Raw genomic sequence first — 144,179 nt, forward strand, 5'->3', positions numbered from 1 at the left:
TTCAGTAAGTGTATTAACCCTTTAGGTGTTTCACAGGAATAGTAGCAAAGTGAAGGAGAAAATTCAAAATCTTCATTTTTTTACACTCGCATGTTCTTGTAGACCCAATTTTTGAATTTTTGCAAGGGATAAAAAGGAGAAAATTTTTACCTGTATTTGAAACCCAATTTCTCTCGAGTAAGCACATACCTCATATGTCTATGTTAATTGTTCAGTGGGCGCAGTAGAGGGCTCAGAAGGGAAGGAGCGACAAATGGTTTTTGGGGGGCATGTCACCTTTAGGAAGCCCCTATGGTGCCAGAACAGCAAAAAAAAACACATGGCATACCATTTTGGAAACTAGACCCCTCAGGGAACGTAACAAGGGGTAAAGTGAACCTTAATACCCTACAGGTGATTCACGACTTTTGCATATGTAAAAAAAATATATATTTTTTTTACCTAAAATGCTTGGTTTCCCAAAAATTTTACATTTTTAAAAAGGGTAATAGCAGAAAATACCCCCCAAAATTTGAAGCCCAATTTCTCCCGATACAGAAAACACCTTGCATGGGGTTGAAAAGTTCTCTGCTGGCGCACTACAGGTCTCAGAAGAGAAGGAGTCACATTTGGCTTTTTGAAAGCAAATTTTGCTCTGGGGGCATGCCGCATTTAGGAAGCCCCTATGGTGCCAGAACAGCAAAAAAAAAACACATGGCATACCATTTTGGAAACTAGACCCCTCGGGGAACGTAACAAGGGGTAATGTGAACCTTAATACCCTACAGGTGTTTCACGACTTTTGCAAATGTAAAAAAATATATATTTTTTTTACCTAAAATGCTTGGTTTCCCAAAATTTTTACAATTTTAAAAAGGGTAATAGCAGAAAATACCCCCCAAAATTTGAAGCCCAATTTCTCCCAATTCAGAAAACACCCCATATGGGTGTGAAAAGGGCTCTGCTGGCGCACTACAGGTCTCAGAAGAGAAGGAGTCACATTTGGCTTTTTGAAAGCGAATTTTGCTCTGGGGGCATGCCGCATTTAGGAAGCCCCTATGGTGCCAGGACAGCAAAAAAAAAAACACATGGCATACCATTTTGGAAACTAGACCCCTCGGGGAACGTAACAAGGGGTAATTTGAACCTTAATACCCTACAGGTGTTTCACGACTTTTGCATATGTAAAAAAAATATATTTTTTTTACCTAAAATGCTTGTTTTCCCAAAAATTTTACATTTTTTAAAAGGGTAATAGCAGAAAATACCCCCCAAAATTTGAAGCCCAATTTCTCCCGAGTACGGCGATAACCCATATGTGACCCTAAACTGTTGCCTTGAAATACGACAGGGCTCCAAAGTGAGAGCGCCATGCGCATTTGAGGCCTAAATTAGGGACTTGCATAGGGGTGGACATAGGGGTATTCTACGCCAGTGATTCCCAAACAGGGTGCCTCCAGCTGTTTTAAAACTCCCAGCATGCCTGGACAGTCAACGGCTATCTGGCAATACTGGGAGTAGTTGTTTTGCAACAGCTGGAGGCTCCGTTTTGGAAACAGTGGTGTACCAGACGTTTTTCATTTTTATTGGGGAGGGGGGTTGTATAGGGGTATGTGTATATGTAGTGTTTTTTACTTTTTATTTTATTTTGTGTTAGTGTAGTGAAGTGTTTTTAGGGTACAGTCGCACGGGCGGGGGGTTCACAGTAGTTTCTCGCTGGCAGTCTGAGCTACGGCAGAAAATTTGACGCAGCTCAAACTTGCAGCCGGATACTTACTGTAATCCTCCGCCCATGTGAGTATACCCTGTACGTTCACATTGGGGGGGGGAACATCCAGCTGTTGCAAAACTACAACTCCCAGCATGTACGGTCTATCAGTGCATGCTGGGAGTTGTAGTTTTGCAACCGCTGGAGGCTCCGTTTTGGAAACAGTGGCGTACCAGACGTTTTTCATTTTTATTGGGGAGGGGGGCTGTGTAGGGGTATGTGTATATGTAGTGTTTTTTACTTTTTATTTTATTTTGTGTTAGTGTAGTGTAGTGTTTTTAGGGTACAGTCACACGGGCGGGGGGTTCACAGTAGTTTCTCGCTGGCAGTTTGAGCTGCGGCAGAAATTTTGCCGCACCTCAAACTTGCAGCCGGATACTTACTGTAATCCTCCTCCCATGTGAGTGTACCCTGTACATTCACATTGGGGGGGGGGGGGGGGGGGGGACATCCAGCTGTTGCAAAACTACAACTCCCAGCATGTACGGTCTATCAGTGCATGCTGGGAGTTGTAGTTTTGCAACAGCTGGAGGCACACTGGTTGTGAAACACCGAGTTTGGTAACAAACTCAGTGTTTTGCAACCAGTGTGCCTTCAGCTGTTGCAAAAGCTACAACCCCCAGCATGTACGGACAGCGGAAGGGCATGCTGGGTGTTGTAGTTATGCAACAGCTGGAGGCATACTACTTTGGCTGGGGATGCTGGGGATTGTAGTTATGCAACAGCTGGAGACACACTGGTTTGCTACTTAACTCAGTGTGCCTTCAGCTGTTGCAAAACTACAACTCTCAGCAGTCACCGACAGCCAACGGGCATGCTGGGAGTTGTAGTTATGCAACCACCAGATGCACCACTACAACTCCCAGCATGCACTTTAGCTGATTGTGCAAGCTGGGAGTTGTAGTTACACAACAGCTGAAGGTACACTTTTCCATAGAAAGAATGTGCCTCCAGCTGTTGCAAAACTACAAGTCCCAGCATGCCCATAAGGGCATGCTGGGAGTTGTGGTGGTCTGCCTCCTGCTGTTGCATAACTAAAGCTCCCAGCATGCCCTTTTTGCATGCTGGGAGCTGTTGCTAAGCAACAGCAGGAGGCTGTCACTCACCTCCAACGATCCAGCCGCACAGGTCAGTCCCTCGTCGTCTCCGCCGCTGCTCCTGGGGCCCCGATCCCAACAGGGGCGCCGGGGATCGGGGTCCCCAGCACCCGGGGTGCACGTCCCGCACCCGCTCACGTCCTCCGGAAGAGGGGCGGAGCGGGTTGCGGGAGTGACACCCGCAGCAGGCGCCCTGATTGGTCGGCCGGTAATCCGGCCGACGAATCAGGGCGATCGTGAGGTGGCACCAGTGCCACCTCACCCCTGCTGGCTCTGGCTGTTCGGGGCCGTCTCTGACGGCCCCGATCAGCCAATAATTCCGGGTCACCGGGTCACTGGAGACCCGATTGACCCGGAATCCGCCGCAGATCGCTGGACTGAATTGTCCAGCGATCTGCGGCCATCGCCGACATGGGGGGTCATAATGACCCCCCTGGGCGATATGCCCCGATGCCTGCTGAACGATTTCAGCAGGCATCGGGGACCGGCTCCGCTCCAGATGGTTGCGGGGGGCCGGTAAAACACATGACGTTCTCATACGTCATGTGTCCTTAAGGACTCGGAAATGGAGACGTATGAGAACGTCATGTGTCCTTAAGGGGTTAAAGTTGGATGGGAAAATGAAAAAAAAAATTTCACAAAAATGCTGGTGTTACCCTAAATTTTTCATTTTCACAAGAAAAAATTGGAAAAAGCCCCCCAAAAATTGTAACCCCATTTCTTCTGAGTAAGAACATACCCCATATGTGGATGTAAAGTGCTCTGCGGGTCAACTACAATGCTCAGAATATAGGGAGCGCCCTTGGGCTTTTGAAGAGAACATTTTTCCGGAATTGAATGCCACGTGTGTTTACAAAGCCCCCATAGTGCCAGAACAGTGGACCCCCCCCCCCCCCACATGTGACCCCATTTTGGAAACTACACCCCTCAAGTAATGTAATAAGGGGTACAGTGAGCATTTACACCCCACAGGTGTCTGACAGATTTTTTGAAGAGTGGTCCGTGAAAATGAAAGATCTGTCAAATGCCAGTGGGGTGTAAATACTCACTGCACTGCACATTAAATTCTGTGAGGGGTGTAGTTTCCAAAATGGGGTCACATGTGGGGGGTGGTCCACTGTTCTGGCACCACGGGGGGGGGGGGGGGGCTTTGTAAACGCACATAGCCCCTGACTTCCATTTCAAACAAATTCTCTTTCCAAAAGCTCAATGGCGCTCCTCCTCTTCTGAGCATTGTAGTACGCCAGCAGAGCACTTGATGTCCACACATGGTGTATTTCAATGCTCAGAAGAAATGGGGTTACAAATTTTGGGGGTAATTTACTCCTATTCCCCCTTGTAAAAATGGAAAATTTTGAAAAAAAAACTGCATTTATGTGAAAAAACTTTTTTTTTTCCATTTACACATCCAACTTTAACAAAAAGTCGTCAAACACCTGTGAGTTGTTAAGGCTCCCAGTACCCCTTGTTACGTTCCTTGAGGGGTGTAGTTTCCAAAATAGTATGCCATGTGTTTTTTTTTGCTGTTCTGGCACCATAGGGGATTCCTAAATGTGACATGCTCCCCAAAAACCATTTCAACAAAATTTGCTTTCCAAAAGCCAAATGTGACTCCTTCTCTTCTAAGCATTGTAGTTTGCCCGTAGAGCATTTTACGTCCTAACATGGGGTGTTTCCATACTCAGAAGAGATGGATTTACAAATTTTGGATGGCATTTTGTCCCATTACCCTTTGTAAAAATTGTAAATTTTGGAAAAAAAAACACTTCAGTGAATTTTTTATTTATTTACACATCCGACTTTAACAAAAAGTTTTCAAACACCTGTGGGGTGTTAAGGCTCACTGGATCCCTTGTTACGTGCCTTGAGGGGTGTAGTTTCCAAAATGGTATGCCATGTGGGGGTTTTCTGCTGTTCTGGCACCATAGGGGCTTCCTAAATGCGACATGCCCCCAAAAACCATTTCAGAAAAACTCACTCTCCAAAATCCCATTTTCGCTCCTTCCCTTCTGAGCCCTCTACTGCCCCCACTGAATGAACACTTGACATACACACATGAGGTATTTCCTTATTCGAGATGAATTGGATTACACATTTTGAGAGAAGTTTTCTCTTTTTACCCCTTGTAAAAATTGAAAAACTTGGTCTACAAGAACATGTGAATGTAAAAAATGAAGATTTTGAATTTTCTCCTTCACTTTGCTGCTATTCCTGTGAAACACCTAAAGGGTTAACACACTTACTGAATGTAATTTTGAATACTTTGAGGGGTGAAGTTTTTATAATGGGGTAATTTATGGGGTATTTCTAATAAGAAATCTGTTCAAATCCACTTCAAACCTGAACTGGTCCATGAAAAATTCCGATTTTGAACATTTTGTGAAAACTTTGAAAATTGCTGCTGAACTTTGAAGCCCTCTGATGTCTTCCAAAAGTAAAAACATGTAAACTTTATGATGCAAACATAAAGTAGACATATTGTATTTGTGAATCAAAATATAATTTATTTGGAATGTCTGTTTTCCTTACAAGCAGTGAGCTTCAAAGTTTGAAAAATGCTAAATTTTCAATTTTTTCATCAAATTTTGGAATTTTTCGCCAAGAAATTATCCAAGTATCAATGAAATTTTACCACTAACATAAAGTAGAATATGTCACGAAAAAACGATCTTGGAATCAGAATGAAAGGTAAAAGCATCTGAGAGTTATTAATGCTTAAAGTGACAGTGATCAGATGTGCAAAAAACCCTTTGGTCCTTAAGGCCAAAGTGGGCCTGGTCCTTAAAGGGTTAATAAATCACCACCATAATGTATATCTACCTCATCCTGACCAGTGAATATTCAGCCAGACAAGCAGACTCCCTCATACATAAGTACGGAAGTGAACTGTATGCAGTGTATCAGCTGTATATGCTGCAGTCTATTTGGCTGTATATTCACTATATGTGAGGAGAATTAAGCATACCTGACCAGAAGTGAAAACTATCTACAGGATGTATTCAATGGCAACAAGCAAAAAATGAAGCCTATACTGAAATTACAGTGGTCCCTCAAGTTACAATATTAATTGGTTTCAGGACGACCATTGTATCTTGAAACCATTGTATCTTGAGACCATAACTCTATGGAAACCTGGTAATTGGTTCTGAAGCAACCAAAATGTCATCCAAAAATAAGAAAAAGTGTAGATTAAACAAAAATAAGAATAACTAATACATATAAAGCAAGTCCTTACATATCAAAGAAAGATCTGCTGGGAGCTGTAAATCACTGTCCATGTAGGGGACAGGAGCTTCTTCAGGGTCCTGTACAGTACATGCAATGTCCTAAAAAAGTTAAATGAGCCCCGTTTACTTGGTGTCCAAAGGAGCAGCTAACTGTGGCAAAGGTTAAGAGTAGTACAGAACATGTAATACCTCCCTGTAGTGTAGGGAGGCGTTACCAGCCAGGAATTTGGTGCATACACTTAAAGGGGTACCCCGGTAAAAAAACATTTTTTTTAAATCAACTGGTGCCAGAAAGTTAAACAGATTTGTATAATAAATCACAGAATACTGTAGTAAATACCCAGTTTCAAAATAGACTTCACAGAAGGGGTATAACAACTTAAAACTTAACATTGATTGTGCTATTTAAAAGACAAGACCCCACTGACAACAATACAACAGAAAAAATAGTCACATCAGACCCAGAGACCATAGATTGTGAACAGCAGTCTGAGTCAGTTACAAAGGCCAAGGTGAATAATGGTCAGGGAGTGACAGGGGATGAGGACTGAGAGACCAAGGTGGGTAGGGCTGTGGCCCTAGTATACCCTATCAGGGAGATGTCGTGCCACTAACCCTGCTCGCTCAGGGAACTGTCGGGGCTCTCGTCCTTGAAAGGACGACCCCTGCCCCGGTCTACCCCTTTGTCAAACCCTGTACTATAGAATAATCAGCCGGCCCGCCCAACGCGTTTCCCCCAGGTCACTGGGTTCGTCAGGGGCTACAGAGCACAAACAACCAATGTCACAAATATAATCTATAACTTGATGACACAGAGTGCAAAACAAGAGCCAAGGCCAAAAAGGTGCATCAGTTACAATAAAGTGCACCATATAGAATAAACAAATAATACACACCGCAACCACATCCCATACGCTTAAGCACCCCTCAATAATAAGTTACAGTGCAGGGAGTAGCGATGTGCTAATGACCCAGAGCAGAGCCCTGCTCCTGGGTACTGACTCACGTGACCCACAGTGGAGGTCTGCGAGATGCTGGCATCTGTAGTGGCAGAATGCACAACTATGGCATCTGTTTTCCGCTAGTTTGATCAGCGAAACAGGAGCCCTCTTATAGCACTTACCTAATCAGACGCTGCTACGCTCGAGTCGCGTGCCACTTCCGGATGCAGACGTCACACTGGTGAGTCTGCATCACTTCCGGGGGCGCGTCATCAATACAGAGCGGAGAGTCTGCCGTTGCCTGGCGACGCCATAGTGCTATGCGCAGGCGCCGTCCGCAACTTGTAAACATAGACAGAATGAGTATTTAGTGGCTGGATCTGGGACAACAACGGTAAGTATAAACAGAAAGGTAGTGCAATCCTACTAATTGGGGACATGTTAATAGGTCTCCAGCAACTGATAAACTGCAGAATCAGATAGATTAAAGATTGCTTCAGAATACAGAATGTATGGACCATTGTTGTGGATATAAAGCTAAATTATAAACAAGGGTGTAAAAGGCGGAGGAAACATGGAACTAAACTGAATAGTGAAAGGGTGACAGGGCACGAGGGTAAACAGATTTGTAAATTACTTCTATTAAAAAATCTTTACCTTTCCAGTACTTATTAGTTACTGTATACTACAGAAGAAATTGTAATGCCTGTCTAGGGTTATGTTCAGACTGTCGTTTTATTTCGGTGGTCTGAACAGTTGTATGTTCCCTGGCCAGGGAATAGTTAAAGCTTTTACCCTTTCATCCAATTCTTAGCAAAAAAAAAAAAAAAAGGAAAACAATCCGCTCACCTATCCATGTAGATTGTAGCTGCCATGATTCCTGATTGTTCCAGGTGCTGCCGGGGCATTGCTGCCGTAGACAAGGTGCGTAATGGAAAAAAGGTTTGCTCACTTGGAGCAGGAATCCCTCAGCACTTCCAGACACATCAATGTGTATAAAAACATGAGCTTTATTTCATTAAAAGCATCAGGGTAACATTAAACATTAATTAAAAGCATCAGGGTAACAAATCAAGTTAAAAACATGGACCGACGTGTTTCGGCTGTGTAGTCTTTTTCAAGGTCTTTCATCCAATAGCTCTTTGGGTGTGTCTAGTTAAGGCCAGCTCAGTCTAGCTTCTGAGCTGGTGATTGACATCCTTTCATGCTTGACATTCTGCTATGGAGCTGTTGGTGAAACACTCTTTGTTTGTCTGAACTTTTAAATCTACTATTCTTGCTTTAGCATGCACTTTGTATGTTCTGGGTTTTAGCCATGGTTATGTAGCATGCTTATAGTAGATTTTAATCTGTGTTTGATTAGTCAGTTTTAGGATTTGCATATCCTTTCTGTTATGTATCTGTTCACACTGTGTTTTCTCTTGTATCCGTTTTATGTGTATCTGTACCAATATATCCCTGTTACCTGTCCATGGTGACTCCGGGAGAATTAGAGCAAGAGATCTCCGAGCTCCATGGTAGACTCAGGTAGATTGCGTTCTAGTATCAAGACATTCCTGTGTCTTCTGGTAGTTCTGGGGTATTGTGTTTATTCCTGTTTAGCAATAGATCTCTTTTACCTTTGTGTAGGAGACTCTGGGGGTATTGTTTATTCCCTTTTTCTGCCTAAGGTCTTCTGCGGGATTGAGCTATTCCTGTTTGTTCATGGAGTCTATTCTTACTCATCCGTTTCCTAGTCTAGTGTCCAGTGTGAACAGAAAAGATCATTGTATGTTGAAACTATTGTATGTTGAGGCCATAGTAAGTTGAGGGATCACTGTACTTGTATTTGCAAATATGTTTAATTTCTCATAATGCAACAGTTTATACCTAAGTTAAGCAGATTTGCAAATTACTTTTGTTAAAAAATCTTAATTCTTCCAGTACTTATCATCTGCTGTATACTACAAAGAAAGTTGTATAGTTAACCAGCCTAGCGGTATTCCCGAGCGTGACTCGGGGTTAATTTTCGCTGCTAGAAGCGGTAACCCCGAGTCACGCTCGGGGTAGAATTGCAGAGTTGCTGTGCGGGCTGCACAGTATATCGCAAAAGCAATCAAATCGCGATTTTTGCTTTTTGCGATATAGTGATGCAGCCCCCGGGAAAATATGTGATTATCTGCTCGGGTCGGCTCCCATGGCGGGGGCCGGCCAGAGCAGGTAAAGACATATACTAAAAGTCAGTGTTTCCCTACCAGGGGGCCTCCAGATGTTGCAAAACTACAACTGTCAGCATGCCCGGACAGCCAAAGGCTGTCCGGGCATGCTGGGAGCAGTAGTTTCACAACAGCTGGAGGCCCCCTGGTAGAAAACCCTGAACTAAGTGTAAAAGTAAGAAGGAAGAAAATAAAAAAACCTTTTGCTCACCTAGTCCCGGTCCCTGCAGATGTCGTTCCCCTCCGTGCGCTCTGTTCACTGCTCTATTCATCTTACAGGACCTTTCCCTTTTCAGCCAATCACAGGCCGCAGTGGTGTAAAGCCTGTGATTGGCTGAAGGGGAAAGGACTTGTTCTGCAGCAAATACACTAGGTTTGAAATCTGCCGGCAAACCTAGTGTATTTGCTGCAGGACAAGAAGATGACAAGGTGACAAGGGGGGAATGTGACACAGGGGAGAATGTAACAAGGGGGGAATGTGACACAGGGGAGAATGTAACAAGGGGGGGGGGAATGTGACATAGGGGGGAATGTAACAAGGGGGGGGGGAATGTGACAAGGGGGGGGGAATGTGACATAGGGGGGAATGTGACATAGGGGGGAATGTGACATAGGGGGGAATGTGACAGAGGGGAGAATGTGACAAGGGGGGGGGATGTGACAGGGGGGAGGAATGTGACAAAGGGGGGATGTGACAGGGGGGGAGTGGAATGTAACATGGAGAGGGGAGAAGGTAACAAGGGGGGGGGGGGGAGAATGTAACAAGGGGGGAATGTGACAGGGGGGATGAATGTGACAGGGGGGGGAGAATGCAACAAGGGGAGGAATGTGACAGGGGGGGAATGTGATATGGGGGGGGGGGGAAATGTGACAAGGGAGGGGGAATGTGACGGGGGGAGATGTGGAATTTCAATGCAAAAAATTGTACCGCTTTTGGTACAAATTTCCAGACGGAATCGTACCGCTAGGGAGGTTAATTTCTGACTGACCACAGTGCTCTCTGCTGACACATCTATCTGTGTCAGAAACTGTCTAGAGTAGGAGCAAATCCCCATGGAAAACCTATCCTGCTCTGGACAGTTCCTGACATGGACAGAGGTGTCAGAGAGCAATGTGGTCAGACAGAAAAGAACAACTTAACTTCCTCTATAGTATGCAGCAGCTGATAAGTACTAGAAGGAATCAGAGTTTTATATAGAACTCACTTACAAATCTGTGTAACTTTTTGGCACCAGTTGATTTGAAATGTTTTTTTTTTTTTCCCACTGGAGTTCCCCTTTAATGAAGACATCAGAACTTGAGCATCTGGTACTAGGCATACGTTTCTCAGGCAAACCTTATAATTTTATGGCTTATGATAATTGTCCATTCCTGTTCTTCATGTTGCAGTGTGGATAACATTGTTGCTTGCTTGGTATCAGTATTCAAGATTGTGTGTGTCAGTGTGTGTCACTATGCATCATTTTTTTTAACTAAAATTTTGAGTAGGCTTAATACTTATACTAATTGAGTACTACGGTGTATACAAATATGTACAAATAAGTACAAATACAGTGATCCTTAAAGAGGTTATCCACCATAAGGTGATTTTAGTACGTACCTGCTAGACAGTAATGTACATGCTTAGGAAGGATCTGCACTTGTCTTGGGGCTAAATGGCTATGTTGTGAGATTATCATAACACTGTGGCTAGCTTTTTGTGAACTGGTATTTCCTATTTGAATTTTCTTTTTTGCCTACAAATCCCCATTTTCCTCCCTCCCACACATCAGCCACCCCTTCCACTGAACCATAAATGAGCTGCATCAGCGTGGTTGTTTTTACCCTGTACTACCATGTTTTAATGAAATACAATAAAGCTTGAACTTTTTAACAGTTTGCTGTGAAGCCAGATACCCTCCAGGGCCGGCCTTTGGGGTGTGCGAGCTGTGCGGCCGCACAGGGCGCCATAGCAACAGGGGCGTCGAGCGGCCGACACACCTCGCATGCCACTAACATACTTGTCACATACTGCAGTGGCGGACATCACAGGGGGAATTCTAAGTGAGGGGCACATGACAGGGGGCATTATAAGTGAGGGGCACATGACAGGGGGGCATTATAAGTGAGGGGCACATGACAAGGGGGGTATTATAAGTGAGGGGCACATGACAGGGGGGGCATTATAAGTGAGGGGCACATGACAGGTGCCTCTTACATGTAATGACGCTGTGCTGAGCCCCTCACATATAATGACCCCATCATGTGTCCCTAACATATAATGCCCCCTTTCCTGTGCCCCACACTTATAATGCCCCTGTCAAGTGCCCCACACTTATAATGCCCGCTGTCATGTACCCCACACTTATAATGCCCCCTGTCCTGTGCCCAACACTTATAAAGCCCCCTGTCATGCGCCCTTCACATATAATACCCCCTGTCCTGTGCCCCTCAAATATAATACCCCTGTCCTGTGCCCAACACTTATAATGCCCCCGTCATGTGCCCCTCACATATAATACCCCCTATCCTGTGCCCCTCACATAAATTACCCCTGTCCTGTGCCCCTCACATAATGCCCCATGTCCTTTGCCCTTCACATATAATGCCCCCTCAGGGGGCAGGACAGGTGGCATTATATGTGAGGATCACAGGACAAAGGACATTATTATGTGGGAGGAATAGGACAGACAATGTTACTATGTGGGGGACACAGGACGGGTCATAATTATTATATGTGGGGCACAGAATGGGGCATTATTTCTATATGTGAGGGGCACATAATGTTTTGCATTTCATAGGTATAGCGTATATTATAAGGAATTTCTGGGGTGGTACGGTTTTTCTAGGCCACACTACGTTATGGTATTGTATTAAGAGGGTGCACTGAACTGTAAAGTTATATTCAGAGAGCGCAGTATGTGGTAGTATTATATTCAGAGGATACAGTGTGTGGTAGTATTATATTCAGAGGATACAGTGTGTGGTAGTATTATATTCAGAGGGTACAGTTTGTGGTAGTATTATATTCAGAGGGTACAGTTTGTGGCAGTATTATATTCAAAGGATACAGTGTGTGGTAGTATATTCAGAGGATACAGTGTGTGGTAGTATTATATTCAGAGGAAGAAATGGAGGTCCAGCGCAGAGACTCGAGAAATATTGTGATTTATTCACATGCCTTAAGGAACATCACAAAGAAACGAGGTACAGGTGACGCGTTTCAGCCTTACACAGAGGCCTTAGTCATGCCTAAGTTTAAAATTAATGTTAATGATGTTAAAATTTAAATTGCTTTTGCTGTTCGCTGTTACTTTGAGCTATTATATTCAGAGGATACAGTGTGTGGTAGTATTATATTCATAGGATACAGTGTGCTGTAGTATTATATGCAGAGGGTACAGTGTGTGGCAGTATAATATTCAGAGGGTACAGTGTGTGGTAATATATTCAGAGGATACAGTGTGTGGTAGTATTATATTCAGAGGATACAGTGTGTGGTAGTATTATGTTTAGAGGATACAGTGTGAAGTAGTATTATATTCAGAGGGTGTGTGCCAGAATTATATTCAGGGGATACAGAGTTTGGCAGTACTATAATAAGTATTGTTTTCATATAGAGGATCAGAAACCGCTGACATAGTGAGGAGCCATCTGGGCATCAAGTTCTGCAGAGAGAAGATTTAGCTGGACCCGGTGGTATGTACCATCTGAATTCTATAAGGAAACACTATAGAGAAGACGTCACCTGTAATCACTGGGGGGGGGGGGGCACAAGGTTAGCTCGCACAGGGCGCCTGAACACCCAAGGCCGGCTCTGATACTCTCCATTGTTCCTTAAACATGACCTACGGGGAGGCGGCCCGCTTCTCCGAGCTCCAGCGCTTTTGAAACTTGGCGTCTTATTACAGGAACATTACTGGGCTATGTGGTGAGTGAGCTGAGTGGCTCTGTTCTCTTTTCTCATTTATTGTACCACCTTGCTCTCGTGCTTCCTCCACTACCCTTAAATATTTACTGTGTATCATATACGGAGACTGTCATTTATTTCACGCACAAAGTATCTATGAAGTAACCCAAATATAATTCTTTAACATGGATAACACACCTGAATATGCCAGTATATCGGAACCTGTGAATGATGTGTCACTATCTAACGATGCAGAACGAAGAAACAAGAGTTGCCAATATTTTTACAAAAAATCACAATCTAACCTTGCCATGATTAAGGACCTATCTTAGGTCCGAAACGCATTGGCTCGGTTATTTTTACCCTGTACTACCATGTTTTAATGGAATACAATAAAGCTTGAACTTTTTAACAGTTTGCTGTGAAGCCGGATACCCTCCATTGTTCCTTCATCCATTCAAAAGACCTGTGGTTTTCAATCAGGGTGCCTATAGCTGTTGCATTAGTTGCAGATTGATCTCTCGCACCAAGCGATCGCTCTACCCATTGAAGCAGACAGGCTCCCTGTCATCAGCTGACTAGTGAGGTCAGGTCTCGGCTGCATTGCAACCTGGAGACAACAGTCATTTTGTATGCTGTTTAAAATAAATATTGGGGTGAAAATCCCATAAGAATTGTGAGAAAACCGTCACACACAGGTACAGACACTATATTATGAACAACACTAACTTTACAGCCCCTGTTGCATAGTCAAATAAAAAAAAATTCTGGAATACCCCTTTAACCCCTTAATGACCATGGACCTGTATACACGTCCAGGCAGGATGCACGTTCCCGCACCAGGACGAGTATACACATCCATGGTTCTCGTGGGTGCTGCCCAGTGCACCCACGAGATCACGGCAGGGACTCATCTGTAACACACAGCAGGGACCCTGCCGCACTGCTGGGACCGAAGTAAACAGTCTCGGCAGTTTAACCCTTACAGCCGCGGACGGAAGCGACCGCGAGCTGTAAGGAGTTTTGACAGAGGGAGGGGGCTCCCTCTGTCTCTCTCCTGTGGCACCCCGCAATGATTGCAGGGTGCTGCTAGTTACCTGGGCAGCCGGGGTTTTTACAAGGACCCCCAGGTCTGCCCCGGTTATTGCCTGCCAGTGTAAAACTAGCAGGCAGCATATAACTGCAATGCTTTGGAATACTAAGTATTCCAAAGCATTGAAAGAAGGTGTAAAAAATATTATAAAATAAATAAAAGTGTAAAAAAAAGTGTAAAAAAATTAAATACAAAATAAAAATACATTTATTAAATAAATATAATGAAAAAAAAAATGCATCATGTGTAGGGATCACATGGCGCACATCCGCAGCATTTTACATGCTGCGGATGCCCGCCAGGAGTCACAATAACGAGCTCCCTGCTGAGGCTGGGTAGCTTTGTGTGTCCACTCATAGCTGCGGATTTCCCGCCGGCAGTTATGAGTGGACACACTGAGCTACCCAGCTGCAGCAGTGATATTGTCATTGTGACTGCTGGGGGGCAATCACGGTGTGAAATATGCTGCAGATGCGTTTTATGTGACCCTACACTGCGTCCCGTTCATACTGCATTTCAGCGGTATGTTAGATGTATCATCACGTCCAAAAAAGTGATGCTGACGTATACTGTAGCAGCTCCATTCATTTCTGAATGAGACTGCTACAGTATAAATTGGCACCCCTTTTTTGACATGACAATGGACACCTATACTGCAGAAATACAGTATTAATGGGGACTATTCATATAATGATGCCCTGAAAGCCAAAAGGGGCTCCTCTCATTCTTGGTCCTACCAGGTGGTCAGGCAACCAGATATGGCCTAAGTAGCCCGGGACGAACAGGGTGATAAAATATGGGGTGTATTTCCTCCATTTCAAAAGCGACTTGCCAAAATGATGTCCCACAAATAAAGAATTTGTGGAGGAAAAGCTAATTGCTATTTTTTTCCACTGATTTTGAAATAATTCTAGCCACACAATAAAGGCTCAATGTACTCACTTTTGACCTAGGTGAATACTTTAGAGGGTGTAGTTTCGAAAATGGGGTCAGTTCTGGGGGTGCAGAATAGTTACATAGTTACATAGTTACATAGTTAGTACGGTCGAAAAAAGACATATGTCCATCAAGTTCAACCAGGGAATTAAGGGGTAGGGGTGTGGCGCGATATTGGGGAAGGGATGAGATTTTATATTTCTTCATAAGCATTAATGTTATTTTGTTTCAGGAATGTATCTAATCCTGTTTTAAAGCTGTAAATTGTTCCAGCTGTGACCAGTTCCTGAGGTAGACCGTTCCATAAATTCACAGTCCTCACGGTAAAGAAGGCGTGTTGCCCCTTGAGACTAAACTTTTTCTTCTCCAGACGGAGGGAGTGCCCCCTCGTCCTTTGGGGGGGTTTAACCTGGAACAGTTTTTCTCCATATTTTTTATATGGGCCATTAATATACTTATATACGTTTATCATATCCCCCCTTAAACGTCTCTTCTCAAGACTAAACAATTGTAACTCCTTTAATCGCTCCTCATAGCTAAGATGTTCCATGCCCCATATTAGTTTAGTCGCGCGTCTCTGCACCCTTTCCAACTCCGCAGTGTCCCTTTTATCGACAGGTGCCCAAAACTGAACAGCATATTCCAGGTGAGGCCGTACCAATGATTTATAAAGGGGGAGTATTATGTCCCTGTCCCTTGAGTCCATGCCTCGTTTGATACATGACAATATCCTGCTGGCTTTGGAAGCAGCAGCCTGACATTGCATGCTATTCTGAAGTCTGTGATCTACAAGTACACCCAGATCCTTCTCTACCAGTGACTCTGCCAGTTTAATCCCCCCTAAGACATACGATGCATGCAGGTTATTAGTACTCAGATGCATAACTTTACTTTTATCCACATTGAACCTCATTTGCCAAGTGGATGCCCAGACACTTAGTCTATCCAAGTCATCTTGTAACTTATGCACATCCTCTATAGACTGTACTGTGCTACAAAGCTTGGTGTCATCTGCAAAGATAGAAACAGAGCTGTTAATACCATCCTCTATATCATTGATAAATAAATTAAACAACAGTGGTCCCAGTACTGAACCTTGGGGTACACCACTAATAACCGGGGACCAATCAGCTAGAATGGTTTGCAAGATGAAGTGTGGCCTATAATTCGTATAATGATATCCTGAAAGCCAAATGGGGCTCCTCTCCTTTTGGGTTCCACCATGTGGCCATGCAACCAAATATGTCCTAAGAGGGGTATTACTGAACATAAGACACACAGCGTAATAAAATATGGGGCGCATTTTCTTCTTTTCAGATGCAGTGTACAAAAAATATGTCCCGCAAATGATGCATTTGTGAAAAAAAATAAGAAAATATAAATTTTTCTACTGACTTTGTAACCATTCCAGCCACACAAAATGGACTCAAAGCACTCACTTTTGGTCTAGGAGAATACTTTTGGGGGTGTAGTTTAGAAAATTGGGTCACTTGTGGGGGTTCTGTATGGTTCTGGCAGCTAAAACCCTTTGCAGGCATGAAGTGCGGCCTACAATCCATTTGGCCTAAAATGATGCCCTGAAAGCCAAATGGCACTCCTCTCCTTCTGGGTCCTACCACGCGGCTAAGGAACCAAATATGGCCTAAGTGGGGGTATTTCCAAACACAGGCCGAGCAGCTCAATATATAGGGTGTACTTCTTTCAATATCAGAAGCAATGTACAAAAAATATGTCCCACAAATTCATTCATTTGTGAAAGAAAGCAAATTTCAAATTTTTAACACTGACTTTGTAATAATTCCTGCCAAAAAACTATGGTGTTAAAATACTCACTGTACCCCCTAGCGAATACCTTGAGGGGTCTAGTTTTTAAAATGAGGTCATGGGGGGGGGGTCCTATGTTCTACCACCTTCAAATGTCTGCAAATCTTGCATAGCACATACAAAAAAAAGATGTACTTTTCAAATTTTCCACATTTTGAAAATTTCAAGTTAAATTGTTAGGCTTCTAATTCATTTAAAATGTTAGTTAAAAACGAAAGAAATGCTTTCAAAGTAGACATCTGAAAGTATAAGTTTCATAAATTGCTTGGTCAGAAATTATAAATATATGCAACCTATTAGTGTTAAAACAGCAAAAAATCTTTTTTTTATAATTTCATGATTTTTTGCATTGTAAAAAAAAAACTACAAATGATATCTGCTTACTTTTACTATGTACATGAAGGAAAATTTGTGACAAAAAACAATGTCAGAATTATCATGATTGGCAAAACGTTAACAGAGTTATTCTCTAATAAAGTCTGACATCCCCGATTTGAAAAAACAGGCCTGGTCTTTCAGGGGCATACGGGTTTACTTGTATTGGTCCTTAAGGGGTTAAAGTTGCAATAATAATTGGTTCCAGGACAATGATTTTATGTTGAAAATATCTAGAGACCAAAACACTGAAAAAAGTTGCAAGTGATCCTAAAGTCATTAATACAAGAAAACCATAATGATTGAAGAAATATAAGTAGATAACTAATAGAGACAAAACAAGTCCTTACATATAAAAGTAAGAAAGAGCTGCTGGAAGCTGTAAATCAATGTAGAGGATGAAAGTTTTTACTGTTGTACCAGAAAAATAAAATGGAGCTGCTCTCACTTAGTGATTTAAAGAGCAGTTTTTCTAGCACAGGGTAAGAATAATACAGTACCCCACTGTACCTTAGGGAGGCACAACTGGACAGCCAATCAGTGCATGCATGTAAGTAAAACAGGTGTTTTAGCAGGGAAATGCCCACTCTCGTTGGATCCTCCAGTCATTTACATGTAATTCAGATCTTGACTGTCTATTGCACTGCTTATTGAGTATGGTATCTAATCAGATGGATATTAAAACTGATCTGCATCTCAGCCCCATGCCCGTGACTGTGCTTTGGCCTTTCACTTACAATTCTGTTCCCTTCATTCCTATACTGGTTGACCCCTTTTGTCTGATCCCTGACTTTGCTCTTGCCTGCTTAGCTCTTAAAATGATTGACCTGATTTTGTACTACGCTGCCCTCTTGGTTCTGACTCTCTGCCTTGCTCCTGTAATTCCTTTTTCTTCTTATTTGGTACCATTTTTGTCCTTGTTTGATTAACATGGACTGTTTCATACTTCTTGACTCCTCTGCACTTAGCTCAGCGTAGGGGCGCTTGCCCAGTTGGGAGCCGCCATTAAGGTCAGATTGTTCAAGTAGGTAGGGGCAGTAGTTGGGGCTAGATCAAAGTCTGCTCTGATCCCTACGCCTGATCATGACATTGGCATAACCATCTAACTTATGTTACAGAAGTAGGAAACAGTGTTTGCTCAGCAAGACAAGAAGTTATCACTTCACAAACAGAATTATTGACAGTATTATTGAATTATATTGTAATTTACCCCTTTACACTTAAGAAAAACATTAATAATAGTATGATAAATGTTTTTCTTCTGGGAATTTATTAGTCAAAATCAAAAATGTATTTAAAAAAACATAGCTGTATTCTACAGAAACAATGTGGCATAAACATTAAGTAGTTATAATAATATCCTTTTTGTTGTATTATTTTGGAGGATATCGGGCAAATGGAGCCTCTTCATTTATTCCATTCTGTAACAAAAATAAATAAATTGTTCAAATGTGGTTAAAATGACATCAATAGATTAAGCATTATTATTCTTATTAATAAATATAATATATATTGCATACATTTCCAAATATAAAAATGTTGTTGTGAGATCTGCAAATCTCTGTGTGTCAATGCACCCTTTTGGTGTACTGGAAATTAGACCAACAATCTAGACATCATTCCCAGCCTAAATATCATGTGACTACAGTCACAATTTAATCAAAATATTACTGAATTGCCTGTACTATAAACACACAGCATAAAACAGTAGCAGAACCATATTAAAACAAAGCATTCTTTACTTTTATTATGTGACTGGATATGTTGTTATTGTTAAGTAGTTTTTTTCTTCTTATAGGCTGCAAATTTTGCAGTAGTTTCCCGAGATAAGCACAGAAGGAAAAGGAAAGATTGATATTTTCCACTTCTGTATCCAGCCTTAAAGGGTAACTCTTATTAAAAAAAATTTAGCTATTGTACTCCTTATGGTAAATTAAAAATATTTCTGATATACTTTGTTTAAAAAAATGAAGTTTTCTATGTTTTATTTGTGCTTAAAAAAAGCTCAAGAGCTCATCTTCCCCCATCTTATACACAGACTTTAGACCGAAGTCCAAACACAGAAAGTGCAGCCTTGAGTGATTAGGGGGTGTGTCTAGCCTCATCCAATCATAGCTCCTCTCACACTTAACTGCCATATGCTGTTGATTGGACACCCCCCTCCCCCCCTTCAGCACTCCACTCAGCACTTTTTTAAGCACAAATAAAACATAGAAAACTTCATTTTTTTAAAACAAAGTATATTAGAAATATTTTTTATTTACCATAAGGAGTGCAATAGCTAAAATGTGTTTTAATGAGAGTGATCATTTAAAGGGAATGCTTTACCAAATGTTATTTATTTTTTAGGTTAAATACATATTTTGGAAATATTTTTACATTTTTAAATTTTTCATAAAAATATGAACATTTTAAAAATATATTGTCATATTTCCCACTCTTGATCAGCAGAGGGAGCTAACATGAGGAATCTGGTGAAAACAAGGGACCTGCTGCAAAATGTGGTCTTGCTCGTCTACACCTTCCTCTTGTGTCTGTATGCAAAAAGAGAGGGGGGGAGGGTGATTTGTAGTCTTTTCAATTCCACCAGGCAGAGCCATTTTGTTGGTGATTGAAGAATGGTAAAATACAGACTACCAAAAGTCTCTCACACACTTTACTTCTCTGACATCACAGCTGAGTAAATTTTTTTAGATATATTGTATATATACACACACACATATATATATATAATTTTTTCATTTATTTTATTTTTATTTATTTATTTTGTGATAAAGTGGCAAGGAAAGGGTGCATTTCCTTCCTTGACTTTACTCTGGAGAATCCTTCACCTGGGGCCTAAGTTATCAGGCAGCAGAGTGTGGAGGTCTTCAAAGGGAAGAGTCTCAGTCTGATCTAGGCTCTCTCTAGGAAACAGCAAGCCGCTGTAAAGGGGAGACACGGGCACTGTTGGGGGAAGCACACAGCCGGAGCTGTGAGTGGCCCAAGTGACGGTGTGAACCGTGAGTAAACAGGTTGCAGGTGCCACATGTTTTACTGCATGAGGGTAGCTCACCAGTTAGTAGTTAGGGCATGGTGAGAGTTGTAGTCAGTGACCAGACGGTCTAGGATTTTATTTTGTTCCTGTCTTATGTTTGTTTTTGCCTGCAACCTGTATAAATAAAGCTGGTGAGGTGCCAGACTTGTAACCTGAACTGTTTTCAGCTGAGTTATTGCAAGAAAATGTGTCCCATGGCCGTGATAAGTGACCAGCAGTGATCCCAGAACTATCTCCGAGGATGGTTCCTTACATTTGGTGAAGGATACGGGCATCATGTTGCAAAGGGCAACCAACGGTCGAGTTGGAGTTGAGCCATTGGTAGGAGGAACCCCCTGCAAGATTGCAAGTCCAAGGAGCCCAGCAGAGGAATACAAGCACCGGACTGAGTCTGTGGAGGAATGTTACTAGGGGCAACGGATCGCGGTTTTGGAAATGGGACGACGTCAGCAGGCCATTGCTGGGAGCAACGGACATGGGCCATAACCGGTGGTCACCAGAAGGGCAGCCGAGGACCCGTGAGTTGTTGGTGGGTGGAATCCCACTGTGAGTGGACTTGGACTGTTATCTGACTGTGTCTCGGATCATGCCTAAGGTAATTCCGTGTGTGAAGTCCCGACCGGAGCCCGGTAAGACAGTTCGAATTAACTTTGATACATCTTTTGGGACAGTGAACCATCTGATGGAGGTTTGTGCGGGACTTACTGTGGAAATTGTTCTGGGCAGAGACTTTCCGTACTTTTGGTCATTGTGGGATGCCAAGAGTGCACCAGAAACTGTGCACCCAAAGGTACTGGAAGAAGTGAAGACTGGGGTGTCTTTGATGGACTGTGTGAATAGTTCCATAAATTGTGAACCCATGCAGAAAAATAATGTTTTTGTTGAAAAACTTGTGATGATGTGTTCCGATGTAAAGAGTTCTATTCCCACCTTTAGCAGGACAAAAGAAAACCTGTGTGAGCTGGCAATAGATGGTAACAAGGTGATGGTTTTGTTAGACCATAAAAGTGTGATAAGTCTGGTAAAGACCAACTGCAGAAAGCCAGACCCCGCTATAATGTCTACATAAGCTGGAATTTGGGGTTATAAAACTATTGATGTATGTATTTCTTCTCCCTATGGTACCATAGATTAGTGTTGGGCGTGAATATTCGCATTTCGAATTTTTATCGTGAATATCGCAAATCCTCAAATTCGCGAATAATGCATATATATTCGCTAAATATTCAAAATTACGAATATTCACTTTTTTCCGCATATTCGAATATGCGAATAGTCACATATGTGAATATCTGCATAAACCTTCTTTTCACTTGTGGGCCAACTAAAATGATGCAAATACACTCGTCAGAGGTTATCAACAACATCCCTTGCAACAAATAGTAAAGTTGCCCACCCCCTCACTGTTTTCTTCCTCAAATACGCGAATATTCACATATGCGAATATAACAAATATGCAAAGTTCACGAATATAGGATGAATATTCTATAGTCTATATATTCGTGAAATATCGCAAATTCGAAGATGGGCAATGCTGCTCATCATTACTATAGATCACAAGGTAGCAATAGAGCCTTCCGTGGAGAATGAGGTAGTACTGGGGAAGGATTTTCTGTTTTTCTGACAGTTGTGGGAAGATAGTCAGGTGATTAGAGCAGGAACACCTGATAGGCTCACAATTCTTAACTTGCACCATACAGCTGGGGAAAGAAACTAAGCAGAGGCTGAGGACGGGGAGTGTAAGCAGATCCTAGGTGAATGTCAGGTGGGAGTGTGCCAGACCACTAGGGGAGCTGAAGAGCAGTCAAGCTACAGAGAGGGCTATGGAAAAGCCAAAATTGCAGAAGAAAGGACCAGTGGAGCTGGATGCTGCATTTACAGTCACAGACGGAGTCCTAAGTAAACAAGATGGAGTCCTGACAAGAGAATTACTCAAGACCCAACAGCGAGAGTGAGGAGACCGCTGTCAGTAAAAGTTCTCAGAAATGAAGAGCTGACCTGGGGAAGAAACTGGAGCAGATCAAGGTTCTGGAAGAAACCCTGCAGTTGTTTTCTATAAAGTTGTCGGAAAAAGAGGAAGAGGTACAGTGTATGACAGAGGAGAGGGACAAAGTGCTTGCAGACTTCCAGAGTGAGCGGGAAGCGAAGCATCAACTGGAAAAAGTCACAGAACACCACAAAAGTGACATTGTAGCTCTGCAGGATGAACTGTCCTGCTCCCAGAGTCTGGTGACCTGCCAGAAGAATGAAGTCGAGAGTCTGGCCAAGCAGGTTACCTTCCTGAAGGAACAAGTGAGTCTTCTGCATAGTGCATATCATGCTCAACGGTGTGACTACAAGGCTAGGCTGGTAGCCATAGAGGATCTAGAGTGAGAGAAAGTGCTGCTGGCGCACAAAGTGCAGAGCCTGGAAGTGCAGAACGAAAAGCGCAGTAGGTCCCACGCAGCTGCCTTGGTTTTGCTTGGAGTGCAACTCTACAAGCAGGAGGCTCTGCTGGTGGACAATGAGCAGTTGAGAAAACAATTGCCATCTTCAGAAGATACTATCAGGGACTTGACAGAGTTGCTGGATAGTGAGAGAATGAAGTCCGCTAAGCTCCAGAGTAAGCAGCTAGAATACGAAAAGATGGAAGAGGTCATGAAAGTCCTAAAAGAGAGCAGAGACCAAGCTATGGTGGAATTGGCTCAAGGAAGGCTTCTGGGGCAAAAACTGCTGGATACAGGGTTGCTTTCTCTGAAAATAAAGAAGTCCTCTGAAGCTAAGATTGAGGTGAAGCTGTATGAGAAGTCCTCTGAAGCTAAGATTGAGGTGAAGCCCTGTAAGAAGTCCTCTAAAGCTAAGATTGAGGTGAAGCTCTGTAAGAAGTCCTCTGAAGCTAAGATTTAGGTGAAGCTATGTGAGAAGCCCTCTGAAGCTAAGATTGAGGTGAAGCTATATGAGAAGTCTCCTGAAGCTAAAACTGAGGTGAAACCAGGTGGGGAATCCTCTGAAGCTGAGACATGTACGTGGTGGCTAGTAAGAGTTCAGAAGAAAAAAAAATCAAGGTCTTTGGTGTCTGTGGGACAAAAGTTGTCCAAGAAGAAGGAAAGGCAGGTGGACTCTGCCTTTCTGGCATGGGTGCTCTATCCCGGTGGTCTGAGCAAAGGGGGGGGGGGGGGGATATGTGATAAAGTGGCAAGGAAAGGGTGCATTTCCTTGACTTACTCTGGAAAATCCTTCACCTGGGGCCTAAGTGATCAGGAAGCAGAGTGGGGAGGTCTTCAAAAGGAAGAGTCTCAGTCTGATCTGGGCTCTCCCTAGGAAACAGCAAGCCGCTGTAAGGGGGTGACACGGGAAGTACAGGAAGTTGGGGGGAGTACACAACCGGAGCTGTGAGTGGCCCAAGTGATGGTGTGAACTGTGAGTAAACAGGTTGCAGGTGGCCCATGTTTTACAGGATGAGGGTAGCTCACCAGTTAGTAGATAGGGCATGCTGAGAGTTGCAGTCAGTGACCAGACGGTCTAGGATTTTATTTTGTTCCTGTGTTATATTTGTTTTTGCCAGCAACCTGCATAAATTTAAGCTGGCAAGGTGCCAGACTTGTAACCTGAACTATTGTCAGCTGAGTTATTGCACGGAAACATGTCCCGTGGCAGTGACCAGGATGATCCCAGAGCTATCCTCGAGGACGGTTCCGTACAATATATATATATATATATATATATACACAGATATATATTAGGGCTGCACAATTTGGGGAAAATGTGCAATTGCGATTGTGGAGGTAAATATTGCACTTTCGATATGCGATTGTGATATAATAAACAAATGGTGAAATCCCTCCTATTTCATGTCCAATCCTCTCATTTCAAGTAGCCAACCCCCCCCCCCCCAATTTCATGTTCATTGACTGAAAAGAAAAGCGATTGGATATGAAATGGGAAGAAGAGAGCCTAATTCCTCCACATTTTATGTGCCTGGCCTGGTATAGTGTAGTCGACGAACTTTCTGGCACTGTTACATAGCATTATGGTGCAGGGCAGCCGCATGGGTGGGAGCGATGGGGGGGGGGGTAATTTTTTCCTTCTCGCCTTCTTATAGCCATAACTTAATTTTCCACCAACAGACCCATATAAGAGCTTGTTGTATGCGCCACCAATTTTACTTTGTAATCACATCACTAATTTTACCAAAAAAAGAGTGGTGATTTACCCTTTTATTAGGGGAGGGGCTTATCAAGATTTTCCTTTTTTTTTTTTTTTACAATTGTTTAGTCCCCATAGGGCAGAGTTTTCCTAGCAGTGTGCCTTCATTCCTGGACAGCCTTTGCAAAGGGCTGCATCAACATATTGCAATCCCCAATTATCGCAATTCAATTGGGATTGCGATATATTGTGGAGCCCTATATATATATACACACACACATATACATACACACACATATATATATATATATATATATACACACACACACACACACATACTACACATATACTGTATATGTGTAAGATTTAAGTAGTTAATCTTGATTCCCTTAGTCTGACAGCAGCACAATGATGGGGTAACTCCACTCCTGTGAGCTTGCAGGACCTTAGGATAATTTTTATAAAAAACAACCTGAGTAACTAGAGCCCCCCCCCCCCCCCCCCCCCCCACAATGGGGATATAAGGCTCCCTGTCACCACTCCCCCTTAGTAATTATAACGTATAACAAAAAAACAACATTAAAAGGGAGGGAAGCTTGTGCTGCCGTCAGACTAAGGGAAACAAGGTTAACTTCTTAAATTTTACACTTCCCTGTCGTCTGCCAGCAGCAAAATAATGGGGATTTACATAGCATAACAAGTCTGTAATGCTTGAAAAAAACTTCAAAGTGGCTGAAGCTTGTTTAGCCCAAGAGGCAGTGACCATTCAGGTCGAGTGGCATTTGTAGATACAGTCAGATCCATGTCAGCCATTAGTCAGAAAAGATTCAATCACAGCCATCTGGATATTGTGGGTTTGGAAACTTTCTTACCACGCTGTGTGCCCTGGTATACCACAGAGAGATTTTTCTTCTTCCTAAAAAGGGATTTATCCTTTGAAGAGAAATTTTTAAGACATCTGAGCAGATCCAAGGTTTTCACATTCTTATCTTTACCAGTAGAGACTTCAGGTATGTACTGTGGAAGAACTATCCTCTGGGTACCATTAGTGAAAGAAGAGACTTTCAGAGTAAAAGATGGCAGAAATCTCAGTAAACCCTCATTAGACAGAATGTAGTGTGAGGTTCTCTAGCCGAGAGGCCTGTAGGTCTCCCACTCTTTTGGCAGAAGTGACAGCTCGCGAAAAGACAACCTTAAGAGGTTGTTCAGGCTCTTGGAAGAAGTTTGTTTCTCAAGAGGCTCAAACATAGAGGAGAACACAGTTGTTTTACCGCATAGATAAACCAAGGGGCCTCTGGCTTTCTAAACTGTAGTCCCGTCAAGGCCTTTAGAAAATTCTTTACTTCTGGGATTTGGAAAAGCTATCTGCAAAAAATGCAGATCTAGCAGCCAGCTGTACTTTATTGTACTTGGAGAAAGGTCCTTATCAGCCATCTTGTAGAAACTCCAGTATTTAAGGAACAGAAGGTGAAGATAAATCAATCTTCCTGTCACAACATCAGGAGGGAAAATCCTTATAACTCTGTACATGTCTTAGAGTGGGAAAGCATATTCCATATCAATGTCCAAGCTGTCAGATTGAGAGACGTTGTGGCAGAGCTGTGTGCCCTAAGACACAGGGTTCTGCTGTACAGGAAGCCTCCAATACATCCCTCGGCTCATCAACATGAGCTGAGAGAACTATGACCCCTTGGGCGAAAATGGGATCACCGCAATGACTGAGGGTAGATCCTGCTGAATCTTTATTAATGCCCTCGGTATTATTGAAGTTAGTGATGAAATATATGCTAGTTGGAATGTCTTAGGTATGGACATTTCGTAAACTACAAAAGGATAATCAACAGAATAAAGTGAGCAGACGTTCTTTAGTTTGATATTCAATAGAAAAGAGAAAAGAAAACCAGGGCAACTCACCAAATACGTAAACTTCAAGCTTCTTTATTAATCCATGAAGGGTATAAACAGTGCAAGACACGGGTGGACAAAACACAGGGGGACGTTCGTTCGGGGCTACGGTTCCCTTTCGCAAGATATGCTTCAACTGGCCCACATCGTCTTCCAGCCGGAAACACATTTAAATAACCCTCCCCTCCGTTGTCATAGAAATGAACCAAACAAAAGGTAAGTGCAATTAAAATGTTAAAAACAACTGTGTGATATACCTAAGATTTCTGTTTATGTTAATAATGCACTGAGCTCAGTACGTTCATCAAGACCTAAAGGCCCCATTGCTTCTAAACGAAGAATCCATTTAGTTTCATTTCTTAATAGTATTTCTTCTCTATTTTTCCCAGCATATCCATGTTCGATCCTTTCCAGCCCGGCAAAACGGAATCCATATTTTTCTCTAGAATGAAATTCATTAATATGTTGTATAAATCTAGTGGCTCCGATGCCGATCCTGAGGGATCGAATATGTTCGCGGTTTCTGTGAAATAAGGGCCTTTTTGTCTTCCCAATATAGAATAATTTACATTTACATACCAATGCATAAACCACATGGGAGGATCTGCATGTAATACATTGTTTCACATTAATAATATTACCTGCTAACTCTACAATTCTACATTTCATATTTAGAGAGCAAAATGAACATGAACCGCAAGTAAAATTCCCTTTTGGGCGTAATTCAGACAACCAATTCTGTTTCGATGTGTTTTTTCTTTTTTTCAATCCCTGGCCGAAAAAGAGACCAGGCTCTTTTGGACTATTAACTCTTTAGAAGCCTACGTGGCCAATGTACGTGTTCCTAGAGGACTGCATGTATACAAAGCTCCCCCACAGTACACAGATGATCCCGAATTTATAAAGGCATGAGATGAGTTACATCTACAACATTCTCTGGGAATCCAGAAGCTAGTATTGGAGAGAAATAAAACTGAATATGAAATGGTAACAGCAGACCTTTGCAAAACTAAATGTGAATTAAGAACAAGACTCTCTGAACCGTTATTTAATATTTTCCTGCAAAACTTAGAGAAAAAATTTAGTTTATTACAAGAGAAAATTAAGATTATAAAGAGGGACAAATTTATAAGAGACAAAAGAGACTTTGAGAACCACCAGGTTTTCACTTGGAATAAAAAGTCTAACGCTAATCGAAAAGTCTCAAAAAATGTTCCGCCGAAGTCAAGTTCAAGCAGGAATAAAAATAAAAATAAAAGTTCGGATTTTATGACAACTGACACAGACAGCAGTGGGTCGATAGAGTCGACTGGAGACGCAGGGAACATCAAACAAAAAGCTGCCGGAATCCCTTTGGACCCAGAACTCGAAGAGGGAGAGGAAAATCAAAGAATTCGGAGAAAACGCGTACCCAAACCCAAGAATGTAACTTGGCGCAAGTAATTCCCGAAAATATAGTAGTGAACCTCACGGATGAAGATTTGGATGAGGACACGATCTCAATATTGAATAAAGGATTGAACTTTGGCCTTAGAGAAAAATTTTATTATGTCCAGTTCCAAGAGGACTTATTCAAAGGTGTCCGTAAATTAAATTTAAAAAAAGGTTTTTCTGCAGTAAAAAATGAAAATAAAAATGTAATAATACTCGAAGGTGAAACTAGCTGTAAAATAGGGCCTTTAGGGTTTTGTGTACCTAGTGAATTTACTGATGAGGAGCGGGAATTAGTCACGTTCCTTGCTGATATTAGTGATCAGGTTTCTGATGGAACAGATAGTACGAGTGAAAAGTTTTTTTCAGGAGGTAATCTATCTTTGTTTAATCCCCCTGTTACACCTGGGAGTCCACTTGATGTATTCCAGAAGTCAGTTTTAAAAGAAGTTAAAGCCCTCATTTACCCGAAGGTCCAGAGCAACATCTTATATAGAGAACAAATAGCCCTAGATAAATTAATAAAAAGGGAAGATATTGTTGTTACCAAGGCTGATAAGGGTGGAGGTGTAGTTCTTTGGAAAACTACTGACTATAACACAGAGGCTCTTAGACAGTTAGGAGATGAGAACACCTACTGTAAATTAAAAAAAGACCCCTGTCCACAGATAATTAACAACCTGAGATTGTTGCTTCGGAAGTTTCATGAAAAAGGGGTTATCAGTAAAAAAAGTGCTGAACGTCTCCTTCCCAGGAACATTAAAAAACCCTCCTGGTATATATTGCCTAAAGTCCACCGACTGAATATTTGTCCAGCTATATTGATTGGTTAGTGTCGCCTTTATTAAGAGAATTACCTTCATATCTCAGGGACACCGGAGATTTAATCAAAATTTTTAATAATTTCCATTGGCAACCTGGTTTAAAACTGTGTTCCGTGGATGTGGAGAGCCTGTACACCGAATCCCTTTGGATTCGGGTGTGCAGGCTATGACCTCTATCCTACGGAAAACAGGCAAGTCATCTGACTTTATTGAGTTTGTTACTGAAGCCCTTACATTCGATTTGAATAATAATGTCTTCCAATATGGAGGGGATTGGTATAGGCAGACACATGGTACAGCCATGGGGTCTCCTACCTCATGTGCCTATGCCAGTATTTTCCTCTCTATGTTGGAAGACAAGTGGGTATTTACATCCAAGAACCCCTTTATTGGTAAAATTAAACTTTTTCTCAGATATGTGGACGACCTCTTTATTATTTGGGATGGGTCACAGGAAGAATTTGCAGCCTTTGTTGAATATCTTAACCAAGTGAATGGAGTTAATATGATTTTTACATATGTATTTGGAGATCAACATCTTGAATTTCTAGATGTACAGATAGATATTGTGGATAGCAATATAGTGACATCTGGTTTTAGAAAATCAATTGCCAAAAATTCATTGTTACATTATCAATCATCCCATCCCCCTCAGGTTAAAAATAGTATACCATACAGTCAGCTAGTCAGACTATAGCGAATTAATAGCAGCCCCATACTGTTTCAAAAACAGGCAGATGATTTACAGTATCGATTGGAACAGAGAGGTTATCCTCTTAATTTAATTTTAGATGCAAGAAAGAAAATAGATCGAGTACCAAGAGAGGTATTGCTGAAAACGAAAGACAGAAAAAATAATAAACGTTGCGTTTTTTCTTTTTCAAATACTCCTATTAATAATGTAGTGAAAAAAGCAATAACGAATAATTGGTATATCTTACAAGAAGATGCTGATATAGCAGAAATGACTAATGAAAAACCGATTGTTACATATAGAAAAACTAAAACAGTTGGAGATTTATTGAAAAAAAGAAAAAACGTATCGGAACAGAATTGGTTGTCTGAATTACGCCCAAAAGGGAATTTTACTTGCGGTTCATGTTCATTTTGCTCTCTAAATATGAAATGTAGAATTGTAGAGTTAGCAGGTAATATTATTAATGTGAAACAATGTATTACATGCAGATCCTCCCATGTGGTTTACGCATTGGTATGTAAATGTAAATTATTTTATATTGGGAAGACAAAAAGGCCCTTATTTCACAGAATCCGCGAACATGTTCGATCCCTCAGGACCGGCATCGGAGCCACTAGATTTATACAACATATTAATGAATTTCATTCTAGAGAAAAATATGGATTCCGTTTTGCCGGGCTGGAAAGGATCGAACATGGATATGCTGGGAAAAATAGAGAAGAAATACTATTAAGAAATGAAACGAAATGGATTCTTCGTTTAGAAGCAATGGGGCCTTTAGGTCTTAATGAACATACTGAGCTCAGTGCATTATTAACATAAACAGAAATCTTAGGTATATCACACAGTTGTTTTTAACATTTTAATTGCACTTACCTTTTGTTTGGTTCATTTCTATGACAACGGAGGGGAGGGTTATTTAAATGTGTTTCCGGCTGGAAGACGATGTGGGCCAGTTGAAGCATATCTTGCGATACGGCACTGTAGCCCCGAACGAACGTCCCCCTGTGTTCTGTCCACCCGTGTCTTGCACTGTTTATACCCTTCATGGATTAATAAAGAAGCTTGAAGTTTACGTATTTGGTGAGTTGCCCTGGTTTTCTTTTCTCTTTTCTATTGAATATTTGCATTGGACTTTGCTATTACCAGTGAGCACCATCAGACGTAGTTGAGCCAGCAGAGGCATTGGATGTCAGGTGCTAATAATTAGGCGAGCTGTGCCGAGTTTTTCTCTCTACTATTGAATATGTTCTTTAGTTTGATATTTAAGTGAGCGCACATAATTTCCGGTATTTCCCAGTGGAGTATGATCTGGCTGAAGATCTCTGGATTCAAGGACCATTCTCTCGGAATTGTCATATTCTTGCTCAAACGATCGACGAGAACATTCTGCACTTCCTGATATGAACAGGAGATAACCTCCTTATCCTGGATACTACCCAACCAAAAATCTTTCCCACCTCCAGGAAGAGGACTTGAGATCTGGTGCCTCCTTGTTTGTTTATGTAAGACATGGAAACCATATTGTCTGATCTTACCTGTATTGCTCTCCCTAGAAGGAGAGGGGAGAAGGGCTTCAGAGCATAAAAGATTGAGAGTTCTTTGTGGTTAGAGGAAAGAAAAAGTTCATCCGAATTCTGGACTCCAGAGACTGTTCTGTCTTGTAGGTGAGCTCCCCATCCCGAATCTGAAGCATCCATTGTGAGAATCCTCTATAGTGGTTCTTCTAAAGACCATCCTATATGTCCGCCACCAACTTACTGGTCTTCTTGTGTTTGTGGACAGCACATGAAGGGTCTATATCAGACAATCTTCTGTTCCATCTATAAAGAATCTTTGACTGAAGCGGGCGAGGATGCAAATGGATAAAGAGAAAAAGCCTAGAAACCTAATTCCTGAGGAACACTGCGCAAGGGATTCAAAGAAACCAAGACAACTTTAACCCCTTAAGGACGCAGGGTTTTTCAGTTTTTGCAATTTCGTTTTTTCCTCCTTACCTTTTAAAAATCATAACCCTTTCAATTCTCCACCTTAAAATCCATATTATGGCTTATTTTTTGTGCCACCAATTCTACTTTGCAGGGACATTAGTCATTTTACCCAAAAATTCACGGCGAAATGGAAAAAAAATCATTGTGCGACAAAATCGAAGAAAAAACGCAATTTTGTAACTTTTGGCTTCCGTTTCTACGCAGTGCATATTCCGGTAAAAATGACACCTTTTCATTATTCTGTAGGTCCATACAGTTAAAATGATAGCCTACTTGTATAGTTTTCATTTTGTCATACTTCTGGAAAAAATCATAACTACATGCAGGAAAATGTATACGTTTGAAAATGTCCTCTTCTGACCCCTATAACTTTTTTATTTTTCAACGTACAGGGCGGTATGAGGACTCTTTTTTGCGCCGTGATATGAAGTTTTTATCGGTACCATTTTTGTTTTGATCTGACTTTTTGATCACTTTTTATTCATTTTTAATGGTATAAAAAGTGACCAAAAATACACTTTTTTGGACTTTGGAATTTTTTTACGTGTACGCCATTGACCGTGTGGTTTAATTAATTATATATTTTTATAGTTCGGACTTTTACACACGTGGCGATACCACATATGTTTATTTTTATTTACACTGTTTTATTTTTTATGGGAAAAGGGGGGTGATTCAAACTTTTATTAGGGAAGGAGTTAAAAGACCTTTATTAACACTTTTTTTTAACTTTTTGTTGGCAATGTTATAGGTCCCATAGGGACCTATAACACTGCACACACTGATCTCTCATGCTGATCACTGGCGTGTATTAACACGCCTGTGATCAGTGTTATCGGCGCTTGACTGCTCCTGCCTGGATCTTAGGCGCGGATCAGTCATTCGTCGATCGGACACCGAGGACGCAGGTAAGGGCCCTCCCGGTGTCCTGTAAGCTTTTCGGGACGCCGCGATTTCACCGCGGCGGTCCCGAACAGCCTGACTGAGCAGCCGGGTCACTTTTACTTTCGCTTCAGACATGGCAGTCACCTTTGAAGGGTTAATACAGGGCATCACCGCGATCAGTGATGTCCTGTATTAGCCGTGGGTCCTGGCCATTGATAGCATCCTTCGTCGTTAAGGGGTTAATGTCCTTCCTGGCTGGTGAGAGATGAAGAGTCTATTCTGAATCCTAGAGATTGCTGGATGTATTCAGGGTTAAATCTGATTTGTCCAGATTGATAATCCAGCCTAGATCTGAGAGGAGGTCATTCTGACAACTGTAGAGAGCTGGCAAAGATCTGCCAGAGGTCAGGTATAGGATAACTCTTATTTCCAGTCACCTGACAATCACCACCATAGCAGTAATGACCAGTCAGTGGTCAGGTATAGGATAACTCTTATTTCCAGTCACTTGACAATCACCACCATAGCGGCAATAACTTTGGCAAATGGGATTGATGTTATGCCAAAAGGAAGTCCTCTGAATTGAAGGTGATGCAGATACCTTGAATTCTTACTGCATTCCGAAGTAAGTTTCTGTGCACTTTCCCCCATAAAGGCCCTAGGCCTCCCACAAACAGCAGTCTAACCCTTGGTCTGCACTAGCTGAATTAATTTTAAGACCCCCTTGGACAACATAGAAATTGGCATATCGACTTTAGGAGAAAACCAGACCTTTTTCAGGCTTTTTTTTTAAAAACTCAGCCTTATAAGACTGGTGAGGCCTTCTACCCACATAAAGGCCCGAGGCCCATAGAAGTGGATGGGGCCTCCCACAAACAGCAGTCTGACCCTTGGTCTGCACCAGCTGAATTAATTTTTCAAGTCTTTCCAGAAGGAATTATTATCTTTCTTGACTCTGGGTAATCATAGTCGTTAGAAGAGATGAGACAGTAATAGAGTCTTTGACCCAAATTTAAATGTCCTTAATAGTTGTTGGAGGTTGGAGGGATAGGTCAGTATGACAGATAAGTTCTGTAGTCGCTGTCATCAGGCAGCGGATTGACACCACTTTGCATACTAGGTGTCCACTTTTAGCAGAGGCTTTGCTCCCAGATCTCTGCGAATCCACAGAGGAAAAAATAGATTCTGAATCTACAAAAAAATCTCCATATATAGAGGCCAGGAGGAAGCAGATATAAGCCTCTCCTGACAGAGGCTAGTAATAGTAATAATGTAATATACATAGAATATACAAGACATATCTCTAGTCTGAACCAGACTCCATATATAGAGGCCAGGAGGAAGCAGATATAAGCCTCTCCTGACAGAGGCTAGTAATAGTAATAATGTAATATACATATAATATACAAGACAGATCTATAGTCTGAACCAACCTCCTTAAATAGAGGCCAGGAGGAAGCAGATATAAGCCTCTCCTGAGAGAGACTAATGATAATGCAGTTTAACATGCATAACATATCTATAGTCTGAATGCCAACTTATATAGATGCCAGGAGGAAGCAGATAAAAGCCTCTGATGACAGAGGCTAATAATAATAATAATGCAATATACATATAATATGCATGATATATCTATAGACTGAACCAGCCTCCTTATATAGAGGCCAGGAGGCAGACAGACATAAGCCTCTCCTGACAGAGGCAAATAATAATAATAATAGTAATAATAATAAAAATGTAACATACATATAACATACATATAATATACATGACACATCTATAGTCTAATCTATTTAAAAAAAGATATAGCAGGATCAACAACCACAGAGCTACAGCTTATCTTTTTCCAGCAGAGAACCGGCAGTCAGCTGATCAGTCAGGTGATTCTCCAACTCTACATGAAGTCACTCCAGATAACAGCTTATATATCCCCCAGCGCATGATTATATACACGCAGGGGAGTGAGTAAAAACCATCATGACTGCAGCAAGCAGTAATACAGGAGAATTCCCTGTACAGAAGTGGCGCACATCCCGCCCAAGCCGGAAACAGATAAAAGGCACCGCGCAGCAAGCATAGCGCCACATTCAGCAATGCTTCCCCCAGCTCTAACAGCAAGGAGTGCACCAAAAATACACAGCAGAGCTGAGTGAGTCCTATAGTCCTGCTCACAGGACAGAAAAAACTCAGGGGGAGCGGTTACAGGGAGCCTTATATCCTACTTTGGTTGTCTTTAATTCAAACTATCCTAAGGTCCTGCAAGATCACAGGGGCAGAGTTACCCCATCATTGTGCTGCTGGCAGACAACTGGGAAGTATGTATATACAAACATACATACACACACACACACACACATATATATATATATATATATATATATATATTTATGTGTGTGTGTGTGCTACGTATTTTTTACCAGTTTTTTTCCGCTAAATGTACTAACCATTTTTTTTTTCCTTCTCATTTCAGATCCGTGTATGCATAGGACTACTTCAAATTCAAATTCATTTACTTGACAGGCTTAGTAGTGGTAGCCATCTTATAGACAAAATCCATTACTAAGCTGCGGCTTAGCGTAAGCCCCCAAAAAAGCTAGCGCTAACCCCCAATTATTACCCCAGTACCCACCGCCACAGGGGTACTGGGAAGAGCCGCTATCATCAGGCACAGAGCGTCAAAAATGGTGCTCCTGGGCCTAGGCATTAACAGGTTGGCATTATAAAGGCTGGGGAGGGCCAGTAACAATGGTCCTCGCCCACCCTGGTAACCTCAGGCTGTTGCTGCTTGTTTGGTATCTGGCTGAGAATGAAAATATGGGGAACCACACACATTTTTTAAAATTATTTCTTATTTAAAGGGGTAATCTGGCCCTAATACATCTTATTCCCTATACAAAGGATAGGGGATAAGATGTATGATCGTGGGGGGTACTGCCACTGGGGACCCCCGCAATCTGTCATTGCGTACCCACCTTTCTGGAGTGCTGAAGGCTCCGAGTGTGTAGCGTGACGACCACGGGGCTGGAGTATTGTGACGTCATGACTCCGTCCCCGTGTGACATCACGCTCCGCCCCCTCAATGCAAGTCTATGGGAGGAGGCGTGATGGCCATCACGCCCCCTCCCATAGACTTGCATTGAGGGGCCAAGGCGTGACATCACATGGGGACAGAGTCGTGATGCCATGATACTCCGGCCCCGTGGTCGTCACGCTACACACTCGGAGCCTCCAACACTGCGGAGAGCTCACAAAGGTGGGTACGCAATGACAGATTGCAGGGGTCCCACGCAGCAGAACTCCCGCGATCATACATCTTATCCCCTATCCTTTGGATAGGGGACAAGATATATTAGGGCCGAAGTACCCCTTTAAATATAAAAAAAAAGAAAAAAAAAGAATTAAAATGTGTGGGATTCCCTATATTTTCATTCTCAGTCAGATACCAACCAAGCAGCAACAGCCTGAGGTTACCAGGGTGAAGAGGACCATTGTTACTTTCCCTCTCCAGCCTCAATAATGCCTGCCTGTTACTGCCTAGGCCCAGGAGCGCCATTTTTGATGCTCTGCGTCTGTTGGTACTGGCTCTTCCCGGAACCCCTCTGGCAGTGGGTACTGGGGTAATTGGGGGTTAGCGCTAGCTATTTTTGGGGCTGCTAAGCCCTGTTTTATTAATGGATTCCATCTTTAAGGCTGGGTTCACACCACGTTTTGGCAATACAGAACATAACACTCCTCCACAAGCAAAACACTCCCCCCCTTTATTATTTGTAAACAAAAAAAACTCTGGTCATCGTCATAGTCCACCAAATCCGAAGTAGTCCTCTGCATACACGGATCTGAAATGAGAAGAAAAAAAAACCACAAAAGATTGGTCTGCACATTTAGGGCTCTCTCCCCTGGAGAGAACCTCCATAAAGCAGGGTTTCTAAACAGGGAGCCTCCAGCTTTTGCTAAACTACACCCCTATAATTTCCAGACAGCCTTTGGCTGATGAGAGTTGTAATTTAGCAACAGCTGGTGGCACCCTGTTTCTAAATTACAACTCCTAGATAGCTGTCCCGATCTCTCTGCTCTCATAGCGAGGATACAGTTTGCTTTATCCTGCTGTGAGAGCGCAGAGATTGGGGTGTAGTGAAATGTGTCCAGGGAGCTGGTGCCAAATACTGAGCTGAGCAAGGCTGCACCCCACCCCCCCAACAACCAATAGAATGGGGCGGGTGTGTGCATCTCAGCCAATCACAGTTGCTTTGCTGACTCAGCATTTATCATCAGCTGCTTGGACCCATTTCTCTTTTTCTTCAGTGAACCGGGAGCAGCTGCTTGCTTCCGGACTTTAATAACGTGGCGCTGTTCCCTTGGCTCCCTCTCGTGACGGACACCTGCTGTGTTCTGCACATGACATACATGCGCAGAACACAGCATTTTCCTCCCTAATGTTCCCCTATTAGACACACTATGTCTGGACTTTCCTATGTCCAGGGACTGCCGTAGAGCATCTGTGAAGGTGTCGTCAAGTGACGTCATCACAGATGCTCTAGGTAATGGCAGCCCCCAGTACAAACATTATAAATAAATAAAATGCAAAATACATTACATACACAATTCATACACAAATAAACTTAACTAATTTTACATCACAATTGTATTAATATATATATATTTTTTTAAAGTGACACATTCCATTTTAAGGGGTTATCTGATGTGGCCCTGGTCCTTCCTGGGCCCAACAGTCATGCTGCAGCCCAGAAAGAAGATCGCACCAGAGGACCAGAGCAGGACACCGGAAGTACTGCAGGAGTGCTGAAGGTAAATAGAGGTAAGTAGTGTGTTTTTTCTTTTTATATCCCGCACAATCAGCATAGTTAGGAAACTCCCCCTTCCATAGGATAACGCCTTTAAGTTTGGCTAAAAAAAAAAAACACCATCAAAACCTGCCACAAAAACTGTATGCATGATTCTGTCTTTTAAGCAAAAAGGAATTTATAGAAAGATAATTAGACTGGAAATACTGTTTATGCTCCTTTTTTTCTTTTTGTTAAAGCACTTTTAATTCTAGGTTGATGTACATGTGAACTAGGGGGTCTAAATGCATAGGACAAAAAAAAAAAAATATTTATGGAATAAATGACAGACTGGTATAGAGGGACTGAGGACACTGTCCCCAAGGGCTTAAAAAAGGGAAACCTTCATGATGTGTAATTGTCTTCTTACCATTGGGACTTCATCCAGCTTCTCAAATTCTGGATTTGGCTTCTGGCAGAATCTCACAGCAGTAACCACAAGAGCAATGCAAAGAACCGATATAAATATACACAGAACAGCAACCAGACCTGGATTATCCGACAATCCCTTGGAGGCATGGAGCTCTATGAGGAAAAGAAAAACATTAAATACAAACACATGAGCATGATAACAAAAAAACTATACATCCTGGAACAGGTGTTGTTAAAATAAGCAAGAATATCTTAGGTGCAAAGTTTACTAGAAAACCACATTTTATGCTTCAATAGGTTTAAATACTGGTGCATTTCTGCCCTCTGTTGTTTGCATTCACCTACTGCAATTTTAATAGTAACTAGTGAAAACCAGGTATGTTCTTAAGGTGTTCAATCTAAAATTATATTTGCAAACATCTAACTAAATGTACATTTGTATGTTTTGGAAATAACCAAAGGAGAACCATGCAAAGTCTGTATTCATCAACATGCCAACTGATATGCTAAAAGAAAACACATGCTGCCAATTCTAATTTCTGCATGCCCTAACATACACATTAAAGGAGTACTCTGGTGCAGAGTATTCCTGCTCCGTCCTGCCCGGGCTGCAAAAAAAAATGAAAATGAACCATCACTCCCCGTCCTGCGTGCCACTACAGCTGATCGGTCCTCCGGTCCATCATCTTCATACTTCCGGGTGTAATGAAGCGTCACATGTCGCTCAGCCTATCGCCAGCAGCCGCGATGTTCTGCCTCGGCCGGCGATAGGCTGAGCGCCATGTGACGCTTCGTTACACCTGGAAGTATGAAGAGGATGAACCGGAGGACCGATCAGCTGTAGTGGCGCTCCGGGGAACCCAGGAAGGTGAGAGATGGTTCATTTTAATTTTTTTTGCAGCCCGGGCAGGACAGAGCAGGAATACTCTGCACCAGAGTACTCCTTTAATGCTTACTCTTTTATATTTGAAGCTGTATAATCGTTTTGTAACATGTTTTCTTATATTGTAGCATATAACAAACCAAGCCTAAGCAAAAGTGAGCTCTGGTTCTAAAAATCCGACACTTTACAAGACATGTCAGAAGTTCACAGTGTGCCCGGGTGCCCCATCCATTTGTTAGAAAAAAAGACACTCTTCTGTCTGGCATGGTTTTATCTTATTGATCTTTGAGGTACTAAAGGGAAAATCTGTCTCTCTGAGGCTGGAATTCCACTTGGTTTTTATTTAAGCCAAAAACACTGCGGCCAGATGTTAGCTGTAAATCAATGAAAAAACTCAAAATTCTTTTTCCACTTTACGTTTTTCAGTTTGGGTTCAGAGTTTTAACATCGGCGTTTTTGCAGGCGGTTTTTATTCTTTTTTGGACTTTGTCGATCCAAAAAAGTAATGGAGAAACCGTTTTTAATAAAATTTCATAGGGTACCATTAAAAAAATAATAATAAAGAAGATACAGTGATGATGAAAAAATTGCATTTAAGAAATGTATCTTTTTTATAACTACATTTTTATACATTTTTAAACAGGGATCAATTAATGTGTACGGGCAGGGCACTAAAAATATAGCCAATAATAATAAAAATGTAGTGTGTGTGTTTTTCCCTTTTTATTCTTTATTTTTTAAATTTTTTAGGTCGCATTAAAACTCCCAGCATGGAACACACTGTTCTATGATGGGAGTAGTAGTACTTGAGAGATCGCCCCGGGTCTTTGGTGATCCTTCTGTGTAATTTATAGATGCGGTTGGCCGCTCTTCTTTGGTCCCCTGCACTGCCGTATATATACACCTTTTCATATTTCCCGCAGAGAGCTGTGATTGGCCAGATGGTTCCAGCCAATCACAACTCTCTGTGTGAAATACGAATAGGTGTATATATGTCAGTGTAGAGGACCATAGAAAAGCGGCCGCCCGCATCTATACATTATACAGGAGGATCACAGCGGGTGACAGGAGTGACATCCGCTGTGATCTTTCCTTAACTGCAGGTACTACTACTGCCAACATGGAGCACACTCTGCTCCATCCTGGAAGCTGTAGTACCTGCATTAATAGACAGATCGCAATAGGTGTCAGAAGTTACACTCGCTGCAATCTGTCTATTAATGCAGGTACTACAGCTCCCAGCATGGAGCAGAGTGTGCTCCATGTTGGGAGTAGTAGTACTTGCAGTTAAGGACAGATCACAGCAAGTGTCACTCCTGACACCCAATGCAATTGTCCAATTTAGAGATGTGGAGCGGATTTCTGCTGCGCTCCGGATCTCTGCACTATACTCCGGCTGGCCATTGATATGTATAGAACATCACTCATTCATATTTCCCTCTGAGAGCTGTGATTGGCTGCAACCATCCGGCCAATCTCCACTCTGGGTGGAAAATATGAATGAGTGATGTTCTATTCACATCACTGGCTGGAGTACAGAGCAGAGATGTGAGTGCTGTATAGAGCCTCTCCGGGTCTCTGCTATATTATGGATGATCACATCGGGTGTCAGGAGTGACACCCAGGGTGATATGTCTATTAATACAGGTACTACTACTCCCATCATGGAACAGTCTAAAAAAGGTAAAAACTACACTTGATTAAAAATGCATAAAAATGTTATTATAAAAAAAAATTCGTTAAACACATTTTTTCCCATCCCTACTGCATCCTTTTTTTTTACCTAACAAATTTTGAAAAAAATGAGGCCAAAAGGGGCCAAAAATGCATTTTTAATGCCAAAACGCCAGAAAAAAAATTCAGACGCAAGAAATTGCACTGGCATTTTTATCTAGTGTTTTCTCTGGCATTTTTTTCGGTGAAAAAAACGCAGAAAAAAAGACCAAGAGGCTGTCAAACTGGCATCCAGTGGCACCAACCCTTGATTTCAGCTAAATCCAGTGGCGGTGCACAGAGCATTAGGCTCCATATTGCACTATTCATGCTAATATACTACAGGCACTTTAGTCCTGCCAGCACAGGTTTCCCTGGTGGGCATGATTATATCACACCATCATCCTGGGCACTGCTGGAATACCATAAGGCCTTGGCTGCTCGACTAAAGAGAGAGCCAGGAATCGTTTTAAAGTGGCACAGGTTAGTATTGTTTTTTATTTCCACAATACTGGGGAATAAGGGGATGGAACATGCACTGATTGCTAAGGGGTTACTGATTGAAAGGGGACAGAAGGCATTATTACTGTTGGTGGACACATTATTACTGACAAAGGTACATGAGGCATTATGACTGGGGGCACAGGAAGTGTTATTACTGACTGTGGGAACAGGAAGCATTATGTAAAGCCCCAACAGGTATGGACCTGTGGCGCCAATTACCAGTTTGGCTTTGGGCCAAACTTGGGAGCAGGGGCTAATTGCTTTCACCCTTTAGGGAGCAGGGGCTAAGTGTATTCACCCTTCATCCCACTCCAGGATGCAGAAGCTGGTCTTAGCTGCAGGGGAAACACCGGGTCACTACCACAAGAGTGGTCCTGGTTAAGTGGCACCTGGCCAAGCAGCCCAGAACGCCCTGGTGCCAAGCACTAGGGATACAGGCAGGTGGGGTTAGCGGCCGCTAAATGGAATATGCGCATCAACAGCAGAGTCAGATAAGGCAAGACTGACTATGAGCCAAGAACAGCAGAACTGAATAGCACAGGTGCAGCTAGCTGGAAGACAGAGGCTTGGTCGATAAGCAGCCAGGTGCCAAGGGGTCAGGTTAGTGGCAGAGTAAGGAAACAGGCAATTGTGAGGAACACAGCAAATCAGAGCCGCAGAACCTTTGCGAGTTTACAAGCTACACTGTGTCTCAGGCACCACAGGAAGGGGAAAGCGTCCTTAAATATGAAGTGGCAGGGATTTGAGGGGGCAGGGGGGCATAATCAGGAAAGCACACTGACCCTGTGAAGCGTGCCTGGAGCTGTTGGCACCTGCGACAGTGAAGGGACAAGTCCGGAGCCAGCAGCGAAGAGGAGGAGCTGTGCATGCAGTTAAGCGGAGGTATGCAGCTGGACGCATTTCATGCTGGCGGCAGCCAATGGCCAGCGTTCCTCAATAAGGGTACGTTCACACGTACAGGATCCTGTGCAGGATTTGATGCACAGGATTTTCTGCTACAGATTTCAATGTAAACTAAATGACTGAGCACAGTTTCTAATCTGCAATTACAATAAAAATAATATGTTTTAATAAAAATATTTAATTACTGACTTGGGGAAAAGGAGGCATTATCACTTAATAGGGCACAGAAGGCATTATTACTTATTGAGGCACAGGAGGCATTATTTCTGATAGAGGGAAACAGGAGACATTTTTACTGATTGGGAGCACAGGAGACATTATTACTGATTGATTGGGGTCATAGGAGGCATTATTACTGATTGGGGCAGAGTAGGCATTATTACTAATTGGGGGCACAGAAGGCATTATTACTGACTGGGCTCTGTTACCATGTGATGCACTAAGGCAGAACAAAACTCTGCAGAGACAAGTTGTCTAAAGAAAAGAAATCCAATTAGAAAAATACATCACCTGTAAGTCAGTGGATGTTACTGGACTGGTATTACCTATATAAGATGTTCAGGCAAATTATACCTACTAAGAGCCACTTTAGACCACTTTTTGTCCATACATTTTTGGCAAGTAAAGCAAAACATGACCCTGAGCCTTATAGGCCATGTAGTTCCCCAGTGGAAAAAAAATATATGGTTGGTAGCTTTGCAGAGAAAAAGGGGTTGCTCTCTGGTGTCAACTGCAGGTCGATGCTCAACCACTTGGAGAGCCCTGTCATTTGACTGTACAGACCAGTGTGCTGACAAAAGCCTCTCTTCTAGCCAATAGCTCGTCTTATAATCCCATAATCATGTTTCCAGGATCTCAAAGGGTTGTGTATTGACTTGAAGGGAATCATATGTGTATGTCAAGTGTTTGGTGGGCGCAGTAGAGGGCTCAGAAGGGAAGGAGCGACAATGGGATTTTGGAGAGTGAGCTTTTCTGAAATGGTTTTTGGGGGGCATGTCAAAAATGTAGGAGGGGTGATATGATCCGGTGCTGGGGGTTGGAGATGATGGCTGGGAAGCAGCGTGTGGCAGCGCTGTGAAGCCTAGCGGTCGTAGCAGCGTATGGCAACGCTGGAGGTATCCTCTCTACCCCGACGGCACGGGTAGTTGGTGAGACAGTAGGCGAGGATCGGCAATGCGGTAACGATTGTCTCAGATGATGTGCAGTGTTGTCTTAAGACAACACTGCACATCATCTGAGACAATCGTTACCGCATTGCCGGTCCTCACCTACTCTCTCACCTGCTCCCCGTGCCGTCGGGGTAGAGAGGATACCTCCAGCGTTGCCATACGCTGCTACGACCGCTAGGCTTCACAGCGCTGCCACACGCTACTTCCCAGCCATCATCTCCAACCCCCAGCACCGGATCATATCACCCCTCCTACATTTCTCCCGTGCCGCCGGGACAGAGGGACGTGTGTCCGGATCGCAAGCACAGCTGCACTCACCTGACTGTGCACACTGTAGCCGGTAAGAGGCACTAAGTGCCTGAACTGTATAGCAATTGCCCTCTTGCATTCAGTCCCCGTGCCTTCGGGGTAGAGGGGACATCGCCTGTATCTCTGCACCTAAAAACGTTTATAGTGGGCCCCAATCTGGGAGGCTCCAGAGCTACCGAAAATTTGCCTTATTGGATTATCAACTTTTTTGCTATGTACTTTCATCTGGATTAATCCTGGCTCTTATAATATGACTTTACAGTATAACTAAACAGATACTGTTTGCACTGTCCCATTGCCCCACTTTCATTGTCTCATTGTCCAATTAGTGAAGTGCAATACCACTGTGTATATTTTATATTTTTAGCATTTTATACCTTTGTAACCATTTTATCTAGTGACCAGTCTGCGACAAGGGCCCTGCTGCAGACCTCACATCATTTTTCCAAATAAATGTTATCATTTTATGCTATTTTAGACATGTTTTCTTTTTTCTCTCTCTCTTTCTTTAATTTTTGACCTTATATCTTTTACTCTGACCTAGCCTAGCAGGACTGCCTCCCCTTTTTACACTATTAGTACTCTTTCTTGGCACATGGGTATGTGCAACGCAGTATCCTCGGTATAGGTTTTCTCTTTTTACGTTGAGCTCCCACATTTTTTAATATATATTCATAGTTTTGTTTATTTTTTCACTTGCACCCGTGTTCGGACTGGGCAGGGCGAAGTACGTCTCTAACCATGTCTCGAGGATCCGACATTGAGGATCAATTGTCGATCGCTGAAACCCCAGCCAAAAGCTCCGTATGCGGAGGAACATCTGGGGCTTACCGTACATGAACCGTTCCCAAGTTAATGGAGGAACTCCATAGTAGGGGTACTCCTTTCCCAGCTACTGCCCGGAAAAATGAACTTTACAAGCTATTGATGGCTGAACCAGGGGCAGGAAGTAGTGAGGAGACGGCCTTGGGGCAGTCTTCATCGGCTACTTTGGATCAACTACATGCGATGATGTCATCCGTGATGACGTCAATGTCAACATTCAATTCCAGACTGGAAATGTTGGGGAAGGGAAACTCTTGTGATGAGGCAGCCCCTGATACGATGGCCACACCCTCAACCTCCCAGGCTGTTGGGGCAGGTACGCTAATGGGGGCCCCAAAAATTGCCCCGGCACACTTTGTCCCAGCTTCTGTCCGAAAGAACATTTTGGACTGGAAAGACATCAACCTGGCATCCTTGCTCATTTCATCCCAAGACCTCACAGAAACTAAGACTGTTGCGTGCAGCGATTTGTCTGTGTTGTTGAAGAACAGGGACGTCAGGCTTAGTCGCATTCCAGGACTTTGTGATGGCTTTCAGATTGTTTAGGGATTTGATTTGTTCCGTGAAGCCGGAATGTAGGGAAGAGTTGGACCTCTTTCCATACCAGATAACTGAGTTCTCGTACAAGTATGGTGGTAGTCATTTTTATGACTACCACAAGTCGTTTTCTGCCAAGGCAGCTGCAGGACACAGTCAATTTGGTTACACTACCGATTGGAGCATGGTAGATACTGTTTTGTAAACATTTTGCAGGCCTGAAATCCCCAGCCTGTACAATATGCCAGTCCATTTTTCATTCCACAGCTTGGTGTGCTAATAAGCAGCAACCTTAAGCTAACTCAAGTAAAAGTGGCATGCCTGGTTCTGGTTCTGGGCAGAAGTCAGCTATGGCAGTTGATAAGTTGGGGCGCCCAGTAAGGTACTTGGGTCGCAGTCAGATCTGCAACAATTATAACTTATCAACATGCAACTATAGTAATTACCCTCTTCTCCATGTCTGCTTTCAATGCTACAGGGCCCATCCCAGCTCAACTTGTTCGGCCAAAGGGCAAGAGTGACTAGGCAGGATTCAGGTTCAGGCACTGGCAGGGGTGCTGCTTGGTCATCCAGATCCAAGCTGGGTTGGTTGGCTAGTCAGGGAACCTCAAGTGGTGTCAGATCTTCTTAAAGGTGAGCTTGATTGTGGGTACATGATTGGTCCTTTTCTACATCCACCTTTTGATTGTTGGCAGGTAAGCCCTGTGGGCATAGTTACTGGCAAATTTAACAATAAAAAGAGGTTGATTTTTGACCTTTCAGCACCCTACTCTTCTGTGGTACCCAGTCTAAATTCATTAATTCCATCAAATGAGGTGACTATGAAATATACCTCCATCGACTAGGCCGTTCAGCTCATTTTACAACTGGGTACAGAGTCTTGGCTTTCAAAGGCTGACATAAGCTGATGCTTTTAAATTGCTGCCAATTCACCCAGAACTTTGGAAATGGCATGGGGTCAAATGGGAGAACGCTTATTATTTCACAACAAAACTCACTTTTGGTTCGAAAAGTAGCCCGTGGCTTTTCGATCAGCTGGCACAGGCACTTCACTGGGCTTTAATCAATACCAAAGGCTGTTCAAACGTCCTTCATTACTTGGATGATTTCCTGCTAATTGAGTCACCTTCGGCGCACCCTTCGGATCTATCTAGTCTCACACAACTTTTCTATCACCTTGGGGTTCCAGTCTCTCCCAATAAAACAGGAGGTCCATCCACCAGACTCACTTTTTTGGGTGTGGTGCTTGACACGGCAACCATGCAGGCTAGTCTACCTATGGAGAAGCTAAATAGAATAAAAGAAGTGATCCACCAATTCACCATCACAAGGGTCACCAAGGTTGAGCTCCAGAGTTTGTTGGGCATGATAGTTTTTGCAATGTGGATAATACCGCAGGGCAGGGCATTCACCTCTCAGCTATTAGCACTCCTTTAGTCAGGTTCTGATCAGGACAGTCACATCTGTTTTGACTTACAAGCTATGGCTGACTTGATAATGTGGGACAATTACATAGCGGCATGGAATGGTATCTCTTTCTTCATCCCAGCAGTCAGAGCCACCTCTCCCAGAGTCATCACTGACGCATCAGCGTCTGTGGGCTTCGCAGCTATTTGCGGACATCATTGGATGGCAGGCCGGTGGCAGCCTGAGGTTTTTGAAATATCTGGTTTCAGCAGGACTTCAGCACTTTTTGAGATTTACCCAGTGGTGGCGGCGGATCAAACCTGGGGCCATCACTGGGGAAATCAGACTGTTCTATTTCTATGTGACAACGCGGCTACTGTCGACATTGTCAACAAGAAAATATAAAATTCTCAAGCGGTGATGAAATTTGTCAGGAGGTTGGTATGGATCTCTCTGAAACAGAAGTTCAATTTCATCGGTCAACATGTGGCCAGCAGGGAAAATATTGTGGCAGATGCATTATCTAGAGCTAAATTCAACATTTTCTTCCAGGTCATGCACGAGGCGGATCCTGTAGGCTACCCGGCACCGCCACTCCATATGATGATGATGATGAATTAGCTCATTTCTCTGGCATTGCAGTTAACCTCATCAAAAAATCTCTGGCACCAAGCACTAGGAGAGGATATGATACCGCATTGACATCTTACAAACATTATCTATCACTATACAACATTCCGTTCTCTTTCGATTTACACATAATACTATCCTATATCTGTTTTTGCCACTCAGCACTTAAAGGAGTACTCAGGAGCGCACTTTTTTCCTTTTATCCCGTCCGGGCTGCAAAATAAAAGAAAACACCCTTTCTCTTACCTGCCAACGAGCCCCCGGAGCTCCGGTACACTCCGGTACAGGTGTTCGGTCCCCGAGCTGTATTCTTCTTACTTCCTGTTAGCCCGGCACGTCACACGGAGCTTCAGCCTATCACCGGCCGCAGCAATGTCCCACCTCGGCCGTTGATAGGCTGAAGCTCCGTGTGATGTGCCGGCCTAACAGGAAATAAGAAGAATACAGCCCGGGGGACCGAACACCTGTATCGGAGTGTACCAGAGTTCCGGGGGCTCGTTGGCAGGTAAGAGAAAGTGTGTTTTCTTTTATTTTGCAGCCCGCACGGGATAAAAGGAAAAAGGTGCGTGCCAGAGTACTCCTTTAATCTTTCCCACTCCACTATCAAACAATACCTAGCGGGCATACAACATTTAATTTCTCTCTCTTACCCAGACAGAACATCCATATTTTCAACACGTGCAGTTAAAGCAGCCCTGAAAGGGGCACAGTTGAGCAGAGCACCCAAGGCTCCAGGTCGCCTTCCTATTTCTTCTGAAATATTCAGAGCTATGTCGAGGCTGCTAGATGAAAACCCTTTCGGGTTTCTACCTAGCCTAGTACTGAAAGCAGCTATTTATCTGGCTTTTTATGGATGTCTCCGGCCAGCGGAATTCTCGTGCACTACAAAACACAGCAAAGAAATAAAGGCTCAGTTGAAATGGTCTGACGACAGTTTTCATCTAAGTCTCAAGGTCACCAAGACATGTCGAGATGGGGCGGTCATAAAATATTTCCCGTCGTAAAATCAATGGTGCCCAGTCGCTGTGTTGTCACATTTAATGACGGCGTTAAACGACAGACCAGCGGATTCCCCATTATTACCGTCTCACTCAGGAGGGCTCACCACGTCCCAATTCAGTTCTCATATACGCACGTTAATTAAGAATCTAGATCTCGACCCCAGTAGATACTCAGGGCACTCCTTCCGCATTGGGGCTGCTTCTGCAGCTTCTGCGCACAAGGTTCCACCTTACATAATAAAGAAATTAGGAAGGTGGAGGTCAGGTTGCTTCTCCACATACATACCTGACCCCAGTAAAGAAATGGCTCAAGTGTTTAAAGGGGTACTCCGCCCCTGGCATCTTATCCCCTATCCAAAGGATAGGGGATAAGATGCTAGATCGCCGCGGTCCCGCTGCTGGGGACCCCGGGGATCGCCGCTGCGGCACCCCGCCATCATTACTGCACAGAGCGAGTTCGCTCTTTGCGTAATGACGGGTGATACAGGGGCCGGAGCAGCGTGACGTCATGGCTCCGCCCCTCGTGATATCACGGCCCGTCCCCTTAATGCAAGTCTATGGCAGGGGGCTTGACGACCGCCACACCCCCTTCCCATAGACTTGTATTGACGGGGGCGGGCCGTGACGTCACGAGGGGCGGAGCCGTGACGTAACGATGCTCCGGCCCCTGTATTGCCCGTCATTACATGCAGAGCGATCTCGCTCTGCGCAGTAATGATAGCGGGGTGCTGCAGTGGCGATCCCTGGGGTCCCCAGCAGCAGGACCGCGGCGATCCGACATCTTATCCCCTATCCTTTGGATAGGGGATAAGATGTCTAGGGGCGGAGTACCCCTTTAAATATTTGGCGCTTTAATCTTCAATTAAGTACCATACTTATACCCTACATGGTGTCTTTGCCCACTAAAGGCTGATCCTTGGTCGCTGTTTCAGGCACAGTTTCAACCGTTTTTATGTATAAGTGTATTTGGTTAATACTAACATTACAGGTTACCACAATGGACGACAGTTCTGAACTCAGGTAAGTCTGTTTCCATATTCATGTTACACATTAGCCCTGACCACAAGTAATATCCAATACACAGCAGGCAGTGGCGGACAGGTGGAAGTTGTAGTAACCAGTGGTTAGGACAGCAGGCAGTGGTGGACTGGTCGGTGTAGTAACCAGTGGACAGGAGAGCAGACAGTGCTGGACTGGTGAGAGTTTTAGTAGCCAGTGAATAGCAGGCAGTGGTGGACTGCTGGCAGTTGTAGTAGCCAGTGGACAGCAGGTAGTGGTGTACTGGTGAGAGTTGTAATAGCTAGCAAACAGGACAGCAGGCATTGGTGGACTGGTGGGAGTTGTAGTAGCGAGCGGACAGCAGGGGTGATGGTAGTACTCTCTGGGCTCATGGTGTCTGTTAGAGAAAGGGCACAGCTTAGGTAAGCATTAACTTAAATGTTCAGGTGGTAGTTTATATCCCTTTGGTGATAAGTCATGTCAGAGAGGATGTAAAAACTTTGGGGGAGATTTATCAAAACCTGTGCAGAGGAAAAGTTGCCCAGTTGCCCATAGCAACCAATCACATCGCTTCTTTCATTTTTAACAAGTCCTCTGCAAAATGAAAGAAGCGATCTGATTGGTTGCTATGGGAAACTGGGAAACTTTTCCTTTGCACAGGTTTTGATAAATCTCCCTCTTTGTCATTATGTACTCCAACATGAAGATGCCACTGCTGCTCTTTCCTTTTGCAGGGACTCAGTGAGTAGCAGAGAATGGACCCACGTTCAGCATGTGTTTGGTGCTAGAAAGTCATGGCAAGCTGGCTGCGTAGCTTCTCCCTATAAAAATCCAGTTTATTTATTTTTATTTTAACCAAGGGTCTAAGAGTGTGGTTATCCAGTATTTATCTTATTCCTTCAAGCAGTTAATATGCCTGTCAGTGCAAAAGCAAGAAAACATACAGCTCCACATCAGTTTTTCTAAGGCCTAGCTTGTTCTGCCGCCATCCCATACTGCCAAGGTTGGTCATTATGGTCCTTGCTGTCATTATCATAATCATCACTGGCATCTTGGGTAAATTTCCTTCACCGACAAATTAAATCTCCAAATGCCCCTCCACAGCTCCCACTTTCTCATCTTCCTCATCCAACTTCTTTTTAACCTCTTAAGGATGCAGGACATACCTGTACACCCTGCGCCCGCTCCCTTGCAATGACACGGGCTCACAGCATCGCATCTATCAGCCACCAGGACCCGTGTCTAATGCCGGACATCACCGATCACTGCATCCCAAACAGCTGAGAGGACGGGGGAGGGTCCCTACCTGCCTCCTCGCCGTTCGATCGGTGATCTGCTGCTCCATGCCTGCTCATCAGGCTACAGCAGCAGAGCGCCGATAACACTGATCAATGCTATGCTATGGCATACCATTGAAGAGTGTATGCAACCAGAAGGTTGCATGTAATAGTTCCCTATGGGGACAAAAAAATGGTGTAAAAAAAGTTTTTTTTTAAAGTTCATAAATGTGATTTAACCCCTTCAATTATAAATGTTTGAATAACCTCACTTTTTTCCATAAAAAAATATGTAAACAAAAATAAACATAAGCATATGTGGTATCGCCACGTGTGTAAATGTCCGAACTATAAAAATATAATGTTAATTAAACCACACGGTCAATGGCATATATGTAACACAAATTCCAAAGTCCAAAATTGCGCATTTTTGATAATTTTGTATACCCTAAATAAATGTATAAAAAGCGATCAAAAAGTCCCATGAAAACAAAAATGGTACCGATAAAAACTACAGACCCGGGAGCAAAAAAATGAGCTCTGATATAGCCCTGTATACAAAAAAATAAAAAAAAGTATAGGGGTCAGAAGATGACAATTTTAACCCTTTCGGGACCAAGCCCATTTTGGCCTTAAGGACCAGAGCGTTTTTTGCTCATCTGACCACTGTCACTTTAAACATTAATAACTCTGGAATGCTTTTAGTTATCATTCTGATTCCGAGATTATTTTTTCGTGACATATTCTACTTTAACATAGTAGTACATTTTTGTGGTAACTTGCATCTTTTCTTGGTGAAAAATCCGTAAATTTGATGAAAAATTTTTAAAATTTAGCATTTTTCTAACTTTGAAGCTTTCTGCTTGTAAGGAAAATGGATATTACGAATAATTTTTTTTAAATTCACATATACAATATGTCTACTTTATGTTTGCATCATAAAATTGACAAGTGTTTACTTTTGGAAGACACCAGAGGGCTACAAAGTTCAGCAGCAATTTTCACATTTTTCACAAAATTTTCAAACTCGATATTTTTCAGGGACCAGTTCAGTTTTGAAGTGGATTTGAAGGGTCTTCATATTAGAAATACCCCATAAATGACCCCATTATAAAAACTACACCCCCTAAAGTATTCAAAATGACATTCAGTAATTGTTTTAACCCTTTAGGTGTTTCACAGGAATAGCAGCAAAGTGAAGGAGAAAATTCATAATCTTCATTTTTTACACTCACATGTTCTTGTAGACCCAATTTTTGAATTTTTGCAAGTGGTAAAAGGAGAAAATTTTTACTTGTATTTGTAGCCCAATTTCTCTCCAGTAAGCACATACCACATATGTCTATGTAAAGTGTTCGGCGGGCGCAGTAGAGGGCTCAGAAGTGAAGGAACGACAAGGGGATTTTGGAGAGTACGTTTTTCTGAAATGGTTTTTGGGGGGCATGTTGCATTTAGGAAGCCCCTATGGTGCCAGAGCAGCAAAAAAAAAAACACATGGCATACCATTTTGGAAACTAGACCCCTCGGGGAATGTAACATGGGATAAAGTGAGCCATAATACCCCACAGGTGTTTCATAACTTTTGCAAATGTAAAAAAAAAATAATAATTTTACCTAAAATGCTTGTTTTCCCAAAAATTTTACATTTTTTAAAAGGGTAATAGCAGAAAATACCCCTCAATATTTGAAGCCCAATTTCTCCTGATTCAGAAAACATCCCATATGGGGGCGAAAAGTACTCTGCTGGCGCACTACAGGTCTCAGAAGAGGATTAGTCACATTTGGCTTTTTGGAAGCAAATTTTGCTCTGGGGGCATGCCGCATTTAGGAAGCCCCTATGGTGCCAGGACAGCAAAAAAAAAAAAAACACATGGCATACCATTTTGGAAACTAGACCCCTCGGGGAATGTAACAAGGGGTTAAGTGAACCTTTATACCCCACAGGTGTTTCACGACTTTTCACATGTAAAATAAAAATAGTTTTTTTACCTAAAATGCTTGTTTTCCCCAAAATTTTACATTTTTAAAAAGGGTAAAAGCAGAAAATAGCCCCCAAAATTTGTAACACAATTTCTCCCGAGAACGGCGATACCCCATACCCCCTAAACTGTTGCCTTGAAATACGACAGGGCTCCAAAGTGAGAGCGCCATGCGCATTTGAGGCCTGAATTAGGGATTTGCATAGGGGTATTCTACGCCAGCGATTCCCAAACAGGGTGCCTCCAGCTGTTGCAAAACTCCCAGCATGCTTGGACAGTCAACGGCTGTCCGGCAATATTGGGAGTTGTTGTTTTGCAACAGTTGGAGGCTCCATTTTGGAAACAGGGGCGTACCGGACGCTTTTCATTTTTATTGGGGGTGCTTTTTACTTATTTTATTTTGTGTTAGTGTAGTGTAGTGTTTTTAGGGTACAGTCACACGGGCGGGGGATTACAGCGAGTTTCCCGCTCCGAGTTTGAGCTGCCACGCAAATTTTGCTGCATCGCAAACTTGCAGCCTGATACTCACTGTAAGCCCTGTACATTCACAGGGGGGGGGGGGGGGGGGAACCTCCAGCTGTTGCAAAACTACAACTCCCAGCATGCACGGTCTATCAGTGCATGCTGGTAGGTATAGTTTTGCAACAGCTGGAGGCACACGGGTTGGGAAACACTGAGTTAGGAAACAGACAATGTTTCCCAACCAGTGTGCCTCCAGTTGTTGCAAAACCACAACTCCCAGCATGCCCAGGCAGCTAAAGGGCATATTGGGAGTAGTGGTTACGCAACAGCTCGAGGAGAACAGTTTGGGGACCACTGTGTAGTGGTGTCCAAGCTGTAGCCCTCCAGATGTTGCAAAACTACAACTCCCAGTATGCCAAAACTGTCCAGGCATGCTTTGAGTTGTACTTCTGCAACATCTGAAGGGCCAGATGTTACAGAACTACAACTCCCAGCATGCCTGGACAGTAAGGGCATGCTGAAGATGTGTAGTTTTGCAACATCTGGAAGGGCACAGTGGTCTCCAAATTGTGGATCTCCAGATGTTGCAAAACTGCAACTCCCAGCATGCCCAGACGCCAAGGGCTGTCTGGGCATGCTGGGAGTTGTAGTATACAGAGTCCCACTACAGCAATGCATGTCGCTTTACGGCGACGTACATTGATGTAAAGGGCCCGACCGCGGCTGAAGAGGAACTCACCTGTCGTCGCTGCCGCTTTCATCGCCAGGGTCTTCAGGGACGAGGTAAGTACCGGGGCCGGTCCCCAGCACTCCCTCGTCCCCCGCTGCATCCTCTGGTCTTCCTCCCGTCCTCTCCGGACTTCCAGTGGCCGGGCAGGGCAGGAGGAAGTAACCGCCCCCCCCCCTCTGCGATTGGTCGGTTAACTAACCAACGGATCGCAGGGGATAGGAGGAGGGGGCAGGCTTACCACCTCGCTCCTATACTTTAGCATAGTCCTGGCTGTCTGTGACAGCCGGGATCATGCAAAATTACCGGGCGGTCGGGTCCCAAAGACCCGATCAGCCCGGTATCGCCGCAGATCACAGGGGCGATTTCCCTAGCGATTTGCGGCGATCGTCGACATGGGGGGCCTACATGGCCCCCCTCGGCGTTTGCCCTGGATGCCTGCTGAAGCATTTCAGCAGGCATCCGCTTCCGATCTCTGCCCGGGGCGCGGCAGAGACCGGAGAAACACCAGGACGTACTAGTACTTCCTGGGTCCTTAAAGCCCAGGGTGCCAGGACGTTCTAGTACGTCCTGGGTCCTTAAGGGGTTAAGGACTCGGAATGCAGGGCGTATCCATACGCCCTATGTCCTGAAGAGGTTAAACATACTGTAAGGGGCAGAGCTCCGGTGATTCATCCTGGCTGTGAGCGCTCTCCCTTTCCTGTCTCTGCCCATCCCGGGACTCGCAGTACGAGATGCGCCTGCACGCATGTCACTGGCATTGCTAGGGGCAAACGCTCCGGCCGTTCTGTCTGGCCCCATCTAGTCCCTCTGGCGGCTCCGGGACTTGCAATGCGGGATGCACCCGCATGCGAGCCCCGGGCGTCCCCTCACCCCTCTCTGCTCCCGGCTGTTCTTCTGTTCTGCTTCGCCGGCGCGCGCATCCCCTGCCCTTAGGGCATGCGCGCAATGGCATTGCTAAATTTAAAGGGCCAGTACACCCATAATTGGTTGATTGCTGGGCACCTATTAGGGTGCCGGATCTTTGTGCTTAGTGCCCTAGAGAAAGTGTTTCTGAGTTTGTGCCATATTAGTGTTTTTGACTTCCAGCTTGTGACCCGACTTTACTCCTTTGCCGCCTGCCTCCTGACCTTGTGCCTGTGACCCGACTATGCTTCTTTGCTGCCAGCCTTCTGACCCGTGCTATGTCCGACTATGCTTCTTCTCCGTGCCAAATTCATTTGGGCATCCTGTGTGGATGGATCATGCCAGGGGTAGCGACCTGGGTGCCGCCTGCCGCAGCAAGACCTTCCCACTTTGCTGCGGGCTCTGGTGAAAATCAGCGGCACCTTAGACTTGAACCTGGTGCGGCTCAGCCATTGTCCACACAGGTCAGCGGATCCACTTCCCAGCCGACTACGGTAAGACCATAACAGTAATATCCGGCCTTGGATTCAGCCCAAGTTCGTCTGCCAAGTGTTGCCGGCCTCTCTACAATTGCGGCTCGACAATCTGCACAAATTGAACAACAAGCGCAGCAGATGACCCAGCTTTCCTCACTGGTGCAGCAACTCCTAAATTCACTACAACCTCAACCACCTCCAGAACAACCCTCCACTGTTCATGCTCCTGTTGCTTCAGTTGGCTCCAAGATCCGTCTGTCTCTGCCTACCAAATATGATGGAGATCCGAAGTTGTGCAAGGGCTTTATAACCCAGTGCTCCATGCACCTAGAACTTCAAGCAGACCAGTTTCCTATAGAGTGCGCCAAAGTGGCATTTGTCATCAGCCTTCTTTATGGAAAAGCTTTGGCATGGGCTACCCCGCTGTGGGACCGCAATGACCCATTGTCCTCAGATCTCTGGACTTTCCTTACTGATTTCCGTAATGTATTTGAGGAACCAGCTCGGCATCTTCAGCAGAGACAGCCTTACTGAATCTCTCACAAGGAAATTCTTCGGTAGGGGAATAAGCAGTGCAATTCTTCATTTGGCCTCCGAACTGGCTTGGAACAATGAGACCTTGTTCGCCACATTTAAAAAGAGTCTTTCAAATAGGATCAAGGATGCCTTGGCGGCTCGAGATCTTCCATCCTCCCCGACTGATCTCACTAATCTTGCCACTGGAATTGACGTACGGTTCTCGGAGAGACAGGAGGAGCTGCGTCGTGAGAGAGAACCACTTTGGTCACAACGTTTTCCCCATCTTTCAATGCCCACTACAACTCTCTCCTACACCACCAGCAGAAGAGCCCATGCAGGTGGACCGCATTAGACTCTTGTTATGGCAGTCTATTTTATGATCCTCTACCAGAAAGCCAAATGGATTTAGTTAGACAAAGGCAAGATGGAGGGTTTTCTTTGAGAGGGTCTCCTAGGAATGTAAACAGGGGCCTTTTGTAACATTAGTCAGAGATCTCCTGTGGGCTGGATAAGGGGCGGAGAAAACAACATAAAAGGCTTTGCAAGGAGAATGAGGGTCTCTTTTCTCTTCTGGCCTAGCAACCATAACAAAAAAAAGGAGAGAAGTCCTCTGGATGTGCCTACAATATAACTTTTACTTCAATTATTTAAAATATTACATTTCAATAGGTGTATGATTCATGAAGTTGCCCGGTGGCAAATAAAGAAAAGAAGATAGATGTGCATATAACTGAGAAGTGGCTGAGCCCAGCCAGTCTTCTAGCAGCACAATCACTGATAAAATGCAATACAAATACCGCCAAAGCGTTTCTATCACCTGTCATCAGGGAGGCAAGCTATATATGCAGTTATCAAGTTATCAAGAAATATAATGCAACTAGAAAGGTACCATAGTGCATACAATAATGTTTAAAGTTATCACATTTGCAAAAGGTCCTAGAAAGGAAAAATCACTTCCAGGCATTTCAATAAGATATAGGCAGTGGATTCAAACATAACACATCATGCCCCATGTATATTTAGCTGATAGCCTGTAAGGAAAGAATGGCAAGTATCCACTGTCTGCGATCCACCTAGAAAAAAGGCAAGAACAATTCTATCATAATGATATCCTGTGGGGAGAAGGTTCAATAGAACTGCACAATGACAGCCTATAGTACTCACGGTTTCCGTGGATAAACAGTACGGCGTGAGACACCTGCAAACAGCAGGGAGCTGGGGATTACCGGCTCACTCGTGGGTTCCGACGAGGAGATGGCATCTGACATCATGTCCGCTTCTTGCCAAATATAAGCGCACTTAGCCATGCCCACCGAGAGACGCCATTGATGCGCATATGCCAGTGCAGAATGCGAAAAATGGCTAGAGCAATTTAGATACAATAATAAACTAGCAGGTAAGTCTAGCCTTTCAACAACACAAACAGGAGCTATAATAAACTGTGTAGTAGATACTTATTGATGGCAAATGAGGCGGATTAACCCCATAATTGCCATATAAGACATATGCTTATGTTATGAAAAATTATCTCTCACAATAGTTATGAGAAAATATAAAATATATAAAATTATTGAGCATATACAGATAGCCATAGTAAAAACATTTTTTTTGTACAGCAGGGACAGACCAATTTATAGCCACCATAATCAAAGGTTAAATGACCTAAATGGAACACAACATCACACCTTCCTTCAACTTCCTGTTTGGGCCTGATTCTGAGAAAAAGGACTGAAGCTACTCCCATGCCTGTCTTTGTTGCTCATACTTGCTGTGAAGGTTCCCCGAATCTAAGTATTGTCAGTGTTATATTCTTTGTGTGTTTTATATATAACTAGCTGCCCGGTTTTTCCTTACTAATCCTTGTTGGGGAGGAAAATAAACAAAGGAGGAAGCTTTCCCGACCTCCTATCCCGCCCTCCTATCTCGACCTCCTGTCCCGACCTCCTATTCCGTCCTCCTATCCCGTCCTCCTATCCCGACCTCCTATCCCGTCCTCCTATCCCGTCCTCCTAACCCGTTCTCCTATCCCGACCTCCTATCCCGTCCTCCTATCCCTTCCTCCTATCCCGTCCTCCTATCCCGACCTCCTATCCCGGCCTCCATTCCCGTCCTCCTATCCCGTCCTCCTATCCCTTCCTCCTATCCCGTCCTCCTATCTCGACCTCCTATCCAGACCTCCCATCCCGTCCTCATATCCCGACCTCCTATCCCGACCTCCTAACCCGTTCTCATATCCCGTCCTCATATCTTGACCTCCTATCCCGACCTCCTATCCCGACCCGTAATATGTGTACCAGGTATTGAAATAGCTCCAGCCGTGCGGAAATGATATGGGAACATACATTTCCCCTTGATTTGCATGGGACTTTAAACAAAAAACCCTACTCTCACAAATGGGGGTAGTTAAGGGTTAAATTAGCTATCCTACATTTTAAGTGGACATATAAGTAACATGTGACCAAGTATTATCGAAATATCTCCAGCCGTTTGGAAGTTATGCAGTTAACATTTTATTTCCCATTGACTTGTATGGGACTTTAAACATAAGCCCCGCCCCTGGCAAATGGGGGGTGAGTAAGGAGTTGTTGACATATAAGTAACATGTGTGCCAAGTTTCATGTTAATATCTTTAGCCGTTTGAAAGTTTTCGTGGAACACACACACACACACACACACACACACATACACACACACACACGTTGAGTTTGATATATATATAGATAGTTGTACAGATTAAGGAAAATAAAGCCAAATAGCCAACAGATAGTGTTTCTGCTATAATTGTTGAACATGTGTTACTTACACTGCAGATTTAAGTTTCTAGCTATTAGTATTGTCTTTTCTCTCTCTCTTAGTTAGAGTGTGTTTAGTTAGTTGTATATTAAATATCTTTATTTCTGCCAGTATTTGGGTGTGTAGTGTTGATTTGTGCATTGGATATTAGGATATAACTCTTCCAAAATTCCTAACAAATAGGTTGGTCTGTGGGGTGCTATGAATGCATTTGGTCTCCAGTAATACTGCTAAGTGAAGTGTCTAATGCACCTGGTCTGTGAATATATTGTATTCACTAGACCCCTTGGTGGCAGCCATCTTGTGTCTCAGCATTCATGACCGATGCATGGTCTGCAGATATTTAACCGATTGTATAACCTTTGGAGCCAAATCTAATTCAACCCCAAAGCCACGAACCACAACAACTCTCTTCTCAAGAAAGAACCCGACGAAGCAATTAAAACTTATGCCTTTATTGTGTCAGTCCTGAACATTTCCTTAAAGAGTGTACTCTTCAGCCACAGCATCCGGGAAACGCTCGCACCTAGGGCACGTAGGAGAGGCATCCCTGGGTGTGAACAGTACCTCTCCTCGTTTGATCATGCCTGTTCTAGTTCGCACTCCAGTGCAATTCCGCAATCATGCCTGTTCTAGTTCATACTCCATGAACTAGAACAACCTGGACTCTGGGTCCGCGGGAAACTTTATTGACACTACTCTGGCCCAAAAGCATCGGTTGCCTATGTCTCGGCTTGACAAGCCACTGTATATGTCTTCTGTTAATGGAGAGAACCTCAGGGGTATGGTCCTTTACCAAACAGAACTTCTTACTATGCAAGTGGGAGTGTTGCATAAGGAAAAGATACAGTTCTTTGTACTTCCACATTGTACTTCTGAACTTCTTCTTGGACTTCCTTGGCTTCTTGGGTCATTCTTCTCAATTTGATTGGAATTCTGGAGTTTCTCGTTTCTCGTTGGGGAACTACTGTGAAGGTCACTGTCTAGAGTCCTGTCTGCCTAAGACAATTTCATCACCACTCATTAAGTTGAGTATTCCTTCCCCTTATCATGACTTTGCTGATGTATTCTGTGAAAAACAAGCAGAGATTCTTCCACCACATCGACCTTACGATTGTCCCATTGATCTTCAACCAGGTACTACACCTCATCGGGGAAGATTTTATCCATTGTCTGTTCCTGAGACTCAAGCTATGGAAAAATATATTCAAGAAAATCTTCAGAAGGGTTTTATCTGGAAATCCACCTCTCCAGAACTCTTTGATCGTCTAAGTGGAGTCAGAATCCTCACTAAATCAGACCTCGGCAGAGCATACAATTCGCATTCGTGAGGGTGATGAATGGAAAACGGCTTTTAACACCCGTGATGGCCATTTTGAGTACCTAGTGATGCCTTTTGGTCTCCGCAATGCCCCAGCAGTCTTCCAAGAATTTGTTAATGACATCTTCCGGGATTTATTGTATTCCTGTGTGGTGGTCTATCTGGAGGATATTCCGGATGCCCCTTGGACTCAAATAGCAATGGATTTTATCACTGACCTTCCTCCTTCCAGTAACAATATCATAATCTGGTTGGTCGTTGATCGGTTTTCCAAGATGGCACATTTTATTCCCTTGCCTGGACTTCCTTTTGCTCCTCAGTTAGCCAAACATTTTCTCCAACAGATTTTTCGTCTACATGGTCTTTCTTCCCACATTGTCTCTGATCGTGGGGTCTCATGAAAACTTGTAAATAAAGTATATACAAAATACATGAGATACTGTATATGTTTGTGCAAAAATGGAGTCATTAAAGGAAATCTGTCACCAGTGTCACCTGCACTAACCTGCACTGACCATGAGCATTTACTCAAGAAGGGATATCATGGGCATAGCATCACTAATTCCACTGTTGTCCTTGCTCTCAAATCTTGTTGCCTCTTTGAAAGACCTGAGCATGCAACACGTGTTAAGCCTATCAGGCTGTAGTTTCGCAAGGGCCCCTGCACTACTAGGTGGGGCATTAAGGTATTGTGTGTGGGGGGCATGGGTATATAACGCCCCCTGTACTTACTGGCAGGGCGTACGTGACATTTTTGCGGATGTTTTGCCGGGAGCAGAGGCCCATGGTGGCTAGTTTCACTGTCCAGATATGCATTGAGACCCTCAATTTAGGAGAGTTTGATAATGTCATGTACATGTTCGCTGGCTCTGCCCACAGTGGTGGCAGGATCCGGGATCAAGCGAACACAGGTCATGATCTGGTAAGGCTGTAGGTAGGAGCTACGGTAGTTTATATCCCCAACGGGCTCAGCACTCAGATTTAGCATTAAGTCGGCTGGTTTATTGAATCTGCAGGGTTACTCACTGTTTGGCACTTTGCATTTTGCGTGCTGCTGGCGGCCTCTGACCTCTGTTGGGTCCCACCCGGGTCATGTGTGCGTCAGCCGGAAATGCTATTTTCTGGTTTGAATCACCCGGCACAAGCCTAAACAATACAGCAGAGTTTTCAGGTTGCCAGAACACTGTTCTTGTGGTCCTGGTTGTTAATACATCTTCCTCAGTATCTCCTTCTTATCACAGGATTCCAGCTGGCAGGCAGTTTCTGCTAGTTCCCGAGTAGGTATGGGTTAAAGGGGTACTCTGGTGGAAAACATTATTTTTTTAATCAACTGGTGCCAGAAATGTAAACAGATTTGTAAATTACTTCTATTTAAAAATCTTTACCCTTCCAGTACTTATTAGCAGCTGTATGCTACAGAAGAAATTCTTTATTTTTTTAATGAATTTTTTGTCTTGTTCACAGTGCTCTCTTCTGACAACTGATGCCCATATCAGGAACTGTCCAGAGCAGGAGAAAATCCCCAGAGCAAACCTATGCTGCTCTGGACAGTTCCTGACACGGACAGAGGTGTTCCGCCCATGGATCCCTCTGAGGTACCCCAGCGTGAAGTCTTGGATTTTCCCTCAGTTGTGGTTTATCAGTCTAAGCAGTTGGCCCATCAAGCGCAGCAACTAAGTCAATTGTCTGCCATGATGCAACAGCAACTAGCCATGCATCAGCAGCCTCAACCACCTGTTCCTGCAGCATCTTCTGGGTCCAAGCTACGTTTACCATTACCCACGAAGTTTGATGGAGATCCTAAGTATTGCAAAGACTTTGTGACACAGTGCTCCATGCATCCTGACCTCATGGTGGACCAGTTCCCGACGGAACAAGCTAAGGTGGCCTTTGTCGTCAGTCTTTTGTCCGGAAAAGCCCTGGCCTGGGCTACCCCTCTCTGGGATTGCGGTGACCTGGTGTCCTCTAACTTGATGGCTTTTCTTTCTGAATTTTGCAGTGTATTTAAGGAATCCACATGTGCCTCCTCTGCCGAAAGGCTCTAATGAACCTCTGCCAAGGGAATTCCACCGTTGGTGACTACGCGGTTCAGTTTTGCACACTCGCCTTTGAACTGGCATGGAACGATGAGGCCTTGTGTGCTACATTTAAAAAAGGACTGTCTAGCAGAATATAAGATGCACAAGATCCTCCATCTTCCCTGTGTGAACTAATCCATCTAGCCACACGTATTGATATACGTTTTGCCTGTAGAGGAGGACGTTGGAACATGGGTGCCAAGTGAAGAAATCACTGTGTTTGGGCAGAAGACTCTACCACCAAATTGTCCTTACGATTGTCCCATTGATTTACATCCTGGAACCATACCTCCTCATGGAAGAATTTATCCGTTATTAGTTCCTGAGATGCAATCCCTGGCAAAATATATCCAGGAGAATCTCCAAAAGGGATTTATCCCAAAGTCCGCCTCGGAGTTGCCCAGGCCAAAGCCCTTTGCTCGTTCCGTAGGGAACTGTTCCACCATGAGTACAATGTGCATGGAGCACTGCATCACGAAACCACGACAGGACTTGGAATCCCCCTCATATTTCTCAGGAAGAGACAAGCAGAGTTTCGTTCTGGAGGAGACTGCAGCAGGGGGAAGCATCACTGGAACAGGAGGAGGCTGTGGTTGTGGCGGTTGCTGCTGAGCAGTTTGCAACTGCTGCATCATGGCGGATAACTGGCTCAGCTGCTGTGCCTGCTGAGCCAACTGCTGTGACTGGAGTGCCACGATAGAAGCGAGATCCGGATTATCTGGCAGAGGAACCCCAGTGGGATCCAGGATCTTGCTGTTACAAAGCTGTATGTGGATCCTCTAACCTGTGTGGCTGATGACTCGGACCGTATTGGGGAGCGGAGCAAAGGTGCAAAGTCAAATAACTTAGCTGGAAGGTCTGGATACATGGTAAGGCAAACAGGCAATATGGAACACTTCATCTCAGGCTAGGGGCATTGAAGATCCATCAGGAAAGTGTGGGAGGTGCAGGGACTTTATAATGTAGTGTCAGGTGCAACAACTAATTATGGGCACAATTGCCCTTTAAATACCAGAGCTTCGGCGAGCGTGCCCTAGGAGACAGGGATGCGCATGCCGGAGCTGAGACACAGAGGCGGCAGCGGAGCGTGGTGAGTGACGGGCTGGGATTCGCATGCAGGTGTGTCCCGCGATGCAAATCCCAGCCCCTCCGGCAGATGGGGACACAGGGACACTGTGCTCACAGCCGGAGCTTGCAGCCGGAGCGCAGTGTGTAACAAGACGCTCATGGCATTTACACCCTGTTCCAAATTGTTATCCAAATTATATTTTTCTCATTTACCTAAATAATTGATGTAAATAACAGTCAGCATAATTTTCATGTTATCAACTATTAAGAGTACAATTCAAATTTTATTGAACAATCCTCCTAATGAGAATAGTATTTTTTTAAACATAAAAAACATGCAATGCACTGTTTCAAATTATTATGCACAGTGGCCATGATTTACTAAGAGTGAAGTGATTATTCTGGAGTGATTTCAATATCACTCATCTTTTTTTTCTGGCTTATTTACTATTCTTCCGCACATGTCGGTTATTTTTCTTTCGCAAGTTTTTTTATGTCGCACTAGTCAATTGTATCGCACAAACTCCGAGCTAAAGAAATTAGTTGTGTGAGTCAAAATGGTTTAGACTTTGTTTAAAAATATTTCCTTGAATCAAAAGTATTGTGTTATAATTTTTCAAACATTACAACAATTATCCTTGTTTATCAGCTTGAGTGTTACATTGATTTAAACCTAATATTGCAAATGTGTTAAAAAGAAAAAAAATATATAAACATTAACTGTCACAAAGCATTCCATATTTTATTCATAAAAGTGTTTAACTGTACAAAATGTTTTCAAGTTATAAAACAAGTTACTTTCACAAAAAACACTATGGCAAACAGTCCTTTGTTAGAAATCACTCAATTTTTGGAATTTCACTCGGCCTCTTGGCTGTCGGTTATTGTGTGAGGCAAACTCACACTTTTTGTGGAGTAATTTTGGAAGTACTCAGTATTTTTTTTTTCTGTCAGTAAAACGACCATTTTTGCATACAACACGCCCATTTCAGAGTGGAAAAAAAACACTGAGTGTTTTCTAAAGTGTCGGTTGTGCAAATAAAATTTGGTCGCATAAATAGTCGCACAGACGTTGCAACTAAAATTTAGGTGCAATAACCGAGAAAAAGAGTCGGTTGAACTTTAGTAAATGAGGACCAGTAAGTTTCAAAACAATTTATATGTTGTAAAGAACTGAAAATTGTAATTTGTTGTGTTTGCAGCATATTGACTTAAAAGGTATTTCAATCAAAATGTTAACATTTTAACTTTTTAAACATTTTAACAGGAACTAGGAACTCGAGACACCACTCCTACAAAAGAAAGAAGGATCAGACAAATGGCCCACCTAGCCGCAGACGTAATGATAGAGCTAATACCACTGATGCTCAACGCCAAAACTTCAAGGTAATTAACCTTTCAGATCGGGTTTTAACACCTGCCCAGTTAGATGTTTTAAACCTAGGTCTCACCTTTGTTCCCACTTCTAGAATTAATCAGTTTGATACCATTAAAGATCTACATCTCTTCGCACGAAAGTTAGTATTCAAGAAGATCTTTCATAATCAATCCTCTGCAACAATTTGTTCAACAAGAGATGAATATATTGCACTCCAAGCCCTCGAAGAATTGGCAGATGAACAACAAGATACACCTCCTGAATGGTTTCCCAAAACTCTCACACCAAAATCACGTAAGTGTCCCCCTCTTTCACTCGTTTCCAATATTGATCTGTTTGTTCAGTTGGTATCAAAAGAAATTGAAGGCATTAACACCGAGCACACTCGTCAGAATTGTACCACAAACCAACGTAAAGCGATCAATGAGTTACAAAAAATGAAGGATGTCGTCATCAAACCATCAGATAAAGGTGGGAATGTGGTCATTTGGCCCACCCACCTTTATGAAAAAGAAGCCCTGAGACAACTGCGAGATACTGCCTGTTATAAGAAATTAACATTTAATCCAACTATAAAATTTCAGGCTGAACTAAAAGAGATCCTTTTACGCGCTGTCTCCAGAGGAACCATCACACATCAACAGATGGGACAACTTACGATTGAATATCCCACAGTGGCAACATTATACCTCCTGCCCAAGGTGTATAAACATCCGACGTCTCCACCCGGCCGACCAATCGTATCAGGTAGGAATAATTTTTGTGAGCCTATTTGTAAACTTATAGACTCTGTCCTACGAGATATGGTCGAAACATTACCATCATATCTAAAGGACAACACTGATGTCCTCCGCAGGATGCAGGACATACATCTTGAGGATGACATGTTAATTGTTACATGCGACGTTGAATCGCTTTATACATCCATTCGACATACGGATGGGATCAATGCAGTAAAACTCTTCTTTAGGATGTCTGATACAGAAGTTGGAGTTGGTGAGTTCATTGTTGAATTATTACAGTTCGCCTTGACCCACAATTTCTTACTGTTTAAACACTCCTTTTACTTGCAAACGCAGGGCACAGCAATGGGGGCGGCTTGTGCGCCCTCTTATGCTAATCTGTTTCTAGGCGCTTGGGAACGTTCCATCTTCCAGACTGACACTCACCTTTCTGTTGACAGGGTCCAATACTGGGCAAGATTTATAGATGACATCATCTTCATATGGAAAGGCACGGTGGAAGAACTGCATCTATTTATGGAAAACCTTAATAGAAATGATCAGAACATCAAACTTACTTTCAAGTACGGACGGACAAACATGGATTTCCTAGATGTCACATTCAAGGTAGATGCTAGTGGGGTCATACAGTCGGATCTATACAGGAAAAGTACGGCTACTAACTCACTTCTTCATGCCAATTCTTCCCATCCTAGGAAACTCATTCAGAGTATCCCTATTGGTCAATTCCTACGCATACGTCGCATTTGTTCGACTGATGAGTCGTTTGAGACAAGAGCAAGAGAATTAAGTCAAAGATTCCGTGACCGTGGCTATGAAGAACATGCTATCCGGAGAGCCTATTTCAGAGCCAAAGCTGCCAATCGGAACACGCTACTCCAAACTCGACCTAAGAACAACAAGGATGATCAGGTGAGGTTCATCACCACATTCCATACACAATCTAACGAAGTGAGAAAGGCATTGGGTAAATACTGGGATATACTGACGGTAGACCCTATCCTCAAATTGTATATCCAGAAGTATCCATCTGTCACATATAGAAGATCTACGAATCTTCGAGGTAATCTGGTACATAGCCACTATACAGGACCCTCTATGACAGTGATACCTGACAACAAGGGCCCACGTTGGGGCTGTAAATCATGTGGCAAATGTGTGGCATGTAAGAATATGGCTGATGATACCCATTTCCTTGACTCTAGTGGCGAACAGAACTTCAGGATTACACACAATATCACATGTAACACTGTCGGAGTTATCTACCACGCAACATGTCCCTGTGGACTTATATACGTTGGCCTGACCACGAGAGAGTTCCAAAGATGTATTAGGGAACATGTTCTTGGCATTGCAGCCGCTAGTAATCAAGAGGATCTATCGAGTCTTACCGTCATTCCCAGACATTTCAAGACACACCATAACAGTGATCCCACAGGATTCAGGTTCAGAGGAATAGATAGGATCTTCATCAGTCCCAGAGGAGGTGAGTGGAGAAAATTGTTGGCACAACGGGAAATCAGATGGATTGTGAAACTCAAAACCATGCAACCTGCCGGACTCAATGACTATATCAGTTATGCCCCCTTCATATAACCATCACACGTGTATTCTGTATTTTTGGTCTGCTCCCAGTTGTTTATTTCTGGTTTTATTGGGTTTTTAATGATCTTATTTTAATTTTTCCTTCTTTCTCTTTTTGTCTCTCATTCCCTTTATTTCTAGAGTTCCTTGCTGGATGGGCACCATTTCCCACTGGACTATTCATTGTATAATGCACCTCATATCTTCTTGTCGCCAATGTGTTTATTAATTAGCAACCGAGCCATGTATTATTTGCGCCTAGGCGGCATTCACCTTTTGCATTTGCACTTTTTTGTATGTGTTTAGATGCATTTATTCTCTTTGCACACCTCTATAGATTTTAATATTATTTTTTTATATATATTTTTTTATTTAATTTTTTTTATATATATATGTGTGTGTATATATATATTACTTCACCTTTAATGTTCCTTCATAGAATAATTTATTTACACCAAAAAATTTTATATATATTTCTATACATATTTTTTAAATATATTTATATATACCAATAATGAAATGTTTACTCAATATCCATTATTGATGTGGTTTAACACCACAGTTTATTATTTGTCCACTATGCTGTGTTATGTTATATTCACATTAACATATGGCACTTATCTCACCATCACATAGTCACACATAGTCTAGACAACACTCACATTATCCCCACACTACGTTCACTTTCCTCATTTTTCTCCTATAGGCTCACATTTGATTGACATACACGCTATCCAATCACATTCATTCATTGGCTACACATATTATAATTAATTTGCTTTACACAGTAATCACTTCAGGTAGGTATTTACTCTTTAATATTTTTCATGTCACACTTGTTGTTCACTGTTTTTTCACTTGCACTGCATGTTCCACTCCAGCACTATTTGCACTCTTCACCTTGTCTAAGTTCGGCCTGAACACACATGCGCATGCGCCTTCCGCTATGTCTTGCTTCCATCCTCCCGGCACTCACCATTGACACATAGGACTTTGTTTACCACCGCGTCATCACACGGGCGTGTCTCCGGTCATGTGACCGATTCGATCACATGGCTGCAGTCACTTCCGGGATCGCGCGACATCATTATGGCGCTAGTCCTCCATTTCTTTGAACTAGGTACGGCCTTGCATATTACCACTTCCTCTAGGCGGTAGATAATGATTGGTGCATTTCTTTGTCTTTCATGGTTACTAGTTAGGGATAGGTCAGTCCACCATATAAATAGAACACCTGTATCCAGGAATAGCCATGCCCCCTGACGAAGCGCATTGGCGTGAAACGTGCGTTGGGGTAGGTGAGGTAACTACATGGCTCGGTTGTGGTAATATACATCTGTGATTCTTTCTGACCGCTGTTGCATTTGTACTCAATTATTTAACTTCATTGCATAGTCTGCATCTCTTCATGTGAGTCCCTTGTCTATGCAACGTTTGTCAGTGTTCTTTTCATTCAAATACCCCTTACCTTGAGCCTGTATGTTTCTGCCTTTTCTTCCAGCTGTGTACACTGTGCTTTTTAATTGCTATGATGCATTTTTTTATTCTAAATAAATAAACTTTTGTAATGTTTCATACATCTTTGTCGCTGATGCTTTTGTTGTTGGTGTTAAACATTTTAACAGGTCACATTACATTTTAACAAGTCTTGCATCCATTGAACTTGTGAGTTTTTGGACAGTTTCTGCTTGAATTTGTTTGTAAGATGTCAGAATAGCCTCCCAGAGCTGCTGTTTAGATGTAAACTGCCTCCCTTTCTCTCCTTTTATCCCCATAACAGCCATTGATGCAGAGGTATTCTTTGCAGCATAAGATGGTGCATTGTCTGTCATGCATGAACATGATTTTATTATGAAAAGCATAGTTCTTCCTTCTGTCCTTCGGGGACCCTAAAGGGGCCGACCAGCTCTCTTCCCATGATTCCGTCCCAAAACATGACTCCACCACCACCGCCTTGCTGACGTCGCAGCCTTCTTGGAACATCCACCAACCATCCACTACTCTATCCAACTGGACCATCCAGGGTTGCACGGCACTCATCAGTGAACAGGACTGTTTGAAAATTAGTCTTCATGTATTTTTCAGCCCAATGCAGCCGTTTCTGCTTGTGAACATTGGTTAGTGGTGGCCGAATAGAAGGTTTATGCACAGATGCAAGACTCTGGTGGACTCTACACCTTGATGTCCGTGGGACTCCAGAGGCACCAGAAGCTTCAAATATTTCTTTGCTGCTATGTAATGGTATTTTAGCAGCTGCTCTCTTGATCTGACGCATAGATCTGGCAGAAATCTTCCTCAATGTGCCTTTATCTGCACAAACCCGTCTGTGCTGAATCAGCCACAAATCTCTTAATAGTGCGATGATCACGCTTACATTTTCATGAAATAACTAATGTTTTCATACCTCGTCCAAGGCATTGAACTTTTTCACTCTTTCCGGCAGCAGAGAGATCCTTTTTCTTCCCCATATTGCTTGAAAATGGTGCTTTGCTTAATAATGTGGAACAACCACCTTTAGTAGTTTTTCCTTAAATTGGGCTCACCTGACATTCTAATTATCACAGGTGTCTGAGATTGTTTTCAGGGATCAATAGAGCCCTGAGACACAATGCCATCCATGAGTTAAACTGCGACACCAAAATATAATTTGCATAATCATTTGGAACAGGGTGTATACTGTTCAAACGCTCGTGACATTTATACAATTCATTCGCTCATGGTATTTATACTATTGATACACTCATGGTATTTATACTATTCATACACTCATGGTATTTATACTATTCATACAGTCATAAGGGGAGATTTATCATTATTTGTCTATTGTAGACACAGTTCTACCCCTTTACACTGCTTGTCTAGTTTACACTCTTGCTCAGAATTTACTTGTGCAAATAGAGAAATGCTTCCCCTTGCTCTACCTTACACTCCTTCTCTAGCTCACAGGATAAGTGGACGTAGGGATTTTGTTCTATTGCTTTGAGGCCTGGATTCTATTGAGTTTTTTTTCCATCATAAAAAAACACCAGAAAAACTGTCCCAGCTTTTTCCTGCATTTTGTCAGTTTTTCTTGCTTTTTTTTGCTGGTGTGTGGAAACAAAAAAATGTGCTAAACTTTTTGTTTAGTTTTTTCTTCAAAATTTACATACGTGAATGCGGAGGACTATGTCAGATTTTGTGGATTGCGACGATGACCAGAGTTTTTTTTTAAATGTCAATAAAAGGGTTATCGAGGGCTGTGGGGTAGTGTTTTTTTTTAAATTAAAAACTTTTTTTTTAATGTGTTGTGTTTTTTTAATTTTAATTATAAAAAACAAGACACATTGAAATGTTTTTTTATTTAAAAAAAACACTCCCCCACAGCCCTCGTTAACCATTTTATTGAAATTAAAAAACCGCTGGTCATCGTCGCAGTCCACTGAATCTGACGTAGTCCTCCGCATTCACATATCTGAAATGAGAAGAAAAGAAAAACGAGAAATATGGGTTCGTAAATTTTTTTTGCTCTCCCCTGGGAAGAGCGCACATAATGCAGCGTGTTCCTAAACAGGGAGCCTCCAATTGTTGCTAAACTACAACTCTCATCATGGGGGGCTGTAGTTAAGCAACAGCTGGAGTCTCCCTGTTTGGGAACACACTGCCAGAAAGGCTCTGTTCCCATTATGCAAAATGCACAATGTGAACAGAGATCTGTCCCTCTACCCTTGGACTACTACTCCTATCATAGGACAGAGCCTGTTCCATGATGGGAGTAGTTGTAGTACTGCAGCGCTGCTGAGGGATGGCACTTGCACATCCCCCGGCTGCGGGACTTTTAGGACTACTACTCCTTCAAGATGCAAACATATGATGATGCAAACATAAAGTAGACATAAAGTAGACATATTGAATATGTGAATCATTGTATATATTTATTTCAATATATAATTTATTTGGGATGTCCATTTTCCTTATAAGCAGAGAGTTTCAAATGTAAAAAAAATGCAACATTTTCACATTTTTCCTAAAATTTTTGAATTTTTCTCCAAGAAATGATGCAAGTATCGACAACATTTTATCACTAACATAAAGTAGAATATGTCACAAAAAAACTATCTCGGAATCAGAATGAAAGGTTTAATCATCCCAGAGTTATTAATGCTTAAAGTGACAGTGATCAGATGTGCAAAAAATGTCTGGGTCCTTAAGGTGAAAATGAGCTGGGGATTAAATTGAAGATTTTAGATACATTAATTTTTTTAAAGTTTAATCTAAGGTGCCAACAGCATAAGGACACCATATGGTAGCACAATGACACAGCCTGGAGGTGGCAGCAGCATGAGGAGGGCCTCACAATTCCAAAGATTAAAAAATACATGTTCACATTTTAATTGAAGATTTTTGAAAGCTAGTGCTACCATAAAATGTTTTAGGTAATGTCCCAGCAGTATGATGAGACCATAGAGACTCACAATCCCTAAGATTAAAAGATACATTTTCAAATTTTAATTGAAGATTATTGGTAGCTAGTGCTACCATAAAACATTTTTGGTAATGTCCCAGCAGCATGATGAGACCATATAGTGGCTTAATGACACAGTGTGGAGGTGGTGGCAGCATGAGGAGACCATATAGTGCCTGAATGACACAGCATGGAGTTGGCGGCAGCATATAGTGCCTGAATGACACAGCGTGGAGGTAGCGGCAGCATAAGGAGCAGGGCTGTGGAGTCGGTAGACTCCAACTCCTACTCCGGAGTTTTCTGTGCTTCCAACTCTGACTCCCCGACTCCTCTGTATTAATATGTGAATGTATTTTATACATTCCTTGAAGGAAAGAAAGACAACATACATGTCATTACCACAGGACTACTGGCTGGGAAGCCAACAGTCTACTGTATTGAACAGTTTGTGTGCTGATATGCTGCTGAAAATAGGGTAGTGGGAGGATCCAGGAAGGGGCATTTATTATAAAACATAATTTCCCTAGAAGAATCCCATAGCCAAGTTTAAAGGGGTACTCCGCCCCTAGACATCTTATCCTCTATCCAAAGGATAGGGGATAAGATGTCAGATCGCTGGGGTCCTGCTGCTGGGGAACCCCGGGATCGCCACTGCGGCACCGCTCTTTCATTACTACACAGAGAGAGTTCGCTCTGTGCGTAATCAGGGGATGGAGCAGCGTGATGTCATGGCTCCGCCCCTCGTGACATCACGGCCTGCCCCCTTAATGCAAGTCTATGGCAGGGGGCGTGACGACCCCGACGACCCTTCCCATAGACTTGTATTGAGGGGGCGGGCCGTGACATCATGAGGGGCGGAGCCGTGATGTAACGATGCTCCAGCCCCTGTATCGCCCGTCATTACGCACAGAGCGAACTCTCTCTGTGTAGTAATGAAAGCGCGGTGCCGCAGTGGCGATCCCGAGGTTCCCCAGCAGCAGGACCCCGGCGATCTGACATCTTATCCCCTATCCTTTGGATAGGGGATACGATGTCTAGGGGCGGAGTACCCCTTTAAACTTGACTATGGGATTCTACTAGGGAAATCATGTTTTATAATAAATGCCCCTTCCTGGATCCTCCCACTACCCTATCTTCAGCAGCATATCAGCACACAAACTGTTCGAACTCGCTCTGTGCAGTAATGAGCGCGCAGTGCCGCAGCGGCGATCCCAGGGGTCCCCAGCAGCGGGACTCCGGCGATCTGACATCTTATCCCCTTTCCGAAGGATAGGGGATAAGATGTCAGATCGCCGGGGTCCCGCTGCTGGGAACCCCCGGGATCGCCGATGCGGCACCATTACGGCACAGAGCGAGTTCGAACAGTTTGTGTGCCGATATGCTGCTGAAGATAGGGCAGTGGGAGGATCCAGGAAGGGGCATTTATTATAAAACATGATTTCCCTAGTAGAATCCCATAGGGGCCGGAGTATCGCTACATCACGGCTCCGCCCCTCGTGATGTCTAGGGGCGGAGTACCCCTTTAAGCTAACAATCGAGTTTACAAGTTTTTATAGCCTTAGCTGAATGGCAGCAGTTTTTCCAATGGTTTACAGCTTCAGTCTTGAACTATTGACCCTCCATTCCCTTCACTTATGCAAGTGTCTCTAGTCCGCAAAAAACATATTTCCTTAATCCCTTATCAGTGAGAGGCTAGGTTACCCATGGGTTCCCTGTAACAGCAGGACACAACACTATGGAAAGTATAAGTATTGCCACTCCTAATTGTGCGTTGTGTGCCAAATAGTAAAGCACATGAAAAGCATGCTTCTTCACAGTCACTTAACGTGTTCGTTTTGCGGTTACATAAGGCACTGCATGCATTGATCTTTATTCTTATAGTAGAGAATTCATTAATTATAACTTTTTGTGAATTGGGACATTTAAACTTGCTTTTTTTTTTTTTTATTCCAATCTAAATTTAGTAGGAGTCGGAGTCGGTGCATTGTTTGCCAACTCCAACTCCAGGTACCCAAAATTTCGTCCGACTCCTCGACTCCGACTCTGACTCCGACTCCACAGCCCTGATAAGGAGACCATATAGTGCCTGAATGACACAGCGTGGAGTTGGTGGCAGCATTTAGTGGCTGAATGACACAGCCTGGAGCTGGTAGCAGCACTGTATTCACTGGGAAAAATGAAATGCCAGGTGAAATACAGCGAAATAAGGTACTCTCCCCAGTGCAGGCCACCTGTCTAACCCAGGAAGAAGTACAGTGCCGCTTACAAAAAATCTAAATAGACAAATCACCAGGCCCAGATGGCATTCCCTCCCGTGTTCTAATGGAATTAAGTACCGTATTTACCGTATTTTTTAGGCTAAAATTTCTAGCCTAAAGTCTATCTACGTGTTATACGCCGATAAGCCACTGCAGTTCAATTATTTAAAGCGGGCGCTTTAAATCAATGAACTGCAGCGGATTTTGCAGCTCCAGAGACCTGCCGTCACTGCCGGCTTTTCTGCCCCTGCCTATCCTGGGGTCCAGAGACTGCCGGCGCCGCTGCCCCATTACCTCCCCCAGCCCCCGCCCCCCCCCCCCCCCCCCCGGTTTTTCTGACCCTGCAGAAGCCCCCAAGAAAAGCAGGGGGAGAGAGGCCGTTGCTGCCGGCTTCTCTCCCCCTGCCTTTCCTGGGGTCTAGAGCTCTACTGCTGCCGCTTCTATCCCCCTGGCTATGGGCACCGCTGCCCCATTGCCTCCCCCATCCCCGGTTTTATGATTACCTGTTGCCGGGGTCGGGTCCACGCTGCTTCTGGCTCCGGTCCGCGCTGATTCTGGCTCCGGTGTGGCATCTATGCGTCGTTGCTATGCGCTGTGAGGCGCAATGACGAGTGATGCGACGTCACTCGTCATTGTGTAGGGATCGATCCTGTCAAACTAAGCTGATCAGGTTTTATGAGGAGGTGAGCTCCAGACTAGACCAGGGGCAATCGCTGGATGTCGTATATCTGAATTTTTCCAAAGCATTTGATGTGGTGCCACATAAAAGGTTGGTGCATAAAATGAGAATGCTTGGACTGGGGAAAAATGTGTGCAAGTGGGTAAGTAACTGGCTCAGTGATAGGAAACAGAGGGTGGTTATTAATGGTACTTATTCTGATTGGGTGACTGTTACTAGTGGGGTACCACAGGGGTCAGTCTTGGGTCCTGTTCTATTTAATATATTTATTAATGACCTTGTAGAGGGGGTTGAATAGTAAAGTAGCAATCTTTGCAGATGTTACTAAACTCTGTAAAGCGGTAAACACTATAGAGGACAGTGCACTGTTACAAATGGATCTGAATAGGTTGGAGGTTTGGGCTGGGAAGTGGCATATGAGGTTCAACACTGATAAATGTAAAGTAATGCACATGTGGAAGAAAAATCCGGGCTGGGATTATGTATTAACCCCTTAAGGACGCAGGACGTAAATGTACGTCCTGGTGAGGTGGTACTTAACGCACCAGGACGTACATTTACGTCCTAAGCATAACCGCGGGCATCGGAGCGATGCCCGTGTCATGCGCGGCTGATCCCGGCTGCTGATCGCAGCCAGGGACCCGCCGGCAATGGCCGACGCCCGCGATCTCGCGGGCGTCCGCCATTAACCCCTCAGGTGCCGGGATCAATACAGATCCCGGCATCTGCGGGAGTTCGCGATTAAAATGAACGATCGGATCGCCCGCAGCGCTGCTGCGGGGATCCGATCATTCATAACGCCGCACGGAGGTCCCCTCACCTTCCTCCGTGCGGCTCCCGGCGTCTCCTGCTCTGGTCTGTGATCGAGCAGACCAGAGCAGGAGATGACCGATAATACTGATCTGTTCTATGTCCTATACATAGAACAGATCAGTATTAGCAATCATGGTATTGCTATGAATAGTCCCCTATGGGGACTATTCCAGTGTAAAAAAAAATGTAAAAAAATGTAAAAGTAAAAGTAAAAAAAAAGTGAAAAATCCCCTCCCCCAATAAAAAAGTAAAACGTCCGTTTTTTCCTATTTTACCCCCAAAAAGCGTAAAAAACATTTTTTATAGACATATTTGGTATCGCCGCGTGCGTAAATGTCCGAACTATTAAAATAAAATGTTAATGATCCCGTACGGTGAACGGCGTGAACGAAAAAAAATTTAAAAAGTCCAAAATTCCTACTTTTTTAATACATTTTATTAAAAAAAAAATTATAAAAAATGTATTAAAAGTTTTTTATATACAAATGTGGTATCAAAAAAAAGCACAGATCATGGCGCAAAAAATGAGCCCCCATACTGCCGCTTATACGGAAAAATAAAAAAGTTATAGGTCATCAAAATAAAGGGATTATAAACGTACTAATTTGGTTAAAAAGTTTGTGATTTTTTTTAAGCGCAACAATAATAGAAAAGTATATAATAATGGGTATCATTTTAATCGTATTGACCCTCAGAATAAAGAACACATGTAATTTTTTCCATAAATTATACGGCATGAAAACAAAACCTTCCAAAATTAGCAAAATTGCGTTTTTCGTTTTAATTTCCCCACAAAAATAGTGTTTTTTGGTTGCGCCATACATTTTATGATATAATGAGTGATGTCATTACAAAGGACAACTGGTCGCGCAAAAAACAAGCCCTCATACTAGTCTGTGGATGAAAATATAAAAGAGTTATGATTTTTAGAAGGCGAGGAGGAAAAAATGAAAACGTAAAAATTAAATTGTCTGAGTCCTTAAGGCCAAAATGGGCTGAGTCCTTAAGGGGTTAAACTAGCTTTTGCCCGCGGCTTCACTCGCGTTAAATTTTGGGTAACATAGATCTACTTTTTACGATCCTATAGTAATGAAGCCACTCTGAGTAAAGTCTACGGGCATCCAAACAACCTGAATTCTAACAAACATTACATCTGCTGTTCCATGGAATTGAAGATCGACAATCACGCTGCTTATATGGTGCCCGGGTGCACTGCGTGCAAATTTTTTGTGTTTTGATAGATTTTTCGGAGGATTATTATGTAAATACAGATACAGACAGACGTTGTTTTTATTTAAGAGTAAGGCTAAGTTTCCACTTGGTTTTTTTTCTGGCCGTTTTTGGAAAACTGTCTCTGCAGTTTTTGAGCCAAAGTCAGAAGTGGATCCATAAGGGAGGAGAAGTGTAAGTCCTTACTTTATATGTCCTATTCCTCTTGAATACATTTCTGGCTTTGGCTCAAAAACTGCCATTAGCACCTTGACCCTTGATAAAGCCGGTTACGGCCGTCGAAACGTCGGGGGGGGGGGGGGTGTATGAGTACCTTTTAACAAGCAGCATTTGGATCAGTACAATTGTTTAACAGTGCTGGATGCAATGGATAATTCCAAAAGTATAAAATAGATATCCTGGCTAGGAATAATTTTCCAGCACTGACATGAATATAAGGGGAATGAAAAATTATTATTAAACCCAGACTGACCAAGTGACTGTGGTTTTAATCCACATTATTGTTTTTTATCTCACTAAGTTTGGATACTATTTTAAAATAACCTAATAAAAGTTGTATTTTAACCAATAGGGCTCCCGAGCTCGGGAAATTTGTCCCAGGAGGGTGCAAGTCTGAATGGGAATTTGAGTAATTTGTTTGATAACCCGAGGAATACCCTATGGGTAATTTGGATTTATACAAAAACTGCAGTGGCAGTTTTCTAAAAAAACTGCCAGGAAAAAAAAACAAGTGGAAACTTAGCCTAATGGTGCAAATTTACGAATTCAAAAATCAACCTAATCTTAATTCATACAAACTTTGAACCCCCGTTTCACCCCTTCAGGGGTGGAATTTAAGAAAACGTTAAAACATGTGTTTATTTATCTCTAATTGTTAGCCTAAAAACAAAGTTTCATGTTTTTAGCTTCAAAATTGATGGACTTCCATACAAACTTTCAACCCCTTTTTCACCCACCGAGGTCCAAGGGTTTACGCTGGGCGTTGATGAGTCAGTGAGTCAGGCCTTCTCTTTTTATATATATATATATATATATATATATATATATATATATATAGATGGGAGAACACTTGGGACGACTGACGTGGAAAAGCACTTGGGAGTCTTAGTTAATAGTAAATTTAGCTGTAGTGATCAGTGTCGGGCAGCTGCTGCCAAGGCAAATAAAATCATGGGGTGCATCCATAGGGACATAGATGCCCACAAAAAGGAAACAATTCTACTGCTGTACAAATAACAAGTCAGACCACACATACAATACTGTGTACAGTACTGGGCACCAGTGTACAAGAAAGATATAGTAAAGCTGGAGAGGGTACAAAGACGGGCAACCAGAGTGATACGGGGAATGGGAGGACTACATTACCCAGAAAGATTATCAGAATTAGGGTTATTTAGTTTAGAAAAAAGAAGGCTTAGGGGAGACCAAATAACTATGCATAAACATATCAAAGGACCTTACAGAGATCTCTGCCATGATCTATTTATTCCCAGGACTGTATCTATAACAAGGGGGCATTCTCTACGTCTTGAGGAAAGAAGGTTTCTACACCAGCACAGATGGGGGTTCTTTACTGTAAGAGTAGTTAAACGAATTCTCTGCCAGAGGAGGTGGTCATTGTGAACTCTGTAAAATAATTAAAATGGGGTCTGGATGCATTTTTGGAGAATAATAACATTACAGGTTATGACCTCTAGATCTATATGGAGAGAAGGTTGATCCAGGGATCCATATTTGGAGTTGGGAATTAATTTTTACCTCGAGTATTAGTTTTTTTTTTGCATTCCCCTGGATCAACTTAGTAGGGACTCATTAGGGTCTGGTCTTTTTTTGACCTTATAAACTATGTTACTATGTTACTTTGAGGAGAACATAAAGTGGGTGAATGACACAGCATGGAGGTAGCGCCAGCATGAGAAGACCATATAGTGCATGAATGACACAGTGTGGAGTTGGCGGCAGCATATAGTGGCTAAATGACACAGCCTGGATTTGGCGGCAGCATGAGGGGAACATATAATTGCTGAATGACATAGCGTAGAGGTGGCAGCAGCATGAGGAGACCATATAGTGCCTGAATGACACAGCGTGAAGATGGTGGCAGCATATGGTGGCTGAACAAAGCCTTGAGTTGACAGCAGCATGAGGAGACCATATAGTGGCTAAATGACACAGCCCGGAATCGGCGGCAGCATGAGCATAACATATGGTGGCAGAATGAGACAGCCTGGAGGTGGCATCAGCATGAGGAGAACATATGGCAGCAGAATGAGACAGCCAGGAGGTGGCAGCAGCAGCATCAGGAGTACTGAAAGTGATGCAGCAGCATCAGGAGACCTGGTGAGTGGTGCAGTGGGTGGCAATACCAGTACCCGGTGACAAAGGTGGGTAAAAAAAAGGAGACCTTGGCATCAGATGTGTGGCATCAGGTGGGTGGCAGGATCAGAATAGTAGCTGAAGCAGGTAGGCAGAAGAAAACGGTCTCTTTTGTAAAAGTGTTAGTGTGCAAGAGTAAGTATTGAGGATATGCATTACATAAAACGTAACTTTTAATAATATGCTTAGGATAAAATATATGGAGGCAATTTCTTTTTTTTATCAAACAAAAGGAAAGGTGTGCAAAAAACACCCCATACAGGAAACTCTCTCTATTTCCAAACCCTGGGAAATGGCAGTGTTTATAGGTGGAAATAGGGAGAGATTTCTGTGTTGCGCTGCCCTTTTTAGGGCGAGTAACACTTGCCAAGAAGGGAATTAATAATACGAGAGTAAGGCCTTACTGTGGAAATTTTTACGCCCACTGGTTACAATGGAATTGTTCCATTCCACCTTTTAGAGGTCTTTGCACATCACATTAATACTTGGTGTTGTAGGTGGCACCTGGTGTTTTTTGCACACCTTTCCTTTTGTTTGATTTCAAAAAACATTTTGAGTACATACAGTGGGGATCAAAAGTTTGGGCACCCCAGATAAAAATTTGTATTAATGTGCATAAAGAAGCCAAGGAAAGATGGAAAAATCTCCAAAAGGCATCAAATTACAGATTAGACATTAGATTTTATTTCCATCATTTACACTTTCAAAATAACAGAAAACAAAAAAATGGTGTCTGCAAAAGTTTGGGCACCCTGCAGAATTTATAACATGCACTGCCCCCCTTTGCAAAGCTGAGACCTGCCAGTGTCATGGATTGTTCTCAATCATCATCTGGGAACACCAGGTGATGTCAATCTCAAAGGTTTTAAATGCCCAGACTCATATGACCTTGCCCCAACAATCAGCACCATGGGTTCTTCTAAGCAGTTGTCTAGAAATCTGAAACTGAAAATAGTTGACGCTCACAAAGCTGGAGAAGGCTATAAGAAGATAGCAAAACATTTTCAAATGTCAATATCCTCTGTTCAGAATGTAATTAAGAAATGGCAGTCATCAGGAACAGTGGAAGTTAAAGCAAGATCTGGAAGACCAAGAAAAATATCAGACAGGAACGCTCGCAGGATTGTGAGAAAAACTATTCAAAACCCACGTTTGACTGCATAATCCCACCAGAAAGATCTGGCAGACAATGGAGTTGTGGTACACCATTCCAGTATAAAGAGATACTTGAACAAATATGATCTTCATGGAAGAGTCATCAGAAGAAAACCTTTTCTACGTCCTCACCACAAAAATCAGCGTTTGAACTTTGCAAATGAACATATAGGCAAGCCTGATGCATTTTGGAAACAAGTTCTGTGGACCGATGAGGTTAAAATTATACTTTTTGGCCGGAATGAGCAAAGGTACGTTTGGAGAAGAAGGGGAACAGAATTTAATGAAAAGAACCTCTGTCCAACTGTTAAGCATGGGGGTGGATCAATCATGCTTTTGGGTTGTATTGTAGCCAGTGGCACAGGGAACATCTCACGAGTAGAAGGAAAAATGGATTCAATAAAATTTCAGCAAATTTTGGATGCTAACTTGATGCGTGTGAAAAAGCTGAAGTTAAAGAGAGGATGGCTTCTACAAATGGATAATGATCCTAAACACACCTCAAAATCCACAGGGAATTACATCAAGAGGCGTAAACTGAAGGTTTTTGCCATGGCCTTCACAATCTCCTGACCTCAACATAATTGAAAATCTATGGATAGACCTTAAAAGAGCAGTGCCAGACAGCCCAGAAATCTCAAAGAACTGGAAAACTTTTGTAAGGAAGAACGCGCAAAGATACCTCAAACAAGAATTGATAGACTCTTGGCTGGCTACAAAAAGCGTTTACAAGCTATGATACTTGCCAAAGGGGGCAGTACAAGATATTAACTCTGCAGGGTGCCTAAACTTTTGCAGATGCCATTTTTTTGTTATCTGTTATTTTGAAAGTGTAAATGATGGAAATAAAATCTAACTGTTGTTGACATATTATAAGAATGTCTAATCTGTAATTTGATGCCTTTTGGAGATTTTTTCCATCTTTCCTTGGCTTCTTTATGCACATTAATACAAATTTTTACCTGGGGTGCCCAAACTTTTGATCCCCACTGTTTATTTTATCCTAAGAAAAGTTATTTTAGCTAATGCATATCCTCAAAACTTATTTGTGGTCTGATGGCGAGGAATGTCTGTAACTGGGGAGCAGCACCTTAAATATGTTTTGCACTATCCATATTTGTGAAGTGTTGGTGTGGCACCATGGTTAATCTACTCAGATGCATCAGGCATTGGTGGATGGAAATCCTGGCTGATCCATGCCTGGTTCATCTTCACTAAGGTCAGTCTCTCCACATTTTTCGTGGACAGACGAGTTCTCCTTGGGATTACTATGGCCCCTGCCACACTAGACACCCACTCTGATGGCACACTACTGGCCGGGCAGGACAGCTTTTCCAGGGCAAACTGCTAGTTGCGGCCACAAATCAAATTTGGCTGCCCAGAAGTCCAGCGAATCTTCAAGGTGTGTTGGCAGGGTCATGTCAAGGTACGCCATCACCTGTTGGTTCTGGTCCTGTTCCAGGTCTACCAGTGGAATGTGAGCGCAAAGGGCCCCCTGAGTCAGACCAGCAAAAGGATGGACGATGGTGTAGATAGGCATTGGCCAACTGACTACGTAGGATGTCTCTGTAGTAGGTCAGTTTGTCCTCCCTCTCAGTGGATGTGAAAAAGGCCCCCATTTTGTGCCGTTAGCGATGGTCCAATAAGGTGGAGAGCTAGAAGTCATCACGCTGCCGAATGGTGACAATTCTGCAGTCACTAAGCAAGCAAGTGAGCATGCATCGTACCATTTGTGCTAGTGACTCAGGAGGGACTCCCTGCCTCCATCTCCACTGCATACTGTCACGGTGTGTCTGGGTACTGTACCTCGCCTTCCTCATAACCCTCTGCTCCTCCGCTCCTGTCACATGACTAGAAAAACTGCCCATCTCGCGAAACCTAAACTGTGCCCCACTGTTCCCTTCCCCTTCCTCCTCCTCCAGTTCAGCCCCCAAAGAGCTGATGTGGCTGTGAGATGTAGGCGTCATGTCTCCAGTGCCCTGACCAGCCATCGTTTCCAACACCTGTTGTAGTAGATGAAGCAGTGGAATGATGCAGTTCATCCCATAATCCTAGCGTCTGACTAATAATGTGGCTGAGCAAACGGCAGGTGTCACGTATGAGCTGCCACTAGTTGACATTGAAGTTATACAGGGGAGTCCCCCTATCTGCTAGGATCATCAAAAAATTGGTGATGGCTTTTCTTTGTTCGTATAGTCAGTCCAACATATGGAGGGTGGAATTCCAACGTTTGGAAACTTTGCAAATCAGACTTTGTTGGGGAACGCCATTCTGAAGCTGCAGCTCAAAGAGGGTGTGCTTTGCGGTGTACGAGTGGCTGAAGTGCATGCAAAGTTTCCTTCCCATTGTTAGGATGTCTTGCAGATGGGGGGAACACTTCTGGAACTGCTTAACAACCAGATTGAACATGGCTCTGGCTTCCTTGCCGCAGCGCAGACAAGATGTTCTTCCTGTTGTTGGTCACCATGGCTCCCATTTCCAGTTTTCATGGAGTAAGCCATGATTCGATTTCTTTATGAATGACTTTTACCAGTTCCTCCCTGTGTGACTCCGTTCGCCAAGGCAAACCATGTGAAGAACAGGGTGACACCACTGAGACTTGTCAGTGCAGTGGACGCTGAGGAGACAGTGGAGGATGAGGAGGCGGAGTTGCACACTGTCATAGGACCAACGTCCTGAGAGCATGGAGACAGAAGCGCTGTGATCTGTCCAAGTTGCTGTTGTGGCTGTGCAGAAACCACATTCACCCAGTGGGCCGTAAAGGACATGAATTGTCCCTGACCGTAGTTATAGTGCCACACGTCCTGGCCCACCTTCCGTTCCACAAAATTGTGCAGGGCTGGTTCTGCCTTCCTCGCAAATAAATTACGGCTTGGGACTCTCCACCTCGGCTCGGCACAAGCTATCAATTCTCTGGAAGGTGCAGAGTCCACCTTTTGAAAAGGGAGGGACTGCAGCACCAGCAACTTGAACAGAAGCACATTCAGCTTCTGCGTCGTTGGATGAGTATTGTTATCTCTTGGACATGGCTTCGCCGATGGATTGCTGGCGGAAAGAACTCGAAGTAGGAGAAGCAGGAGCATCTGGAGCGACAGAAGATGGGTATGACACACAGCTACCCTCGGCTGAGGTGGTGGAGCCTTGGCTGGCTTAAACAGGGAGCTGTGTGCCACTCGATGATGCAGCAGGCTGGACTACCACATCGGAGCCACAGTTCTCACAGGCCGCTTTATGGTGACGCTGCATATGTTGGCACAGGACCGTGGTGCCAACATTGGGACCCTGGTCATGCTTCATCTTCTGCTGACACATAAACTTGCATGTAGCCATGTTAACCTCCTCTGGATGCTTGATGAAAAACTGCCACACCGCCGAGTAGCTGATTTTCCCTAAACAGTCCGCACTGATTGACTGCTACTGCCACCGACTCCAGGAACCCCTGTTTCACTACCTCCTGGGAAGGTAACTGATGTCCTCCTCAGGTTCCTCAACAGTGTCTGCTTCAGGAGCCTGAACGCTCACAACCAAACCTCTTATGCCACTCTCCTCATCACTACTTGCCCACATAGCAGAGGATGCGGCGGATGACTTCTCCATTTCTTGGCTGGGCACTAGCTGCTGACTGTCCTCTAGATCATTCTCACTAAATAGTGGAGCTGAACCCACAGCATAAGATACTTCTGTTGGGGAGGAAAAAGAATAGGACAGAAGCAGTGGGAGGACAGGGACTGCTCCTGGGCCATGCCAACTGAGGGTAGTGTCTGAGGAACCGAATGTCCACCAAATGTTGACTGGGGGTGTCAAATGTCACTTGTGATGAAGTGGATGACCGTGTTAACTAATCGACGATGGCAGATGGGTTGCTGGTCGAGACATGACCGCTAGCTGATATCGGGAGCTCAGGCCTCTCGCTGCGGCTCCTGCTGCCACTTGCCCCTAGTCTGCTGCGACCTCTGCCCAATGAATTTAGGCCTCTGCCACTCCTCTGTGCACGTCCTGGCACTTCTCTGCCTGACATACTTATTGCGTATATGAGGGGAGTACAATACACTCCACTATGCTTAAAAAAGTATTTGTGTACAACACCAGTCGGTGTGTTCTTTTGCCTGGCCTTTCACAGTATCTAGGCCCTTGAGACCTTAACAGGAAAAAAAAATTGTACACCACTGAGATGTACGTATGTGATATGCACTTATGAGGGGAGTACAATGCGCTCCAGTATGCTTAAAAAAGTATTTTTGTACAACAGCAGCAGTACACACTATTGCTGCAGCACACAATCGCTGTGTACTACACCAAAAATTGCACTCTCTCTCCCAAACGCACTCCCGTCCCAGTCAGTGCTTCTAGACAGGATTTGGGCTTGAACTCAATTGTTGATGTTCTGTGCAACACACTGATCTCTGTTCCTCTGTGCAACAGAACGCTGATGTGACTAGGAGGTGAATCATTGCTGGAAAAAGCTTTTCTGGCCAACACACAGCGCTGTCTGTCCCTATCTATATCTCTGCAATGAAAAGCTGAAGTGACTGGCCGCAATATGGCTGCCGATTATATAGGGCTGTGACATCACAGGGGTGACTGGCTGGTGATAAGCTGCATGCTGCATGTGATTCAGGGTCATCCCGCCTACCCTTGTTCCAGCCTTCCCAGGATTCCTTGTCCCAAATGCGCATTTGCATCCTAAAGTCCCCACCCAACACCCCTCCCATTAAAAATTTACAAAATTATCAAAAATGTATGGGTATTTTTATTTTATAAAAACGTACGGATCTGTATGCACTTTAAAAAACAGTATACAGTGTAAAAATGCATACGGTTTACTTTTTCCCATACTGTTCCATCCATTTTTTTGCCATACGGTTTTCTTTAGAAAAATGGATTGAAACCAGTATGGCAAAAACATGATGTGAACCCAGCCTTAGTATTACTAGTTTGTTAGCATTTGAATCACCTTGGCATGTTACACACAGCATCTACAGTACAACCTTTTCCAAGGGTATCCACTACTCTAGTAGTTGTTGACATCATGGTTTTCGTCATGTCTGCAGGGGCACGATCTGCGTACTTAACTGTTATTGACACGTCTTCAGAACAATAACATCATGGCACATAAGCAGTTATATACCCGTCATACCTTCCACGTCTGCAGGATGATGCATTGCATAGTTGTTACTGACACGTCTTCAGAGAAACAATATCATGACATATAGGTACCTATCATACCTGCCTTGTCTTCAGGGGGATACCGGTCATACCTGCCATGTCTGCAGGGGGATACACTGCATAGTTGTTGTTACTGACATGTCTTCAGAGCAACAATATCATGACACATAGGTGGTCGTATACCCTTCATACCTGCCTTGTCTGCAGGGGGTTACACTGCATAGTTGTTGATTTCTGACACGTCTTTAGAGCAACAACAGCATGACACATAGGTGGTTGTATACGCTTCATACCTGCCACGTTTGCAGGGGGATACACTGCATAGTTGTTGTTACTGATACGTCTTCAGAGCAACAATATCATGACACATAGGTGGTTGTATGCCCGTCATACCTGCCACATCTGCAGGGGGGTGTGCTGGGTAGTTGTAGTTACTGACACGTCTTCAGAGCAACAACATCATGTCTCATAGGTGGTTGTATACCCTTTATACCTGCCATGTCTGCAGGCACAATGGTTTGGAAAAGACCTGTCACTTCTACAGGCACGTTTGTTACACAAAGACCTGTCATAACTACAGGCACGGTGGTGGCGTTAGACCTGTCATGTCTACAGGCATGATGGTTATGCAAAGACCTGTCACAGCTTCAGGCACAATGGTTACGCAAAGACCTGTCACGTCTACAGGCATGATGTTTACTCATAGAGTTGGCACGTCTGGAACAAAGTTTATAAAAGGATCAGTCACCCGCAGCAGGCCATTACTCCCGAGACCCATTGGTTAGCAGTTTAGGGTATGGCTGTCAGTACAGTTTGGGTAGTCTTCAGGTAAGTTGCTTACTCGAGCCTAGTTTTGTTACAGGCAATATGGAGATCATCATCAAGGTCTGTCATGGTCTGGTTTCTTGTGTGTCATTTTGCTAACATTTTGTGATTTTTGGCCTCTTAATGACAGGGACTTGGATAGCTTTGTGTCAGGCCTGACAGGCATCTATCAGTTTCCCTTTGCCATAATGTCACAGGTGAGTATGTTTAGCTAGTATGCTAGCCTGGTCCTGATTCAGTGCTGGCTCGTTCGTGTAGGGGCCATAAATCCTCAGTACTGGGTTCCATCTTTGTTGATAACTAGTTGGCAGATTCTACTCTGTCTCTTAAGGTAGGGTCTGAATTAGGGTGTTGTGATGGTCAGTGTAGTTAGGGTGTTGTATTGTTTATGATGTTTATGCATTCTGCTACTTACCCTACCAGGTTATTTTTGCCCACAAAAGGACGCGGTTATGGGCAGTACGCAACGTACGCAATGTACGCAACGTTTGTAACCACAAGCACAAGTGTGAAGCCCCGAGCACAACTGTTACGCCTATCAGGCTGTATTTGTGTGAGAGGCTGGAGTATTTCCACCCCTGCACTACTAGGCGAGGAATTAAGGTATTGTGTGTGGGGGGCATGGGTATATAATGCCCCCTGCACTTACTGGAAGGGCATACGTAACATTTTTGTGGATGCCTCCCAACCCTCCCTATCTTATTTTATTTATTTATTCTATTTCATTCATTCACTACAGGGTATGCCCACTAAAGGCGTGCCCTTGGAAGCGGTTATGGGCACAGATCTGACCGCTTTTTGTTTAGGTTAATGTTTTCATTCAGGTATGTATGTAAAGTTTGTAACCACGAGCACGAGTGTGAAGCCCCGAGCACAAATGTCTCTGATTAGCTGCCAAAGTCTGTCACAGTTTTGCACTGCTGGTACAGGTAGTCTTACATGTGTAATGTTGAGTTCCACCATGTTAGAACATTGCAAAGAATTTACCAAGGGAGTGTAGTGAGCATTGTGACTCCACAAGTGTGTCATATAGAATTTATTACAAATAGATTGTGGAGATTATATTTTTCAAGAATAACACCACAAATTGTATTGCATATTTACTCCGAAGATTGGCAGTACTACATATTTGGTTGAAAACTGTTATATAGGAAAATCTAGATTTACAAGGGTTTTTCCAAAAACTAGAGTGCAATAGATGTTGCAGATTAAAAACAGCAACATATGACATTTCAGTGCCCAAGATGTTGTACTTAACTTTTGCCACTGTAAAATACAGTTACCCAAACTGTGGGCCTAATCTTTTTCTTTAGACATTCCATCCAACAGTGAGGCATGCACCACCTACATCAAAAACTGTATATGTGAAATCAGCTAAAAAGAAGACTTACAGTATATATATGCTATACAAATTACCCAGAGGGTTTTCAAATCGTTTTTTACTCTACCCACATGACCACTGCTGCCACTAACTGACCTCAGCAATATATATTGTTTTTAATAACTTGGAAAACCTCTTTAACTTACCATTAGAGCTTTCTGTCCTGTTTGCGTGCAGTGTTGTATAATTGGTTGTTGAAACAGTTGTTTCAGCAGCATGTGTACCACCTGTAAAGAAGATTGCAGTGTCATGTTTTATTAAAAAAATTGTATATCTTTCAATTTAGGTACATCATTAGAATAAACTGTTGTGTGTGTGCTTTGTGTGCATTAGATTTCATACTCTAAGGCCGGGTTCACACTATGAAATTTCCCACCGGAATTTAATGTTCTGGCTGATTTCGGCTCTGCAGATATTGCCATCATTGGGGGCGGCAACGTCTGCGCAGTCCTGAATCAGTCGGAGCTGGCAGCTTGGAAACTTTGAAGGGAAGTTTTCCCTCCAGAGCTTCTCAAATTGTCTAACTTTCAAGTCTTAAACTCTCTTACTTTCAAGTCTCAAAGGAGTAGTGCTCAGAAAAGTATTCCCAATCAGTTGTGCCTAGGCTGAAAAAAAGAAGAAGCTGTAACTCACCTTCCTGCGTTCCCCCATATAGCCACTACAGCTGTTCAGTCCTCCGCTCAGGTCTTCCTACTTCTTCTGTGTGAACGGATCGTCACACTACGCTAAGCCTATCACCAGCCGAGGCAGGACATTGTTGCGGACGGTGATAGGCTGAGCACTGTGTGACTAAGTGACAGAGCTCACTTTACTGGAGTACAATCTATATATATACATATCTCAATAGCCCTTATTTACTAAGGTAATCCTGTAAATTTTGTGGGGTTGTGTGACTAAAATTGTGTTGCACAGCTCGTGTGACACTTTATGTGACACATTTTACCGACATGAACCAGCATCTCCCTGAGTGGTTTAAAAACCTGACAAAAAGGGCGTGTTTTTTTTTTTTTTAAAAGGGGCGTGTTCCTGACAAAACAAAAAAATCACTCCGGGTGTGTGAGAAAATACCCATAAAAACATGTGAGTTTGTTGAAACCAAAACCCTACACCTTTAAGCAGTCAGTAAAGTAATTAAAATGGATTGTTTATGTTGAAAACCTTTTTATAGACCTTTGTATATTATTTATACCTTTTTTTGGAAATGTATTTAATTATATATGTTAATGACCTATTTGTATTACTTATTAACCTTTTAGTTTATAATAAAAAAATTTACATAATACATCACGATCAGGATTACATTTATTGTAATTGAATATTTTTTTTATGTTTTTTCAATTACAATTCAACAGGTTTCAGGGTATATTACAACCAAAAATAAGTTTATCAAGGCAGCCCCAACCATAAAAAAAAATGTAAAAAAATATTCAATCATGGCCATTCCCTTTCACACAATTTAGCATGCAACACAAATTTTAACCCTTCCGACACAAAATGAAATTGACGTGCGACAGATTAGTAAATTAGAGTGAAAAGTACACAGAGTAAACCTAAAATCACTCCAAGATAAACACTCCATTCTTAGTAAATGAGGGCTAATGTGTGTGTATGTGTGTGTGTATGTATGTGTGTGTGTATGTTCCAGCATCACGTCCAAACGGCTAAAGATATTAACATAAAACTTAGCACACATGTTACTTACATGTCAACAACAAACATAGGATAGGTAATTTAACCCTTACCCACTCCCATTTGCCAGGGACGGGGTTTTTGTTTAACCCCTTGGGGACGGAGCCCATTATGACCCCAAGGACGGGAGCATTTTTTTCAAATCTGACATCTATCACTTTATGAATTAATAACTCTGGGATGCTTTTACTTATAAATTTGACTCTGAGATCGTTTTTTCGTGACATATTCTACTTTATGTTAGTGGCAAATTTTCGTTGATACTTGCATAATTTCTTGCTGAGAAATTCCGAAATTTCAGGAAATTTTTTAATTTAGCATTTTTCTAACTTTGAAGCTCTCTGCTTCTAAGGAAAAGGGACATGTCAAATAAATTACATATTGATTCACATATACAATATGTTAACTTTATGTTTGCATCATAAAGTTCACATGTTTTTACTTTTTGAAGACATCAGAGGGCTTCAAAGAATAGTAGCAATTTCCCCATTATTAAAACTGCACCCCTCAAAGTATTCAAAATGACATAACAAGTTTGTTAACCATTTAGGTGTTTCACAGGAATAGCAGCAAAATGGAGGAGAAAAATCTAAATCTCCATTTTTTACACTAACATGTTATTGTAGCCCGATTGTTTTCCTTTTTTTTTTACAAGGGGTAAAAGGTAAAAAGGCCCCACAAAACTTGTAATAAATTTTCTTTCGAGTAAAGAAATACCTCATATGTGGATGTAAAGTGCTCTGTGGGTGCACTATGGGGCTCAGAAGGGAAGAAGCGACAATGGGATTTTGGAGAGCAAATTTTGCTGAAATGGTTTTTGGGGGGTATGTCGCATTTAGGAAGCCCCCATGATGTCAGAACAGTAAAAAAAAAAAACAGACATGGCATACTAGTTTGGAAACTACACCCCTCAAGGAACGTAACAAGGGGTAAATTGAGTCATTATACCATACAGGTGATTGACGAACTTTCGTTAAATTCGGACGTGAAAATGAAAAATTAGATTTTTAACACTAAAATGCTAAAGTGTTACCCTAAGCAGTGGGCTGTGCAAATGAAAAATTACATTTTTCATTTTCACGGACCACTGTTCCAAAAATCTGTCAGACACCTGTGGGGTGTAAATGCTCACTGCACCCCTTGCTACAATCCATGAGGGGTGTAGTTTCCGAAATGGGGTCACATGTGGGGGGGGGGGTCCACTGTTCTGGCAGCATGGGGGCTTTGTAAACGCACATGGCCTTCAATTCTAGCCTAAATCTCTCTCCAAAAGCCCAATGGCATTCATTCTCTTCTGAGCCTTGTAGTTCACCAGCAGAGAATTTTACATCCACATATGGGGTATTTCAGAAGAAATGGGGTTACAAATTTTTCCTATTACCCCTTGTGAAAATGAAAAATTTGGGGTAACACCAGCATTTCAGGGGGAAAAATCGTTTTTTTAATTTTCACGTCCAAATTTAAGGAAAATTTGTCAAAGACCTGTGGGGTGTTAAGGCTCACTATACCCCATGTTACGTTTCGTGAGGGGTGTAGTTTCCAAAATAGGGTCACATGTGGGTATTTTTTTTTTCGTGTTTATGTCAGAACCGCTGTCATTTTCTTATCAGAACTTTTCAATAGGGGCGGACCCGGATACAAGGATGGGGCTCGTCTCCACCAAAACCCTATGGCAGTGTTTCCCAAACAGGGTGCCTATAGCTGTCCAGCTGTTGCAAAATACTGGGAATTGTTGTTTTGCAACAGCTGGAGGCTCCGTTTTAGATACACTGCCGTATGAGATGTTTTTAATTTTTATTTGGGGGGGGGGAGGTAACTGTGTAGGGGTATATGTAGTGTTTTACTTTTTATTCTATGTCAGTGTAGTGTAGTGTTTTTAGGGTACATTCACACAGGCGGGGGTTCACAGTGAATTTTCCGCTGGGAGTTTGAGCTGCGGCAAATTTTCCGGTGCAGCGCAAACTTGTAGAGGGAAACCCACTATAAACCCGCCCGTGTGAATGTACCCTGTACATTCACATGGGGGGGCGCGCCCCAAACCTTCAGCTGTTTCAAAACTACAACTCCCAGAATGCACTGACAGACCGTACATGCTGGGAGTTGTAGTTTTGCAACAGTTGTAGGCACACTGGTGGGGAACCACTGAGTTAGGAAACAGACTCTATCTCAGTGATTCCAACCCGTGTGCCTCCAGCTGTTGCAAAACTAAAAATCCCAGCATGTACGGTCTGTTAGTGCATTCTGGGAGTTGTAGTTTTGCAACAGGTGGAGTCACATGAGTTGGAATCACTGAGTTAGGAAACAGACTCTAGCTCAGTGTTTCTCAACCAGTGTGCCTACAGCTGTTGCAAAACTACAATTCTCAGCATGCCTGGACAGTCTGGGCATGCTAGGAGTTGTAGTTATGCAACAACAGGGGAAGAACAGTTTGGAGACCGCTAAATAATGGTCTTCAAACTGTAGCCCTCCAGATGTTGCAAAACTACAACTCCAAGCATGCCCAGACTGTCCTGGCATGCTGGGAATTGTAGTTTTGCAACATCTGGGGGGCTGCAGTTTAGAGACCACCGTATAGTGGTCTCCAAACTGTGCCACTTCAGATGTTGAAAAACTACAACTCCCAGCATGCCCAGACAGTCAGTGCATGCTGAAAGTTGTAGTTTTGCAACATCTGGAGGACCACAGGTTGGTCTCCAACAGTGGTCTCCAAACTGTCTGGGAATGCTGGAAGTTGTAGTTGTGCAACTTTTAGAAGGCCACAGTGAAGATCACTTACAGGCGATCTTCACTGCAGCCTCCTCTGTCGCACTATCCGGCCGCACTCCTGATGTCTCCACTGCTGCCGCCCGATGGTCTCTCCCACCGATGCCGATGCCACTCTGGTAAGTACGGTCTCCCCTGCCCCTTGTTTCTCCCCCGCTCTGCCCGAACTTCAATCGGTGGGCAAAGCGGGGGAAATGAACTTTAACCCTCCCACCCCCAACTGCTATTGGTCGTCAACCTGATCGACCAATGGCTCCTATACTTTAGCATGGTCGGAGCTGTCTATGACAGCTCTGATCACTGTTATTTTCCGGGCGATGACCCAAGTGACCCCATTGGCCCGGAATCTACACAAATCGCCGGTCTGAATTGACTGCCGACAGTTGACTGAATTGACTGAATTGACTAGGTGTTGCCACAGGCTGCCTGCTGATAGATATCAGCAGTCATCCCGGTCCTATCACCGCCCGACGAGCAGCGGTGATCGGAAATGTGGAGGGCGTACAGGTACGCCCTCTGTCCTTAAGTCAATGGGAAATATATGTTACTGCATAACTTCCAAACGCCTGGAGATATTTTGATAATACTTGGTCAAATGTTACTTATATGTCCACTTAAAATATAGGATAGTTAAGTTAACCCTTAACTTCTCCCATTTGTGAGGGTCAGGGTTTTTGTTTAAAGTCCCATGCAAATCAATGGGAAAAGTATGTTCCCACATAACTTCCGTACGGCTGGAGATATTTCAATAATACCTGGTACACATATTACTTATATGTCAAATAAAAAGATATGATAGTTAAAATAACCCTTATCTACACCCTTACATAAAAGATGGGTTTTTGTTTCAAGTCCCATGCAAGAATATGGGACTTCCGGTACCTTACTCCACAAGCTCCGCTCTGCATCTCCCGGTGAATGTGTCAATCCGGCTTGCCAGCCACACCCCATCTCACAAAGACATGCCCACATTCTAAGCCCCACCCCTTTTATTATCTACCATTTTTGTGCATTGGTCTGGCTTGCAAATCACGCCCAGTCCCACAAAGCCACATCCCCTTCTATTTTCAGCTTACAATATATGAGGTCGGGATATGAGGTCAGGATATGAGGATGGGATATGAGGATGGAATACAAGGACGGTATAGAAGGTTGGGATATGAGGTCAGGATATGAGGACAGGATATGAGGTCGAGATAGGAGGACCTGGAAATGAGGTAAGAATATGAGGATGGGATATGAGGACGGGATATGAGGATAGGATATGAGGTTGAGATGTGAGGAGGGAATATGAGGACGGGATAGGAGGTCGGGATAGGAGGCCGAAATATGAGGATGGGATATGAGGTCAGGATATGAGGACGGGATATGAGGTCAAGATAGGAGGACGGGATAGGAGGTCAGGATATGAGGATGGAATAGGAGGTTGGGATAGGAGGTCTGAATATGAGGACGGGATATGAGGACAGGATATGAGGTCGAGATAGGAGGATGGGATAGGAGGTCGGGATATGAGGACGGGATATGAGGTTGAGATAGGAGGTCGGGATATGAGGACGGGATATGAGGATGGGATATGAGGTTGAGATATGAGGAGGGAATATGAGGACGGGATAGGAGGTCGGGATAGGAGGCTGAAATATGAGGATGGGATATGAGGTCAGGATATGAGGACGGGATATGAGGTCAAGATAGGAGGACGGGATAGGAGGTCAGGATATGAGGATGGAATAGGAGGTTGGGATAGGAGGTCTGAATATGAGGACGGGATATGAGGACAGGATATGAGGTCGAGATAGGAGGATGGGATAGGAGGTCGGGATATGAGGACGGGATAGGAGGTCGAGATAGGAGGTCGGGATATGAGGACGGGATAGGTGGTCGAGATATGAGGACGGGATAGGAGGTCAGGATAGGAGGTCGATATATGATGACAGGATATGGGGTTGGGATATGACAACAATAAATGAGGACGGGATATAAAGTCAAAAGTGTCCTCCTTTGTTGATTTTCCTCCCCCGCAAGGATTAGGAAAGAAGAACCGGGCAATGCCGGGTACTCAGCTAGTCAATATATATAAAACTCAATGGCCCTTATTTACTAAGAGTGGATTGTAGGTTTCTTTGTGGGTTTTAATTCCCTACAATTTAGTTTCCATTGTATTTACTAAGGTTTCCCCACATTTTCCACTTTCCCTACACTTTGCTTTTTTTACACATGCTCTGATCTGTAGGGTTTTCCTCAGCTCAAATCCACCACATTTAATGTGGAAACCTAGACCAAGACCACCTCAACCGAATGGTTTGCTGTCTCCCTGGTGCCAGGTTTCGGCATGTGGTGGAAAGGGTGGACAAATTACTAGGGGGGGCTGGGGATGACCCAGCTGTCGTGGTCCATGTGGGAACCAACGACAGAATACATGGTAGGTGGAGGTCCTTGAAGAATAATTACAAGGAACTAGGTGCCAAGCTGAAGGGAAGGACCTCTAAGGTTGTGTTCTCTGGAATACTTCCTGTGCCATGCGCATTGCAGGAAAGACAGCGGGAGCTTAGGGAGTTAAATGCATGGCTTAAGTCGTGGTGTGAGGGGAAAGGGTTTGGGTTTTTAGAGCACTGGGCTGACTTTTCATTGGGGTACAAACTCTATTCTACGGATAATTTGCACCTGAATGGAAGGGGGTCTGCTGTGCTGGGGGAGAGAATCCTGGAAGGGGTGGCTGAGCATTTAAACTAGGTGAGTGGGGGAGGATAATAAAGCAAAGAAAGCAGACAGTGGGATGGATAGGTTAGAGAGGGGTCAGGACATAATGGTGGGTGGAGATGAGTCCTGTGGGGGGAGGTTAAGAGCAGTGGATAAGGAGATCCATGGGTTACAAACCAGCTGTAAAAATAAATGTAGCCCGAAAAATTGTAATCCCAATAATTCAAAAAATTCCATTAGCCCCAATAACTCAATAACTACAATAAGTCCAATTAACTCAAAAAATACCGTTAGCCCCAATAACTTAAATAACAACGTTAGACGCAATAACGCAAAAAATCCCATTAGCCCCAATAACTTAAATAATAATGTTAGACCCAATAACTCAAAAAATCCCATTAGCCCCAATAACTTAAATAGTACAATTAGCCCTTATAACTCAAATAATAACATTAACCCCAATAACTCTGAAAATCCCATTAGTGAGACTATATGTGTAAAACTTAATGGAAATGTAAAGTGTATGTTCACAAATGCCAGAAGCCTAGCAAATAAAATGGGGGAGCTTGAGGCCTTGATACTGGAGGAACATATTGATATAGTTGGGGTCACTGAGACATGGCTGGACTCCTCGGATGACTGGGCTGTTAATCTGCAGGGGTTTACATTGTTTCACAAGGATAGAATGAACAGAAAAGGTGGTGGAGTCTGTCTGTATGTAAGAAGTGGTATGAAAGTCAGTGTGAACGATGCCATAGTGTGTGATGATTCTGAGGATGTGGAATCACTGTGGGTAGAATTACAAAAGGAGGGAAATACTGAAAAAATAATATTTGGTGTAATCTACAGACCCCCTAATATCACTGAAGAGATAGAAGGTCGACTGTATAAACAAATAGAGAGGGCCGCCCGGGCAGGTACAGTGGTAATAATGGGAGATTTTAACTATCCAGATATAGATTGGGGCCGGAGGCTGGCTAAAACTACAAAGGGGAGAAAATTCCAAAATTTATTGCAGGATAATTTTATGGGCCAGTTTGTGGAGGACCCAACAAGAAGTGATGCCTTGTTGGATCTGATCATTTCCAACAACGCAGAGCTGATTGGTAATGTAACTGTGCGGGAAAACCTTGGTAATAGCGACCACAATATAGTTACTTTTGACTTAAAATGTAGAAAACAAAGACAGACGGGGAAAGCAAAAACATATAACTTTAAAAAGGCAAATTTCCCTGGGCTGAGAGCTGCACTACAGGACATAGACTGGGGGGAGGTGTTCTCAAATACTAATACAGAAGGTAAATGGGACATCTTTAAATCAACTCTAAATAACTATACAGCTAAATATATACCAAAGGGGAACAAATATAAACGATTAAAACTAAATCCTACATGGCTGACAAATGAGATTAAAAGAGCAATATGCAACAAAAAAATAGCCTTCAAAAAATTAAAATCTGATGGGTCAGCTATAACATTTAAACAGTACAAGGAGCTTAATAAAATCTGTAAAAATGTAATAAAAGCAGCAAAAAATCAAAATGAGAGACAGGTGGCCAAAGAAAGCAAAACTAATCCTAAATATTTTTTTTAGATATATAAATACAAAAAAAAACAAGGACAGAGCATGTAGGACCCCTTAATAATGATAATGGGGAGGTTGTCACGGGCGATCAAGAGAAGGCGGAGCTACTGAATGGGTTCTTTAGTTCTGTATACACTATGGAAAAAGGAGCTGACATTGGCCAGGTCAGTGCTGGTAACACATCATATAATGTACTGAACTGGCTTAATGTAGAGATGGTACAAGGTAAGTTAAGTAAAGTAAATGTAAGCAAATCTCCAGGGCCGGATGGACTACACCCAAGAGTTCTTAGAGAGGTAAGTTCAGTAATATCTGTACCCTTGTTCATGATATTTAGAGATTCTCTGGTGTCTGGTATTGTGCCAAGGGACTGGCGCAAGGCGAATGTGGTACCAATCTTCAAGAAGGGCTCTAGGTCTTCGCCAGGCAATTATAGACCGGTAAGTCTAACGTGCATTGTGGGTAAATTGTTTGAAGGACTTATAAGGGATTACATACAGGAATACATAGGGGATAATAGTATTATAAGTGATAGCCTGCATGGGTTTACTAAGGATAGAAGTTGTCAAACCAATCTAATTTGCTTTTATGAAGAGGTGAGTAGAAGCCTTGACAGAGGAATGGCTGTGGATATAGTGTTTCTGGATTTTGCCAAGCGTTTGATACTGTCTCTCACAGACGTCTGACAGGTAAGTTAAGGTCCTTGGGCTTGGAAACTTTAGTTTGTAACTGGATTGAACACTGGCTCATGGATCGTACCCAGAGAGTGGTGGTCAATGATTCGTACTCTGATTGGTCTCCGGTTATTAGTGGTGTACCCCAAGGTTCTGTACTGGGCCCGCTGCTGTTTAATTTATTTATCAATGATATAGAGGATGGTATTATAAGCTCTGTTTCTATCTTTGCAGATGACACCAAGCTTTGTAGCACGGTACAGTCTATAGAGGATGTGCATAAGTTACAAGATGACTTGGATAGACTAAGTGTCTGGGCATCCACTTGGCAAATGAGGTTCAATGTGGTTAAATGTAAAGTTATGCATCTGGGTACTAAGAACATGCATGCGTCGTATGTCTTAGGGGGGATTAAACTGGCAGAGTCACTGGTAGAGAAGGATCTGGGTGTACTCACAGACTACAGAATAGCATGCAATGTCAGGCTGCTGCTTCCAAAGCCGGCAGGACATTGTCATGTATAAAAAGAGGCATGGACTCAAGGGACAGGGACATAATACTCCCCCTTTATAAAGCATTGGTACGGCCTCACCTGGAATATGCTGTTCAGTTTTGGTCGCCTGTTCATAAAAGGGACACTGCGGAGTTGGAAAGGGTGCAGAGACGCGCGACTAAACTAATATGGGGCATGGAACATCTTAGCTATGAGGAGCGATTAAAGGAGTTACAATTGTTTAGTCTTGAGAAGAGACGTTTAAGGGGGGATATGATAAACGTATATAAGTATATAAATGGCCCATACAAAAAATATGGAGAAAAACTGTTCCAGGTTAACCACCCCCCCCCCCCCCCAAAGGACGAGGGGGCACTCCCTCCATCTGGAGAAGAAAAGGTTTAGTCTAAAGGGGCGACACGCCTTCTTTACCGTGAGGACTGTGAATTTATGGAACGGTCTACCTCAGGAACTGGTCACAGCAGGAACAATTAACAGCTTTAAAACAGGGTTAGATACATTCCTGGAACAAAATAACATTAATGCTTATGCAGAATTATAAAACTACATCCCTTTCCCTTATCCCCTTACACCCTTCCCTTCAATTCCCTGGTTGGACTTGATGGACGTATGTCTTTTTTCAACCATACTAACTATGTAACTATGTAACCTTAGTAAATATTTTGGGTTTTTGTGAAAATGTCAGGAACATGCCCCTTTTCGGAGACCACGCCCCTTTTCCAGGTGGCCATGCAAAATGGAAAGTTATTGAGAGTTTTTTCAATTCTGGCACAAATTCTGGCGCAAAATCTGGCACAGACAGAATTTCTGGCGCAATGCGACAGAATCTGGAGCACAACCCCGACAAAACATGTTGGGTTTTCAATAGTAAATGAGGGCCAATGTGTGTGTGTGTGTATAATTCAAATAGAAAAAACAGACATGGTCGCACATCTACAAGGAAGGCCAAGAAGAATCTCTGAAGTACAGTGTGGCAGAACATAGAATTCAATATTTTCTTTATGCAATACACCCACTTGCATGACAAGAGATTCAGTATGGAAATGAACCATACAGTCCAGATTTTGTCCATTAACAAAGGAGATGAACAAAGGCTTGGCAAGGCGAGTGACAGGAAAATGATACTTGTGGACTAAAGCCGCATCAATAAAGTCTTCTGCTGATCCGGAATCCAAAAATGCTGTAGCTCTGAAGGAAAACTTGGCAGAAGCGAAGACTGGTATTGAAATAGTTAAGCAAGGAGAGGTGGTATTCACACCTAGGGACGCCGCTCCTACGTGCTCAGGGGTCAAGCGTTTTCCCTGATACTGTGAACAAACAGAGCAGACTTTATAGGAAGTGTTCGAGACTAGCACAATACATGCACAAATTCTCACTGCGTCGTCGTGATCTCTCCTGTTGCGTAAGATTGGAACGACCCACTTGCATAGCCTCTTTGGCATAAGGCGCAGGAAACTGTAGAGGTGAATGTTGAAACACGGATGCCAGGTGGGGATATCTCCGTGTTCGGGCAGGAGCCACCTCTAAGCGCAATTCTTCCTGCCTCTCAGCAAAACGCACATCAATACGTGTGGCCAAGTGGATAAGTTCAGTCAGAGAAGAAGGAGGATCACGTGCAGCAAGGGCATCTTAAATCCTGCTAGCTAGTCCTTTTTTGAATGTGGCACACAAGGTCTCATCATTCCATGCCAGTTCTGAGGCTAGAGTGCAGAATTGAACCGCGTAGTCACCAACAGAAGAATTCCCTTGACATAGGTTCAGCAAAGCCGACTCAGCAGAAGAGGCACAGCGAAATTCTGTCAGAAAAGTCGTTAAGTTGGAAGCTACTGGATCACCGCGGGCCCAAAGGGGTGTAGCCCAGGCCAGGGCTTTGCCGGACAGTAGGCTAATGACAAAGGCCACCTTCGCACGTTCTGTCGGAAACCGTTCAGACATGAGCTCCAAGTACATGAAGCACTGTGTAATGAAACCTCTGCATGACTTAGAATTCCCATCATACTTGGAAGGTAAAGGCAGGCATAGCTCGACGCCAGAAGACACTGCAGGAGCTGTTGGTGGGAGTGGGCCAGGTTGCGGGACCTGCTGCTGTTGCTAGGCCAAAAGCTGTTGCATCATAGCTGAAAGTTGAGAAAGTTGCTGCGCCTGTCGGGACAACTGCTGTGACTGATGTACCCCAACGGAGGGAAGATCATGCAGGAGTACCTCAGCGGGATCCATGGCCGGATCTTACTGCAACACTCACGTTTCAGAAGACAGGAACCCCGGTGGGTGTGGATCCGCTGGACCTGTGTGGTAGATGACTCGGACCTTATCCGGGAGCGGAGTCTAAGGTGCTGCTGGTTTTCACCAGAGCCCGCCGCAAAGCGGGATGGACTTGCTGCGGCAGATGGCACCCAGGTCGCTACCCCTGGCACGGCTCGACCACACAGGCGGTTGAGGAGATGCGAGGCACAGGAAGGATGAGGCAGCTCGTAGTCTGGATAGCAGAAGGTCAGGGCAGGCGGCACAGTTGCGTAGTCAGGACGTAGCAGGAGGTCAATAGGCAGGCGGTAGAGAAGCAAGGTCGGGTCACAAAGCAAAGGATCAGATACACGGCAAGGCAGAAACAGGAATGCTTTCTCTCAGGCTCAAGGCAACAAAGATCCGGCAGGGCAGTGAGGAGGAATATATAAATGAGCCACAGGTGAATCACACTAATGAGCGCACTGGCCCTTTAAATCTTTAAGCTCCGGCGCGCGCGTGCCCTTGGGGACGGGGACACGTGTGTCAGAGCAGTGAGGCAGAGGCTGGGGCAGGAGAAGCACCAGATGAGTGACTGACTGCGGCGCATCCAACAATGCGAGTCCCAGCCCGCCGGCAGCAGCAGGTAACGGGACCATGCGCTCACGGCCAGCGTGTGGGGCCGGAGCACATAACGTATCACCAATCTTTTACAATGGCATTTGTTTAGCCTGTTACGTGGCTCGAGCAATGTGCGGGCAGGCATGCGCAACGATTATTGGATCATTTGTGCAGCTCCTTACTGCCATCAATCATTGACTGCACATCCCCTATTATACAGGGAGACGCATGGCTGATGAACTATGACTTTCTGATAGGTTAAAAAAAATGTGATAAGCTGAATGTGGGCTGATTGCTGGCCCTATTCTTATCATTTAGTGGCCATTTTCTTACAGTGTAGCTCTTCACGTAAGAAGTTTGACCTATTTCAGATTTCATAGCCTGTAGCCTATGAACTCTGATTACATCATCAGCTCAGCCCATACCAACTATTTCCTCATTTTACAGCCAGCACTCTAGAGGTAACCACACGACTAGTAGGATCCTGAGCAATCCTCTTCTTCTAAGCTAATGGTAGCATTGCTGGTATGTTCACACAATTATAAAGCAATACTGTTTGTAAAATCATGCACATTGCTGTGTTTTCATGTTTTCCTGCTGTTATTACAGACTCCAGGTAGAGAGCTAGAGACCATGCTTGTCATTCAGATAGCATGCTCCTGGATATATATCTGTATGGATGCTAACATCATCTCATATATCTTTATTTTATCTAACTTACATATAGTGCACACATTTGTGTCTGTACAACAATGCACAATTGCCTTGTACAATAATGTATTATAAGCATTGTCATATGTCAGTATGCATTAGTAACTGCGTTTTCTTTTCGTTTTCCCAGTTTCACCACATATATCCGTGCAATAAAAGTTGAAGTTTTGCTCCTTTGTCGGGAGCTGTCTGTCAAGTTATGTACCCTCACACATAATGAGGATAGAACATGTAGGTTGTGGCTGAAATCTACTGTAGCTTCTAGCTGGTGCAGATTTGACATTGAGGACCTCTGGTAACCATGGATGCGACTAATTTATACTGATTTTAAGATACCTGTGTCATATTATAAATTATCAGCAGAGTACTGCACTGCTAAAGACTGACATGTAGTCGAATGTTACTCTTACTCCTCTAATGGCCCTGGCATTGGACATTCAGAAGGCATTTGACAGAGTTACATGGTCGTACATGTTTACCGTATTACATAAGTTTGGCATCAGGGGGTCATTTATTACTATACTTAGGCACATATATTCTGCTTCCCGAGCCTATCTTAAACTGCCTTCTACTACATCAAAACCTTTACATATCTATAGAGGGACGAGGCAGGGTTGCCCCCTGTCCCCGGCATTATTTGCACTTATGATGGAGCCTCTAGCGGCGCATATTAGACAAAATGTGAACATTAGGGGACCAGAAATAGGGGGTAACAGTTTATTCGCGGACAATTTTCTGCTTACAGTTACAAACCCCTTGGTGTCTCTGCCTAACCTGATGTCGGTTTTGGAGGTTTTTGCATCCGTATCGGGGTTGCATATTAATACTTCAAAATCGGAAGCCATGTACTGTAATGTCCCCACTCAAGCTAGGCAACTTATTACTCTTAATTTTGACTTCAGGGACTCCTCTGATGGCCTACTATATTTGGGGGTTAAATTGACTACTAATGTTTCGTCCCTATATGAGGCTAACTACGTCCCGCTGTATCGCTCGTTGAGGACCAATCTGAAGACATGGGACTTTCCTGATATATCCTGGGTTGATAGGATCAATGCCATTAGAATGGTATTGGTGCCCCGGATACTTTACTTGTTTAGGTCACTACCTATACTGGTGCCTAGGAAGGACTTACTAGCGTTGCAGAAAGACATAATGTCATACATTTGGATGAATAAGAAGCCCAGGATTGGCAAATCTGTTATGCATTTTCACAAAAAACTGGGTGGGTTATCTGTCCCTAATTTACTTAAATATTACTATGCAGCCCGTATTGCCCAACTTGCTCAGGTTAATGTTGAGCAGGGGGCCCCTAGATGGGTGGCTTTAGAAGATAGCCTGAGTGGGCCCTATTCATTGAAAGCCCTCATGTGGACGGCGGGGGGGGGGGGGGGGGGGTCGCAGTTTCGTCACTTTTACCACCCTCCGCTCTGGTATCTCTACATGCGCTGGCTCTTTGGCGCCGGGTCCGTTTCAAGTTTTCCCTCCAATCATCTCCTTCTCCTTTGCTCCCCTTTCTTTTTCACCCTTTCTTCTCACCGGGTCTCTCACCTGTCGCATTCAGATGGTGGCTTACTAATAATCTTACCTGTCTCCATAAGATGTTGATAGGACGTTCTCTTCCTACATTGTCTGAGTTATGTCAACACTTTAGCATCCCACCCTCAGAACACTTTAGGGCCAGACAGATTGTGTCTTTTTACAATTCCCTGATCCGACCTGGCACAAGGGTTGAACCCACCTCCTTTGAGAGATGTATGATATATACCCCTAAGGTGACGGGGCTTATTTCAGTCATTTATGCTCATTTTAATGCACCCCCCCATGACACCAAGCTTCCATTTATGTTGCAGTGGGAAGCGAATTTCGGGTCTCGTTGTCCCTGACCCAGTGGAGGGAATGTTTCATTACTATTAGCAAGGGAAGTTGGCAGATTGCGCTGTCAGAAACCTCAATCAAACTAATACATCCTACTTATAAAGTTCCCTCTGTGCTTCATGCTCTATTCCCGGAGGTCTCACCACTGTGCTTCAGGGGCTGTGGGGCTCGTGGTACTCTCTGTCTCGTGTGGTGGGATTGTCCGATAGTGCAGGCTCTATGGACGGATGTTTTAAATATATTGTCCTCCCTTGTGTCCAGCGGAGTCCCTCGGGACCCTGTTTACTGCCTGCTGGGCCACAAGCCCTCTAGAATGTCATATCGCACCTTTAAGCTGGTGCAATTTATTTTTCTGGCCATTCGTATTTATATAGCATATCAGTGGAAATCTATGACTCTTCTCACCTCAGCGGTAATATCTAGGATTAACACTGTAATGTAAAACGAGAAGTTGATGGCAGTTAGGGAAGACAGGGTTGAGTTGTTCAATAACGTCTGGGAGCCGTGACTTTCTTCTAGATATTGTCCTGATATGTCTCATACGTTTTCATTGTACTGAGGTGGGGATGGGGGGGGGGGGGGAGACGCGAATCTTAGTTTACTGATTATTGGGTGGGAAGTCGTACCATATACGGTTGAATAACGATATTATGATGCGCACTAAGTACTGATAATGTTCTACTATGCTCCTCCTTATTATAGTTCCATGATCTTGTAACATATTGATATTTCATGTACCTGATTGTTCTTTTTTTTGTTTTACGGTCTACGGACCGATTGTTATTGTTCTTTTACAATGTATTTTTTTATATGACAAACTTTAATAAAGCTTCACTGTTTGATGGTTAAAGACTGACATGTAAAACGCTAGTCTTTAATAAATCCATCCCTATTTTGTTCTTTGTTCCTTCCACAAGGTCATCATATCAAATATTTGTGGTTTCTCACATATGTACAATAAACCCTGCTCATATTTAATGTTTCATCTGTTTGTTTTATGTAAAACATGTAGAAAAACACAATTTAACTGATAAAGCTCACCTGAATGTTCTGTATTGTTAGTGACAGCTTCAGTTTTATATGGACTTGCTGAGCTCACAGCAGCAGAACTGTGTTCTGTCTTATCGGTGGTACCACTTGATAGGTAAGTAGAAGCTGCTGCAAATCATAAAATAATATCATAAAATGTTGTGCTATTAATTTAATTACATGGTAAAGTCAAGAAAAAAATGTGATGTATTATCAAACAAGTTAAGGGTTGAGTGTGCACCTCTGCTGTTCTAAGTAGAAGCATTTGTATGAACACTATTGAGAGTGAAAGGAAGCATATTCCTAAATATAAGAATTTGTGAGGGATACATTTTTACTGGTATGTTCGCAAGTTTTTGTTTTTAGATGCAGTATGCGAATACGAAGGCAAGAATGGATTTAAAAAAAGGATAAGTCTCAGTCTTTTGTAAACATGTGTCCTCCACTTATGATCTGTTCCAAGCTTTGGCTTTACAAACTGTATTAAAGGAAAAACAAAATAAGAACACTTCCTTAGACTACATACAGACACAGTTTTTGTTTGAAAAAAAAAAAAAGTGTCACTTCCCCCTTGTTTTTTCCCCTCCATCATGCAGTTTTTGTGAAGTTTCTTTTCTTTATGTGTCATTTTATACCCTGAGTTATTTTCATTACAAGTCATGTGATTCTTTCATCATGAGACACTAGGATTTCTCTTGAAGAATTGGGTGGAGAGGGCGAACAATGCACTTTTCATTGAGGTTCTGCATGGAAGTTTCTATTGAAATCAATGGGAGCTATAAAAAAAAATGTGGAAAAATCCTAAATCCCAGCCTCTGCATGGGGGATTTGGATCAGACCCCATTCAAAATAAGTGGCGATATGTATGCCACTCAGTACTGTACAGTAACAGGGAAAGTGAATCCCTGCTCCAGTACTGTACACAGCACCACACAGAGCACCACGCTGGAGGAGAAGTCCTGCGCTGGTCAGTTTGAGGTAGAAGAGGGGGCCCTGGTTAAAGTAGAGAATAGAGGAGTAGCTTCAACAGGAACGCCAGTTTCACGTGTCGCGGAACACAGGTGCCGACAGGTAAGTAAAAGCAATGGTGATTTATTTTCCCAGAATGCAACGCGTTTCACTTCTACAGCAGCTTCATCAGGCATGAATAGGAACATATGAGAAGTGAATTTATCTTGGTAGCAATTAACCACGTCAGGAGGGGGGACTTCGGTGGGCCAATAGACACCAGATAAATCATAAAATATAGTGAAATAGTAAATATAAAATCTGAAGTGGACAGAGACTCTATAATGAATACACAAACCTAATGGTACATACCAATATACAAACATCAACACATCAATGATGTTTGTATATTGGTATGTACCATTTGGATTGTGTATTTATTTTAGAGTCTCTTTCCACTTCACATTTTATATTTACTATTTCACTATATTTTATGATTTATCTGGTGTCTATTGGCCCACCGAAGTCCCCCCTCCGGACATGGTTAATTGCTACCAAGATAAATTCACTACTCATATGTTCCTATTCATGCCTGAAGAAGCTGCTGTAGAAGTGAAACACGTTGCATTCTGGGAAAATAAATCACCATTGCTTTTACTTACCTGTCGGCATCTGTGTTCCGCGCCATGTGAAACCGGCATTCCTGTTGAAGCTACTCCTCTATCCACTTGTATTGAACCGGTCGGCTGTGGACACTTCTTCTATACACTCTCACCATTGTTGTGTATGTGGTTACACAACTATTCCAGGTGAGCAGCTTTATAGCATTTGCATTACCATAGAGCTTTCTCTTTTATTACACCACGGAGCACTGTCTTTTTCTTCTCTACATATCTGGTTAAAGAAGAGGCGGAGAAGCCGGAGCGGAGGGCTGGTCAGTGGGCTTTTTATATTTAGGAGGGTAGGGAATGCCTACCTACCTGCACTACCTAGCTACCACCACTGCCTACCTGCACTACCTAGCTACCTCGCTGCCTACCTGCTCTACCTAGCTACCCCTATTGCTTACCTGCACTGCCTTGCTACCCCCACTGCCTACCTGCACCAGATAGCTACCACCACTGCCTGCCTTCACTACCTAGCTACCCCCACTGCCTACCTGCACTACCTAGCTACCCCCACTGCCTACCTGCACTACTTAGCTAACTCGCTGCCTACCTGCTCTACCTTGCTACCCCTATTGCTTACCTGCACTGCCTTGCTACCCCCACTGCCTACCTGCACCAGCTAGCTACCCCCACTGCCTACCTTCACTACCTAGCTACCCCCACTGCCTACCTGCACTACCTAGCTACCCCCATTGCCTACCTGCCCTAACCCAGCACCTACCTGTACAGCCTAGCTACCCCCCACTGCCTACCTGCACCACCTAGCTACACCCACTGCCTAGCTGCACCACCTAGCTACCTCCATTGCATGCCTTCACTGCCTGCCGCCAGTACCTAGTTATGTACCTTATCTGACTACCTGCCTGCACTACCTACCTATCATGGGGCATTGTCTACCTGCCTACCGGGTGCCATTGCCTACCCACCAGAGGGATTACCTAATATCTATTTTTGGGATTCTCATCTACTGGGGACATTGACTTAATTTGGAGGAATTCCCTACCTACATCCTTTTGGGGAATCTACCTAATTGGGGCAAATTACCTACCCATCATCATGCAATCTCTCCAACTTCCCCTAACATGCTCACCTACTCACTCATATTATGCAGAGCATTAAGGGTAGGGAAATGTGTTGGAAATGTGCTGATCCTAACATGTTTTTATGGCAGATTCTGTGATGATTGGACATAGTCTTCATGATGGTCTGAGCAAGATAGAGAAAAAAAGGAAAGAGAAAGACTCCACAAAGACGAAGACGACCCTGTGAGTCACTACATGTAACTGCACTCTAATCTGTTATACAGTCTGCTAGCCTGTATAGAGCCAGGATCACCACTATAGGGGCACTGTAAAGGGGATATCAGTCTGTGTACAGTGGTTTTATTCAGTATCAGTATGGTGGTATTATTCCATCACTATATGGGGCAAATGGTAATGGTCATGGTGTAGTACAATTATTTGTCCATTGTGTAGTGGTGTTATTGGTGATACTGGTCTGAGTATAGTGGTTTTATTGGTGATATTGGCCTGTGTATAGTGGTTTTTATTCATTAACAGTATGGTGGTAATATTCAGTCACTATATGGTGATAATGTGTAGTCAAGGTGCGGTGCAATTATATAGTGGTTTTATTGGTGATACTGGTCTGTCTATAATGGGTTTTATTCAGTATCAGTATGGTGGTATTATCCTGTCACTATGTAGTGGTAATGGTTGTGGTCATGGTATGGTGCAATTACTCCCTTTTTTAGTGGTGTTATTGGTCTCTGTATAGTGGTTATCGGCAGGGCCGTCATCAGGGCATGACTGGCAGGTCTGGCATAACGGGCCAGGACAAAATGTTAAATCAAGGGGGCACGGCCAAAATGTTAGATTGAGGGTGCTGAGGCCCACGCCTCTGCATGCTTTTACTTGCTGGCATTGTAAATTTCAGCCACAGGCAGCCAATGAGGCTCTTTAAGAGTATTGCATTGGCTGCCTGGCAGATAGTCACACCCGATGTCACCAGCAATCATAGAGAGGAGAGGAGTGGAGCAGAGAGGAGTCTGCCACTCCTCTTAGTTAGTGAGTTTTAAGCACTGTGCCACGGCCTCTGGCTGCTTCCAGGCATCACCCACCGCAGGACCAGTATATCGGATCCGGATTATATGTGAGGAGAGGGAGAGAGGGTATTTATTATATAATGTGAGGAGGGATGGAAATAAAATGTCCTCTTCTGACCCTTATAACTTTTTAACTTTATAACTATTTTCCAGTATGCAGGGATGTATGAAGGCTAATTTTTTGTGTCGTGATCTGAAGTTTTTATAGGTACTATGTTTGTTTTAATCAGACTTTTTGATCGCTTTTTATTAATCTTTTTTATGGTATATCAAATGACCAAAAATACACTATTTTGGACTTAGGAATTTTTTTACGTGTATGACATTGACTGTGCAGTTTAATTAATGATTTTTTTTTATAGTTCGGACATTTATGCACGCAACAATAACACATATGTTTATATTTATTTTCATGTACATAGTTTTTTTTTTTTATGGGAAAAGGGGGGGTGATTAAAACTTTTATAAGGGAAGTGGTTAAATCACACTTATTAACCATAGCATAGCATTGATCAGTGTTATCGGTGCTCCACTGCTCCTGCTTGGATCTCAGGCATGGAGCAGTGAATCGGCGATCGGGCAACGAGGGGGCAGGTAGGGACCCTCCTCGTGTCCTAACAGCTGATCACCGCGGTGGTCCCGAACAGCCCGACTGAGCTGGGGGGCGGGGGGGGTTTGTTTAACTAAAGACGCGGCAATCAACTTTGATCACAGCGTCTGAAGGGTTAATACCACGATCGGTGATGTCCGGTATTAGCCATGCGTCCCGGCTATCGTTAGCCGCCGGGACGACCCGATATGACGTGGGGTCACAGAGAGCGCAGGACCTACAGGTACCCCCTCCATCCTTAAGAGGTTAGATCACCCCCTTTTCCCATTTTTCAAATAAAACAATGTAAGTAATCATGTGGTATCCCCACATGCAGAAATGTGCGAAATATTAAAATATAACGTTAGTGAAACTGCACAGTGAATGGCATAAACATAAAATATAAAAATACCAAAGTACATACAGTAATTGCTGATTCTTGGTCACTTCATATACCAGAAAAAAACTTAATAAAGGCCATCAAAAGGTCCCATATAAATGATTCCGATAAAAACTACAGCTCACAGAGCAAAAAAAGCAGAAGAGAACCATTTTAAGCATAGTATTTAAAACACCTATATAAATTAGATATTGCTTGTAATCATATGGACCTTCAAAATAAAGATAATGTGTCATTTTAACCATAAAGTGCATTGCATATAAACAGAAGCCCCCGGAAGTTGCAAAATTGCTTTTTAAATTTCAATTTTGTCCACAAATAATATTTTTGGAACCTAGCCATAGATTTTGTGGTAAAATGAGTGATGTCATTACGAGGTACAAATTGTCCCACATAAAACAAGCCCACATATGTTCCTGTTGGTAGAAAACAGAAGAATTATGGCTTTTAAAAGGCGAGGTAAAAAAAAAAACAATGCAAAAATTTAAATTGTCCCAGCCATTAACACCAAAGCAAACCCATGTTATTAAAGGGTTAAAGGGGAACTCTAACCTCTGGAACCCCCTGAGCTTTTCAGATTGGGTCTCCGAATCTACCCGCTGAATGCTCAAGCCCCCATCTTTTAAGACATATTGGTCTTGCAAGTGATGGCCCTCTCAGCTAATCACTGGCCGAGGTGGTGTCCCGCCTTAGTTGGTGATTGGCTGAGTGGGCCTCCATTGCCAAGAGACCAATATGTCTTGGATGATGGGGGCTGGAGCATTCAGCGGGAAGTTTTGGGCACCATTCTGTAGATTGCAGGGGTCCCAAAGGTAGGACCCCATGCGATCACACACTATTATCCCTATACAAAGGGAAAAAAATTGTGTTAGAGTACATCTTTAACCCCTTAAGGACACAGCCCATTTTGGCCTTGAGACAAACACAGACCATATTAATTTTTGAGTTTTTGTTTTTCCTCCACACCTAAGAGCCATGACTTATTTTTCTTTCTACAGACCCATATGAGGGATTGTTTTTTCTGTGACCAACTGTATTTTATAATGACGTCACTTATTTTTACTATAAACTGTACAGCAAAACAAAAATTATTATTTTTGTGGGAGAATTGAAAGAATTATTTTACACAGTGCACTTTACGGTAAAACTGCCATGTTATCTTTATTATGTGGGTCAATACAATTTATATGATACCCAATTTATATAGCTTTTTTATTATTGTACTGCTTTTAAAAACAAAATGTCAAATTTTTGTAACAAAGTGAGAATGCTCAAAATTGTCCTCTTCTGACCCCTATAACACTTTTATTTTTGCATATATGGGGCAGTATGAGGGCAATTTTTTTCATCCATGATCTGTAATTTTTATTGGTAGCACGTGGGTAGGTAATCTGCTTAAACATGCACCTCACATCTCAAAAGGGGAGGAGCCAAGAGAGGATAGGGCACTACCCTTGACTTAAGAGACAGCCCGGGAGGGAGGCTCTCAAAGTTACCATAGGTTTATATATGTACATGTAGTGTCCTATATGATAAATACTTAATGAACTGATCCGGAGTTACATCCAATCCTGAATTATCCTCCAGAACTGTACTAACTATTCTGCTGGTGGGGTCACTGTGTACATACATTATATTACTTATCCTGTACTGATCCTAATTTATATCCTGTAGATCTTTTATTTAAAAATATAAAACATTACAATAATTATAAATGACACTATAACAATAATACAAACAGCATACAATATGTACAAGTAATGAGTCCATATAAGTCTTTAAATGTCCATCAAAATATTTCCTGGTCCAGCCACATTTTCCCCAAACAAACCACTATGAAAACAACCCCACAAATGTAAACTACTAAACACTACCTAATAATAATAATATTATTATTTGGCCCAATTGCATTTTTCTCACCCAAAATAAATAAATAATTAATTTGTGGCACAATCCACCAAACACCACAAGAGAAAAATACTATTTTTTTTTAATTTTTATATTTTTTATTTTTTTTCATTTTTTATTTTTGGCCCTGAGCTGGTCCCGCATCTCGTGCCCCCAGTACATGATAACAGACGTCCATGAACCAGTCCAGGATTTCTTGTAAATATAGAGTCCCATTGAAACCCCCCCATTTGTGATAAACAAACCCCTAGAAAAAAATAATATGCTAAAATACAAACACTAAATATATAAACACTAAATATATATAAATACACAAACAGAAATGTATATATAAATAGTACAAACTATACAAACCAAACAACAAACAACAATGAGGCTTTCCAGCCACACAAAGCCCAAGTTCAGCGCCTGCAAGCCCTATATTACCATATACCTACAGCACAAAACAAAAAGACTAATGTGTAAGCATTTGTCCACCACCAGGGAAGGAGACAACAGGCTAAGGCACTTTAAAGGCAGAGCCCCTCCACAGACGAAAAGCCCTGCCAGCACCCAGCCAGCATACTCCAGAGAACGCGCCTTCACCAGGTCACCCAATATGTTCCTAACAACCTCACCCACAGGGAGGATTTTACACTGCGTCGACACTAAAAACCATGCGTTCCATGTGTAGTACCTGACCACTGACCTAACTAGGAATAAAGTGCACCGTTACCAGTCTCCAAGGTTTCTGAATGCCCTATAGGACCATTCCGAATAGGAGAGACCGGCCAGCCTAGGCCAACTGATGGAAGCGCCCACCCTGTTGTAAACCTCTGTGTTAAAATGGACAATGAAGCAGAAAATGCTCCATGCTTTCCAGCATGCCTCCACGCTCTTTGCGGGGACACATTCGGTCCTCAGAGCTCCTGCACTTCAGATTGTCCCTCACACACAGTTTCCCTTGGAAGCAGCTCCAAGTCAAGTCCCAAAACTTCAAGGGGATCCTGATAGAATTCAAAAGCTCTTAACCTTCCTCCAGATCTCGACTTGGGCAATCCTTGAGCGCCAATGGCCTCTGCAGAACCCTCTTGTCAAGGAATTTCCTCGACAGAGTCCTAATCTCCCACATGCCTAGACCCCAGCGACGAATAACCTTTAGAACCGGGGTAGCATAAGCCAGGAGATGCCCGTGTGGTGTGCGCAGATCCTTCACTTGCCCTCCTTTCTCCCATTCCTGGAAGAAAGGCCGAAACCATCCCCTACAGAAAGATACCTACGGAGGAGCCCTCTCTTTCCAGAGGTTTGCAATATTGGTCTTAAGAAAGGTATTCACTAAGAATACCACGGGGTTGACCATATACAATCCCCCCTAGTCTCCTCGTACGGTAAGTAACCTTCCTCTTCACTAGGTTCAGTCTATTCCCCCACAATATTTGGAAGAACACACTGTAGACCCGGTTTCAGAGAGGTCCTAGCAACACGCATACACTGCCCAGATATATCAACAAAGGTAGCAGGAATGTTTTGATAAGGTTAACCCTTTCCTGGAGGGTAAGAGACCAACCCTTCCACTGATCCACCTTCTGAGCGGCGATCTTAGGCCTGCTGTCCCAATTTTGTTTGGGGTAATCCCCTTGGCCAAATTCGATGCCGAGGACTTTTGCAAATTCCTGGGGCTCTGGAAGGGCATCCGGGAGAACAAAACCAGGATCTCCCCCTCCCAGCCAGAGACTCTCACACTTATCCTGGTTGATCTTGGACCCGGATGTCTCCGAGTAGCGGTCTACCTCTGACATCACCTATCGGCCTCCCTCTTGTAAGAAGACAAACACGGTGACATCATTTGCATAAGCTACATCCCTCAGAGCCGAATCTGGCTCCACCAGGTCCATTCTCAACCCCGCCAACGGTCCACAATCTATCCTCCTAAGGAAAGGATCAATTGCAAACACATACAGCAACGGGCTCAAAGGACAACCCTGACGGACGCCAGACCCAACCTCAAAAGAGCGGCCAATCTAACCATTCACAAATGGGAAACTCTCTGCCCCTACATACAAGGTCTTAAGCCAATCAACAAGCCCCTCCCCCCCCCCCGCGCCAGGCCATATCTCAGAAGAACAGACCAGAGGTACTCATGGTTAACCCGATCAAACGCTTTTGTCTGATCCAAGGACAGCAAGTACCCCTTCCAGTGGCCAGCCCTAACCTTCTCCACAGCCTCTCAGACACTGAGCACATCACTAAAGGTACTGTGGCCCAGAACAGAGCAATGCTGAGCATCCGAAAGGAGCCGGGGTGCAAACTCCACCAGCCAATTAAACAGCACTTTTGACAGAATCTTTCTGTCCGCATTGAGAAGCACTATGGGGCGCCAATTCTCAATGCGGGACGGGTCTTTACCCTTTGACAGGATGATCACTGTTGACCTCCTCATTAACTTTGGCAGAGTGCCCGAGGATAGACACTCATTAAATACCGCAGTCAAGAGGGGAACCAAAGTGTCCTTAAAGGTCTTATAGAACTCAGATGTTAAGCCATCTGGACCGGGTGACTTCTTGAGGGCAAGCCCATCAATCGCCATCCTGACTTCCTCTTCCTGGATCATTTCTGTCAAAATGTCAAGCGAGGGATCTACTCCTAGTTCAGGGACAGTTTCAGCCAAGAAAGCTGATACCTTATCCCAATCTAGATCCTTCCTTCCAAGAGGTGTGAGTAAAAGAATCTGACAACCTCCAGGATCCCTGATCTGGACTTTTTCAAGGATCCTGTACTGTCAATCAATCCTGAGACTACTTTACTATTCACTTTCTTGCAGTTTCTGTAAGGGTAGGACGAGCGGTACTTTCCGTAATCCCTCTCAAAATCTAAAGATGCGTGTCTGTCATACTGGCACTTCATCAGCAAGGACTTCACTCTGGAGATATCATCACAACTACCTCCAGTCGAGACAAGGAGCTCAAGTTTCTTCCTCAGGCCCTGGTACAAGTACCTGTTTAGGCTTCTGAGGCCTGAGAGCTGGCGGAAGAATCTCGCAACTCTTTTTTTTGAAGATCTCCCACCACTATGACTTACTGCTACAAAGGCCCAGCAATGGTACATGGCTCTGAAGAAAATCCTCAAAGGACAGTCTTATCTTCGCTTCTTCCAAGAGAGATGAATTGAGTTTCCAATAGCCTCTGCCCATCCGAAGGATCTTCATTCAGAGAAAACAAAATTAAACAGTGATCGAAGAACTCCACCTCAACAACAGACGCTGCTGAAGAGACGGCTTCCTCCTTTAAATAAAACCTGTCTATTCAGGAACTACAACTTCCCCGGTGATAGGTGAATCCCGTGTGGCCTGGGGTGTGCCGGATGTGGACATCCACCAGGCGAGCCTCACTCACTATGCTATTAAGGGTGATGCCATCAAAAGTCAGCTTGTCTCTGGAACCTCCCCTGTCTTGGGGCCTCTTGACAGCATTAAAGTCCCCTCCAAAGACCACCTGCCGACTTGTGAAAAGATCGGGCTTGATCCTCATGAAGAGACACTTGGACTGTGGGCCGTAGATGTTAATAAGACAAAGTTCTTATCCCTTCGTGAGGACATCTAAGATCAGGCACTTCCCCATTTCTAACTCAATAACCCGTCGGCATTAGAGATGAGCGAACTTTTCAAAAATTCGGAAAAGTTTGTTTTGATCCGAATTTGTTCACGGCGAATCGACATTAAAAAAGGCTATTTCTAGCCTACATACAGCCTCTATATGGGTATAGAACACTTTGCTGTGTACTAAAACGCATATGGAGTGTGCTGGGGTAGTGAAATAATACTGTTATTCAGAATAGCATGCAGATTACCGGCATCGCTCTTAGAATCACTGCCGCGCAGCAGCACAATGACAGAGCCTGGTGGTGGCATCAGTGTCAGGAGACCATATAGTGACTGAATGACATAGCGTGGAGGTGTTGGCAGCATGATGACACCATATAGTGGATGAATGGCACAGCGTGGAGGTGTTGGCAGCATGAGGACACCATATAGTGGATGAATGGCACAGCGTGAAGGTGTTGGCAGCATGAGGACACCATATAGTGGCTGAATGGCACAGCCTGGAGGTGTTGGCAGCATGAGGACACCATATAGTGGCTGAATGGCACAGCATGGAGGTGTTGGCAGCATGAGGACACCATATAGTGGCTGAATGGCACAGCGTGGAGGTGTTGGCAGCATGAGGACACCATATAGTGGCTGAATGGCACAGCGTGGAGGTGTTGGCAGCAAGAGGACACCATATAGTGGCTGAATGGCACAGCCTGGAGGCGTTGGCAGCATGAGGACACCATATAGTGGCTGAATGACACAGCGTGGAGTTGGCTGATGCACTAGTACATTACACACCAGGGCTTCACAATCCCCCCCAAAAAAACAACACAATATATGAAATTTTTGACAGAGATTTCTCATAGGTAGCACCCGCTATCCAAAAATTAGAAATTTCCAGACCCAGGCCCCACCTCTGCGGCATCAGGAAGCCATATATTGCCTGAAGGACACAGCCTGGAGTTGGCTGATGCACCAGTACACACCCGGGCTTCACAATCCCCTTCAAAAAACAACAACATTTTTGAAATGTTTTAAAGAAATACCTTTGTGTAAGAACAAGCGCATATCCAACAGTTCACAAGACTCTATAATGCAGGATGGTGGACCACCCAAAGACATTCTTCTCAAAAATAATAAACCACACAATGTTTGAATTTTTTTTACAAAAACGAATTCAATATGTGTGTAAGCAAATCTGTCTCCAAAAGATCAGATCACCAAAGGACTTTTTTCGCCCAAAATGATGAAGCAGAGTTAATCCCTGTCCATATTTTTTAAATTATTTTTTTTTTCATTAAAAAACCACACGCAACAAGCGTTCCGTTGTGTAACGATTAGCATTCTGGAAAATTATCAGTAAATAAAATAAAAAACACTACCCAAGAGTGTTTAACTTCTTCAGGACACAGGGCGTATGGATACGCCCTGCATTCCGAGTCCTTAAGGACCGAGGGCGAATCCATACGCCCGTGGGAAATCCGGTCCCCATCGCTAGCCGGTTGGGGACCGGAGCCGGATGCCTGCTGAAATCATTCAGCAGGCACCCTGGCACATCGCCCAGGGGGGTCCTGAGACCCCCCCATGTCGGCGATCGGAGAAAATCGCATGTCAATTCAGACATGCCATTTTCTCCAATTCCGGGCTGATCCAGTCTCTGGTGACCCGATCACCCGGAAAATAGGGCTGATCGGAGTTGTCAGCAACAGCCCCGATCAGCCTAAAGGATAGGAGTGAGGTCGCAAAGCTGCGATCTACTCCTATCCCCTGGCATTAGTCAGAACGGAGTTCTGACCAATGGCAGCGCAGGACAGGGGGTTGCCATGGTAACCCCCCGTTCTGCCCGCCCCTGGATGTCGAGGGGCTCTGGGAAGAAGATGGAGGCTGTACCTGCAGGAGAAGAAGCCTGGGGATCTGGGATCTTCGCTGGAGCCTGCTGGATCCTGATCAGGTAGGGAATCGACAGTGGGGGGGAATTGAAAGTGAAAGTAAATCAATCTTTACTGTGGCAACCACTAGGGGGGCCAAACTGCAACTCCCAGCATGCCCAGACAGCCAAAGGCTGTCTGGGCATGCTGGGAGTTGTAGTTTTGCAACATCTGGAGGGTCACAGTTTGGAGACCACTGTTACAGTGGTGCCCAAACAGTAGCTCTCCAGATGTTGCCAAACTACAACTCTCAGCATGCCTCGACTGCCCAGGCATGCTGGGAGTTGTAGTTCTGTACCATCTCTCCCTTCAGATTTAGCAATTTTCATGACATTTTTGAAAATTGCTGCTCTACTTTGAAGCCCTCTAATTTTTAAAAAAAGTAAAAAATATGTCCGTTTTATGATGCAAACATAAAGTGGACATATTGTGTTTGTGAAGAAAAATTAATTTTTATCGGAATATCCATTTTTCTTACAATTAGAGAGCTTCAAAGTTAGAAAAATGCAAAATTTTCAAAATTTTCATGAAATTTGGGGATTTTTCACCAAAAAAGGATGCAATTAACGCCGAAAATTTACCACCAAAATAAAGTAGAAAATGTCACGAAAAAACAATCTCAGAATCAGAATATTCGGTAAAAGCATTTTCGCGTTATTAATTCGTAAAGTGACGGTGGTCATAATTGCGAAAAAGGGCTCAGTCCTTAAGGTGAAAAATTAAGGTGAAAAATGACCCCATACATTACACCAGGAGCAGTCAGGAGTAGGCCTCATTAGTACCCAAGAGGCTTTAATAACCCCCTACCTTTGCACGATCAATTACGAGATCGAGCAATACCAGGTGTGGTATGCCCTCAGATTTCCGGGGCCGCAGCCGCGCTCCACTGAACGGATTAGCGTGTCTCTATCTTTAAAGGACAGGTGAGTGTTGCACGCTGAAACCAGTTCGTGATAGGGATCTGGGATTGCAATTATTTAACCTTAAAACGAGGAATTACCAGTAAGTGAGGGTCATAAACTGGCGTTGATTAATTCCCTGCCCTTTGTACACACCACCCGTCGCTATAAGCGATTGGATTAGTTAGTGAGTTGGTTAGTGAGATCCTCGGATCGGCCCAGGCGGGGTAGGAGAAGGCCCTGGCAGAGCGCCGAGAATTTAACGATCATTGTTGAAATTTGCATTAAGCATGTATTTAGCTACTGCTAAACTTCAAAAAATTATAGCCCAAGGCCAGAAGCATCAGTTTTCCCCATATTAGGAGCATAGTTGTCCCCCAGATTAGCCAGCATAGATGTCACCCAGATTAGGCAGCATACATGTCCCCCAGATTAGGAGCATAGTTGTCCCCCAGATAAGGAGCATAGTTGTCCCCCAGATTAGGCAACATAGATGTCCCCCAGATTAGGAGCATACTTGTCCCCCAGAGTAGGCAGCATAGATGTCCCCTGGATTAGGAGCATACTTGTCCCCCAGATTAGGCAGCATAGATGTCCCCCAGATTAGGCAGCATAGATGTCCCACAGATTAGGAGCATAGTTGTCCCCCAGATTAGGCAGCATAGATGTCACCCAGAGTAGGCAGCATAGATGTCCACCAGATTAGGATTTTAGTTGTCCCCCAGATTAGGAGCATAGTTGTCATCCAGATTAGGCAGCATAGATGTCCCCCATATTAGGAGCATACTTGTCCCCCAGAGTAGGCAGCATAGATGTCACCCAGATTAGGCAGCATAGATGTCCCCCAGATTAGGAGCATAGATGTCACCCAGATTAGGCAGCATAGATGTCCCCCAGATTAGGCAGCATAGATGTCACCCAGATTAGGAGCATAGTTGTCCCCCGGAGTAGGCAGCATAGATGTCACCCAGATTAGGCAGCATAGATGTCCCCCAGATTAGGAGCATACTTGTCCCCCAGAGTAGGCAGCATAGATGTCACCCAGATTAGGCAGCATAGATGTCCCCCAGATTAGGAGCATAGATGTCACCCAGATTAGGCAGCATAGATGTCCCCCAGATTAGGCAGCATAGATGTCCCCCAGATTAGGAGCATAGTTGTCCCCCAGATTAGGCAGCATAGTTGTCCCCCAATCAGCGTGGGCCGGTCTAAGCCAATCAAAGGGCCGTATGTGGCAAGCGGGCTGTACAATGCCCAGGTCTGCCCCAGAGGGTTTCATAACCAACCACAAATTTTTATAGGAGCATGGTCAATCTACTCAGACCCATCTGTCATTGGTGGCTGGAAATCCTGGCTGATCCATCCCTGATTCATCTTGACAAACGTCAGTCTCTCCACATTTTTAGTGGACAGACGAGTTGACCTTGGGGTGACTATGGCCCTGGCCGCACTAAACACCCACTCTGATGGCACACTACTGGCCGGGCAGGACAGCTTTTGCAGGGCAAACTCCGCTAGTTGCGGCCATAAATCGAGTTTGGCTGCCCAGAAGTCCAGCGGATCTTCAACGGTTGTTGGCAGGGTCATGTCGAGGTAAGCCACCACCTGCTGGTTCAGGTCCTGCTCCATGTCCACCTGCTGCTGATGAGTAGCTTCACTATGCGGCTGAAGGAAGCTACTCATCAGCGACTGTAGACTCAGGCTGCTGCTGATTGAGCCGGTACTGCTCCTGCCACCCCTCCCCTCTGGGCCGGTAGCGAGGGTCTAATAAGGTGGAGATACAGAAGTCATCACGCTGACGAATTTTGACAATTCGGGGGTCACTACGCAAGCAACTCAGCATGCATCGTGCCATTTGTGACAGTGACTCGCTAGGACTACCTGCCTCCATCTCCACTGCATACTGCGACAGTGTGTCTGGGTCCTCTGTCTCGCCTCCCTCGTAATAACCCTCCAGCTCCACTGGCTGCTCCTGCTCCTCCTCTCCTGTCCATTGACCAGAAACACCGGCCATCTCATCCACCGTAAACTGTGCTCGGCTCTGCCCCCATCATCCTCCTCCAGTTCATCCCCCACAGGACTCATGTAGCCTTCTGATGAAGGCGCAACATCTCCATTGCCGTGACCAGCCATGTTTTCAATCATTTTTTGGAGTAAATTTAGGAGTGGAATTACGTCATTCATGGCGTATTTCGAGCGACTAACAAAAAATGTGGCTTCCTCAAAGGGCCTCAGCAAACGGCAGGTGTCACGTATGAGCTGCCACTCGTTCACATTGAAGTTAAGCAGGGGAGTACTCCTATCTGCTTGTATCATCAAAATATCCGTGATGGCTTTTCTTTGTTCATATAGTCTGTCCAATATATGGAGGGTGGAATTCCAATATGTGGCAATGTCACAAATGAGACTATGTTGTGGGATACCGTTCTGACGCTGCAGCTCAAGCAAAGTGTGCTTGGCGGTGTATGAGTGGCTGAAGTGCATGTACAGTTTCCTTGCCATTGTCAGGACGTCTTGCAAATGGGGTGAAGACTTGATGAGCTTCTTGACAACCAGATTCAACACGTGTGCCATGCAGGGCGAATGGTTCACACTTCCTTGTCGCAGCGCGGCCACAATGTTCTTCCCATTGTCGGTCACCATGGTTCCCATTTCCAGATTTCATGGAGTAAGCCATACTGAGATTTCTTCCCTAATGAACTTTAGCAATTCCTCCCCTGTGTGACTCCGTTCGCCAAGGCCAACCATGTGAAGGACGGCTTGACACCGCTGTGCCCTACACACTTGGTGCGATGAAGGGCCACCGAGATTTGGACGTGCAGTGGAGGCCGAGGACACGGGGGAGGAGGAGGCGCACACTGTAAAAGGGCCAACTGCCTGGGAGCGAGAGCGTGGAGGAGGAAGCGGTGTGACCTGTCCAAGTTGCTGTTGTGGCTGTGCAGGAACAACATTTACCCAGTGGGCCGTAAAAGACATGTATTGTCCCTGCCCGTAGTTACAGCTCCACACGCCGGCGCTGCCGTGCACTTTTGAACACACCGACAGGCTCAAGGACTGGCCCACCTTCTCTTGTACAAACTTATGCAGGGCTGGTACTGCCTTCTTCGCAAAGAAATGACGGCTTGGGACTCTCCACCTCGGCTCGGCACAAGCCATCAATTCCCTGAAAGCTCCACCAGTCCACCAGTTGGAAAGGGAGGGACTGCAACACCAGCAACTTGGACAGGAGCACATTCAACTTCTGCGCCGTTGGATGAGTGGGCGCATACTGTTGTCTCTTGGACATGGCTTCGCCAATCGATTGTTGGCGGAATGGCTGACTACGAGCGGAAGAAGCAGGAGCACAAGAAGGAGGGTTTGACACAATGCTCCCTTCGGCTGAGGTGGTGGAGCCTTGGCTGGATGATGGAGGGAGCGGATGGCCACTGGGTGATGCGGCAGGCTCGACCACTACATTGGATCCACGGTTATCCCAGGCCGCTTTATGGTGGCGAATCATGTGTTGACGCATGGCCGTGGTGCCGAGATTGGGACCCTGGCCACGATTCATTTTCTGCCGACAGATTTTGCATGTGACTACGCTAAGGTCCTCCGGATTCTTTATGAAGAACAACCACACCGCAGAGTAGCTGATTTTCCCACCCGTAGTCCGCACTATTTCACTGCTATTGGCGCCGTCTCCAGGAACCCCTGTTCCACTACCTCCTTGAATGGTAGCTTGCCGCGAAGCAGGTGGTCTCCTGAATTTCCACTTACTGCCACCACCACGCTGATTGCCAACCGTGCTACCGCCTAGCTGCCTCTTAGACAAAGAGGAAATCTCTTCTCCTGATGATGATGAAGCCCCGGCTTTTGCACCCGGCTCCCAATTACGATCAGCTTCATCATCATCAAAAGATGTGTGCACGTCACTGATGTCCTCCTCGTGTTCCACAACAGTGTCTGCCTCAGGACCCTGAACAATTGAAACACCGCCTCCCACGTCACTCTCCGCATCACTACTTGCCCGCCTTGCGGAGCAAGCGACGCATGTCTCCTCACATTCTTGGCTGCCCATTAGCTGCTGACTATCCTCTATTACATCGTCCTCACTAAAAAGTGGAGCTGAACCCAAAGCATGAGATACTTCTTTGGGAGAGGGAACAGCATAGGACAAAGGCAATGGGATTACGGGGACTGCTCCCGGGCCATGCCAACTGAGGGTTGTGTCTGAGGAACCCACCGACTTTTGACTGGGGTTGGCAGATGTCACTTGTGATGATGGGGATGAGTGTGCAAACCAATTGACGAGGAGAGATGGGTCGACGACATGACCGCTGGGTGTTTACGGGAGCTCAGGCCTATTGCTGCAACTCCTGCTGCCACTCGCCCCAAGCCTGCTGCCAACTCTGCCTGACGTATGTAGGCCTCTGCCCCTTCTCTGTGCACGTTCTGGCACTTCCCTGCCTGACATACTTAGTGCGTTTATGAGGGTATAGAACAGCAGCAGGCGATTACTTACGGCTGTCCTTTCAAAGTATATAGGCCCTAGACAGAATAACAGTTACTAAATAGTACACTCCTTTGTTGTATGTATGCCCTTTGCAATGATGAGTGCACTGGTATGCGTATTTCTACGCAGAAAAAAACACTTTTTTTTTTTAAATACACCAGCAGATGTATACTAATGTGTGGAATAGCACTGAATTTAGCACAGAGACATAAATGCAGGTACTAAATAGTACACTACTTGGTTGTATGTATGCCCTTTGCAATGATGAGCGCACTGTTAAGCGTATTTGTACGCAGGAAAAACTTTTTTTGTTCTTTAATACACCGGCAGGTGTATAACGTATGGTATAACACTTAATTTAGAACAGAGACAGAAAAAAGGTGGTATATGGTACGCTATTTGCTTGTATGTAGGCCCTTTGCAATGATAAGGCCACTGTTAACCGTATTTGTATGCAGGAAATACTTTTTTGTTTCTTTCATACACCGGCAGGTGTATAACGTGTGGTATAACACTGAATTTAGAACAGAGACAGAAAAAAGGTGGTATATGGTACGCTATTTGCTTGTATGTAGGCCCTTTGCAATGATGAGGGCACTGTTAAGCGTATTTTTACGCAGGGAAAACTTTTTTTTTTCTTTAATATACACCGGCAGGTGTATAACGTGTGGTATAACACTGAATTTAGCACAGAGACAGAAAAAAGGTGGTATATGGTACGCTATTTGCTTGTATGTAGGCCCTTTGCAATGATGAGGGCACTGTTAAGCGTATTTTTACGCAGGAAAAACTTTTTTTTCTTTAATATACATCAGCAGGTGTATAACGTGTGGTATAACACTGAATTTAGCACAGAGACAGAAAAAAAGGTAATATATGTCACGCTATTTGCTTGTATGTAGGCCCTTTGCAATGATAAGGGCACTGTTAAGCGTATTTGTACACAGGAAAAACTTTTTTCTTTTCTTTAATACACCGGCAGGTGTATAGCGTATGGTGCAACACTGAATTTAGCACAGAGATAGAAAAAAAGGTGGTATATGGTACGCTATTTGCTTGTATGTAGGCCCTTTGCAATGATAAGGGCACTGTTAAGCGTATTTGTACTTAGGAAATACTTTTTTTTTTCTTTCATACACCGGCAGGTGTATAACGTATGGTATAACACTAAATTTAGCACAGAGACAGAAAAAAAGGTAGTATTTGGCACGCTATCCTGGAGTTGGCGACAGCATGAGGAGACCATAGGGCCTCACAATCCCTAAGATAAAACGATTCATTTTCAATTTTAAATTGAAGATTTATGGTAGCTAGTGCTACCATAAAAATGTTTAGGTAATGTCCCAGCAGCATGAAGAGACCATATAGTCGTTGAATGACACAGCCCGTAGTTGGCGGCAGCATGAGGAGACCATATAGTGCCTGAATGACACAGCATGGAGGTGGAGGCAGCATGAGGAGAACATATAGTGGCTGAATGACACAGCCTGGAAGTTGGCGACAGCATGAGGACACAATAGGGCTTCACAATCCCAAAGATTAAAATATAAATTTTCTATTTTAAATTGAAGTTTATGGTAACTAGTGCTAACTTAAAAGTAATGTACAAGAAGTATGAGGGGACCATATAGTGGCTGAATGACACCGCCTGGAGTTTGTGGCAGCATGAGGAGACCATATGGTGGCTGAATGACATAGCCTGGAGTTTGCGGCAGTATGAAGAGACCATAAAGTGGCTGAATGACACAGCCTGGAGTTTGCGGCAGCATGAGGAGACCATATGGTGGCTGAATGACCCAGCCTGGAGTTTGCGGCAGCATGAGGAGACCATAAAGTGGCTGAATGACACAGCCTGGAGTTTGCGGCAGCATGAGGAGACCATATGGTGGCTGAATGACACAGCCTGGAGGTGGTGGCAGCATGAAGAGAACATATGGTGGCAAAATGAGACAGCCTAGAGGTGGCTGCAGAAGCATCAGGTTTACATCTGTTTTCCACTATCCATATTTGTGAAGTGTTGGTGTGGCACCATGGTCAATCTACCCTGATGAATCAGTCATTGGTGGGTGGAAATCCTGGCTGATCTATGCCTCATTCATCTTCACAAAGGTCAGTCTCTCCACATTTGGGTGACTATGGCCCCCGCCGCACTAAACACCCGCTCTGATGGCCCTCTACTGGCTGTGCAGGACAGCTTTTCCATGGCAAACTCTGCTAGTTGCGACAACAAATCAACTATGGCTGCCCAGAAGTCCAGTGGATCTTCAAGGTGTGTTGGCATGGGCATGTCAAGGTATGCCACCACCTGCTTATTCAGGTCCTGCTCCAGGTCTACCTGCTGCTGATGACTTGCTTCACTATGCGGGTGAAGAAAGGTACTCATCAGCGACTGTAGACTCAGGCTGTTACTGATGCAGCTGGTACTGCTCCTGCCACCCCACCCCTCCCCAGCAGCCATAGCAGTGGAAGGTGAGCGCAGAGGGCCCCCCGAGTCAGACCTGCGAGAGGATGGACGATGGCGCCGATCGGCCAACTGACTACGTAGGATGTCTCTGTAGTAGGTCAGTTTGTCCTCCCTTACATTTTGTGCCGGAAGCGAGGGTCCAATATGGTGGAAAGCCAGAGGTCATTCTGCTGCCGAATGGTGACGATTCGGCGGTCACTAGACAAGTAACTGAGCATGCATCGGGCCATTTGTGCAAGTAACTCGAAGGGACTCCCTGCCTCCATCTCCACTGCATACTGCCACAGTATGTCTGGGTCCTATGTCTTGCCTTCCTCATAACTCTCTAGCCCGTCTAGCTGCTCCTGCTTCTCCTTTCCTGTCAGATGACTAGAAAAACCGCCCATTTCGGATACCTAAACTGTGCTCCACTGTGCCCCTCCCCCTCCTCGTCCTCCAGTTCATCCCCCATAGGGCTCATGTGGCCATCTTCTGGCCTAAAATGCTTTGATTTGTGCTTGGAATAAATGCCATCTTTTATCCCATTGGTCTACATTGTTGGACTGACTACTCCAAGGGGTCTGGCGCTTTGAAAAGTTCCACTTTTTGGATTTTTCGCTGCCTTTCACAGTATCTAGGCCCTTGAGACTTTAACAGGAACAACATTGTACACCACTTAGATATACGTATGTGGTATGCACTTATGACGGGGGAAAAGTGTGCTACAGTACGCTTAAAAAAGTATTTGTGTACAACACCAGCCAGTGAGTACTTTTGCCTGTCCTTTAACTGTCTCTAGGCCCTTGAGACTTTAATAAGAACAAAATAGTACATAACTTAGATTTGTGCTTGAGCTGAGTTGCTTCTGTTCTTCTGTGCAACACACTGCTCTCTCTGTAATAGAACGCTGTAGACAGAGACTGGGAGGTGAATCGCTGCAGTAAAAATGCTTTTCTGTGAAACACAAACTGCTCTCTGTCCCCCTCTCTGTGCAAAAGAACGCTGATTTGACAAGGAGGTGAATCACTGCTGGGAAAAGCTTTTCTGTGTAACGCATAGCGCTGTCTGTCCCTATCTATCTCTCTGCAGTGAAAGACTGAAGTGACTGCCCGCAATATGGCTGCCGATTATATAGGGCTGTGACATCCCAGGGGTGACTGGCTGCTTATAGGCTGCATCCTGCATGTGATTCAGGGTCATCCCGCCTACCCTTTTTCCTGCCTTCCCAAGATTCCTTGCCCCATGTCCTCAAATGTGGATCCACCATTTTAGATGCCCTGGAGCCTGGACCGCACTAAATTGAGTTTAATGAAGTGATTCGCTCAATAGAATCGTGGTGATATTCACATTCATTGCAAATCAAATTTTTTCCTGAAATTCATTATGAATTCAGATTCGTCAGATTCAATTCGCTCATCCTTAGTGGAAACTACAGGAGTTAAAGGGGTACTCCAGTGGACTTTTTTTTTTTATCAACTGGTGCCAGAAAGTTAAACAGATTTGTAAATTACCTCCATAAAAAAAAAATCGTAATCCTTCCAGTACTTATTAGCTGCTGAATACTACAGAGGAAATTCTTTTCTTTTTGGAACACAGAGCTCTCTGCTGATATCACGAGCACAGTGCTCTCTGATGACATTTCTGTCCATTTTAAGAACTGACCAGAGTAGGAAAAAATCCCCATTGCAAACATATGCTGCTCTGAACAGTTGCCAGAATGGACAGAGATGTCAGCAGAGAGCACTGTGTTCCAAAAAGAAAAAAATTTCCTCTGTAGTATTCGGCAGCTAATAAGGATATGTAAGGATTAAGATTTTTTTATAGAAGTAATTTACAAATCTGTTTAACTTTCTGACACCAGTTGATTTAAAAAAAAAAAAAAATTCCACCGGAGTACCCCTTTAACCCCTTAACGACGCAGGACGTAAATGTACAGGACGTAATATTTGCAAAATTGTGGTTTTCTTTTTAATTTGAGCTGGTACTTAACGCACCAGGACTTACATTTACGTCCTATGCATAACCGCGACCATCGGAGCGATGCTCGCGTCATGCGCGGCAGGCCCCGGCTGCTGATAGCAGCCAGGGACCCGCCTGTAATGGTGGACATTTGCAATAGCGCGGATGTCCGCCATTAACCCCTCAGATACCGTGATCAATACAGATCATGGCATTTGCAGCATCGCGGTACTTTGAATGGATGATCGGATCGCCCGCAGCGCTGCCGCGGGGATCCGATCATCCAGCATGGCGTCCGGAGGTCCCCTCACCTGCCTCTGCTGCCTTCCATGGGTCTTCTGCTCTGGTCTGCGATCGAGCAGACCAGAGCAGAAGATCACCGATAATACTGATCAGTGCTATGTCCTATGCATAGCACCGAACAGTATTAGCAATCGAATGATTGCTATAAATTGTCCCCTATGGGGACTATTAAAGTGTAAAAATAAAAGTAAAAAAAGTAAAAAATAAAAGTAAAAAAAATTTGAAAAACCCCCTCCCCCAATAAAAACTTAAATTGTCCTATTTTCCCTACTTCACCCCCAAAAAGTGTAAAAAAACATATTTTATATACATATTTGGTATCACCGCGTGCGTAAATATCCCAACTATTAAAATAAATTGTTAATGATACCGTACATTGAACGGCGTAAACGTTAAAAACAAAAGTTCAAAAAAGCAGCTTTTTTTTTTTTTATACTTTATTTTAAAGTTTTATAAGGGAAAACATAGACATCCCCGAGGGGAAAAGAAGGATATTATAACAGGGTATAACAATAACCATAACATGGTCTATCCAGTGACAATATCACATACAATATCAGTTGTAGGTAGTTCACCAAAATCTACAAGACTCTTATGTCAATAAATCATAATAAAATTCTCAGAAGGCTTTAGTCCAGTCAAACCATCGATCAATACGCTGTTTAGAGAGGCCCATACGCTTCGCAATTAGCCCTTCCAATGTGAGGTTGTGGCGTATCACTGCCTATATGGCTTGGAACTCTGGTACATTGGTGGACTTCCAACATTGGGCAATGGCGGACCTGGTTACAGTGAGAACATGGAAAAGAATAGTGACACAACTATGGGGTAGCATCTCACTTTTTAAGGCAAGCAAGGCCATTGCTGGCCCCCACTCGAACGGGACACAGATCAGTGTGTGTAGAAATTCTTTCACTTTGCCCCATAGGGCTTGCAAACCTGGGCACGTCCACCATATATGCAACAAAGTCCCTTCAGCTATTCCGCATCTCCAGCACAGTGGAGAAACAGAAGGGTATAGTTTAGACAGCCTCAGTGGCGTATAGTACCACCGATACAGTAGTTTGCGCGAGGCTTCAAAATGGTTGGCACACCTAGAGTGTTGTTTAGGTAGTGTAAACACAAATTTCCACTGTTCGTCAGAGAACGTCATGGTCAGGTCTTCCTCCCACCTGGTCTGGAAGGAGTATCGGTCGGGGGAGTCTAATTTCAAGATTTCTGTATACCCTATCGAGATGCCTCTTCTAAAGGAGTCAGCATTAGTGAAGTAGCATTCATAGGGCGATTTCATGGGAGTAGGTGACCAATGCAGGGACCGAAGAAAATGTCTCAGTCGGAGGTACATATAAAAGTCCCTGTTGGAAATACCGAATTTAGTAACCAGGGTAGAGAAGGGCAGCAAATCTTCACCCTCCATAATATCGGCCACAGATTGGATCCCCCTGTCCACCCAGTGACGGAGGCCCATATCCAGCAGGTAAGAACCTACCGCAGTCATAGGGATATTTTGGATCCTAGCTGGGAGTAGTCTAAGGCCAATTTCGGACCTGCACCAAATCCTAATTGCCGCTGCTATAGTGGAGTAGATAGAAGAGGGAGCAAAAGTGGGGTGGAAGCGTAAAGACCAAAGAAAGGAGCAGAGAGAAGATGAGTCAAGGATAGACACATTATGACGTCATCAGCAAACAATCCTATTTTGTGGTCCGTAAGACCTAGGGATATACCCGTCACCTCTGACGACGCCCTAATGTGTTGGGCAAAGGGCTCCATAACGAGGGTAAAAATGACCGGGGACAGGGGGCAGCCCTGTCTGGTCCCATTGCTCAGGCGGAAGCTGTCGGAGAGTGCCCCAGATGAAAATACCCTTGCTGAAGGTGCCGAGTATAAGGCCATCACTGCCCTGCTGAACTCTAGGGGAACGCGGAATTTCTCCAGAACTGCCCGCAAATAACCCCAATGCACCCGATCGAACGCCTTCTCCGCGTCCAGGGATAGGAGAAGTGAAGGCGTCCGATTGGAGTGGGCTCTAGTAATCATGCTCAGGAGGCGCCTTGTGCCATCCAAGGTCTGACGATGTCTCACAAAGCCCACTTGGTCCCTATTTACAAGGGAGGGAAGAAATCTATTTAGACGAGCCGCCAGTACCATAGCGTACAATTTGATGTCACCATTCAAAAGGGAGATAGGCCTATAGCTTCCCGCATCTTCCGGTGGTTTGCCTGCCTTAGGAATGGTGACAACAAGTGCCTCTAACATCTCCTTTGGGGGTTGTCCTAAATTAGCTATAAAGTTAAAGGTCCTTGTCAAAAATGGGGACAACAGGACATCAAACTTTTTATAGAAGTCATTCAGGAGGCCATCAGGCCCCGGGGATTTACCCTTCTTAAGCAAGCGTATACACAAAAGCCCCTCCTCCACTGTGAAGGGTGCCTGCAGGTCCTCCACCTGAGCAGGAGATAGAGAAGGAAGAGATACAGAATCGAGAAAGGCAGAAATAGCAGCGGCAGAGGGTTGGTGAGTCGCAGGATCGGAATTAAGATTATACAATTTCTCATAAAACCTAGCAAAACAATTCGCGATGGCTTGAGGGTCAAAAAATTTTGCACTATTAGGGCCACTCAGATACGCTATTCGCGACTTATTGGATTTCTTTTTAAGCTGTTTAGCTAGAAGCGAACTGGATTTGTTCCCTTGCCAGTACCAAGTCATCTTAAGTCGTCTAAGGGCTAGCTCATAAGTGTGTAAGGACAAGGAATGTAGTTCTGCATGCAACCGGGAAATCTCAGCCTCCACTCCACGCTCTCTTATTCCACCTGTGTAACTCAGCAAGCCGAAGCTGCAACTCCAGAATGCGCGCCGATCTCCTCTTTCTCTCATGAGAGGTCTGGCTAATGAAAAGGCCTCTAATGGTGGCCTTAAAGGCACACCATAGCATGGGATCAGTGACGTCACCAGTGTCATTAACTTGGAAAAAGGCTGGGATTACTGCGGTAGTAGCCTCAGCATACTTAGAGTTATGTAATATGAAGGGATTGAGCCTCCACACAGAAACCGGGTGTTGGACATATGTTTCTCTAATGGTAATGCAGGTGGAAGCATGGTCAGACCACTCTATAGGAAGAATGGCTGCTTGCGCAACTAGGGGTAGTAAGGACCTAGAGGTGAGTATGTAATCAATACGCGAGTAAGTCTTATGCGCATTAGAATAAAATGTAAAGTCTCGCTCAGTAGCGTGTTTGACCCTCCATATATCATACAGCCCGAAGTCTGAGGTGAGAGTAAAGAACCCAGTCGGGCCCACTCTGGAGTGTGCAGCAGTCGTATCTATCTGTGGCCACATAGACATATTAAAGTCGCCCAACAACACCACATGTCCGGCGGCAACTTTCCCCAGCGTGTGAAGCAAGGATTTCAGAAACGCACATTGTTTGCGATTAGGTGCGTAGAGGGCCACTAATGTGTAGGGGACACTATTAAGGTGACATAGCAGGATAATGTAACGTCCCCCATTATCTATATGAATCTGCTGTGAAGAGAAGGCTGCAGAATCACGAATCGCCACAGAAACCCCTCCTTTCATGTGGTGAGCCTGGGCATGAAACATGTGAGGGTACTTTTTATGTTTAAGGTGACTCACATCATTCACGTTAAGATGGGTTTCCTGAATGCACATAACATCCGCCCGCAACCGGATAGCGTCTCTCCATAGGAGGGATCGCTTGAACGGTGAGTTCAATCCCTTAGCATTAAGGGAAACCATCTTAAGTATCATCACTCCTCAGGGTGCATCGCTGTAACAGTAAATGCCTATACACATTTGGACATAGTCCGCAATCATAGAACCACCACACCTCACAGACTTCAGAGAGTTGCAGCACACTACCTAGCAGTATGTACACAAGATAAGACCGGACAAACCAACAAACAAGGGAAAACTATGGAAACAAGGGGAACACAAACAAAAACAATACAGACATAGAGAGAGCAATAAAGGCCATGTGGTAAGCCATCATAGGGGACATAGTGTGGAAAACGTCCGCAGCTGGGCCAGTGACACTCTAAACAAATTCCCACTCAATACTCTAGTAGGATAAGATATTGCGTCCTACATCGTCGCTGAGCGACACTTATCACTTTTACGCTTCCGATTAGCCACCAGGTGCCATTCTTCTTCCACGTTGGGTAGAGGTGATGCTCCAGATGTGCGTGGAGAAGCAGCAGGAGCCGACAGATTCCATTCAATGCAAAGTTTATCCAGGTCCTCAGGCGAGTTCACCATAATCTTGGCTCCTCCTCGGGTGACAATCATTTTCACAGGGTAGCCCCACTTATAGGGTACACCATGGTCCCGTAGAAGCTTGGCACCTGCACTGAACTCCCTGCGCCTGGCCAAGGTGACCGCTGACAAGTCCGTATACAACTGGATGTTGGCAAATCAAGCAGGCAAGTCAGGGGTAGAACGGGCAGACTGCATCAATTGGTCCTTAATGTGCTAAAAATGCATCCTGAGAATAACATCCCTAGGGACAGAGCCGGATAAGGCTTTTGGCTTAGGTAGTCTATGCACCCGGTCCATGAGGAGGTCTAGAGTAGTAGCTTGAGGCAAAAGTAAGGTGAAAAAATCCGTAAGGAAGCCATTCAGTTCCTCAGTTTTAACCGTCTCCGGCACACCTCTAACCCTCAGGTTGTTGCGGCGGGAACGATCTTCGATATCCGCTATCTTGAGTCTCAAAGCGGACACCTCATCCTCTAATGAGTTTGCCAAGTCCACCACAGTATTGTGCGAGGCGGTGAGTTCCGTCATTTTGGACTCCACATGTGCGGTTCTGTTCCCAATCCCTGCCACCTCAGCTTGGATACTAGTGACCGCATTTTGGATGTCCGCTAGCAAGGAGCATTTAAATTCAGAGAGCAGGCCTCTCATTACGTGCTCTGTGAGAGGCATCTGAGCGGACCCTCCTGCATCTCTCCCAGGGGTACCGCTAGCTCCCTGTGGCAATACGGGCGCGGGCAAAAAGCGTACCTGCTGAGGCCCGGGCTTTTCTTCTTATGGCCTCTCGTTCGGGTCATGGTGGTGAGACCAGGAGTTCCTCCACCCGTCAACAGCCAGTTACGGGGAAATAGAGCAAGGTTAAATGCTGTGTAGTTGCTTAAGGCCCAGAGGTTAGCGGAGCACATGAACTATGCGACCGCCGCCATGCGCTGCAGGACACGCCCCCCCTCCAAAAAAGCTGCTTTTTTATAACATTTTATTCCAAAACATTTTTATAAAAAAAGTATTAAAAGTTTTATATAAGCAAATATGATATCAATAAAAAGTACAGATCATGGCACAAAAAATGAGCCCTCATACCGCCGCTTATACGGAAAAATTAAAAAGTTGTAGGTCTTCAAAATAGGGGGATTTTAAATGTACTAATTTGGTTAAACAGTTTGCGATTTGTTTTTAAGCGCAACAGTAATAGAAAAGTATATCATGGGTATCATTTTAATCGTATTGACCCAAAGAATAAAGAACACATGTCATTTTTACCATAAATTGTACGGCGTGAAAACAAAACCTTCCAAAATTTGTAAAATTGCGGTTTTCTTTTTAATTTCCCCGCACAAATAGTATTTTTTTGGTGAGTGATGGCATTACAACGGACAACTGGTCGTGCAAAAAACAAGCCCACATACTAGTCTGTGGATGAAAATATAAAAGAATTATGATTTGTTGAAGGCGAGGAGGAAAAAACGAAAATGTAAAGATAAAATTGTCTGAGTCCTTAAGGCCCAAATGGGCTGAGTCCTTAAGAGGTTAAATGAGCACTGTCAAATGAAACATTTTTTATATGTTGTACCTCTTGGCAAAACAAAAAGCTTTCTAATATACTTCATAAGAAAATGTTATTTCCTTATTATAGAAATCATGGCTTTGTCCAAGCTGAAGCACAGGCATGGACAAAGTGAGGGTGGGCTAGCAATTTTTGCATTTGAAGATTGCTGGTAAAAGTCCCCTATTTGGATAAATAAAATAGTGAAAAAGTGAAAATAAAGTTAATAAATATGAATAAACCCCTCCCTAATAAAAGTTTTTCCATTTTTCAAATAAAATAATGTAAAAAAAAAAAAAGAAAAGAAAAATAAACAAATTTGGTGTCCCTGCATGCAGAAAAGGCCAAGCTATTAAAATATAATGTTAATGAAACCGCACACTGAAAAAATACCAATGCCCAGAAATACTTACTTTTGGTCACTTCGTATACCAGAAAACAAATTAATAAAAAGTCATCAAAAAGTCCCACGAGTACAACAATGGTACCAATAAAACCTACAGATCACGGCACAAAAAATGAGCCCTCAAACAGTCCCGTATATAGAAAAATAAAAGTGTTATAGGTCAGAAGAGGACAATTTAAAGCATACTCATTTTCTTAAAAAAAAGCTATTATCTTAATTATAATTATTACAATAAAACAAAACCTATATACATTGCGTATAATTGTAATTGAATTGACAATTGGAGGTGCAAGAAACAAGCCTTTATAGGTTATGACCCTATATAGGTCTGTACATGGAAGAGTTAAAGGAGTAGTCCAGTGTAGAACAATTTATCCGATATCCTAAGGATAGGGAATAAATTTCAGATCGCGAGGGGTCCAACCCCTAGGCCCCCTGCAATCTCTCATACGGGGCCCCGGCTCACTGGCCAGGGAGTGCGTGTTGACCACTGCACAAAGCGGCGGCCAACATGCTCCCTCAATAAAGCGTTATGTTAGAGCCGGAGGGCGGCCTTCGTCAATCTCCGGATTTGCCATAGCACTGAGCCAGGGCCCCGTAAAGGGAGATCGCGGGGGCCCCAGAGGTCAGACCCCCGAGATCTGAAGCTTATGCCCTATCCTTAGGATAGGGGATAAGTTGTTCTACATGCTTCTACTCCTTTAAGAACCACTGCATCCTTAAATAGTTAAGACTCTTATTTGCCTTACCTGAAGAAGTATTAAATGTTTTTATAGTGGAATATGAGTTTTTTGTTTTTGCTGTGGTGGATGAGCCTGAAAAATAAGAATATGTATTAGGATGCATATTTCAAGTGTTAAAAAATGTTTCCTAATCCTAAATACAGAAGAGAAAAAAAAAAACTTACAAAGATGTAGATATGTCCAATTTTAATATTTTACCTACAAAAACAATACCATACCCTCATAAAAGTTGTAATTTATAGAACCATATGAAATCATGAACAGTTCATAAACGTATTAATAAAGAGAGGAAATATATATTGAAAACAAGAGAGACATAAATGGTAATCTCAGATAAAGAGCCATAGTGAAATGTGTGTTGGACATGTGGGGTCCTCACTGATCTTTATTTTGTTTGGCTATTAGAGCTGTAGATTTCTTTTGCACTATTTTAGTTGCACCCTAGAATTATTGAATAGTAAAGGAACTTTACTAATGTACTTATATTGTTATTATGTAGTTGAACCCCTTAAAGCATTACTGTCATTTGAATTAACTTTGACATGTTGTTATTTTGCACCTGAGACCTGCCATCGTAAGTTAAAACAGGGTGAATTGCGTGGCAGCATGCGCCTTCACTCCTAGCTACAGTAAATCCAAAGGGAGGTAGTAAAAACCATATCTGCAGCGCAATCCACCAGTCAGAGAAGAGGGAGTCATCCAAATCTTTATTTGCCAAACATAATGCGTTTCGAGATGTTAAAGGAGTACTCTGGTGCAGAGTATTCCTGCTCCGTCCTGCCCGGGCTGCAAAATAAAAGAAAATAAACCATCTCTCACCTTCCTGGGTTCCTGCGGAGCGCCACTACAGCTGATAGGTCCTCCGATCCATCCTCTTCATACTTCCGGGTATAACGAAGCGTCACCTAGCGCTCAGCCTATCGCCGGCCGCCGCGATGTTCTGCCTTGGCCGGCGATAGGCTGAGCGCTATGTGGCGCTTCGTTACACCCGGAAGTATGAAGAGGATGGACCGGAGGACAGATCAGCTGTAGTGGCGCTCCGCGGGAACCCAGGAAGGTGAGAGATGGTTCATTTTCATTTTTTTTGCAGCCCGGGCAGGACGGAGCGGGAATACTCTGCACCAGAGTACTCCTTTAAAGCCTCTTTATCAGATGTACAGGCTTAGCATACTAACACAAAAAACATACAGACATTTATGCACACCATTTTGTCGCCAAATTAATAGGCTGCACCCACTGGGCGTTACAAATAAAATTCAAACATATAATATAATAAATATAGACATTGCTATAAAATACAAAGAAAAACCATATAAAATCTATACTTTCTAGAAAGTGGGCAAATACAAGATACTGTTCTATAAATAAAAAATTAATATGTGTATTATACGCAATCAGTAGGAGCGGAGGAATGTAAGAACTGGAGGTACGGGGCAGAAGCTGCACTGCGCTTGCACTGGGAAGAGACCAGCGATGCACTCGCTCCGGAGAGCAACAGAAGATGGGAACGGGCAAGAGAGCGCATGGGCTAACCAGTAAAAATACTAGTGATGACTAAATGTGCAATTCTGATAATGAGATTCGGGTTACCAGATAGTGATTTCAGAGCTTCAGTTTCTTTCTTATATAGATTGGATCTCTTCAAAGGTTCTTGGTTATGGTCTCTGAAATCAGCCACAACCATTTGAAAGAATGCTTCAATTGTTACAACTGCACTGCTTAATACCCACATGCTTCGGAAACAATAGAACCTTTGGATGGGAACAGATATCACATCAGGGCAAAAGTATAATTTTAATTCATAAAATTTTTAAGTGAATTTGACTGGCAACCGAACTATCAATGGGCAACATTGGATTAACGAGGCTTGGAGACAGTTGAAAAGGCCCTTGACCTAGACCTATCCATACCTTCTACTCAAAAACTGTTCATTTGCAATTGCATCATTTCATCCCGCACCACAACTATTTTTCATTTGAACGCAAGCTCTTTCTACAAACCCATGGGACTGCCATGGGGACACGCTTTGCCCCGGCCTTTGCCAACATCTATATGGGCCTCTATGAAAAACAATATATCTATAATAATCATCAGTGGTCTAACCCCATTAAACTATACAAGCCCTACAAGCGCTTGCTATTCATCTGGGATGGCAGAGAAAATAAGTTTAATGAATTCACGGAATACCTCAACTGTAATAATTTCAACATCACCCTTACCGGCTAATGTTGCAAAACATCCATGGAAGATTTGGATTTGGAACAAAAAAACTAAAAAAAAAAAGTATTCACATCAACATGTTTAAAACCAGTTGACTACAACAGTCTTTTATCTTATGGAAGTTTAATCCACCTTACGGACAATTCCACCATTTTAGAAGAAATTGCACTAAAATTAAAGACTATACATCACAAAGCAAAATTGTATCCAGAAGACTAAAAAAGAAAGGCTATCCTAGTAAAATAGTGAAAGCAGCCTGTGTACGAGGCCTGAAAGGTAAAGATAAGCAACCAAGGGAATATGGTCTCCTCTGAATCCACTATACTTAGGGATCAAGGAGAAAATATCCCTCATCAAAATACCACTGAATCATTCAAATATAATTTCATAACGACCTATGCTCATGCAAAATGCAATACATAGGACCCACCATGCAACAACTACGCACTAGGATGAACAAACATAGATCTACTTTACTAAATCACAGGGGTTCATAAATCAGAGTGTATCTAGACATGCCACTATAACACATAATAAAGACTTGTTTTTTAAGTTGGTTGCCATCAAACACATTACGCAAGATGTACATAATAGATTCCAAAGGCTACAACGTAGGGAATCCTTTTGGATTCATAAGATTAATTCCTTGAATCCATCCAGATTAAATGAAGGGGCAGACATTATCCGTTAGCCCGTTCCTGTTTTATTGCTTCTTCTGTGTGTTTTTTACTTATCAGGACCTGATGGTACTTACTCATTTTATGATTGACACTTTTTGTACTCCATAGGTCCATAGGTCATTTTATTTTTAATGGTCCTAACACTTATTTTATTGTGGCACATACACACACACACACCTATACTAGCCTATCCCTATCGCTATATGCATGAATATCCTTTACCTCTCCATTCTCCACATCTGTATTTAGGTCACCTAGTAGTGTCCAGTATTATTATTTTTTTTATACCCAATACCTATTATTCCCTTTCATTTTCCCTCCAATTCCCTCCATTATTTACACAGCTTGTGGTCCTAAATTATGGGAATTTCCCATTCCCCTTTTAACTCCTACCATCCCTTTCCTTCACTAGTCCCCATTCTATTCTATCTAATATCTCATGGACTAGTTTATCTTATTTGCCACTACTTTTCTAGTCCTTATCAATTATTTTATTGTCATTACTGTTCTCACATTTATCAGTACCCTTGTCCTTAAGCCCCATTCCCTGCTCCTCCAACAAGAATGTGGAGCAAAAATCCCTGTACCACACAGAGCGACCTAGTGAATGACCTGCAGAGATCTGGGACCAAAGTAAAAGGCTATCATCAGTAACACACTACGCCACCAGGGACTCAAATCATGCAGTTCCAGATGTGTCCTCCTGCTTAAGCCAATACATGTCCTGGCCCATCCGAAGTTTGCTAGAGAGCATTTGGATGATCCAGAAGAGTATTGGGAGAATGTCATATGGTCAGATGAAACCAAAGTAGAACTTTTTGGTAAAAACTCAACTCGTCGTGTTTGGAGGAGAAAGAATGCTGAGTTGCTTCCAAAGAACACCATACCTACTGTTAATCATAGGGGTGGGAACATCATGCTTTGGGGCTGTTTTTCAGCAAAGGGACCAGGACGACTGATCCGTGTGAAGGAAAGAATGAATGGGGCCATGTATTGTGAGATTTTGAGTGAAAACCTCCTTCCATCAGCAAGGGTATTGAAGATGAAAGTGTCTGGGTCTTTCAGCATGACAATGATCCCAAACACAGCGCCTGGGCAACAAAGGAGTGGCTTTGTAAGAAGCATTTCAAGGAGGGGCGTGGCTTGGCCGCTGAACGGAATGGCCGCGTGTTAGCTGAGCTCCGGCACTAGCACTCTCTAAACGGCTTATATTGCCTGCCAGCGACTATTATCTCCTCTTTTGAGACATCCAAGACCGAGATGGCGACTAGGGGCAGGAAATGATACAACAATTCGGGGGACTCCGGCTCCTTGAAACAGTTTTTCTCTGCTGGGAAGACCAAAGACGAGCATATTAAAGATGGCGCCGGCCTCCCCGCCTCGCAGCGCAGTGAAGCGCGAATGCAGAGATCCCTGATCCCTCAGCCCCGCAGATCCAGCGGCTCCCCCGCTGACAAGGTAAGCGATGCCTCGCTTACCTCCAGAGCTCCAAAAGACTATCTACTACCCCTGGAATGGGAGACCCCCGTGGGTATGGAAGCCAACCTGTGGGGTGAGTCAACAGCTGGGGATGATACCCTCCCGCTGGAACCGGGTGATGAGTCGGCCTTGCAGCATGTTACTAGTGACTCGCCAGTGATGGCATGTTCCTCACCTAAAACCAGTCCTGTGAAGCAGAAACCTAGGCTTACTGTAGGGGATGCACTGGAAGGAGAGAATGGTGTGGTGGGAGAATCAGGAGCTAAACCAGTAGAAGGGGACCTGTTTGCAGCATACCAAGTCTCTGATAAGACTGTTTCTGAAAGCTCCCTGAAGGACATGTTGTCATTACTGCGCTCCTCTATCAATAGAGACTTTACCTCTATCCTTGCTCCACTAAAGGGTACAGTGTCCACACTTGGTAAAAAATTACACCACGTTGAGAACAAAATGGCATCATTTGCTGCAGCGCACAACGGTATGGTGGATGCGCACAATTCCCTGGATGATAAAGTAGCTGACTTGCAGGCCAAAGTAATAGACGCCGAAGATCGGAACCGGCGAAATAATATAAAATTTCGGGGTATACCAGAAAGCATCCCGAACTCCCAGTTAGCGAAATATGTACAGGACCTGACCCGCCATTTCCTGCCTGATTTGGACCCCTTTGAGTACAGTATTGACCGTGCACACAGGGTTGCTAAGCCCAAATCGCTACCTGAAGATGTACCCCGTGATGTACTAGCAAGGTACACGTTCTTTAAAACTAAAGACCTGCTCCTTCAGTACTCTAGGAAGCGTAAATACCTACCTGAACCTTATGCGGATATCCAGCTCTTTGTGGATCTTTCGGCTGCGACACTTCGGGCGAGACGGGACCTGCAACCTTTGACCTCGGAACTCCGCAGACTTGATATACCCTACAGATGGGGTTTTCCGACCAAGATTCTTGTGCTCAAACACAACAAAATGCATGTCTTTACCTCAGTGGCGAATGGACTAGAGACTCTGTTGGAATGGGGATGCCAAGTGCGCGATCTACGCACCTCTCCGAATCACTCTTCCATGGAGGGAGAAACACTTACTGCAACCTGATTACTTCCCCCCCGAATTGTTTCCAGAATATTGTTCATAACTAGAGGGTGTGATGTTACTTCATTGATCTTTTCCTGTTTGCCACGTTCACGGTTGTAGTGTGCTGAAGCCTCTCTAGTTCACACTACTCTGAAGTACACATCTTCCTTTTTGTTATTTTAATTATACTATCATCCCTTTTTTTTTTCTTTTTTTTTTTCTCCTATCTTATATTGATTTATTGTGACCTGCCTGTTCGCCAATTTATCCTTTTATACCCTAGCCTCCCTTTTTTCCCTCCCCTTTTTAATTTTTTTCTTTTTTTACCCATAAGCTGCAGCACGGACCAGTGATCAGTGAGCTCCAACTCTGGTAAGGCACAGATCCATTTACTATACCTTCTCTTCTTTTCTTATTTTCTGTTCTTTCCTTCTTTTTCTTCCTAAGCCTACTGCCTATATTTTTGCATACTGAGATGGGCTTCAAGATATTATCCTACAATGTTAACGGCCTAAACAGCCCTCAAAAAAGAAACTTTATGTGGCGAGAAGTGGACGCAGCTTTGGCAGACGTGATTTGCCTGCAAGAAACGCATTTGGCTGACAAAAACACCCCAATTCTGCGCCACAGAAAGTACCCTATTGTTCTCACCTCTACATTTGTTAAAAAGCAAAGGGGCATAATGGTGGCCTTTAGCGACCGCATAGCGGTTACCCTACACCTCCAAATCGTTGATCCACATAGCCGGTACATTATTGTTGTCTGCACCATAGACAATGTAGATTACACAATTGTAAACGTATATGCTCCCAACACTGGACAGGGACGTTTTCTACGGAAAGTGTTGAAAAAAATTGAACCCTTGAAAAGGGGTTCCTTGCTCCTTTGCGGGGATTTCAATTCTGTTGTCTTCCCCTCCTTGGACCAATCTGCCCCTAGCACTCGGAGAACCTTTTATCTCGAGAGCCTCCTGAGGGACAACGACTTATTTGACATTTGGCGTCTCCACCACGCAGCAGAGCGTGATTACACATATTTTTCCCCAAGATTTCATTCCTACTCCAGGATTGATCTGATACTTGTGGATAGGGCCCTCATTGAGAGAACATCCACGACTGCCATCGGTCAGCGGACGTGGTCAGACCACGCTCCGGTAGAAATCACCTTACATGACACGCGGTCTCATCACAGTGATTTCGTATGGCGTGCAAACACACACCTGATTGCGCACACGGTACATTCCGCCACGCTTAATGATGCTCTACTCGACTATTTTCACCACAATGTCACTCCTGATGTCAATGAGACCACCGTTTGGCTAGCCCACAAGGCAGTGATTCGCGGCTCCTTCATTCAAATGGGTGCCACCCTGAAAAGGCTCAAACAACTGGAATTGAAGGAGTCTATGAATAAGATAGCCACCTTGGAGGCTCTCCAAAAGCATTTGTTTGACCATGATAGAAACGAACACTTGAATAGGGAACGACTACACCTACGGAGACTCTTGCTACGTGACTTTGAAAAGGCTATGCACCGTTCCAAAGTGAACTTTTACTCCCAAGATAATAAAGTGGGTTCACACCTGGCAAGGAAGCTGAAACCAGCTTTCTATAAACAACGTATCCCATTCTTAAAACACCCAAAAACCCAGAAGCCTTATTCGGCACCCAGGGAGATTGCCAATGCGTTTAGGGACTACTATGAGAGCCTTTACAACTTAAACAATGACCCTACCTGTCCACAACCTCAGCAAAACATGATTGACTCCTTTCTCTCCTCTCTCAATCTCCCCTCACTACACCCTTCTCTACTTTCCTCTCTCAATTCTCCTATCTCTGCCCAGGAGGTGACCGAAGCTGTAAACTCTCTCCCGACAGGTAAAGCGCCCGGCCCAGACGGACTCCCCAACGAATACTACAGACGATTCTTACCTACTCTTCTTCCCCATCTCACCCCTGTCTTTAACAAAGCTATGACTACAGGATCTTTGCCCCCCGACATGTTGGACGCACTTATCACGACGATCCCCAAACCGGGTAAACCGACAGATCAGACTTCCAACTTCAGACCGATTTCCCTTCTTAACGGTGACGCAAAAATTTACGCTAAAATTTTGGCTGCTCGACTCAGGCCCGTGTTACCCGCACTCCTGCATAAGGATCAAGTGGGTTTCACCTTGGGGAGACAAGCCCCAGATAATACTAGGAGGGTGATTTCGCTCTTACAACATTGTGAGAAACATAAGCTCCCAACAGTTTTCTTGACATTGGATGCCGAAAAGGCATTCGACAGGGTGAACTGGCAATATGCATTCTCAGCATTACAAGCCTTTGGCTTTCAAGGCCATATTGTCACTGCCATTAAAGCATTATACTCTAATCCAGTTGCTAGTGTGTTCACTAATGGTGCGTTGTCCAATCGGTTCACCCTGTCGAATGGCACGCGCCAGGGATGCCCTTTGTCCCCCTTGATTTTCTTGATCACCATAGAACCTCTAGCACAAGCGATTAGGATGAACTCAGACATCAGAGGTATCCCTATAGCTGACAGAACCCATAAACTTGCACTTTTCGCTGACGACATTCTTCTTTCCTTGACAGATCCCTCTTCTTCTTTGACTGCTCTATTCTCTTTAATTGACAAGTTCAGTGCCCTATCTTACTACAAATTGAATGTATCTAAATCCCAAGTACTGCCAGTGGGGATTCCAATTGGCCTTCTACACACCCTTCGTGAGCACTACAATCTAGACTGGCAACTGGAATCGGTCTCCTACCTGGGCATACTGCTTACCTCCCCTTCTTCAAATCTTTTCAGCAAGAATTTTCTTCCTCTCCTTTCTACGCTCTCCTCCTCTTTAACGTCTTACTCTAAACATATTCTATCTTGGTCTGGCAGACTCGCAGCATGCAAAATGCTACTCCTCCCCAAACTTCTCTATCTATTCCGCACTTTACCTGTCTCTATCCCTAAGTCTTACTTTGTTTCTCTAAACCGACTGTTTGACAACTTCATTTGGCAAGGTAGGAAGCCGAGGGTATCAAGAAGTATAATGACTCAACATGCTTTACATGGTGGACTGGGTAGACCTGATTTTGAAGACTATTATAAGGCAGCAATTTTGGATCAGATGAGACATTGGTGGGCAGGCACCCCTGATAAACTTTGGGTAGAACTGGAACAGCACCTCAGTCCTGAGTGCTCTTTGCAGTCGAGAATGCTAGCCATAGCGTCTAATACACCGCTAACTAAGACACATATCACGGCAATAGATGTATCTGACAAAATTTGGAGATCGTGTTTGAGGGGCCTCCCTGATGCAGCTCCTTGCCCGTCCTCGGCCATTCCGCTGCGCCATCTGTGTCTCCTAATTCCTGATCTTGATATTACAAAGTGGACTGACTCCGGCATATTTTCTATCGCTGACATTTTAGATGACACAGGTTCGGTTCATTTCCCCCACATCAGACACAAATATCACCTATCCAATAGGGAATGCTATAAGAGCCTACAAATCAGGAGTGCACTTAATTCTGACCTATTGACTGCTATACGAATTCCTCACAAAATGCTGAAATACCTAAACTCTGACAACCCAACCAAAGGCATTACATTTTTTTATGACATTTTAGCAGATAGATCTACTGTACATGCATTCCCTTACATGCACAGATGGGAACAGGAGCTGGGGATCTCCATCTCCGCTGACCGGTGGCAAGAGACTTTCACATTCATTAAAAAGACGTTTAAATGCACGAACCATCGGGAGGCTCTCTTGAAGACGATATTCCGCTGGTATTTCACACCCGATCGGCTACACCGAATTTACCCCACCTCTTCTCAGTTGTGCTGGCGGGGGTGTGGTGTTGTAGGCTCTTTGAAACATATACTCTGGGACTGTCCAGTGATCAGACCTATGTGGAAGGGGGTTGAATTGATTGGCTCTAATTTACTAGGATTTGATGTACCACTACTCCCGGCCACAGCTCTCCTATTGATTGATATGTCGATCTACCCACGCAATGCTAGAACAGTAATGGCTCATCTATTTATGTCTACTAAACTTCTCCTGACTAGGAAGTGGAAAACATGTGTCCCCCCTTCCCTGTCCGAAATTCTAGCCCATGTCAATTTCACTTGTGCCATGGAAAGAACCTATGCTCTAGCCAATTTTAGAGATTCTGCATTCCTTAGGACCTGGGACATTTGGATTCACAGCCCCCATTATTTTTCTTAAAGCCAGAACTCTAGATTTGCCAATATCTCTTCCCTTCTTCTGATCTGTCTCTCTATCTTTTCTTCTACTCCCTCTGGATCTGTGCCATAGACTTAGACCGAGACACACAAACGCAATATATGTGTGGAGTGGTTGAGTGCACTATCACGCGGGAATAATCACTGGTCTATCCGCACATTTTTTGTTTATGTTTTCGTGCTCTCAACTCCGTGCTGACATACCCTGAAACCATTGAATAGTATGGACGCTCTAGATTTGCTAACTCATATCTGTGACCTTATGTTGGCTCGCTTATTGTTAGTATTGCATTGTATCTTATTCTGTTCTGTGCTATACTGCCATATGACACTTTTGTTTATCATGGCGGGATCCGCCATTGTTGTTGTTTATTGGAAAATAAAAAACCTTTTGAAATGAAAAAAAAGAAGCATTTCAAGGTCCTGGAGTGGCCTAGCCAGCCTCCAGATCTCAAACCTGTAGAAAACCTTTGTAGGAAGCTGAAAGTCCGTGTAGCCCAGCGACAGTCCCAAAACATCACTGCTCTAGAGGAGATCTGCATGGAAAAATGGACCAAAATACCAGTAACAGTGTGTGAAGACTTACAGAACACGTTTGACCTCTGTCATTGCCAACAAAGGGTACATAACAAAGTATTGAGATTAACTGTTATTAATCAAATACTTATTTTCCACCATAATTTGCAAATAAATTATTTAAAAATCAGACAATGTGATCTTATAGATTTTTTTTTCTCATTATGTATTTTGTAGTTGAGTTATACCTATAAGAGATGAGTAAATTTTAGAAAACTTGATTCGGTCCGAATTTATTAGCTGCGAATTGCTATTAAAAACGTCTGTTTCTGGCCTACAGAGAGACTCAATAGGGGTGTAGAACACTTTGCCTTTCTGTAACATGCATAGGGTGTGTGCTTTGTTAGTGAAATAATACTGTTATTCAGTATGAAATGCAGATCAGAAGCATCGCTATTAGCAGCACAATGACAGAGCCTGGAGGTGGAATGAGTATGAGGAGACCATATAGTGGCTTAATGACACAGCCTAGAAGTGGCGGAAGCATGAGGGGACCATATAGTGGCTGAATGACACAGTGTGGAAGTAGCGGCAGCATGAAGAGACCATATAGTAGCTGAATGACACAGCATGGAGGTGGCAGCAGCATGAGGAGAACATATAGTGTCTGAATGACACAGCCTGGAGTTGGCGGCAGCTTATAGTGGCTGAATGACACAGCCTTGAATTTGCAGAAGCATGAGGAGACCATATGGTGGCTAAATTACACAGCGTGGAGGTGGCGGCAGCATGAGGAGAACATATAGTGCCTGAATTACACAGCCTGGAGGTGGCAGCAGCATAAGGAGATAATATAGTGGCTGAATGACACATCCTGGAGGTGGGAGCAGCATGAGGAGAACATGTGTCATAGTGGCTGAATGACATAGCCTGGAGGTGGCGGAAGCATTAGGAGACCATATAGTGGCTGAATGACACAGTGTGGAGGTGGCGGCAGCATGAGGAGAACATATAGTGGCTGAATGAGAGAGCCTGGAGGTGGTGGCAACAGAAGTGTGAAGTGGCAGTGTTTGTAGGTGAAAATAGGGAGAAATTCTTGTGTGGGGCCACCCTTTTTAGGGCGAGTAACAGGGAGTAGGGCCTTACAGGGGAAGTTTTTACTCCCACCGGTTACAATGGATCATACTTTGTTCCCTTCCACCTTTTAGAGGTCTTTGCATCACATTAATATTTGGTGGTGTAGGTAGAAAAAGATTTGAGAAAAGTAAAGTTTTAACTAATGCATATCCTCAATACTAACTTGTGGTCTGATGGCGATGAATGTCTGTAATTGGGGAGCAGCACCTTAAACATGTTTTGCAGTATCCATATTTGTGAAGTGTTGGTGTGGCACTATGGTCAATCTACTCTGAGGCATCTGGCATTGGTGAGTGGAAATCCTGGCTCATCCATGCCTGATTCATCTTCACAAAGGTCAGTCTCTCCACATTTTTTGTGGACAGACAAGTTCTCCTTGCGGTTACTATAGCCCCCGCCGCACTAAACAACCGCTCTGATGGCACACTACTGGCCAGCAGGACAGCCTTTCCAGGGCAAACTTTGCTAGTTGCGGCATCAAATCAAGTTTGGCTGCCCAGAAGACCAGCGGATCTTCAAGGTGTGTTGGCATGAGCATGTCAAGGTATGCCACCACCTGCTGGTTCAAGTCCTGCTCCATGTCTACCTGCTGCTGATGAGTTGCTTCACTATGAAGGTGAAGAAAGGTACTCAACAGCGACTGTAGACTCAGGCTGCTGCTGATGGAGCTGGTACTGCTCCTGCCACCCCACCCCTCCCCAGCAGCCATGGCAGTGGAAGTTGAGCGCAGAGGGCCCCTCGAGTGAGACCTGCTAGTGGATGGACAATGGCGCCGATATGCATCGGCCAACTGACTACGTAGGATCACTCTGTTTGTCCTCCCTCTCAATGGGTGTAATAAAGGCCCCATTTTGTGCCGGTAGCGAGGGTCCAATATGGTGGAAAGCCAGAAGTCATCCCGCTGCCGAATGTTGACAATTCAGCGGTCACTACGCAAGCAACTGAGCATGCATTGTGCCATTTGTGCAAGTGACTTGGAGGGACTCCCTGCCTTCATCTTCACTGCATACTGCCACGGTGTGTCTGGGTCCTCTGTCTCACCTTCCTTATAACCCTCTAGCTCCTCTAGTTGATCATGCTCCTCTTCTCCTGTCAGATGACTAGAAACACCACCCATCTTATGAAACCAAAACTGTGCTTCACTGTGCTCCTCATCTTCCTCCTCCTCCTCCAGTTCAGCCCCCACAGGGCTCATGTGGCCATGAGAAGGACATGGTGGAGGATGAGGAGGCAGAGTCACACACTGTCACAGGACCAACGACCTGAGAGCGTGGAGGAGGAAGCGGCGTGACCCCTCCAAGTTGGTGTTGTGAC

The 144,179-nt window shown here is 43.8% G+C and overlaps 1 long non-coding RNA gene across 1 annotated transcript; it reads right to left on the minus strand.

Annotated features, from left to right (window-relative positions):
* Positions 1-18,597: 18,597 nt before the first annotated feature.
* On the minus strand, positions 18,598-48,779 carry LOC130304947 (uncharacterized). The gene is made up of 3 exons (XR_008854656.1): positions 48,295-48,779; positions 37,431-37,585; positions 18,598-18,745 (listed from the first exon to the last, which is right to left on the minus strand). It is a non-coding gene; the product is annotated as an uncharacterized LOC130304947 (long non-coding RNA).
* Between the last annotated feature and the right edge of the window lie 95,400 nt (positions 48,780-144,179).

This window comes from Hyla sarda, chromosome 1, assembly GCF_029499605.1.
Source record: "Hyla sarda isolate aHylSar1 chromosome 1, aHylSar1.hap1, whole genome shotgun sequence".
Taxonomy (NCBI): domain Eukaryota; kingdom Metazoa; phylum Chordata; class Amphibia; order Anura; family Hylidae; genus Hyla; species Hyla sarda.